The sequence below is a fragment of the Nomascus leucogenys genome, chromosome 8, assembly GCF_006542625.1.
Source record: "Nomascus leucogenys isolate Asia chromosome 8, Asia_NLE_v1, whole genome shotgun sequence".
Classification (NCBI taxonomy): Eukaryota; Metazoa; Chordata; class Mammalia; order Primates; family Hylobatidae; genus Nomascus; species Nomascus leucogenys.
In genome coordinates this window covers 88,404,326-88,526,221 of record NC_044388.1, presented here as the reverse complement: position 1 = coordinate 88,526,221, position 121,896 = coordinate 88,404,326, and the positions used below count along the sequence as shown (strand labels likewise).

The window sequence follows — 121,896 nt, the reverse complement described above, 5'->3', positions numbered from 1 at the left end:
CCTAACAAAGAATAATTAAAAACTGGAATTTAAAAAATTATTTAGGCTGGGCATGGTGGCTCACACCTATAATCCCAGCACTTTGGGAGGCTGAGGTGGGAGGATTGCGTGAAGCCAGGAGTTTGAGACCAGCCTGGGCAACAAAGTGAGACCTTGTCCACACAAAAAACAAACAAAGCCAGGCATGGTGGTATGTGCCTGTAATCCCAGCTACTTAGAAAGCTGAGGTAGGAGCCCAGGAAAGCTGAGACTTGGAAAGCTGAGACCTTGAGCCCAGGAATTCAAGGCTGCAGTGAGCTATGAGCATGCCACTGCACTCTAGAATGAGTGGCAGAAAAAAGAAAACATCCGTGCACTGAGGTATACTACGATAGCATTACATGACTGTTTTGGGAAAAACTCTAAACCGTTTTTCCTCTGCTCTCATACTAACACAACAACAATCATCAACACACAAGAAGACTTCTGTGACCAAATGTGTGAGGGTTTTTCCCACACACTAAGCAGTGGACACCAAGTGGGTGTCCTCCAATTTTATTCTGACACTATCTACTTGGAGATAGTGGGTCTCACTATGTTGCCCACTATCTACTGTCTCCAAGTAGATAGTGTTAGATGCCACAGGTCGAGGGCTCAGTCCCCAAAACTGCCCCACCTCCCAGACACCAGTTGTAACTCTGGGCCTCTGGAAATTCTGACCAACTGGCTTCAAGTTGGGGTTCCCACAACCTCCACTTGGGGTTTGATTAATTTGCTGGTGCAGCTCACAGAACTCAGGGAAACATGTTTACTAGTTTATCGTAAAGAAAATCATAAAGGATACATATGAAGAGATGCATAGGGCACAGTACTGGGAAGGGGCACAGAGCTCTCCAGCCCTCCCACGGTGTGTCACCCTCCAGGACCCTCCATGTGTTCAGCTATCCAGAAGCTCTTGGAACCCAGTCCTCTTGGGTTTTTATGGAGGCTTCATTAAGTTGGCATTCTTCCCCCAGCATATGGAGCAGGACCCTCTCTGGAATGAGGGTTTATATGACCCACAGTTCTGCCTTGCAGAGGTGAAAGGAAGGCAAGAGAAGATCAGAGAGATTCTGTTTCCTGAGCCCTGTCTGCAAGGCCTAACACACCCAACATTGTAATAAAAGCTTGTAACAAGGGCTATGGGAATTATAAGCCAGGAACTCTGGACAAAAACAGATAGATAGATGGATAGCAAACACAATGACCCAACCTCATGGCATTTCACTCAGACTTCTATCTTGACTCTGAGAGACTCAAGATTCAACTTAAAAATGGCATCCTTAATTTTTTTTTTTATTTTTAAGACAGTGTCTCACTCTGCTCTCCAGGCTGGAGTGCAGTGGCACAGTCTCGGCTCAATGCAACCTCAGCCTCCTGGGTAGCTGGATTACAGGCCACGCTGCCACACCCATCTAAAAATTTTTGTATTTTTAGTAGAGACGGGGTTTCACCATGTTGGCTAAGCTGGTCTCAATCTCCTGGCCTCAAGCGATCCACCAACCTCAGCCTCCCAAAGTGCTGGGATTACAGGTGTGAGCCACCATGCCTGGCCAGCATCCTTAAATTTTTAAAGAACTGTGTATTTCACCTTCTGGCTGTGTTTGCCTTTTACATGTGTTAGGGCCTAGAAGCTGCAAATACTTAAAAAAATGGTGAAATCTTACTAAAGATAAATTAGAATTATGATGACCATTATGTGGAACATTCCAGATGAATAAAACTGTTTGTTCATCTAAGAATTGAGTTTAAAAATGACGGCTTCTGAATCAGGCCCTCCCAAGGATACCTATTGATGTGCAAAAGCTTCTAAAAAGATTTCAAAAATGTTTGCCTCTTTAAAAGATCTCATGTAGAAGGCAAATGAAAAGTTTAAGCAACTAGTTTATAAGAAAATTGAATCTGCCGACCTTTTCACTTAGTTACTGTTTTATTTCAAAGGCAAAAAGAAAGCTAAGTAATATTTATAAAAATTAGGCCCTTGGGTGAAGCAGGTTTGCTTCTTTTTCAGAACTATCCATCTGCGTCCAGAAATAGGAAACCCTTTGTCTGCTCTATTTGCTAATGGGCTCTGCCCTGAACTCAGTAATCTAGTTAAGAAACAGAAGCTAAGTTGAAAAGACCGCCTATTGAATTAAATCAGTCTCCAAAATTTGTATTTTCAGTATTTAGCCAGTTATTTTGAAACTCTTTGTAAAAATGTGTATCTATAAAGGAAAATCAGTAGAAATTCTTACAGTAGGTGAGAGCATCAGTGCAAATAAACCTCACCTTTGACCATTTTGTCTTAACTGGGCTTCTTAGCATCACCTTTCTGTCTTGGCAAATAACAATATTTAGGCCTGAAATGTAAGTTCTCTGCCTTTGAGATGTAAATTTTCTACCTTGTGTTACCTAGGAACCATCCCTTTCAAAGCACAATTCAGGGTAGAAAATCTTTAAATGGTTATTTTAAAAAGGGATGAATAGTGGACTGTGATGGGTTTAAAACAAAGGTTTAATCTACTAATGATTGGTTGGATCAGAGGAACTCATTGCTGGTCCCCTAACATTACAAAGCTCAAAACCAGTCAGCTCAATTTACTCCAATTTGGAAAAATTTTTTAAGCCAGAAGGCAGAGATTCCAATCGGCAACCTAACTAACAATCACTTGGGGCAATAATCAAGCAGATCAATCAAGAAAAGGGCAAGGTCCCTTGACTCAATCCCCCTGTCGGGATGGGTATAATTAGCAAATTCATGTTTTAATGACCAGAACCCAGAGATTGCTGCCTCACGGTATTTTCTACTTCTAATTTTCCCAAACCTTTAAGAATGTCAAAGAATAAAATCTCAACAAATTAAATTGTAAAGATCTAATTGGCTTTTATTAGTGATTCATGAACCAGGTAGCATCCAGCCTACAAAATAAACAGAAGCCCCACCAGGTATGACAGAACGGTCTGCATTTGTAAGGCAGCACTAGCAGGAACAAGGAAACAGCATAGTAGAAATAGCAGGTTGGTTAACATCAGGTTACTTCAGGTTACGTTCCTTGTGTGGATTAAAGCAGAGGGGGCTTCCTCATCATAATCACGCTTGCTCACATTGACTGGACTCCCTTTGATCAGTTGCTGTGAATCTCCTGACTTGTTGAAACGGTCCTATTTTTAAGTTCACTTTGATTTCATGGACTCCATTCCTGGATGGAGAGGTGAGATCTTGGAGTTCCATTCAACATAAATATACTGGAAAGTTTTTGTTAGATAGGGCTTGTTAATTTTGGCCTTGGGCTAGTCCTTTCCCATCTCTGATCCTCTGCTTCCTAACTTGTAAAATACAGATTAAATTCTCCTAACATTATGATTCGAAGAAATGTCAGGATTAGCTAAATTGCTTAATGGCACAATATTAGAGTGGAAGATGAGAAGCAAAATTGTTACACTGAGCAAGTATTTTTAACTGATTGAAATGAAAGATAAGAGCTTTTTTAAAATTTATCTTCCCCTCAACCCTTCCAGCCTCTCAAACCACTGTATTAGCTTGCTGGGGCTGCCATAAAAAAATACCACAGATTGGGTGGCTTTTTAATTTATTAGGGGGGTAGAGACAGGGTCTTACTATGTTGTCCAGGCTGGCCTTCAACTCCTGGCCTCAAGCAACCCTCCTGCCTCGGCCTCCCACAGTGGACGGCTTAACAACAGAAATTTATTTCTCACTATTCTGGAGATTAGAAGTCAAAGATCAAGGTTCTGCTGATTTTGTTTCTTCTGAGGCCTCTCTCTTTGCTTGCAGATAGCTGCCTTCTCACTGTGTCCTCTCCTGGTCTTTGTTCTGTGTACGCATCGCTGGTATCTCTTATGTCCAAAAGACACCATGTTGGATTAGACTAACAGCCTCCTTTGAACTTAGTCACCTCTTTAAAGGCCTCATCTCCGAATAGTCACATTCAAAATAAATGGGAGTTAGGACTTCAACAAATGAATTGGGGGTTACACAATTCAGCCCATACCAATGACCTAAGGTTCCTGTTTCAAAACATTGTAGCCAAATGCATACTCCTAGGGGGAAAGTTATTTTGTTTTAGGACAATTTATACATTTTTAAATGGAATACATACTGCAATTTGTTAAATTACATTAGTAATATTTTCCTATGGCTAAGTCCACCTGGAAAGCTAGTTATCAAAATGAAAAATGATTGTTTCATTTAGTCCTCGCCAGTAGCAGTTAATTCGTTTTTTATGATTTTTGTAAAATGCACTATATAAGATTTTCTTTAAAATAAGTATATAAAAATCAAAAACATCATTAAAATTTTCATTAGTATACAATCTAAAACTAAAAATTTTAAAACAGACTAGCTTCATTTTACATGACAAGATTTGAAAGAGCTAATTTTACTGCTTGATCTGACTGTCTGCCCAAAATACTTTTCTTGGAGAAAGACAGTGAATGAGATGTAAGGCTCAAAAGGTTAAACCCTTGAAATATAAAAACATATACTGTCTTAGAATCCCACTTAATGAAGCTTATGTTTGATTAGCTTGCCATTTTAATTACAATTTCAAGTCTTTTAGAGACAAATTCTATTTTTTCCAGAACAAACGTGCATATCCTTATAATGCAACAGGTAAGAAAACAAACATTAGATTTTAACTGTTGAGCTTTTTTTTACTTTTGAGCATAGCAGTCGACATTTTTTTTTATATTTTCCTTCACAGTCTGGCATTCATCTGATTCATTAGCTTCTCCAATTTGATTGCTAGGGCCATGTTACCTTTAATCTTCAATTTTCCTGACATGAATGCCATTGTTGGTTTTAGTTTCCCTAAAATGAGAAAATGAGAGAGGGGAAAGCAACCATTAGTGCCCTTAGGGATATATTGCTTTAAGAACATGCATTCTAAAAAGAATCTCCTTGAGTTCTATAAACCTCAGAAGCATAGAAATTTCTGTTACAGCATTTTATATCAGTATCTTGGGAATCCCAATTCCTAGACTTAGATGTTAACAATATCCTATAAGAGCTAGCATAAAAACAACAATCAGCAAAAGATTATAGCAAATGCTTTTACACTAAAAAGATTTTTATACACCAAAGGATACACGGTCCTCAAATGAATTCTGGTAAACAAATACTGTCTATTTTAGTTAATTTTCCAACTTACGATAGTTCATTAAACTTTTAACATTTCAAGTTTTAGTTCAAAAAAACAGTGTAAATGAACAAAATATTCTTAAGAAATGATCATTAAAAGTATAGTGTATGGACACAAAATATGTGTTAGCATTACTTTAACCACAGAAATGCCAGGGTATAAAAAATGTGAGCATTAAAATAGAATTGTAGCTAATAACAACATGTAATAAATATGAGCTCCATGGAGAAAAGTACATTTGTTATCTGCTACTCTTATTCCAGTGTCAGTACAGGGTCCATCACATAGTGGAATTAATGAGGAAACAGACTGAAAAAGGATTTTGACTTGCCCAAGGTCACACAGCTTGTATGAGGCAGTGCTGCAATTCAAAGCCAGATATGTCTGCCTTTCATTTATGACTTTTGTTTTTCCTTTTTTTTTTTTTTTTTTTTTTTTTTTTTTGAGACAAGGTCTCACACTGTCTCCCAGGCTGGAGTACAGTGGTGTAATCATGGCTTATTGCAGCCTCGACTTCCCAGGCTCATCTGAACCTCCCACCTCAGCCTCCTGAGTAGCTGGACTACAGGCAAGCAACACCATGCAGGGCTAATTCTGTAGAGATGGGGTTTTGCCATGTTGCCCAGGCTGGTCTCAAGTGATCCACCTGCCTCCCGGAGTGCTGAGATTACAGATGTGAGCCATCTGACCCAGCCTCATTTATGATTTTCTGTCTTACATTATGCTAATTGATACAGATGACATATGTCCTAGAGGGCACAATATGTGTTTGGTTTATTAGTAGCCACCCTCCCCACCCCTGTGCCCCACACAGGTTCTTTGTAGAGAAGGTGTGCGAGTTAATGTATTATATATATATTATATTGAGCTATTAAATGCCTTTAAATTATTCTAAGTAGAGGTTATAGCAAAGCCTCATAGAGTTATTATAGGTAGAAAGGATCAAGTCCAACTCTTTTATTTTAATGAATAAACTGAGCTGTGTCCTACTTTAAGACAATGTGATGTTAAAATCCCAATACTTACAAATAATAAATGAAGGGGTAACTTTTATTTATATGGAGGATACTGAAAGATCTTTATTCTGGAAGGAACAGAACAGCCCCTCCAAAAACACAAATACAGACATCTGGGTGTCCTTCAGTTAAATCAACTGGATCATGCTCTGTTGTTCTACAGTGAAGCCTACCATTCCACCCACCCCACTCACACACATCTTCCAATCAGCTTTGCAGAGCCTTGCCCATAGAGATGAATGGACATCAAATATAACCAAAACCAAAACACAGATAAGAGCAACTTGGAGGAAACAATGCTGGCTCAGATGAAAGATAACTAAAATAGAGTAAATGGAGAACAAATTAAAAATTCCATAATCTCTGCCCTCAGAGATAAAAGAAAATAATACAGCAAGGGATGGAGAACAGGATGCAGGCGGAGAAAGAGGGAAGAGGAGGAGCACAGGAAGGAGAGAGGAAAAGAAGAGGGGATGAAGGGGAGGGAGAGAGGAGACAAAGGGAAAGGGGGAAAGGCAGTGATACCAGGGAAAGAGAGGGGATGGGCTGGATTGAGGAGGAGGAAGAAAAACCATCAGAAAACAAGATGAGCTCTTAGAAATTAAAATTTTAGTCAACAAAATTAAATGCAATAGAAAGGTAGGAGAAAGAAGGTGAGTCAATCTCCTAGAAGGTGAAAAGAATTATACAAATATATGTGTAATAGGAGAAATGAGTGATTAAATCAGATGATCTTTTTCTCCAGAAAGTCAGAAGAGAAAACCGAGAGAACTATCAAAGAAATAATATAAGAACTTTTCAAGGGACTGGGAAAATGACATTTACCTTTTATTACTTTGAAATATCAGACCACCACAGAGAAATATGTCTCTGATTTCAAAAACTTTCAGAAAGGACAGGGATAGATAGAAAAGATTAAGAAGAACAACATCAAATTCTCAACGATAATCTTAAGATGATAAAGCAATGGCTTCAAAATTCTGAGGGAAAATAAATTGCAACCTGGAAATCTCTACCCAGACAATCAAGAGAGTTGGTGGAATAATAGTAGTTTCAGATACACACAAAAATTATCTCTGATGTATCCTTTCTCATGAAACTACTGGACAATGTGTGCCACCAAAATGAAGATGTAAAGGAAGAAAGAAGACATGGGATCCAGCAAACAGGAGATTCAATGCAGGAGAGAGTTAAATTTCTAGGACAACAGCTGTGTAGCAGGCTTAATGAGGTATACATTATAACATGAAGACAAAGGGCTCCAGGGGAAAAGTGGACTGACACGAGCTGATACATTTGACAAGGTAGAAAACTGCATCAAGAAGCTGTGGGAAGAGTACAGAAAGACTTTGCTAAGTGTCATGGACTGAATGTTGGCATTCCCCCCAAACTTCGTATCTTGAAGCTCTTGCCCTCAGTGTGATGGTCTCAGGAAGTGGGGCCTTGGGAAAATAATTTGGTTTAGGTGAAATCATGAGGATGGAGCCGGAATGATGGGATTAGTGCCCTTATAAGAAAAGGAAGAGAAACAATTCAGTGTCATTTAAGTCCAGGCACAATGTTTTGTACCACCACGCAACACATGTGGTATCTATCTAGTTTCAATCATTTTCATTATCCCAAAATGAAACCCTCAGGGATTCAGCATTAGCAGTTCCCCCTGCCTCCAGACTCTGGCAACCACCAACAGCTCTCTGTGTCTATGGATGCACCTATTCTAGATATTTAATATAAAAGGATTTCTACAATATGTGATATTTGGTGTCTGGCTTTTTTCATTTAGCATAATGTCCCATGGTGTAGCATGTATCAGTACTTCATTCCTTTTTATGGCTGACTACTATTTCATTATATGTATATACCACACTTTGTTTATCCATGCATCCCTTAATGGACATTTGGGTTGTTTCTTGTCTTTTGCCTATTGTGAATAGCGCTGCTGTGAATATGCATGTACATTTATTTGTTCAAGTGTCTGTTTTCAATTCTTTTGAGTATATATTTACAAGTAGAAATTGTGAGTTATTTGGTAATTCTATAATTAACTGTACCTATACATCTATGGGTTTAACTAAACCCATGTATCTATAGTCAACTGATCTTCAACAAGGGTGCCAAGACCATTTAACACAGGAAAGAACAGTCTATTCCACAAATGGTGCTGGGATAACTGGATATCCACATACAAAAGAATGAAGTTGGACTCTCCTACCATCTACAAAAATTAACTTAAAATGGATCATAAACCTAAATGTAAGAGGTAAAACTCAAAACTCTTAGAAGAAAACACAGGGATAAAGCTTCCTAACCTTGATTTGGCAAAGGATTCTTATATATGACACTGGAAGTAAGAACCAAAAAAAATAGGTAGGTTGAATTTCAAAACTAAAAACATACGTGCTTCAAAATATATCATCAAGAAAGTGAAAAGACAACCTACAAAAAATGTGAAAAAGCATTTGTAAATCATGTATCTGATGAAACATAACTGGAAATATATGAAGAATTTTTTTTTTTTTTGAGACATTGAGACAGTCTCTCTGTCACCCAGGCTAGAGTGCAGTGGTGTGATCTTGGCTCACTGCAACCTCCGCCTCCTGGATTCAGGCAATTCTCCTGCCTGAGCCTCCTGAGTAGATAGGATTGCATGCACCTGCTACCATGCCTGGCTAATTTTTGTATTTTTAGTAGAGACGGGGTTTCACCATGTTGGCCAGGCTGTGGCCAGGCTGGCCTCAAACTCCTGACCTCAGGTGATCTGCCCGCCTCAGCCTCCCAAAGTGCTAGGATTACAGGTGAGCCACTGCGCCTGGCCAGAATTTCTTAAAACTGAATAATAAAAGACAAATAACCAAATTTTGAAATGGCAAAGGACTTGAATGGACATTTCTCCAAGGGTATACCTTTGATCCATAAGCACATGAAAAAATGTATGATATCATTTGTCATTAGAGAAATGCAAATCAAAACAACAAGATGCCATTTCACATCCACTAGGGTGGCAATAATGAAAAAACAAAATAATAAAAAAGAAGTGTTGGTAAGGGCAAGGATATGGAAAAATAGAAATCCTTGTACATTGCTGGTGGGAATGTAAATGTGAAAAACCTTTTGGCAATTTTTTGAGAGGTTAAACATAAAATTATATCATGACCTAGAATTCTACTCCCATGTAGACAGCCAAGAGAAATGAAAACATATATCCACACAGAAACTTGTATATGAATGTTTATCGAAGCATTATTCATAATAGCCAGAAAGCAGAAACAAATGATGAATAGGTAAATGAACTGTGGTAAATCCATATAGTGGAATAATATCAGCCAGAAAAAGAAATGAGGTACTAATACATGCTACAGCTTGGATGAACCTCAAAAACATTATGCTAAGTAAAATAAGTCAGATGCAGAAGGTCACATATTGCATGATTGCATTTATTTAAAATATGCAGAATATGCAAATCAATAGAGAAAAAGCAGATTAGTGGTTGTCAGGGGAGGTGAGAATGAGAAGTGCTTACTTATATATGGTACAGGTATTCTTCTGCAGTGATGAAAAAGTTTTGAAACCAGGGAGAAGGGGTGGTTGCACAGCACTATGAATATATTAAATGTCACTGAACTGTACACTTTAAAATGACTAATTGCGTCCGGGCCTGGTGGCTCACGCCTGTAATCCCAGCACTTTGGCAGGCCAAGGCAGGCGGATTGCCTGAGGTCAGGAGTTCGAGACCAGCCTGGCCAACATGGTGAAATTCTGTCTCTACTAAAAATACAAAAATTAGCCAGGTGTGGTAGCAGGCTCCTGTAATCCCAGCTACCTGGGAGACTGAGACAGGAGAATTGCTTGAACCCAGGAGGCAGATGTTGCGGTAAGCTGAGATCATGCCACTGCACTCCAGCTGGGGTGACAGAGCGAGACTCTGTCTCAAAAAATAAAAAATAAAATGACTAATTGCATGTTATCTGAATTTCACTTTCATTATTTTTTAAAAGGTTATGAAATACTAATACATGCTACTACAAGGATGAAACTTGAACACATTATGTTAAGTGAAAGAAGCCAGTCACAAAAGATCACATATTACATGACTCAGTTCATACGAAAGTCAGAATAGGGAAAACCATAGAGATAGGAAGTTGATTAGTTGTTGCTTAGGGCTGGTGGTGGGGATATTGAGGGATATTACACTGACAGCTGATGGGTAGAGACAGAAAGTGGATTAGTGGTTGTTTAGGGGTAGAGGTGGGGATATAGAGGGATATGAGGTTGACAGCTAATGGATAGGAGGTTTCTTTTTGAGATGAGGAAAATGTTCTAAAAGCAATAGATGAATTGTACACTTTAAATGGGTGAACTGTATGGTATATGAATTATATCTCAAGCTGTTTTTAAAAAGCTATTGACATACAACTAGAAATTGAATTATTAATTAAAAATATTCCTACAAAAAAATCCCAGCTACAAAAGAGCTTCACTGATTAATTCAAATGATACAAAATCAATACACAAAAATTCGTTATAGGTATATATACCAGAAACAGGCAATTTGGAAATAAACTAATGACAATAATTTCATTCACAATGGTAAAAAAAAAATTTAGTGGGAAAAGCATGAACCATAAGAGGAAAAAATAATAGATTAAACTTGATCAAAACAAAAAGCTTTTGTAATACAAAAGATACTTTTAAGAAAATGGAAAGAGAAGCCACATAATAGGAGAAAATATTTGCAAATCACATATCCAATAAAGAACATGCATCCAGAATTTATAAAGAATCTGACAATATTAAAAAGACAACTCAATTTTACGTGTGTGTGTGTGTGTGTGTGTGTGTGTGTGTGTGTGTGTGTGTGTGTGTAGAAGCAGGGTCTCACTATGTTATTCAGGCTGGTCTCATACTCCTGGCTTCAAGTGATCCTTTCTTTGGCCCCCCAAAGTGTTGGGATTATAGGCGTGAGCCACCGTGCCTGGCTGACAACTCAATTTTAAAATGAGCAAAGACTGAATAGACAATTCACCCAATATAAGTAGCTATCAAACACATGAAAATATGTTTAACATCATTATCAGTATGAAAATACAAATTAAAACCACACAAGGCTGGGCACGGTGGCTCATGCCTATAATCCCAGCACTTTGGGAGGCTGAGGTGGGTAGATCACTCGAGGCCAGGAGTTTGAGACCAGCCTGGCCAACATGGTGAAACCCCATCTCTAGTAAAAATACAAAAATTACCTAGGTATGGTAGTGCATGCCTGTAATCCCAGCTTCTTGGGAGGCTGAGACATGAGAATTGCTTGAACCCAGGAGGTGGAGGTTGCAGTGAGCCGAGATTATGCCACTGCACTCCAGCCTGGGAGACAGAGCAAGACTGTCTCAAAAAATAAATACATAAATAAACATATGAGATACCACTACATGCCTACTAGAATGGCTATAATACAAAAGACAACAAGCCAACTCTGGGTATACTACCTATGAGTTAACCCTGCTCTGCAAGGAGCAATTAAAAAAAATGTTTTTAAAAGACAACAAGTGTTGGTGAGTAGGTAGAGAAAATGGAACCTTAATACATTGCTGATGGGACTATAAAAATGATAGTCACTGTAGCAAATAGTTTGGTAGGTTCTTTAAAAGTTAAATATTGGCTGGGTACAGTGGCTCTCGCCTGTAATCCCAGGACTTTGGAAAGCTGAGGTGGGAGGATTGCTTTACCCCAGAAGTTCAAGACCAGCCTGGGCAACAAAGCGAGACCCTATCTCTATTTTATTTTAAGTGAAAAACAAAAAGTTAAATATCTACTTACCATATGACCTAACAATTCCATTCTTAAAAATCTACCCAAGAAAAATGAAAACAAATATCCATACTGATACATGTATGAGAATGTTCACAGCAGCAATATCCATAATAGCCAAAAACTTGAAACAATCCAAGTGTCCATCAGCTGGTGAGTGAATAAACAACATGTGGTATACCCATACGATGGAATACTATTCAGCAATAAAAAGGAACCGAACTACTGATACCAGCTACAACATATATATGAATGAATATCAAAAGCCTATGCTAAGTAAAAGGTGCTAGATGCAAAAGACTATATACTGTTTTATTCCATATACATAAAATGTCCAGAAATAGCAAATTTATAGAGACAGAGAGCAAATTAGTATTTGGCTGGCTAGGGGTTTGGGAATGGAAATAGAATCGACTGCAAAGAGATGAGAGAATTTTTTGGTGTGATGAAATGTTCTCAGACTGGACTGTAGTTATGGCTGTGCAACTATAAATTTATTAAAAATCATTTATACATAGGATGGTAAATTTTATTGCATATGAATTAGACCTTAATACTGTTTTAACAAAAGTTTTTTAAAAAGCTAGTAAGCTCAATGTTTTACACACACACACACACACACACACACACACCCCTCCCTCCTCAGGTAAAGTAATATTGCTCAATTTACTTTATTTCTATCATACTGCTCCACCATACAGTGGCCTCTATTGGCCAAAAGGAGAGATGCCGATTAGTTGGTTACTAGTTGCTTTAATTTTTTTTTTTTTTTTTTTTTGAGACAGGGTCTCAGTCAATCACCCAGGCTGGAGTGCAGTGGCTCATCTCAGCTCACTGCAACCTCTGCTTCCAAGGTTCAGGCAATTCTCATGCCTCAGCCTCCCGAGGAGCTGGAATTACAGGGATGTGCCACCACACCCGGCTAATTTTTGTATTTTTGGTAGAGACAGGATTTTGCCCTGTAGGCCAGGCTGGTCTCAAACTCCTGACCTCAAGTCATCCACCTGCCTTGGCCTCCCAAAGTGCTGGGATTACAGGCATGAGCCACCGCGCCTGGCCTAAATTTTTGTATTTATAATGTATCCACTACATAAATTAGGCATAGAAATGGCTATGGTTTCGTCAAAGAGAATTCTTAGGATATAAAGTCTAAATTGTGCCCATTTAAAGGAAATCAGATGGGATAAACAGTAAGAATAAAAGGACATAAGAAGCACAAGCAAACTCACTTGCTCCCGATCTAAACCATACCTATAAAATATACTTGATAAGAATAACTGTTTTTTTTTTTTAAAGAATTCATATAACTGACTGGCCTCATCCAGTGAACCCAAGACCACATTCAAAGAAAGATACCAATAGAAAGCCTATTATTTCAAATGTATGCTACGTAAGTGAAATGTAAATTAAAGAAGGAAGTCACTTGATTTCTTCACCTTTGGAGGGCAGACTAGCATGATAATGAAGAGCATAAGCTTTGGAGTTAGCTTGGATTCAAATCCTAGCTCTATTTTCTCATTCATCAGCTGACCTTGGGCTTATTATTTAATTTATCAAAGCCTCAGTACTTACTGCTATAAAATGGAAAACATTTTATTGGAAAGGACTGTTGGGAGTATTGCTTAATCCGTAGCAATCATGCAATAAATAAATCATACATAATTACTGTTATTTCCATTTAGAAGTTGACAGTAAATTTTTATTTTAAATGGTCTTCATGTTAAAACAAATATTTATAAGATTCCGATTCACCAAACATTCATTGAGCATTTATTAAATGTGTCCAAAGCACTGTGTTTAATCTCTGTGGAGAAATAGTTGTTGAAACACTGAAGAAACACTAAACTATTAAAAATCATTAAAGGGGCCAGGTGCGGTGGCTCATGCTTGTAATACCAGCACTTTGGGAGGCCAAGGCGGGTGGATCACCTGAGGTCAGGAATTTGAGACCAGCCTGGCCAACATGGTGAAACCCTGTCTTTACTAAAAATATAAAAAATTAGCCAGGCATGGTTGCGGGCACCTGTAATCCCAGCAACTCTGGAGGCTGAGGCAGGAGAATTGCTTGAACCTGGAAGGCAGAGGTTGCAGTGAACCAAGGTTGCACCATTGCACTCCAGCCTGGGCAACAAGAGCAAAACTCCGTCTCAAAAAAAAAAAAATCATTAAAGGGATAACCAATGATAAACATTGAAAGATGTTATAATGTATTAAGTGAAAAAGATTGCCAAACAGTAGTAGTGGTATGATCCTGTTTTTATAAGCACACATGTATATTTATATACACTCACACACACATACAAATATACATATGTATGATGCTAAACCAAATTATGCAAACCATAATAAGATGAGCATAATATACATATATAGATGCTAAACCATATTTTGGTTTGGTTATGGTTTAGCATAATACATATGTATATTATGGTCATCTTTCAGTGGTATGGTAAAAATAATTTTATTTTCTTTTTTCTTAGGTATACTTTCTCTTTTTTTGAGACAGGGTCTCATTCTGCCGCCCAGGCTGGAGTGCGGTGGTGGTGTCTCGACTTACTGCAGCCTCCACCTCCTGGGCTCAGGCAATCCTCCTACCTTAACTGGAGTAGCTGGGGACTACAGGTGCACACCAACACACCCAACCAATTTTTGCATTTTCTGTAGAGACAGGGTTTCCCCATGTTGCCCAGGCTGGTCTCAAACTCCTGGGTGCAAGTGATCCTCCCACTTTGGCCTCCCAAAGTGTTGGGATTACAGGCGTGAGCCACCATGCCTGGCCTATATTTTCTAATTTTTATATGAACATTTACCACCACTATAAAAAAAGGGAAAAGTTGAAGAAATGCTGATCATTAGTACACCATATACAGATTGGCTCAGATGGAATGCAGGCAATTAGCATCCTGAATTAGAACTGGAAAGAAAGACTTAGAGGGCACAGAATACACCATGTTCCTGTTTAGAAACGATTAAAACAGAACAAAGTCTGAATAACATTTATAATGCACTCCATGAAAGACTCTTTAGATCAGAATGTTATGCTTAGTTTCAAGTGCTGCTTCTAATTTTTTAGAATTTGAGTTAATTAACTTATTTGGAGTAGTTTTCTAAGAGTAGAAGAGAGAAAATTATCCTTAATTTTCTGGCACAGTTAGAGGTAAATGGACAGAATACAAAATCACACAAAAGGTTCTCTGGGTTTAGGACTCCACAGAAAGTGGGGTCACTAGGCCATGGCCAAGGGCTGGTATGTGTTTCCTATTGAAACAGCTGGCAAGATGGAAGCACGACCTTACTCTCAATAAGCGAATTGCTGCTACTGAGTTCAGTGCCTCCAGTGACTGGGGTGTTATCGGAAACATAATACCTTAGGCCAGCTAATATGATGAAGCCCACCCCGGAGTCCCTTTGAATTATCTCGCTGTTCCCAACATTATATTACTGGCTTCTCAGTAATGGAAGAAAATAATTCTGACATCTACCTTCCACTTGTGAGAGGAGGGAGAAGTGGCAATAGAGGCAACAGTAAGAACAGCCTTCCCAAAACTAAGATTCCACTGCCGCCAACATTTACAAGTCTTGATTATTTGGGAAGGGATAAAGCAAAATGTCAGAACTAAATTTTGTCTGAATATTATATAAGGTAAACTAATAAACTGGAAAACTCACCTGAAAACATTTTTACAAAATCATCAGTAGTCATACTCATCACCACATCTGCCTGATCAGAAGGCTCTCCATATCCGACATTCCCACCCTTGCTTTTCAGATCAAGAAACCACGTGCCACCATCTTCACCTAGAGAGATAAACATATAGAAATCAATGTCTTAGAAGCCCTGTTCTTCTTAAATTTAATAATTACTTCAATTAGAATAATCTTACAAAATGCTGTTTCCCAAGTTAAAATCCCCGGACCTCCATCAGTCAAATTCAGCAAATATTTATTAAGCATGTCCAGGTATTCTGCTAGGCTCTGAAGACTCTTCAATAAAAAGAAAACCATGGTTCTACTCACAAAAGAGGAAGTAGAGGGTGATGTGGGAGCACATTAAAGAATCAAGATAACCAGAGTAAGAAAACTCATGTCGGGCATGGTGGCTCACGCTTGTAATCCCAGCACTTTGGGAGGCCGAGGCAGGCAGATCACGAGGTCAGGAGATCGAGACCACGGTGAAACCCCGACTCTACTAAAAATACAAAAAAATTAGCCGGGTGTGGTGGCGGGCGCCTGTAGTCCCAGCTACTTGGAGAGGCTGAGGCAGGAGAATGGCGTGAACCCGGGAGGCGGAGCTTGCAGTGAGCCGAGATTGCGCCACTGCACTCCAGCCTGGGTGACAGAGTAAGACTCCGTCTCAAAAAAAAAAAAAAAAAAGAAAACTCATAAATTATGACAGAAAGTAGAACAGTGGTTCCTAGGGACTGGGAGATGGGGGAATTGGAGTTACTGTTTAATAGGTACAGAGTTTCACTTGGAATGATGAAAAAGTTCTGGAGCTAGATGGTGATGATTGTTTTGTTTTTGTTTGTTTTCTTTTTCTTTTTTTTGAGATGGAGTCTAGCTCTGCCGCTCAGGCTGGAGTGGAGTGGCATGATCTCGGCTCACTGCAAGCTCTGCCTCCTGGGTTCATGCTATTCTCCTGCCTCAGCCTCCCTAGTAGCTGGGACTACAGGCGCCTGCCACCACGCCCGGCTAATTTTTTCTATTTTTAGTAGAGACGGGGTCTCACCGTGTTAGCCAGGATGGTCTCGATCTCCTGACCTCGTGATCTGCCCACCTCGGCCTCCCAAAGTGCTGGGATTACAGGCATGAGCCACCGTGCCCAGCCGGTGATGATTGTTATAAAACAATGTGAATGCATTTAATGCTACTAAGCTGTACACTTAGAAGTGGTTAAAATAGGCCGAGCATGGTGGCTCACACCTGTAATCCTGACACTTTGGGAGGCCAAGGTGGGCAGATGACCTGAGGTCAGGAGTTCGAGACCAGCCTGGCCAACATGGTGAAACCCCGTTTCTACTAAAAATAGAAAAAATTAGCCAGGTGTGGTGGGGAGTGCCTATAATCCCAGCTACTTGGGAGGCTGAGGCAAGAGAATCGTTTGAACCTGGGAGGCAGAGGTTGCAGTGAGCCAAGATTGCGCCACTGTGCTCCAGCTTGGGGCAACAAGAGCGAAACTCCATCTCAAAAAAAAAAAAAAAAAGAAACAAGAAGTAGTTAAAATGTTATGTATCTTTTACTGCGATGCAAAATTAAGTTTTCAAAAAGGGTCAGGAAAGCTCAGTTGAAGCTGAGATTTGAAAGTTAAGTAAGAATTAGCTAGATGGACAGGGTAGAGGGAAAGTATTTCAGGCAATGGGAACAGCACATGCAAAAAAGCCAGAATCAAGAGTGCAGCACGTATGAGGAACTGAAAAAAAACACAGTGGCACTAGAAGGTAGATGGTGGTTGGATGAGCTTGTGAGGCAGTCTAGGTCTGAGCACAGCCAGTCATGTAAAGGATTAAATGACTTCATCCTACAGGATGTGTCATGGAAGGAAGATGATATGGTAACGTTTGCGTATGGCCCTACCTGCAGTGTAGATAATAAATGGAGAGAAATCAAAAGGATGCAGAGGGCTAGTAAGGATGGTGTTGGGATAGTTCAGGAGCTTGAAGGTGCATGCCTGGACTGGGACCATGGCAGAGGCATGGAGAAAAGTGGGTACATTTGAGAGGGAATTTCAAGGCAGAACCACAAGACTAGGTAACTGCATATGAAGAGGAAAAGATGGGGAGGGTATATAGGAATGATCTGCTAGTTCTTGGCTTGGGTGGATTTGTTTTTTAAGTGAGAGAAGACTACTGAAGAACAGCAGATTGCTTTATTTTTAATTTTTTAAGACAGGGTCTTGCTCTGTTGCCCAGGCTAGAGTGAAGTGGCATGATCACCGCTCACTGCAGCCTCGACTTTCTGGGCTTAAGCAGTCTTCCCATCTCAGCCTCCCAGGTAGCTGGGACTATAGGCACATATCACCACATCCAGCTAATTTTTTATTTTTATTTTTGTAGAGACAGGGTCTCACTATGTTACCCAGCCTGGTCTCGAACTCCTGAGCTCAAGTGATTGGCCTCCCAGAGTGCTGGGATTACAGGCAACGTTTAAAATTAATACAGCCCAAACCAGCATGTCTGGTTCATCTCAGCTCCTTCACTGTCAAACCAAGGGGCAGGGACTGCTTCAGTTTCTCTGCCTTGTCTTTGTGACAACCAAAGTATAATCCTGCTGCTGTGAACTTTATTTTTCTTGATCTTGACAGATACGGCATCCACTTGCCTGGATCTGAGCAGAAAGTGCTTGATTTCCTCCATTTTTTTTTTTCTTTCTTTCTTTTTCTGAGTCACAGTCTCGCTCTGTTGCCCAGGCTGGAGTGCAATGATGCAATCTGGGCTCACTGCAACCTCCACCTCCGGGGTTCAAGCGATTCTCCTGCCTCAGCCTCCCAAGTAGCTGGGACTACAGGCACGTGCCACCAAGCCTGGCTAATTTTTATATTTTTTAGTAGAGATGAGGTTTTGCCATGTTGGCCAAGCTGGTCTTGACCTCTGGTGATCTGCCCACCTCGGCCTTCCAAAGTGCTGGGATAATAGGCATGAGCCATCCAGGGATTTCTACAATTTTTCGAGGCATGGCAAGGAGGCATGCAGAGAGAGGGTGTGGATCAACACTGCCCAAGAGACACAGCAAGCCAGACACTCAGCAGATTTAATGGGTGGTTGCAAAGGTAGGTCCTGGGAATGGTTGTTTTGGACATTTTCAGGCTGAGGCATCTTTGTGACAGTTAACTAAAAATGTCAAATGAAGTCTGGCTAAGCTAGAAACAGGGACACATAATCAGTTGGTTCATATGGTCATTGAAGCCACGTGAATGGTTGGGGTTTCCTAGAGAAAGTGTCAGGAGTAGAGTGTCAAGAGTGCTGAGACAGTGACCTGAAGAACATTGCTTAAGGGAAGGATAGAGGAGAAGCAGCCAGCAAGGGAGACTGACAAGGTGTGATCACAGGTAGGGAAGGAAAGCAAGGAGGTTACAATGAAGGACTAGGGAAGGAGCATTTCCAGAAGGAAAGTGTAGTCAACAGTATCAAATGCTGCAGAGTGGTCACAAGGGAGGAATGACACATGCCCACTGGTGACAGGGAAGTCATCAAGGACCTTAGTGAAAACCAGTTCTGTGAAATGGAAACAAATGGTATCAGCAGGGTGTGTTCAAGGGAATGAGTTGTAGATGAAAATAAGTCTGGCTCTGAAAAGGAGAAAAAAGATGGGCTGTGTGGTTTGTTATTGTCACTGCGTTCTGTTTTAAAGTTAGAAAAGAATTGAGAACATTAAAATACCATTGGGAAGGAGGCTGCAAGATGAAAAGATTGAGGACAAGGTTCACTTAACTAACAGCACAAAATTCCTGAGAAGGCCAGGGAAAATGGGATCTAGAACTTTGCTTCCAAGTATGATCCATGGACTGCAATACTGTCATTAACTGTCAGAAATGCAGAATCTCAGACTCCACTCCACACCTACTGAATCATTATTTTGCATTTTAGGAAGATCCCAGGTACTTGGTATAGACATTAGAGCTTGAGATGCACTGATGGAGAGCTGAGCTCCATTCTACTAAGAGGGAAAGAGGCGAGGATAATGTCTGTCATGGTTGATTTGATATCTGATAGCAGGAAGCTGAAGGAATTTATGTCTGCAGGTTTCTATTACCTCTGTCAAAGAGCAAGTGGAATTATCTGCTGACACTGGCAGGGAGGAGATGAAGGGAAATATGGGAGATTTCAGGAACACTGAGAAAGTTCAAAATAGTCACTGTGGAAAATGCAGCAGTAAGCTGACCACGAAAACACAGAATTCTGAAGTGTTGCTTAAACCTCAGCTGAAGTGGGGCAATAGTCAATTTCTACTGGTACAGATCCACCCAGGTGGTGTGATTTTTTTTTCCTTTCCTCCCCCAAAATTTAGCAGCCTGGATACAACTGTGGGGCAGCCAGAGAGTTTGATTCAGCCGGGACTAGGCTTTTGACAGGTGATGGCATAAGCACAAAGGGTCCAGCAAGTTTAGGACACAAACAAGAGAGTGACTAAAGCCATGGATGATGGATTCCAAGGATGGCAAGGAAGTAAGAACAGGAAGGCAAGATGGATTAAGATAAAGTGGAGAAGACGAAGAATAAAAAAGTTTGTGTATAATGGGGCTGAGGTAGCTTTTTTGTTTTTTTAACACAAATTTTATCTGTTTCTTACTTTTATTTGTTTGAGATGGGTCTCACTATGTTGCCTGGGCTGGAGTGCAGTGGTTATTCACAGATGCGATTGCAGTGTACTACAGTCTTGATCTCCTGGGCTCAAGTGATCCTCCAGTCTCAGCCTCTGGAGTAGCTGGGATTACAGCTGCACGCCACCATCCCTGGCAGCTAGTTCTTACACTGTTATTAACGTGTGTAAATTTTATATGGAGAAGAACAATATTAAGAGGTTTTTAAAAGCTAACTACCATCCGGGCACAATGGCTCACACCTGCAATCTCAGCACTTTGGGAGGCTGAGGCAGGAGGATTGCTTGAGGCTGGGAGTTTGAGACCAGCCTGGGCAATATGGCAAAACCCCACCTCTACTAAAAATACAAAAATTAGCCATGTGTGGTGGTGGGTGCCTTTAATCCCAGCTACTTGGGAGGCTGAGGCAGGAGAATCGCTTGAACCCGGGAGGCGGAGGTTGCAGTGAGCCCAGATCGCACCACTGCATTCCAGCCTGGGCAACAAAGCGAGACTCCGTCTCAAAAACGAATAATAATAAATTTTAAAAAACAAAAAAGTAAAAAAGGCTGACTACCTTCAGACTGACCTGTTAATGTCAAAGATAAAAATGGCAAGGTGCCTATGGTTGATAAATTACTGTATCATACTACCTGTCATGATCCATATGCCCTTCTAAGCAGGATTTTCTCTCAAATATGCCAGTTATATAACACTGGGAATATATGTAATAAAATTTTACTTTACATGTGTCCGTACACACTGATCTTAATCTAGAAATAAAAATCATTGGGAGGCTGAAGTTGGAGGATCACTTGAGCCCAGGAGGTCGAGGCTGAAGTGAGCCATGATCATGCCATTGCTCTCCAGCCTGGGTGACAAAGACTGCATCTCAAAGAAACAACAACAAAAACAAATCAATAGTTATAGTTGCTGTTCTTGAATGTCTACATCAAGAGTAAGGGTCTTGAATGCAGCCAACTATCCAGGGGATCACTGTTGGAGGCTGATTTTCTTCCAAAGGAAACACCCCATTTTGCTTCATAAAAACTCCAGATTACCAGATGCAGTCCTTACCGGAGAGTTCAAACAGATAGATTGCTTGAGTGGCTTTAACAACATCATCACTGAGAGAATCCTTAACAATTCTAAATGTTTCTTCCACAGCTCCAGAACGTGGTTTTGGTTGCGGCTGCGGTTTCTCTTCTTTGAATTCTGGAACAGCACCTATAAGATATTATTCAAGCAAATGACCTTAATGGTTGGCAGTGAAGGACCACACACAGAATTAATTAATCAGCAGGACAGACTTGCCACCAATTAGACCTATTTGACCAAAATGACTTTAAATGAATTAGGTGGTATCTACAAGCATAAATCAAATTGACAGAATAACAGTCAAACACACATCAATTATGACTATAAATGTAAATCGTTTATACTCTCCAAATAAAAGGCTGACTTTCAGATTAGGTTAAAAAATACTACTAAACTATAAATATTTATCATAAACAAACCTTCTATAATCTGAGCACTCTGTGAGGCCAAGGCTGGGTGTGGTGGCTCACACCTATAATTCCAGCACTTTGGGAGGCCAAGGTGGGCGGATCACTTGAGCCCAGGAGTTTGAGACCAGCCTGGGTAACATGGAGAAACCCTGTCTCTATAAAAAATACAAAAATTAGCTGGGCATGGTGGTTGGTGCCTGTAGTCCCAGCTACTTGGGAGGCTGAGGTGAGAGGATCACGAGCCTGGGAGGTGAAGGCTGCAGTGAGCCGAGATCACACCACTGCACTCCAGCCCGGGTGACAGAGGGAGACCCTGTCTCAAAAAAAATAAATAAAATAAAATAAACAGACCTAAACACAACTACTGGAGTATTAGGGATGATAATCAATCACTCCTTTGTCAATTTCTCTGAGTTCTAAAACCAAATGAGAACAAAAAGACATTGGAATCAGAAAGATGGAAATCAAAATATCAGCTGTGGAACTGGTGGAGCTAAACTGAAGACTGTAGCTTGAATCAACACTCAAGTGTACTTTCTAATCACTCTACCTCTAAATTCAATCTGTTCACCTAGTCCCTTCACGACCCTGCATCCTCCCATTACGGGTTAGAAATGCTCTGTGAAGTAGAGATCATGTAAAAAACAGGACAGCCTGCTCAGAAAGAGAACGCTCAGAAGGGTCTGACACACAACCTCAGTTTCTTCTCCCCATCTCACTCAGATTGTCCCTCCCACTAGATGAAAAGGGAGGTTAAACTGCTAGTCCCCTGACTAACAGGCTGCCCTCTCTGGAAACACTAGGTCACGGGAATGGAGGTTACCTGCAACATTTTAAAACTTGCATTCACTTAACCCATTGGCTATAACAACTTGACATATGATCAGCCAGGGGAGAAGACAGCAGTTCATAGGACTGCTTTGCCCCCATATCATGATGCTGCCCCCCAATACTGTCTCTGTTCCTTTATTTATTTTTGAGACAGAGTCTCGCTTTGTCACCCAGGCTGGAGTGCAGTGGCTTAATCTCGGCTCACTGCAACCTCCGTCTCCCAGTTCAAGCGATTCTCCAGCTTCAGCCTCCTGAGTAGCTGGGACTACAGGTGCCCACCACCATGCCCGGCTAATTTTTGAATTTTTAGTAGAGACAGGGTTTCACCATGTTGGCCAGGCTGGTCTCAAACTCCCGACCTCAGGTGATCCACCCACATTGGCCTCCCAAAGTGCTGGGATTGCAGGCGTGAGCCACCATGCCCGGCCTCTCTTTTCCTTTATTTATCATTCTAGAATCACATAGAGGCAGCTAAGTAGTTGCCCCCAGAAACAGGTAAGAACAATTCATTAATTAAATTAACTCCAAGGCCAATCTGTGCTCTAGGCTGAAGGTGAATCTGTTTCTCAACTCAAATTATACACAGCCATCTTGTCTAATACACATGTTATTTGTATTAGAAAGGTTATTAAATGAAATCTAATTGACAGCATAAAGATACTCCATAGTACAAAGTAAGCCATTAATTTATAAAGTATACTGAATATAAATTGCCTTTCATTATGATGTTTCCACAAATAAAAAAAAATCCTTTTCCTTTTATAAGTTAAAGTACAAACAGATATTAGAGATGAAAGCCTTAAATAATTTTTTTAGCCTGTTTTATTATTGTTTTAAAATTTACTACAGTGTACCCCTTTATTGCCTGCACTGGGGGGCAACCCACGTCTCCTGCCTTGCCCTTAGCATGGCACTGCTTTTTATTGACATGTAACATACATTCAGAAACAGTGATCAGATGTATCCAGATGAAACATCACCACCTAGGTCAAGAGACATGATATCACAGGTATCCCAGAAGCCCACTCCACAACCCCTCCTAATTGCTAACACCGTATATTAGTTTTGTCTCATGTTTATCTTCAAATAAGTGGAATCAATCACACAGTATCTATTCTTATATGCCTGCCGATCCTTCAAAACTCTTTCAAAAAAAAATGCAAGGGAGGGAACACTTTCTAATTAATTATGTGAGGCCAGTATTACCATGACACCAAGCCAGACACAGACATACAAGAAAACTGACTAGTGTAGACAATATGCAAATGCATATACATGCATACATACATAAAATTAAGTCGAGAAGTGATGGGTTCTACTTTAAAAAGAGCAAGAACTGGGATAGAATGTAAGACTATTTTAGATAAGACAGTTTTTGAATAGACACTGAATTAAACAATATAAGGCTGAATATGTAAATACATACACACATACATATTTATTCTACAATTTGAAAACATAAATTTGGCCAATAGTTCGTCTTCACCAGTTAAATTTGAAAAAGGTATTCCCCATGCTTCAGTGACAATAACCTAATACTTTATAACCTTTGCAATGCTTATTTGAGCAATGCCACTTCCCAGATATTTTCCAAATGTACACCAGTGTAAGTGAATGAGACCCATTACTATTAATATAAGGTATCATTATTTAGAAGCCAATTTTAAAACTGATCTATGAATTCCAATATTTATCTTTTTTTTAATTGTTTTTTGACACAGGGGCTGAAGTGCAGTGGTACAGTCAAGGTTCACTGCAGCCTCAACTTCCAGAGCTCAAGCTTCCTGAGTAGCTGGGACCACAGGCATGTGCCACTACGCCCAGCTAATTTTTTGTATTTTTTGTAGAGACAGGGTTTCACCATGTTGGCCAGGCTGGTCTCGAACTCCTAGACTCAAGTGATCCACCTGCCTCAGCCACCCATGATTGGGATTATAGACATGAAATACGACACCCGGCCTCAAAAAGTTGTTTTTGAAGACATGGAAAACATTCACAATAATTAAGTAATGTTAAATTAAATGGGAGTCTATACAATTATCTGTTATAAAGCTTCTTTCTTAAAAAAATAAAAAACACAATATGAACCTACTGGTAAAATATTTCTGGGTATACATTTTAAATTATATGTGCCAAAAAAAAAGTGGTTGAAAGGAAATAAGCCAAAATATAAATGTACTTATAACTGGATTACAAGCAACTTTAACATTTTTCTTTGAGCTGTTCTATACTTTTTTTTTTTTTTTTTTTTGAGGCAGAGTCTTGCTCTGTCACCTAGGCTGGAGTGCAGTGGCGTGATATCAGCCCACTGCAACCTCCACCTCCCAGGTTCAAGCGATTCTTGTGCCTCAGCCTCCCAAATAGTTGGGATTACAGGCACATACCACTGCACCCGACTAATTTTGTATTTTTAGTAGAGACGAGGTTTTACCGTGTTGGCCAGGCTGGTCTCAAACTCCCAACCTCAGGTGATCTGCTCGCCTCAGCCTCCCAAAGTGCTGGGATTACGGGCGTGAGCCACTGCGCCTGGCCTGTTCTATACTTTTTTTATACTTCTGTATTAAACTTTTCTTTTTAAATTTTTAATGTTTTAATTGTTTTCTATTTGTAGAGATGGGGTCTCGCTATGTTGCCCAGGCTGGTCTTGAACTCGTGTCTTCAAGTGATCATACTGCCTCTGTCTCCAATAGTGTTATGATTACAGGTGTGAGCCCCTACACCCTGCCCGTACTAAGCTTTTCTATACAGAATAATTTAAAATGCCATCAAAATTGAGTAAAGTATATAACAAAATCGATTGGATGTAGCCAAAGCTATGTTAAGAGAATAAATGCACAAACTTTATTTCATTATTTTAAAAGAAATAACAATAAAGTATTAGCCCAACAAGTAAGAACAGGAACAAAAGCAACCTCAAAGAAAGCAGAAAGGAGAAAACAATAAAGCAAAAGTAAAAAAAGTAAGGAATCATATGGTTGCACAATTCTGGGAAGATGCTAAAAATCACTAGACACTTTCAAATGGTGAATTTTTTTTTTTTTTTTTGAAACAGAGTTTCACTCTGTCGCCCCGTCTCCAGTGACGTGATTTTGGCTCACTGCAACCTCCCAACTCCCGGGCAGCTGGGATTACAGACGTACACCACCACACCCGACTAATTTTTTGTATTTTTAGTAGACACAGGATTTTGCCATGTTGCCCAGGCTGGTCTTGAACACCTGCGCTCAGACAATCCGTCTGCCTCAGCCTCCCAAAGTGCTAGGATTACAGGCATGAGCCACCACGCCTGGCCTAAAATGATGACTTTTTTGGTGTATGTAAGTTATATCTCGAGTTGTTATTAAAAAGATAATGAATCAGAAAAGAGAAAAGTAATGAAGTAAATGAAGTAAAATTTAAAGTCTGGTGCTTTTGAGAAAAAAGTAAGATACCATAAAATCAGCAACTAATCAAGAAAAAAGAAAAATAATTTTTAAAACAGAGGAAAGAGGCTGGGCGTGGTGGCTCACGCCGGTAATCCTAGCACTTTGGGAGGCCGAGGTGGGTGGATCACCTGAGGTCAGGAGTTTGAGACCAGCCTGACCAACATTGGTGAAACCCCATCTCTACTAAAAATACAAAAATTAGCTGGGCATGGTGGCGTGCACCTGTAATCCTAGCTACTCAGGAGGCTGAGGCATGAGAATTGCTTGAACCTGGGAGGCAGGGGTTGCAGTGAGCCGAGATCATGCCACTGCACTCCAGCCTGGGCGACAGAGTGAGACTTTGTCTCAAAAGAAAAAAAAACAAAAAAACAGAGGAGAGAGATAAAACAGTTTGAAAACTTAAAAAAATTGTTTAAGTGAAATACTACATGTCAACTCTTAAATAGGTTTTGAAACTTCAAATGGATAATTTTGGTTTTTATTTTTTTAAAAGCCTATAATTGAATAAAATAAAAGTTTTGAAAGAAATAACTTCAGAAAAGACCCAAATGACTTAGTAGGTATTTCAAACCTTCAAAGAACAGAACATAGAGAGAGGCTGGGTGTGGTGGCTCATGCCTGTAATCCCAGCACTTTTGGGAGGCCGAGGTGGGTAGATCATGAAGTCAGGAGATCGAGACCATCCTGGCTAACACAGTGAAACCCTGTCTCTACTAAAAATAAAAAAATAAAAAATAAATTAGCCGAGTGTGGTGGCACAAGCCTGTAATCCCAGCTACTCAGGAGGCTGAGGCAAGAGACTCGCTTGAACCCAGGCGGCGAACATTGCAGTGAGCCAAGAAAATGCCACCGCACTCCAGCCTGGGCAACAGAGCGAAACTCCATCTCAATAAAAAAATAAAAAGTAAAAGAAAAAGAAAGAAAGAAAGAGAGAGAGAGAAAGAGCACAGAAAGAGAAAATTACCCATTCACCATATTTAAAATGTAACAAGTTTATTACACTAAAAATAGATACCAATCTAACTTCTCTGATTAAAAAAATGTCCATCTTATACAAATGTTAACACCTTACTTATGGTAAAATCTGAAAATTTTCTCATTAAAATTAAGAATAAAATAAGGATAGTTAAAATAGTTTTAATGAACCTCCTAGAAGTTCAAGTCAGTGTATTAAGATATATGCCAGAAATGATCTTTGAAAGACATTATTATATGCAGACAAGAAGTTTTACCAAATAGAAAATTCAAGATGATAATAACTACAGCAACCAGTAGTTATAGGGGGCTTCCTGCATCAAATGTGCAATATGATGTACTGTCACTCTTATTCCTCACAATAATTACACAAGGAAAGTAAGAGGTGACAAAACTGTTTCAGAGAGCTGAAGTGATATGCCCAAAATGATAGATATAAGTGGCGGGCACCAGATTTGAACCCAGATCTGTCTTACTCCAGAGTCTATGCTTTCAATGAGTACTCACTCTCTCTCAGAAACTATTAGATGTCTTTAAAAACAACAAAAAACTCATGACGGTGACCAGATACAGAACATACAAAAGTTAATTTTTCCCTTTTTATTTTTAACTTGCCTTGTTCCAGAAAGCATTTCAATTTGTTTAATAAAAACAAATGCAGTTCAAGATTAAATCCAGGCAATCTGACTCCAGAGCCTGCAATTTTATCCACTGAGTAATAAATATTTCCTCCAAATTTTCTTCTATGTTTAGCAATCTATTTTTTTATATAGCCAACATAAAAGCTGAACACAGTGCTGAGATGTGAAACTCACCAGAAGTTGACCAAGCAGAGGCTGCTAAAGCAAGGGCAGCAAACACGCAGGCTTCCTTCATGTTTCCAAAGGCAGGTCATGTGTTTCGTTTTAGCAGTTACACCAGAGAGAACTGAGTCTGTCACATAAATAACTGCTGGAACCCCTCCCTTCCTAGTGGGTAGCTACTTCAGGTGATTTGTATATTAGTCAAGATATATCATCTACATATGAGGTGCCAAGGAGATTGCAGCAAAAACTTTAGTTTATCCCTGAAAGACATTTGCCAAGAGATAAATTGTGTAATTTATCACCTGGATTATTGAGACGTAAACATGATGAGTTTGCACAAGAGAAAAAAAAACTTCAGGAGACAAAAAAAAAACCTGTGATTTTAAAGGTGCAGCCATCAGACTACAAATATGTAAGCCAGAATGGGAAAGAAATATTTATAGAATTCCAGTACACAAAAGAAGGTGACATATGGCTGGTAGTCCCTGACACAGGCTCTCCTAACTTCACACTGAATAAATATAAAAATGCACACACACACAAAAGGGGAAATACTGAATATCGCCTAGACTGATTTTATTGTCTGAATCTAGGAAGAGAGGTTCAGCAGCTCTAAGGTACACGGAGTCAGCCTCAGAAAGACAGGTCTCCTGTGCTTTCCCTCACGAAAGATCTCAAAGAAAGAATACCTCTGCCCACCCAAACAAAGAAGAGAGGCTCGCGCTGGATCAGACTCTGGGCTTGTACCAACTAAGATCAGGAGCTGTCTCTCTGTTTTACACACGCTACTTTTCAAGACACACTCAATGTGATTCCTCATCCTCATCTTTCAAATGCAGTTCCAAAGCTTGTAGCTCCCAAATAAGATAAGCAGACAGTAGGGGAGTCCTGCAGTGGAGCATCATGGGAAGTACATGCCCCAAGGCATGGCTGACAAGGATGGGGAGGGGAAGAACCTTGGCAGCAGGGCATTCCAGGAGAGAGTAGTTTTTGTGTTTTTGTTGTGTTTCATGTTGTTTTTGAGATAGGGTCTCCCTCTGTCACCCAGCCTGGAGTGCAATGGCACAATCACAGCTTGCTGCAACCTTGAACTCCTGGGCTCAAGTGATCCTCCCGCCTCAGCCTCCCAAGTACCTGAGACCACAGGTACATACCACCACACCTGGCTATTGTTAAAAATTTTTTGTAGAAATGGGATCTTGCTATTGCTACATTGCCCAGGCTCATCTCGAACTCCTGGCCTCGGGCGATCCTCCCACCACAGCCTCCCAAAGTGCTGGGATTACAGGCATTAGCCACTGAGCCAGGCCTGGAGAGTAGTTTCAAATAGAGGAAGTAAAGGAAGGTCACATGTCAGCCTTGCACACTGGCCTGAGCTATTTGCCCAACAGGTGCTACATCTGAAACTACAGCTCAGAAAAAGGAATTCCTCCATATAGACAGGGAGTGGAGCCAAAAGCAACCTACACATTCCTGCCTTTGACTACACTAGCTCTAGAGATATCTCCTAATATGAGGAAGAATTAACAGAAAAAAAAAAAAACTTGATGCCTATGAAAAAAATAGTGTGCCACAGGCAATGGAGGCTATTCTGAAGAGCAAATATCTAAAACCAATTTACCATGAAACCTACAAGAATTCTTCCACACGAAAACTGTATCATGATGTGTCAATACAGATTCATCAATTGTAACAAATGTACCACTCTGGTAGAGGATGCTGCTAAGGAAGGAAGTAATGCATGTGTGGGATATATGATATTTCTGTACCTTCTCAGTTTTGCTGTGAATCTAAAACTTTATGCTATTAAAAAAAAATAAAAGCTTTGGCCAGGCACAGTGGCTCATGCCTGTAATCCCAACACTTTGGAAGGCCGAGATGGGCGGATCACCTGAGATCAGAAGTTTGAGACCAGCCTGGCTAATGTGGTGAAACCCCATCTCTACTAAAAATACAAAATTAGCCGGGCATGGTGGCACACCCATGTAATCCCAGCTACTAGGGAGGCTGAGGAAGGAGAAGTGCTTTCACCTGGGAGGTGAAGGTTGCAGTGAGCCAAGATCATGCCACTGCATGATCTTGTCTCAAAAAAATAAATAAAGCCTTAAAAAAAAAAACTATATGAAACAGGGACAGAAAGTTATATATAACTGGCTGAGATGAAAAGACAATAGGATAAAATGAAACAAGGAAGTGAGCACCATAGCAAATTAACCATTTGAGACAATATGGAACAGAAACTAAGCTATAGAACATCTTATCAGACTGTCCTTTTTAATACTGAGGAAAAACTTAAAAAGGTCTCCAGAATACAGAAGAAAAAGCCAGAACCAGTGAGAAATGGTGCTAACTACAGGGAAAGGGAAAGGGGAGCCAAGGTAAGAATAAGTGTTTCTGAGAATCCAGAACAACTGGAACAGAAGCAATTAAAACTGTAACTGAAAGCCGGGCGCGGTGGCTCACGCTTGTAATCCCAGCACTTTGGGAGGCCGAGGCGGGCGGATCACGAGGTCAGGAGATCGAGACCACGATGAAACCCCGTCTCTACTAAAAAATACAAAAAATTAGCCAGGCATGGTGGTGGGCGCCTGTAGTCCCAGCTACTCGGAGAGGCTGAGACAGGAGAATGGCGTGAACCCAGGAGGCGGAGCTTGCAGTGAGCTGAGATTGCGCCACTGCACTCCAGCCTGGGCGACAGAGCGAGACTCCGTCTCAAAAAAAAAAAAAAAAAACTGTAACTGAAGGAAAATAGGCCCGGCGCCATAGCTCATGCCTGTAATCCCAGCACTTTGGGAGGCTGAGGCAGGATGATTGTTTGAGGCCAGGAGTTTGAGACCAGCCTGGGCAATATAACAAGACCCCCTCTTTACAAAAAATTTAAAAATTAGCTGGACATGGTGGCATGCACCTCTAGTCCCAGCTGTTGGGGAGGCTGAGGTGAGAGGATTGTTTGAGTCCAGGACTTTGAGGGCTGCAGTGGGCTATGATCGAGCCACTGCACTCCAGCCTGGGCGACAGGGTGAGACCCAGTCTCTAAACCAAATAAAAAATAAAAATAAAAGTAAGCTAGAAGTCGAACAAAAAGACTGAGTGGGCTCCCTGTGTTCCAGTGGAGAGTAGGGGTGGGGGGAATCAATGAAGAAATAATGGTATTGCATTTTTGTTTGTTTGTTTTTTGAGACAGGGTCTCACTCTCTCACCCAGGCTGGAGTTCAATGGCTTGATCATAGCTCATTGCAACCTCAAACTCCTGAACTCAAGTGATCCTCCCACTTCAGCCTCCCAAGTAGCTGGGACTACAGGCATGCACCATCACACCCAGCTAATTTTTGTACTTTTTGTAGAGACAAGGTTTTGCCATGTTGCCCAGACTAGTCTTGAACTCCTGGGCTCAAGCGATCCTCCCACCTCAGCCTCCCAAAGTGCTGGGACTACAGGCGTGAGCCACTATGCCTGGTTGATATTGCTTTTAAGATGAGAAGAAAAAAAAAACCCCACCAATTTAAAACTATGTTCATTGTCTACAATAATTACATATATAAGAGCTAACATACACAGGACAAATACTGGAAAAGGTATAATGAAATGGTAACAGGGGTTATTATAAGTTGTTGGTGCAATACAAAGGTGAACCTCTCCCCCTTTGGAAACAAGGGATACACATGGTTCTCAAAGAGCTGAACTATGAGAGGACATAAGAAATAAACTGAAAGAGGTAAGTTATAGCCCAGGCTACTATCTATATGACTATATTAATATATCTACAGAAAAGGTCAAGTAAAATTGCTGTTGACTGAACCACACAGAATCAAAAAAAGAGAGCTACAGAAGTAAATGCTCCTGCAGCATTAGGTGAGGGAAGTTAGCCAAAGGAATTTGAATCTTCTAACCTTAAGGGTGAGAGCATTGCTTATGTGGAGATGGCTCTAGGCAAAGTTCTCCCTATCAAAGCCTGATGCCAGTAAACACTGATTTTACACTTTACCTATCTAACCCCCTTGTTCTGATTCCATGGTCATTAAATGACTGTCTGACTACGATTCTACGATTCTGTTTCATGCATAATTACATCCAAAGGAAGAGAATGTGCTGATCAAGCACCTACATGTTTAACCTATGAGATGGCAACTCCTTCTTATAAATTAATAAACTGGATTATCAGGGGAAAGAATGTGCTAATTTATGTATTTATTTGAGACAGGGTCTTGCTCTGTTGCCCAGGCCGGAGTGCTGTAGCTCAATCATAGCTCGCTGCAGCCTCAAACTCTTGAGTTCAAGGGATCCTCCTGCTTCAGTCTCCTGAGTAGCTGAGACTACAGGCATGTGCCACCATGGCCAGCTAATTTTTTTTTATTTTTTTGTAGAGACGGGGTCTCACCATGTTGCCCAGACTAAGAATATGCTAAAATTTAAAAGACTAAGTATTCAAGTGTTAGGAAAGCCATTTAAGTTTACTGGTTAAAGACATGGGCTTTGGAATCAGAGAAACACGAGTTTAAATCTTGGTTCTGCCACCTGCTGGCTATGCAATTGCAGCTGTAAAATGAGGGTAGTATCTGTCTTGGGGATTAATGGTATTAAACAGGACAATGCATGCAAAGTACTTAGCACAGTGTTTGGCACATAGTAGGTGCCCAGTAAATATTGTTGAATAAACAGAATGAATATACATGATCAATAAGTGGTTCTTATTATTTAAAATTTGGAGTTTAAATGATCTCAGTTCATGCATGCCTTCTTCTAAAAGACAGATCCAACCTTAGGGCGCTGGGCAAAAATCAGAGTTTGGGACTTAACTAACTTGAAGACCAGACTCTTCTAGACTTTGATAAGCTCTCTAGGTATTTTCCACCATTCTGTAAGAGGCCTTTTGAGAAAAAGACTGACAGTCTTGTTTTTCCTGGTTTTAATACTCTGGGTAGTAGGATTATGAGTAACTATTTTCCTTTCTATTGTTTTAAATTGTCTATAATACAAAAAAGTCCTTTTAATTACCTAAGTAATTTTTTTAAATTACCACAAAAATTTGGAAAAAGAAAAGATAAATAATAAAGAATAAATAAAAGAAAGCTGGAAATAAGGTTTGGCACTAAAATGCATTGCAGTAAAGTGCCACAGATTTGCTAAAGGTATCAAGGAAATTCATCCCTACATTTTCTATCAGCCTTCTAAAAAAAAATCGATGACAGTCACAGCATCTATAAGATAAAAATAAGGTAAAGGCCCAGAAGAAGCACAGCCATTCTTATTAGTAAACCATGAGAGAAATTCTTCTCACAGGTATTCATTAGTTTCTTCAAGTAAGCCACTGGCAAAATGTCAGAACACAAAGTCTAAAATGTAAACTCTGGACCAATTCAAGGGCACTATTGTTTATGAATTACAGAAACAAAACAAAGTAAAACCCAAACCTCCTTTGAAGTTGATTTCTTCCATAAAATAGTCACATAACACAAACTGTGGAAATGGTGTTAGATGTATTTGATATATGACACACTTTTCCTCAAAATAACATATCAACATGAAATATCTAAAGACAGTACAAAAGAAAATAAATAAAACCTAAAAAAAAGTTTTTTCAGACTTTTTTTTAACCAAACGCAAAGAATATATTAATAACTTCTTTTTTTTTTTTTTTTTTTTGAGACAGGGTCTTGCTCTGTCACCCAGGCTAGAGTGCAGTGGCACGATTATGGCTCACTGAAGCTTCAACTTCCTGGGATCAGGTGATCCTCCCACCTCAGCCTCCTGAGTAGCTGGGACTACAGTCTCGTGCCACCATGCCCAACTTATTTTTTTTGTATTTTTTTTTTTTGTAGAGACGGGGTTTTGCCAGGTTGCCCAAGCTCGTTGCAAACTCCTGGATTCAAGTGATCCATTCGCCTCAGCCTCCCAAAGTGCTGGGATTACAGGTATGAGCCACTGTGCCCAGCCTTATTAAAACTTCTTACTGGTAGATGAACAAAACAACCTTCTTTACTAGAATTAACTGAGATCTCACATTACTTGTTTAGTTTAAATTACAAAATAGTTTAAAAACAGAAGGCAGAAATGTCACTGTTACAGGATCAATTCCATATTTTGGAAGAAATACATAAGTTAGGATTTATATTTTCTAACATAAAATATAGTCTAGATCTTACCAGTTGATTCCATTTTCTTGCTAACTGCCTCTGGGTGTTCATCTAAGAAGAAATCTGGTTGCAAAGGATGACCTGAAAAATTGACTCCAAACCATTAGGTTAATGTAACTACAACATAGTAAGATTTTAACATCTGTTTAATAAACGTATCTGTTTTATTAAAAATCATTCTGGTGCAACAGAAAAGGCCTCTATGAGAACTGTCGAATGACCTGATCTTCATTAACTTAATTTTCTCATAATTCAGTTATCTTTCTCTCCTCTGATAAATTTTATCTTCAAGATTTAATCCCCAAAAGATCACCTGTTCTGTAAAGCCTTTACCTGCTCTCCCAGGAACCTTTGCCCTTCTCATCCTACACTGCTCTTCTGGCCCACATTCTTCCAAAGTTCTCAGGACTCATTTCTTACCTGCCCTCCTAAGAGCAGAGGGCCCCTTCTCAAGTTAGCATTAGCACACTTGGGTCTCTTCTCTCTCTCCCTCTTCCTCTCACTCCATCATCATGAAAACTAAGCTATCCTATTCCATCCTATTCCACTGGGTTATTATTATTATTATTATTATTATTATTACTGACACAGGGTCTCACTGTCACCCAGGCTGGAGTGCAGTGGCGCGATCTTGGCTCACTGCAACCTCCACCTCCTGGGCTCAAGTGATCCTCCTCCCTCAGCCTCCCAAGTAACTGGGACCACAGGTGCAAGCCACCATATCCAGCTAATTTTTATTTATTTATTTGTTTTTTGAGATGGAGTCTCGCTCTGTCGCCCAGGCTTGAGTGCAGTGGCACGATCTTGGCTCATTGCACCCTCCACCTCCCAGGTACAAGCAATCCTCCTGCCTCAGCCTCCCAAGTAGCTGGGATTACAGGTGCCCATCACTATGCCTGGCTAATTTTCATATTTTTAGTAGAGATAGAGTTTCATCATATTGGTCAGGCTGGTCTCGAACTCCTGACCTCAGGATATCCACCCACCTCGTCCTCCCAATGTGCTGGGATTACGGGCGTGAGCCACCCCACTTGACCACTCATTTTTATTTTTTGTAGAGATGGGGTTTTGCCATGTTGCCCAGTATAGTCTTGAACTCCTTGGCTCAAGCGATCCGCCGGCCTTGGCCTCCCAAAGTGCTGGGATTACAGGTGTGAGCCACCGCACACAGCCTCCACTAGGTCTTATTTTCAGCTAATGGTTGTGGTTAGCAAATAGGTTAACTGTTTTAATTACACTGATAACTCCAAGACATGTGCACACTAGAAGATTTAAAGGCCACAAAGCCTTCAAAACTGTAGTACAGTGAGATGTTAACAATCTCAATTGTTCTCTTTTTCTTTTCTCTTTTTTTTTTGAGATGGGGTCTTGCTGTTTTGCCCAGGCTGGTCTCAAACTTCTGGGCTCAAATGAGCCTCCTGCCTCAAGTCTCCTGTCTCTCTTTCTCTCTTTTTCAGAAGTTTAAGCAAACTTCTGGAGGGCAGGAATGAATTCATCTTTGTTATATCCTAATATCATAGTATCTGGTCATATTAAGTTCTCAATACTTAATAGGATTTTTAATTTAAATAAAATTTTAAAACTTGTGCACAATTATACTGTGTCTTTAAAACCTAAAGTAATAATTATATTCCTGGGTACCAGGGCCCAGAAGACCTGAATCTGGTCAGGTTCTGCCACCTATTAGCCATCTACTCTTAGGCAAAGGCTTAATCTCTCTGAGCCTGTTTTTCCACTTGTAAATATTAACTACTAAATATTCTGAGTGTACTATATGCTGGGCACTGTGCCAAACACATTATACATTATCACATTTAGTCTTTACAAAAATCTTGTATGAAATGTATCATTCTTTTAAGTTTACCAATATGGAAATTGAGGCTGAGACAGACAAACTGGGTGACATGCTCAAAGCTGCATAGCAGTGAGCAGCAGAGCTGCAATATGAAGCTGGGTTGTCTTCTCCCAAATTCCGTGTTCTTAATCACTAAGCATTACTTCCCTTACAGAATTGTTATGCAGGCTAAATAGATAATGCATATAAGAGTACTTTGTAAAACTATAATCCGCTATTTAGTTTGAACTGCAGAGGTGAGCAGGGATGATACAAATATAAACATGGTTTGTGTCATTTAGAAGCTCAGTTTAATGAATAATATTTAAAATATACCTTAGCACAAATAAATATAACCCCTATGTATGGCTATATTAGAATACATCATATTCTATATGGTAAAAATCCATTATTATCATTATCATCCCCAATTTCAGAGAGGGAGAGTTATTTAACAAGAGGGCTTTCTAGAAGCTTCTCAGATCACTTTACTGTCCATCAGACAGAGCCTGCCCACTCATCTACACCATCTGTCATTAAGCTACTCTAAAAGACCGCACTTAAGAGACAAATATTTAGAGATTCCACAATCACAAATTATTTTAAACAAAAAAATTCATTACTGGGCCAGGTGCAGTGGCTCACACCTGTAATCCTAACACTTTAGGAGGCCAAGGCAGGCAGATCACTTGAGCTCAGGAGTTCAAGACCAGCCTGGGCAACATGGTGAAACCCCACATCTACAAATACAAAAATTAACCAGGTGTGGTGGCACACGCCTATAGTCCCAGCTACTCCAGAGGCTGAGGTGGAAGGATCACTTGAGCCCGGGAGGTGGAGGTTGCAGTGAGCTGAGACTGCGCCACTACACTCCAACCTGGGTGACAGAGTGAGACCCTTTCTCAAATAAATAAATAAATACATAACCCACTACTGTACCATCTGTTACCACATATTCTTGAACAAAATCTTTACTCTGTGATTTTAAGACCAATTTTAAAAAATAATTTTCATTTCTTATTTCGAGATTTAGAAGTGGCTAGTAACTGATCTGACTTTCTGTGCTTATATATCACTTCAAAAGCCCTCAACTCACCTCTATTTTTCATTCATCTTTTTTTTTAAGTTGTGTTTGTATGGGTTTTTTTCCTTCATTGGGAAGACAGCTTTTAAACGAACACATTCATTTTACAATCACACAAACACACACAAAAGACAGATGTGTTCATTGCAGAAAATATGGAAAAACATATTGCTACTTTTAAAAACTATAAAAGCATTACCTGGTTTAATTGCATAAATGTCAAAATTTTCTATTCCTTCTTCTTTTAAGATATTTTCATCAATGACAAAGTTGCCAGTAAAACTTTTTGGCTTTTGGAAAATGGAATATGCTGCATCTGCAATGATATCAACTTTTCTGCACTGGCTTTCGATACCAGGTCCTCCCAGCATATCCATAGCAGCAGTGTGTATGGCTGTAGAGAAAACACACACACACATACACTCGTAACTCCAAATCAAATAATACAACTATGGAAGTAACAAGTGAGCACCACCCTTCACAATTATCAAGGCTAATCCTTTCATTTCTTAGATGATGAAAACAAGGTCCAGATTGCTTAAGGGATTTACCAAATTTTTTTTGTTGTTTTTTGTTTTTATTTTTGTTTTTGAGACAGTCTTGCACTGTCGCCCAGGCTGGGGTGCAATGGTGTGATCTCCGCTCACAGCAACCTCCGCCTCCTGGGTTCAAGTGATTGAACCCAGCCTTCTGAGTAGCTGGGATCACAGGCATGGGACACCATAGCTGGCAATTTTTTTGTATTTTTAGTAGAAACGGGGTTTCACCATGTTGGCCAGGCTGGTCTCGAACTCCTGACCTCGTGATCTATCCGCCTCGGCCTCCCAAAGTGCTGGGATTACAGGTGTGAGCCACCGCGCCTGGCCCCAGGATTTACCAAATGTTCTACAGAAAGAACTGGGTGGAAAACACACGTTCCTTACTCTGTGCAACACTGCCTTATACTACAGACCAAACCATAAGACTCAAAGTAAAATTCAATGAACTTTCTCATTTAGAATGCTCAAGTATTTGCATGCCTGTTTAAGGAATAACTTAAGAGACCCCTAATAGCTTCCAATTGATTCTCTTGATAACAGCTAAGAGGTTACTGCCTGAAAACAGACAGTATCAACAGTCTTAATGCCAAAGATTTCCTTTCACATAAACATATGGAGTGCATGTGAGGCTTAAAACATCAGCATTGCCTGTGATGACTCCTCTGGGAAGAGAGCTTGTTTCGCCTCTTTAACACCTGTCAGCCACCACCAAACACATGCACACATTCTTGTGGTATCCACTGAACCAACGATACCACTGATTATAAAGTGCACCATTACTTTAGGGACCACTAAGGAAACAAAAAAGCTGCCAATTAAATTATGATATATCACCCATTGTAAGATACAGACTGGTATCTGAGATGTACAAATATAAAACATGGGCATCTCAGAATCAATGAAAGTGGTATAAACTCTTTCACCTAGTCACTGAATAGGTTCCTTGAAAAACACTCAATAAATATTGGTTGGATTTCTGGGGGTCCTTTTTAAATTCACACAACACTGTTTTGTAGAAAATATTAGAAAATAGCCAGGTAAGGTGGCTCACGCCTGTAATCCCAGCACTGTGGGAGGCCGAGGTGGGTGGATCATTTGAGGTCAGGAGTTCGGGACAAGCCTGGTCAACATGGTGAAACCCCATCTCTACTAAAAATACAAAAATTAGCCAGGCATGGTGGCGAGCGCCTGCAGTCCCAGCTACTTGGGAGGCAGAGGTAGGAGAATTGCTTGAACCTGGGAGGCAGAGGTTGCAATGAGCTGAGATTACTCCACTGTACTCCAGCCTGGGTGAGAGAGTGAGACTCTGTCTCAAAAAAAAGAAAAGAGGAAATAAAGAGAAGTAAAAGGAAAAAATTGCTTAATTAATTATAATTTCCCTATCCAGGGATAACTGCTGTTAATGTTTACATAAAATTTTTACCATGTTAGGTGTACTTTTAAAATTATGTTTCTTATATGAAATAACTTTAAACTCTACAATTAACAGTACATTATTAATTATACATTGTCAACAGTAACATCTCAATTTTCTTACATATATCCTAGTTTACATCAAACAAGAAAAGTCTTTATTTATTTATTTATTTTCCAACATAATTAATAGGCTCACAGAAAGTCAGCTTATTTAAACGTACTTAGGTTTGCGAGTTTCTAGTACTTTAGATAAAACTTATTTCCATATATTGTTAAAATACAATTTTAAATTATTACATACTAGGATAAATTACATATTTTGGTCTATAAGATGAAATGTCTGTAGCTTTTAATAGCCATTGGCCCTTTTTCATTCATTTAACAAATAGTTATTAAGCACTTACTATACATGAGTCAGGCGCTATTCTAGATATTAAGGACACAGATGTTGACAAAACAGATATAAGGCATCTACCTTCATGGAACTTACATCCCTATTTTTTTAATGTTCAATTAATTTAGGGAATTTCTTGAAAGCATTGAGTTAGAAGACACTTTTCTACTTCATAACTAAAAATCATTTACTAGGAATAATTTTTTTTTTTTTTTTTTTTTTTTTTTTTTTGAGATAGGGTCTCACACTGTCACGCAGGCCAAAGGCAATGGTCAGATCATGGCTCTCTGCAGCCTTGATCTCCTGGGCTCTCAAACGATCCTCCTACCTCACCCTCCCACCACATCCAGCTTTTTTTTTTTTTTGGTAGAAATGGGGTCTTGCTATGTTTCCCAGGCTGGTCTCCAACTCGTGGGCTCAAGCCATCCTCCTGCCTCGGCCTCCCAAAGTGCTGGGATTACAGGTGTGAGCCACCGTGTCCAGCCCTAGAAATAATTTTTTCCTGAACCAACAGATAAAGAGCAAGAGCTCTGGTCTCACCCTTGAACTGATCCTTTATTAATAATAAAAAAAAAAAAAATAGCAGCTGGATGTGGTGGCTAGAGCCTATAATCCCAGATATTCTGGAGGCTGAGGCAGGAAGATCGCTTGAGCCTAGGAGTTTGAGGCTGCAGTGAGCTATGACTGTGCCACTGCATTCCAGCCTGGGTGACACAGTGAGACCCCATTTGTTTGTCAAAAAAACACAAAAATTAAAAATGAATAAAATAAAATAAAAAATAGCACCTACCATTCATTAAGTGTACCCTGTGCCAGGCATGCTTTTACTTACTTTACATACATTATCTTACTTAATTCTTAGAACCCTGAGGTAGGTCCTGTTGTTATTCCCATTTTATAGACAGGAGCACTCAAGCACAGAGAAGTTAAGTAACTTGCCCAAGGTCACAGAAGCTAAAATTCAAACACCCAGAAGCCTGACTTCAGAGCCAGGCTCTCATCCATAATGCAACTAAATGGTTAACCTTGTTAGCCAAAGTTCTTGGAGTTCAGTTATCGTCTCACTCCCAAAAACTGCAGAACTTTTCTGTACATAATTGAGTATAATCTATTTTGAGACTATATGCATACATGCACACTTCTAGTCTCCATGTAAACTACATGAATTGTACAAGAATCCTTAAAAACTCTAAATTAGAAGTCTAATAAAAATATGTCATGTATAAGTATATACATGCTGTGTGTGTGTGTATCTATAGAATAAGAAATATTCCTCCAACTTATCATTACTTTAACAATCTTTCTAGGAAAGATACAAAGAAGGTACAACTAGGCACTCAAAAATCAAGAAGTGGGCCATTGAGTATTTCTCAACACAGATTTTGCAATGCCAACAAGCTAACCCAATAGGTTAGAAAAAACTGGTAACAATAAAAGCAGGTTAACAGGATCAAATCAAATGAAATTCACTGATGATTTCTGGGAAAGAAAATAAGCAAGATTTATGATGAAAGCAGGTAAGCCATGGATCACAAGAGTCACAACATCGACCCGAAAACTTGTCTTATTAAGAAATAACTGAAGAGACATCTAATAGCTTCCAATTGATTCTCCTGATAACAGCTAAGAGATTACTGCCTGAAAACAGACAGTACGAACAGTCTTAAGACCAATCAAAGATTTCCTTTCACATAAACATATGGAGTGCATATGAGGCTTAAAATATCAGCATTGCCTGTGATGACTCCTTCTCTGGGAAGAGAGCTTGTTTCCCCTCTTTGACACCTGTCAGCCACCACCAAACATATCCACACACTCGTGTGTGTATCCACTGAACCAATGATACCACCGATTATACAGCGCACCATTACCTTAGGGACCACTAAAGAAAGAAAAAAGCTGCCAATTAAACTATGATATATCATCCATTGTAAGATACAGACTGAGATCAGAGATGTACAAATATAAAGCATGGGCATGTCGGAATCAAAGAAAATGGTATAGGCCGGGCGCGGTGGCTCACGCTTGTAATCCCAGCACTTTGGGAGGCTGAGGCGGGCGGATCACGAGGTCAGGAGATGGAGACCACAGTGAAACCCCGTCTCTACTAAAAATACAAAAAATTAGCCGGGCGTGGTGGCGGGCGCCTGTAGTCCCAGCTACTCGGAGAGGCTGAGGCAGGAGAATGGCGCGAACCTGGGAGGCGGAGCTTGCAGTGAGCCGGGACTGCGCCACTGCACTCCAGCCTGGGGGACAGAGCGAGACTCCGTCTCAAAAAAAAAAAAAAAAGAAAATGGTATAAACTGTTTAACCTAGTTAGTGAACAGGTTTTGATTTCTAGCACCAGACAGGAAGGAGGTGAGCGGCCACCTTGTCACCTCACCCTCCCTGGTTAGCTGAGTTCCCAAATCTATTTGTAATATAGTCCAGGTGATAGAAGTTTGCAGCTGCTCTGTGATACTTCTGCTGCCTTCCTCTCTGCAGCCATTACCAAATCAGTAGCTGCCATTCCCAGACTCCCCACCCCAAGCCCAAATCAAATCCACCCAAAAGTGGACTTTCCTGCTTCTACCACACTTGCCCAGACCAGTCATGAGGTAAGAGTAGGCATTGTGAATAGCAGCCATCATCTCGCTCTCCTTCCCCACCCTCCATTTCAGCAGGAACCATGAAACAGGTCTTATAAAAAGAAAAAAAATTACAATTCTGGAGGTGACCTAGTTGGAAGCCTGAAATTCCATGTTATGAAACAACTAGAGGCCGGCCCTCTGATCCTTTCTCTGGATGTGCTGAATTCAGCAGGGTGGAAGTGCTAAAACCAGGAGGAGTAATGAAGTCAGTGTTGAGAAAAATACACAGCTGAGAAGCCAAGTGGCAGACCGGGACACTGCTCTGATTGAGGATAATATATGTTACACTGTACCCACTCCGTTAAGCACAATAAATCTCCTTTTTCTTGAAAGGCAATAATGTTGGGAGATTACTTCTGGTTCCAGCTGACATAGAGAGTGTCACTCTACGCTGTCGTCTAAGATGAGGAGATGCGTGTTTTCTTTTAAATAGAGGCCTCTCAAACAGCCAAGAGCCTGAACACCCTCTCAAATCCATTTTCACTCCTCCATTTTCATTGCCTCACTCATGAATAATGTAATATTCTAGCTAGCTTTCCTGCCTCTTCTCTCTACAATCTTACAAGCCATCCCATATTCAGATGCCAGATTAAACTTCCTAAACTTCATCAGCAACCATATTACTTCACTGCTCCTATTTTCCCCAGTTTATTATGAATCCTCTGCTTTTAAGATTCTTCAGTGGCTCTCCACTGAATATAGGTTAAAATTCAAGCTCCTAAACTTGGCAGACAAGACCATCCATCTCGTCCATCCCCACACCCTCACACTCACCCAACATTCCAGTCGACCTGTACAACTCGAGTTGCTCCAGTTCAGTGGGAAATAACAAGCCCACACCCTATCATACATACACCAACCTTGTAGTTCCACCACACAGACGGTATTTTCCCAAACTGCAATCTTTGCATGCGTCGCTCCCTCTGCCAAGAAATGTCTTTCCCAGTTCTCCTTTTTGAAACATTCCAACATCCCCTTGAGATCTCATTTCAATTGTTTACCTGCTTTTGAAAATCTACTGCTCTGATCCTTTATCCTGAGCTACTATGTCTCAAAAGCACCCTGTAGGCCAGGCACGGTGGATCACACCTGTAATCCCAGCACTTTGGGAGGCCGAGGTGGGTGGATCACTTGAGGTCAGGAGTTCTAGAGCACCCTCACCAATGTGGTGAAACCCTCATCTCTACTAAAAAAAAAAATACAAAAATTAGCCGGGTATGGTGGCACGTGCCTGTAGTCCCAGCTACTCAGGAGGCTGAGGCAGGATAATCACTTGAACTCAGGAGGCAGAGGTTTCAGTGAGCCGAGATGGCGCCACTGCATTCCTACCTGGGTGACAGGGCGAGATTCTGTCTCAAAAGAAAAAAAACAAAAAACAAAACACCCAATACATAATTCATCACACCATGCACCACAAAGAACATGACTGTAAATTGGATTTAGTGTGTCATCAAGTCTAGGACCAAATAACATCACTGGCTCCAAGATGTCTAGTAAACCTTCTAAAATGAGTATCTCGAAGCTAAAGCAAAGATCTCAGTAATGAGCTGATTTTTCCTGCTGGACCTGATAATGCCCTCTATATTCCCTGATACAGATTCTGCCTATTATATAAGCTTTGTCCAGAATATATTTTGGAGCTAGGCAGAAGGTAATCATATTGCACATTCATTCACTCATTTACTCACTCATCAAATATTTATTGAATGTCTACAATGACTATAATAAAATGAACAAAGCAAACACTGTCCCTATCCTCAAGAAGTTTTCGTTCTAGCAAAGAAGACACTGAACAACCATAATTATAAATTAATAATTACAAACGCTGTAAGTGATGTGAAGGGGATGTACAGACTACTAAACCCAATGATCAGTCCAATTTTGTAAGAACTATCAGCATAATCGGACACAACTGATCACTCCTTGTATTAGTCTGTTCTCGTATTACTATAAAGAAATACCGAGGCTGGGCACGGTGGCTCACATCTGTAATCCCAGCACTTTGGGAGGCCTAGGTGGGTGGATCACCTGAGGTCAGGAGTTCAAGACCAGACTGATCAACATGGTGAAACCCCATCTCTACTAATAATACAAAAAAATTAGCCGGGTGTGGTGGCGCACGCCTGTAATCCCAGTTACTCAGGAGGCTGAGGCAGGAGAATCGCTTGAACCTGGGAGGTGGAGGTTGCAGTGAGCTGAGATCGCGCCACTGCACTCCAGTCCAGCCTGGGCAACAGAGCAAGACTCCGTCTCAAAAAAAAAAAAAAAAAAGAAAGAAATACCTGAGACTGGGTAATTTATAAAAGAGGTTTAACTGGCTCACAGTTCGGCATGCTGTACAAGCATGGCTCCAACGTCACTTGGCTTCTGGGGAGGCCTTGGGGAGCTTGTATTCACGGTGGAAGGTAAAGAGGGAGCAGGCACGTCACATGGCAAAAACAGGAACAAGAGAGCGAGGGGGTGTGCTACACACTTTTAAAAACCAGATGAGAACTCACTCACTATGGTGAGGGCAGTACCAAGGAGGATGGTGCTAAACCTAGTTCATGAGAAAGCTGCCCCCATGATCCAGTCACCTCCCACCAGACCCCACCTCCAACACTGGGGATGACATTTTGACATGAGATTTGGGTGGAGACAACATCCAAACTGTATCACTCCCCACACTCCTTCTTCAGTCAGCTTTCATCTCCTCTAGGTTTCTTCCTACCTTACTCTCTCCTATGTGGGTCTTCCTCTTCTTCCCAACCTTTCAATGTTGAAATGGGCAATGGTCCTTTCTCTTGTACTCACTGCCTAGATGGTATCATGTAGTTTTGTGGCTTTTTATACCTTCTATATGCTGATAACCCACAGATTTTTATCTCCAGCCTGGACCGCTCTCCTGACCCCCATTCACAAGCCCTGCTGCCTAATGACTGTCCCCACTTGGATGTTCAAACACAACACCCCACACTGAATTCCTAAGTTTGCCCTCCATCTGCTCTATCTGCAGCTTTCTCCATCTCAGTTCCTGGCGACTCCACTGTTCTAGTAACTCAAGCCAGAAATCTGTATTTTTTTTAATCTTTTTTTTTTTTTTTTTGGGTTGGAGTCTCACTCTGTCGCCCAGGCTGGAGTGCACTGGCATGATCTTGGCTCACTGTAACCTCCATCTCCCGGGTTCAAGCGATTCTCCTGCCTCAGCCTCCCGAGTGGATGGGACTACAGGCACATGTCACCACCCCAGGCTAATTTTTTGTATTTTTAGTAGAGATGGGGTTTCACCACGTTGGCTAGGCTGGTCTTGAACTCTTGACTTCAGGTGATTCACCCACCTGGGCCTCCCCAAAGTGCTGGGATTACAGACGTGAGCCACCGCACCTGGCTATCTTCCAGAAATCTTGGAGTCACCCTTGACTCTTTCTCTTACATCCCAAAGGCAATCCATCAGCAGATACTGTTGGTTCTACCTTGAAAATATATCAGAATCTGGCCACTCTCCACCACCTTTACTGCTGTCATCCTGATCACAGCCACCAAAATCTGTGCCTCAGTTCCTGCAATAGCCTCCTAACTGTACCCTCCTTTGCCCCTCAAGAATCTAGGCTCATCAGAACAGCCAGAGAGGTTTTTTTAAACATTGAGGTTTGATCAGGTCCCTTCTCTGCTTGAAAACCTGAAACAGCTCCTCATTTCACCCAGAGTAATCTAAGACCAAGTCTTGGCAAGGGCCTAAAACATCTGACCCCCGTTTCCTTATGGACATCATCTCATTTTCTACTCCTCTTCCCTCACTCTGGCGACACTGGTCTTCTCCCTGCTCTTGCATCATGCGAGCCATACTAGTCCACAGGACCTATCCACTGCTGCTTCCTCTGCCTTGCATGTTTTCCCTCAGATAACCTTTGGCTAACCGTATTACCCCCAAGACTAATGGTATGCTCAAATGTCAAAGTCTATGCTCAAATGTCACCTTCTCAGAAAGGCCAAACCTACCTTCCCTGGTGGTCTGACAGTTAGGACTTGGCACTCTCAGAAAGGCCAAACATCTCTTTTCTTTCCTTTTTTTTTTTTTTTTTTGAGATAGGGTTTAACTCTGTTGCCCAGGCTGGAGTGCAGTGGTACGATCACGGCTCACTGCAGCCTTGAACTCCTAAGGCTCAGGTGATCCTCCTGCCTCAGCCCCCTGAGTAGTTGGGACGACAGGCACACACCACCACACCCTGCTACTTTTTGTAGAGACGGAGTTCTGCCATGTTGCTCATACTGGTCTCGAACTCCCGGGCTCCAGCGATCGGCCTGCTTCAGCCTCCCAAAGTGTTGGGATTACAAGCAGGAGCCAACGCTCCTGGCCTAATGCCAAACCTTCCTACTCTATTTTAAATCGCCACCTTCCTTCCTCAATGGCTGAGACTCCAATCCCCCTTCCTTTGTTCTATTTTTCGTAGCATATTACCTTCTAGCATACTATATACTTTGCCATTCATCATGTTGTCTATTATATCTCTCCCAATTAGATAAGTTCCATAAGGACAGAGAGTGTTACCTCTTTTGTTCTCTGATGTTATCTTCAGCAAACAGAGCACAGCTTGGCACAAAATAAGTGTCTGATGAATGTTTATTGTATGAATAAAATTTAAAATTCTTAAGAGTCAAAGAAGGCTTTTTCTGACTTTGTTACTCCAGGATCCCAAAGACCTACAGGTTAGGGAAGTAGAGGAAAGGGCAGGGGGGAGGACAAAGTACAAATGGTGGCAACAAACTCTCAAATCTCCCACACTAAATGGTAAACTCCTTGAAGGTAAGGATTGTGTCACATTCATCTTAATACCCATGCTGCCTTGCACCGAGTAGCTAGTTAATAAATGATCTGTCAAATGCATAACAAGTGAATAGTGCAGAGAACTGTGCCTGGTATGTAAAAATGAATGTTTGGAAAATGAATGAATGTAAAGTGAGAAGTCAGCTGGGCACAGTGGCTCATGCCTGTTATCCCCGCACTTTTGGAGGCTAAGGCAGGCAGATCTCCTAAGGTCAGGAGTTCAAGATCAGCCTGGCCAACATGGTGAAACCCCATCCCTACTAAAAATACAAAAATTAGCTGGGCATGGTGGTGTGCGCCTGAAATCCCAGCTACTTGGGAGGCTGTGGCCTGAGAATTGCTTGAACCCGGGAGGCAGAGGTTGTAGTGAGCCAAGATCGCACCACTGCACTCCAGCCTGGGCAACGGAGCAAGACTGTCTCAAAAATTAAAACAGAGAAGTGACAAGTAACATAAGGGAGGTACAAAGAGGGAAAATAACGTGTTAGAACTTTGTTACCTCAGAGACCTCCCTTTCTAACTTCCTAACTCTCTGTATCAACTTTAATGACAACAATGATGTGAGGGAGGGTGATTGAGAAAGGGTGAGAAAAGGCAAAGAAGTTGAAAAAGAGAGGCACCATAAAGTGTGAGCTTTTAAGTTTTTTGGCTGTGACCATAATAAGTAACATTTTCATATATGAAACAAAAGCTTATGAAACAATACTGACCCTTCCTCCATGCAATGCACTCTAATATTTTCTATTCGATTCCACTAGAAATAAAACAAAACAACAACAAAACAACTCTGGCTGCTACTTACTAAATCAATTTCACAATCCACTAAATTGATTTCATGCCTCACCAATGAGTCTTGACATATAGTTTTGAGAAATATTGAAGAAGTGCCTTTTTCACTCTCATCTTTTTCCCCACTGCAAAAAACAACACTCTTCAGAAAATCTTAAAAGAATTGTCTGCTACAGAAACATAAAGGAAACAAAGAAGCAATAAAACATGGTTTTGGTCCCACAGTGGGGACCAGGGAAGAAAGGAGTCTTGGTCAAATTGCAGAAGAAAGGAATTTAAACAAACTGATTCCTGGACTACTTAGAAGAAAAAGAAAGATGGTGATTGGAAAGCTGGCTGCAACCGTCAAATATTCCTAAGAGTTACCTCAGCAGCATGCCCCAGTACTCAGTAAATTCTCACCCATAGTCCCTTGTTTCCCATCGTCTACACCACAGGCCATAGAATCTTCAGTACTGCTTGGAGCTGGGGAACTCCCTTTATCCAGTACATAGCAGATAGGAAGCAACAATGAAAAGAAATCCTTCATTTGTTCCTAAACTAGAACTCTGGATATGTTTCACACAGCTACATGCGGCAGTTCGGTTCAAGAGTACCACCAGGGCTGTAATAATACTTTGCATAAATGCTGGATTAAATATGCTTTTAAAACCTAACTTCTACCAACCTACATATACACTAGGCCAAAGAAGTATCCCCAGTACCCCTGTCTGCTGTGTGATAACCGTCCAATCAATAGTTGTTGGATGATGAATGAATAAATAAAATAATGCCAGAAGAAAGAAGAATGGGAATAAACCATATACTAATATAAGGGTCCTTACAGGATACAGAAAGATGTTAAATGATACGACTGGGAGAATCAAGAAAATCTGGAATGACAGAAATCCTATAAGATAAACGACCTGGTTTTTCAAGAAATAAGTGGCAAGAAAAAAAATGAGTGTAACTTCTTTAGATTAAAAACACTTGAGATTTATCAAACAAATGCAATGTATGGAACAATTTAGATCCTGATGTAAATAAACCAATTGCAAAGAAAACATTTATAAGACACTTGAGGGAATTTGAACACTGACTAGATATTAGATGATATTAAGGTACGTTTGTTAGCTATGATAATAATTTTGTCTTTTTAAAGAGCCCTAATCATTTAAAAATACATATTGAAGTATGTACAGATGAAATGATGCTATGATTGAGATCTGCTTAAAAATAATGTGGTGAGGGCCGGGCGCAGTGGCTCACGCCTGTAATCCCAGCACTTTGGGAGGCCAAGGCGGGTGGATCACTTGAGGTCAGGAGTTCGAGACCAGCCTGGCCAACATGGCAAAACACCCTCTCTACTGAAGATACAAAAATTAGCCGGGCACAGCGGTGGGCGCCTATAATCCCAGCTACTCGGGAGGCTGGGGCAGGAGAATCGCTTAAACCTGGGAGGTGGAGGCTGCGATGGGCCAAGATGGCGCCACTGCACTCCAGCCTGGGTGACAGAGTGAGACTCTGTCTCGAAAAAACCATTAATTAATTGATTAATTAGTAATATAATAATCATCTGGTGAGGTTAGAAGTGGGGTTAAAGGGAGATGGAGGTGTGAGGGCTGGTAAAACTAGATTGGCCATGTGGTGAAATCGCTGAAGCAGAATAGTACATGATGTACTACTCTCCCTACTTGTATACATGTTTGTACATATGTTTGACTTTTTTCATAATTAAAAGTTTGAAAAATATGCAACAAAGGGCTTTAGAGGTTATTTATAATACCTAATTTTATATAAGGGGAAACTAGGTACAGACAGCTACTGCAGCTCACACAGCTAAGAAGAATATGTGCAATATAGAAACTGAATTACTTTATTTTTATTTTTTCGAGGGACTGGTTCTTCATTTCATAAAGACACTTGTCAATATTCAGTATCAAAACTGCTGCACTATTGATTTTTCTTTCTCCCAATCGGCCCCAAAGAGACCACATCAAAGGCTAGTACATTTTAAACCAATAAGCTGCAGGATGTACACCTAACAGACCTCATAGAAACCTTGCCAGGGCAAGGAGTGGCGGCTCATGCCTATAATCCCAGCACTTTGGGAGACCAAGGTGGGTGGATCACCTGCGGTCAGGAGTTCGAGACTAGCCTGGCCAAAATGGCGAAACCCTGTCTCTACTAAAAATACAAAAATTAGCCAGGCATAGTGAAAGGCGCCTGAAGTCCCAGCTACTTGGGAGACTGAGGCATGAGAATCGCCGGAACCTGGGAGACGGAGGTTGCAGTGAGCTGAGATCATGCCGCTGCACTCCAGCCTGGGCGACAGAGCAAGACTCCATCTCAAAAAAAAAAAAAAGAAGCCTTACCTGAAAGTGGGGATTGGGTAGGGAAAGAAACTTTAAAAGAAGAACAAACTGCCAGCCCACAGACTACAGAGGCTACCACAGCCAGATGGGGGTGGCCAGGGTGCCACAAACCCAAAGAAGCAAAGAGAAACTGAATAATTTTAAATACTAATGTGACGTTTGGATATTTTATCAAAATTAGTTCTAGCAGGGCACAGTAGCTCACGCCTGTAATGCCAACAATTTGGGAGGCTGAGGTGCAAGGATTTCCTGAGCCCAGGAGTTCGAGACCAGCCTGGATAACATGGCAAGACCCCATCTCCACAAGAAAAAAAAAAAAAAACTGAAAAACTAGCTGGGCATGGTGGTATGCACCTGTGGTCCTAGCTATTTAGGAGGTTGAGGCAGGAAGATGGCTTGAGCCCAGGTCAAGGCTGCAGTGAGCTGTGATCATGCCACTGCACTCCAGCCTGGGTAACAGGGCAAGATCTTATCTCAAAATAAATAAATAAAAATCAGTTCTATCATTTCTTTACATGAACTATATTATATGGTTAATTGAGAATCTGGAATACAGAATAAGTGTGCTAATAAGAAAATTAAACAAAATGTGACACCGAGAATATGAAAGCTCAAAGGCTCTCACAGAAGAAAAGATACAGATGGAATTAATTTCCATAATTAATAGATTATGGAAATCTATTTGAACTTTACAGTCAAGAGTCCACACATTTGAAGAGTATCTAGGTAGATTACTTCTCTGGTTGCATTATATTTATATGATTTATTTGCCCTAACAAAATTTGTAAACCACTAATAGCAGAAACAATGTTATTGCTTAATTCTCATATATTTCCAAGTTTGAGATATGACTAAAAAGTAATATTTCAATTTTAATAAGCATTTAAAAACTTACATGGAGATTTTATGGTAGTTCAGTATGAGTTACCAACTTATCAAGTCCACTTAGTAGATAGGAAAGTTACACAAAAATTTCCAGCAAATCAAGTAAGACCTTAATGCTTTAACTGTCACATTTAATACCAACACAGCATTAAGTAGTAGAAAGGATGCAAGAACTGAAGTTAAAAAAAAGGGAAGAAACTGCATATACATAACGATGAAAAGAAAAGCATTCTCATTATTGACAAGAACACAACAAATATAGGTCCCATCACTGTTACTATTCAACATTGTTTTAAAAGGATTAGCTAATCTAATAAGAAATGGAAAAATAATTTAACATATAACAAAAAGGCAGAAACACAATTGTCACTTTTTGTGATAAGACTTTAAACCTAAAAAAATCTAGGAGAATCTGCAGAAAACTTTTTAGTACTAACAGAGTTCAGTTTACTAGTATATTTGTTACAAAGATATATAGCTTTTATATTAATATATACTTTAACAAACTAGAAAATATATTGAAAACAACAAAAATATAAAATATCTAGTAATATATTTAATTAAAAATGGATAGGACTAGTCTTCTGCTTCTGGAAATATGTTTTCTTTTTTTCACTGCTAGGGACCAGCATCCCTAACACCACATTGTTCATGGATCAACTATATGATGACTTATATACTCTAAAGGGCTGTCTTATTACAATAAAACTATAAATAAGCAATAAACATTTTTTAAAAGCATTGCTGGGCTCTCAATATGTCAAGAGAAAACTACTGGTGAAGGCTAGAGAGGAGGAGAGAGGAGAGTGCAGTAAAGCAAGAAAAAAGAAACCAAGGATGTAAAAATTGGAATGTTATTATAGATTATATTATTACCTGCACAGAAAATCCAAGAGACTCTAGATAAATTATTAGACTCAACAAGAAAGTTTAGAAAGATAGCTGCCTATAACGTTTAAATGCAAAAACATTTCTACACCCCAGCACCAAACAGAAAATATAATTTTTTTTTTTTTTTTTTTTGAGATGGAGTCTCGCTCTGTCACCCAGGCTGGAGTGCAGTGGCACGATCTCAGGTCACTGCAAGCTCTGCCTCCTGGGTTCACACCATTCTCCTGCCTCAGCCTCCCAAGTAGCTGGGACTACAGGTACCCGCCACCATGCCCGGCTAATTTTTTTGTATTTTTAGTAGAGACAGGGTTTCACCATGTTAGCCAGGATGGTCTCAATCTCCTGACCTCGTGATCCACCCACCTTGGCCTCCCAAAGTGCTGGGATTACAGGCGTGAGCCACCGCGCCCAGCCTAATTTTTTAAAAAGATACCATCTAGACCGGGTGTGGTGGCACACGCCTGTAATCCCAGCACTTTGGGAGGCCGAGGCAGGAGGATCATCTGAGGTCAGGAGTTCGAGACCAGCCTGGCCAACATGGTGAAACCCCATCTCTACTAAAAATACAAAAATTAGCTGGGCATGGTGGCGAGTGCCTATAATTCCAGCCATTCAGGAGGCTGAGGCACAAGAATAGCTTGAGCCTCAGAGGCAGAGGTTGCAGTGAGCCGATTGTGCCACTGCACTCCAGCCTGGGCGACAGAGTGAGACTCTGTCTCTAAAAACAAACAACAACCAACAACAACAAAGATACCATCTAGAATTGTAGCTGCCTCAAAACAAGACGGTTAGAAAGCATTCCCTTCCCTAATCTTCCCATGCTTATATGAGTCCTTTAGAATTCAGTGACTTCTGGCCTGGTGTAGTGGCTCATGCCTGTAATCCCAGCACTTTGGGAGGCCAAAGCAGGTGGATCACCTGAGGTCAGGAGTTTGAGACCAGCCTGGCCAACATGGTGAAACCCCCTCTCTACTAAAAATACAAAAATTTGCTGGGCATGGTGGCGCACGCCTGTAATCCCAGCTACTCGGGAGGCAGAGGTTGCAGTGAGCCGAGATTGCGCCACTGCACTCCAGCCCGGGTGACAAGAACAAAACTCCATCTCAAAAAAACAGAAAAGAATTCAATGACTTCCACATTTCCCTCTTCCCCAAATTCTAGGTTTTGAAAACAGTGTAGTGCTTTTGGCCAGAGACAATTATTAAACTTTTCTCTTATCCTATCTCTTCAATATAGAGAGTTGTTATTTGGTACCTGTATTTCATATTCCCAGTTATTCTATATAATCCATGTACATTTGACCATATATTAAATATACTACAGGTTTATTTGCTAGCCATTATTTTCTCTCCTCTTTTTTTCTGACTCCTGTCTTGAAAACTCTGTTCTGACAGATTTGCTGCTTGGCTAACAGCCCTTTCTACAGGACTCTTCTCAAGTGTGGTAGCATATCCACATATCTTCCCTTCATCTTGTCAATAAATAACTATCTTGGCTGAGTCCCTTTGTATCAGCAACATATACAGATGTTATTCCACTGCCTTCTAGTTTCTGGCATTGAAGATAAAAGAGTCTGCCATCATTTTCCTTTGTAAGTAACATATATTCTGCCTGAAGGCTTGGAAGATTTTTTTATCCTTGAAACTCTGAGGTTCTCCCTGATGTCTTTCTCCCCTCATAAATTCAGCCTCAAATTTGATAAACCTTTTAGTCTACATCCATATCGGTCTTTCTTCAGCTCAAGGGAATTGTTTCCTATTATTCGTTCAATTATTGTTTCTCCTCTGTTTGTTCTCTTTCCAGACCTCCTTCTGGGACTCCTGATAGTTGCATGTGAAGTTCCCCGGATGTGTCCTCTAAGTCTCTCTCCATTTATTTCAGGGTGTTTTTGCTCTTCTGAGATATTTCTTGCACTAGAATATCCAAGCTGCTTACTCAGGTGTTACTCAACATCCAACCCTTCAACTATTATATACATATACATATATATATATATATATATATTTTAAAAACACAATCTATTTTTAGTTCCAGAAAGCATTTTTCATATTATAATTCAATCTCTTATGTCGGGATTTTTGTTTTTAAATTGAGATATTTTCTGTTTCTTTAGCAGTTTTATTTCACTGAAAACTGCTATTCTGGGTGTTCTGTTTATTTTTTCTATGTCTGGATATTGGGTCCTCTTAGCTGTACTGCAATTTTTCTTTGTTTCCTAATAGCACTGTTCACCCTTATATAGTTCGTTTGTTTTTTGAGACAGTCTCACTCTGTCGCCCAGGATAGTTTAAATTGATGCCAGCTTTGCCAGCAGTAGTAAGTTATCATATCAGATATACCAGTCACTGAATCTATTTTGGGACTTGAAGAAGTCTCTGAGGTCTCCTCACTTCTACTCCTCAAGGATAGGAAATACTTATCTTGCCTGTTGAGTCACCCTGTTGAATCCTCAGATCTCCATGGTCAAAGCCCTTCTGAGTATCTGTTCTTTCTCAAGTTCTCTCACCTGGCTCCATTCTGTCCTCTAGCTCGGAAAGAACAGGCTTTCACAAGCTTCTCAAGTTCCTTCTCTTACAGAATCAAGTCTTACTCATTCCTTCCTAGTCCTACCTGCCCACCACCCTAGCTCCAATCAGGGGAAAGGGAGGGACAGCAGGGACATGAATTCCAGTAGTCATCTAGAAACCCCCTCTGCCGGCAAATTCAGTGAAAAAGATTCCAATCTGCCATCAGCAGAAATGTTTTCAAAAACGTAATGAGGCCGGCGCAGTGGCTCATGCCTGTAATCCCAGCACTTTGGGAGGCCGAGGAGGATATATCATTTGAGGCAAGAAGTTCAAGACCAGCCTGGCCAACATGGCAAAACTCCCTTTCCACTAAAAAAAACTACAAAATTTTTTGTTTAAATGTAATGAAGAATATGAAGACTTTCCAAAGGAATCCAAAAATATGCATTTACAAAGATCTGAGTGACTATTACGGGCAGAGCACTACCCTAGGAGTGGAAACACCAGTATTGATTCCTAAGGTGGTTCCTTGTAGAGGGGCCATGTTGATTTCCTGTTTAAATTCCAATGTGAGTATAATCAAGTTTCTGTTGAATTTTTGTTTGTTTTTTTGAGACAGGATCTCACTCTGTCCTGTCTCAAAAGGCTGCAGTACAGTGGCATGATCACGGCTCACTACAGCCTTAATCTCCCAGGCTCAAGCAATCCTACAATCTTAGCCTCACGAGAAGCTGGGACCACAGGCATGCTCCACTGTGCCCAGCTAACTTAATTTTTTGTAGAGATGGGGTCTCACTATGTTGCCTAGGCTGGTCTTGAACTCCTGGCCTCAAGAGATCCTCCTGCCTCTGCTTCTCAAAGTGTTGGGATTACAGGCATGAGCACTGCAACTGGCCTGTTAAATTTTTAAAGAGTGAAATGAAAAAGTGGTTCCCACTATGCATTCTCTTTTTTTGTTTGTTTTTTAACCCACTTCCTGTTTAGGAAAAAAAAAAAGTACAGCTCGCTGCCAGTGCTCATTTAATTTTACATAAACACACACGTTGAGGCTGAAGCAAATCTGACTGATTTTCAATGTGAAAACATAAAAGTAATTGAGTTATTTCTAAACAGAACTTGCCTCTAACCCTAATGTAACAGAAATGTATATGATGTTACATTAGAATTAGAGACAAGAGGATTCTCGGGACAAATGGGAAGTGGGTTAATTGAGATAGGGTCTCACTCTGTTGCCGAGGATGAAGTGCAACAGCATGACCACGGCTCACTGTAGCCTTGAACTCCTGGGCTTAAGTGATCCTCCCATCTCAGCTGAGGCTATAGGTGTACACCACTACACCTAGCTAGTTTTTTTTTTTTTTTTTAAGGGCCTCACTATGTTGCCCAGGCTGCTCTCAAACTCCTAGCCTCAAGTAATCCTCCCATCCAATCTCAGCTTCCCAAAGTGCTAGGATTACAGGAGTGAGGCACCACACCCAGTCCCTCTACGTACTCTTTATCATTAGACATACTTTTCTGGGATGTGATTGCCATTTGCATATTTTGTTGCTGTTGTTGAGATAGGGTCTTGCTCTGTTGCCCAGGACGGAGTGCAGTGACCCAGTCTCGGCTCACTGCAACCTCTGCTTCCAAAGTTCAAGTGATTCTCATGCCTCAGCCTCCCAAGTAACTGGCTAATTTATCGCATTTTTAGTAGACACAGGGTTTTGCTACGCTGCCCAGGCTTGTCTCAAACTCCTGGCCTCAAGTGATCTGCCCACCCCGGCCTCCCAAAGTGCTGGGATGGCGTGAGCCATCTGTAACCACAGCTGGCACCATTTACACTTAAGATGAAAAGAAGTTAAGGTTTTCATGGGCATTACCCATTAGTACATGGAAAAATGTATAGTGAAATGTTATAGTCTCTTTTTCTTCCTTTAAGCTACTTTGATACAGAAGCAGAGGGTAAGAACCTATAAGAAAGACAGGCTTTCCTTTTTTCTCATTTTTGCTGGTTTTCTCTCATTTTTATATCTCTTATTGCCCAGCAAGGAAGCCATCAACTTCTGTTATATCATAACTGTAAATTTGCACACCAAGCCCAGGCATACACAGGTTCTTCTGTCATCTCACAGGGTTCCAGGTACTCTGTGAATTCAGAAGAATTCATGTGAAAGGAAAGATAATCCTGCTTTTTCTAAAGGAAAAAGACAAGGGCAGTAAGAATACAAAAATGTTAAAAAGCATTTGTTAGAACGTGTGAGGAGAAAACAAAAGTATGAGAATCTGCAGAATTTAGGAACGTTCCAGAAACAAAGATGGAGAAACAGCAGCTTCTCCTGTTGGCCTTCAAAAGACTCTTAAAGTGCTCCAGTGGTCAATGTTCCTACAAAGGCTATTGGCTGAAGAGTCACTCATGTAGTCTAAGCCAAGGCTGGAAGATGATTGAAAAGGATCTTATGTTGTACAATAAAAAGTTGAACTTGTTTCCCAACCGATTGAAGTTAGTGTTAACAGTCTACATACTCTCACCCCATCATACCCGAGAGGCACCTCAAGGGTGTCAAGGACAGGCTGGGAATGGTGGCTCATGCTTGTAATCCCAGCACTTTGGGAGGCCGAGGTACGCGGATCACTTGAGGTCAGGAGTTTGAGACCAGCCTGGCCAACATGGTGAAACCCTGTCTCTACTAAAAATACAAAAAATTAGCCAGGCATGGTGGTGTGCGCCTATAGTCCCAGCTGCTTGGGAGGCTGAGGCACAAGAACTGCTTGAACCTGGGAGGCAGAGGTTGCAGTGAGCTGAGATCACACCACTGCACTCCAGCCTGGGTGACAGAGCGAGATTCTGTCAAAAAAAAAACAATAATAAGTGTCAAGGACAATACATGAAAATCTAACAAATGAAGTTTTTAAAAATACATACCTGTTTTAGGCCATAATGCATTGACTGCAATTTCACCTTTAAATTCTTCTGCCATTCCAAGCACATACATAGACATACCATACTTAGCAATGGTATAAGCTGAAAGAACCACAAAAAATAATAATTTAATTATAAGAGAAATTAATTTGATTAACTTGTGAGTAGAAATAACTAATTTTTCTATTACTATTTTCTTCCTGATATATGTGTGCATGTATATATACATAAATATGCATATATATCTATATGTGTATATACATATACATGTGTATATACATGTATGTATATATGTATATACATACAACACACCCACGCACACATATATATCAGGAAGAAAATAGTAATACACACATGTATATACACACACACACACACACATATATATATATATATATACACACATACTCTTTTTTTTTTTTTTTTTTTTGAGTTGGAGTCTCGCTCTTTCACCCAGGCTGGAGTGCAGTGGCGTGACCTCGGCTCACTGCAAGCTCTGCCTCCCGGGTTCACGCCATTCTCCTGCCTCAGCCTCCCGAGTAGCTGGGACTACAGGCGCCTGCCACCGCGCCCGGCTAATTTTTTGTATTTTTAGTAGAGACAGCGTTTCACCGTGTTAGCCAGGATGGTCTCGATCTCCTGACCTCGTGATCCGCCCGTCTCGCCCTCCCAAAGTACTGGGATTACAGGTGTGAGCCACCGCGCCCGGCCTCTTTTTTTTTTTTTGAGACAGGGTCTCACTCTATCACTTAGGCTGGAGTGCAGTGGTGTGATCACGACTCACTGCAGCCTGTACCTCCTGGGCTCAAGCAACCCTCCCACCTCAGCCTCACGAGTAGCTGGGACTATGGGTGTGTGCCACCAAGCCTGGCTAATTTTTCAATTTTTTGTAGAGACAGGGTTTTGTCATGTTGCCCAGCCTGGTCTTGAACTCTTGGGCTCAAGCAATCCACCTGCCTTGGCCTCTCAAAGTGCTGGGATTACAAGTATGAGCCACCGTACCCAGCCTCCGATATATTTTTGAGAATTCTTTTCAATAATATAAAATATATAAAATATAACTTTTAAATGTACTATTTTCTAAAGAACAGGTTTTACAGAAGTGAACAGAGATGAAATCGTTTTATATATTTCCCTCCTAATATTTGATTAAAATAAAAGTGACAGTAATAAACTTTCATTTTTCTTAACACTATGAGGGTAAATTACATTATTATCTCTTAATATGTTTCTTTTTTTGAGACACAGTTTCACTCTGTTGCCCAGGCTGGAGCACAGTGGTGCAATCTTGGCTCACTGCAAACTCCACCTCCCAGGTTCAAGTGATTCTTGTGTCTCGGCCTCCAAGTAGCTGGGATTACAGGTGTGTGCCACCATGCCCAGCTAATTTTTGTATTTTTAGTAGAAATGGAGTTTCATTATGTTGGCCAGGCTGGTCTCAAACTACTGACCTCAAGTGATCTACCTGTCTCGGCTTCCCAAAGTGCTGGGATTACAGATGTGAGCCACCATGCCTGGCTGCTTTTTTTTTTTTTTTAAGAATGAATGTGTTTATTTAAAGGGAAACTACTGCTAGTAAAACAATTTAAAAAAACGGCTGCAAATGTATTTAACCTAGTCAATTAAAGTGGAACTTCTTTCAGTTTTGCTCTGTGGGTTCCCATTCCAAGCGCCTTTCCAAATGTTAGTGAATTGTGCTGAAATAAAAACTGATGCAACTATTTTAAAGGAGGCACCTATACGTAAATCTTGTTGCTTAGCATATTTACCTTAAACCATTAGTTTGCTATGAAAGGTAATAGAGTTTTTTTGTCATTTTTTTTTTTTTTAGAGTCAGGGTCTCGCTGTGTCACCCGGGCGGGAGTGCAGTGCCATGATAATAGCTCACTGCAGCCTCAAACTCCTGGGCTCAAGCGATCCTCCCACCTCAGCCTCTCAAGTAGCTAGGACTACAGGTGCATACCTGGCTAAGAAAAACAAAGTATCTCATAGATAGTTTTTAACCAACTTTATAGATGAATAAATTACACACGGTAAAACACACTCATTGGGAAATGAAAGTGCTTTCTGAAATAGTAAAAATCTGTATCTTGATTTGGATGTTGGTTATACACATTTCTCAAAACTCATCAAACTGAACCATTAAGAGCTGTGCATTTTATTGAATGTAAATTATGCCTCAATTTTTTAAATTACAGATAAAAGATTAAGAATCTACTTTCCAAATGCCACTTAATGATTTGGCATAGAAAATTCAATGCTGAATGTTATGTGCAGATTGTGATTACATCAGACTTACACAGATTTAATTCAAAACAAATTAAGCACAAACCATCCCCTCACCCTACCACCTACCACAGTGCTGTTTGAACCAAACTGGATTTAGGTTCAGTGGTGGACTGATATTGAGGATATGAGCAACTTTACTCTTTTTCAAATAAGGAATACACGCTTTAGATCTGAAAGCAAAAGAAAATACAAGCCAAATTTAATAGCTTTCTAACAATTTCTCCACATTTTTTTTTTTAAGAGACAGGGCCTTGCTCTGTTGCCCAGGCTGGAGTGCATGATTCAATCACAGTTCACTAAAGCCTTGAGCCCCTGGGCTCCTGGGCTCAAGCAATCCTCCCACCTCAGCTTTCTGAGTTGCTGGAACTACAGGTGTGCACCACCATGCCCAGCTAATTTTTGTACTTTTTTTTTTTAGAGACAGGGTCTAGCTTTGTTGCCCAGGCTGGTCTAGAACCCCTTGGACTCAAGCACTCCTCCTACCTCAGCCTCCCGAAGTGCCAGGATTACAGGTTTACAGGTGTGAACCACGGTGACCAGCCAAATTCTCCTTTTTTTTTTTAGAGACAGGGTCTAGCTTTGTTGCCCAGGCTGGTCTTGAACCCCTTGGACTCAAGCACTCCTCCTACCTCAGCCTCCCGAAGTGCCAGGATTACAGGTTTACCGGTGTGAACCACTGTGACCAGCCAACTTCTCCTTTTTTTTTTTTTTTTAATTTTAAGACAGGGTCTCTCTGTTGCCAGGCTGGAGTGCAGTGGCATGATCACATCTCATTGTAGCCTCTGCCTCCCCAGCTCAAGTGGTCCTCTCACCTCAGCCTCCTGAGTAGCTGGGACTACAGGCATGTGCCAGCACCCCCAGCTACCTGGATAGTTTTTGTAATTTTTTTTTCTTTTTTTTAGAAACAGGGTCTTGCTATGTGGCGCAGACTTGTCTGAAACTCCTGGACTCAAGCGATCTACCTGCCTCAGCCTCCTAAAGTACTAGGATTACAAGTGTGAGCCATCATGCCGGGCCAATCCACTTTTTTTTTTTTTTTTGAGACGGAGTCTTGCTCTGTTGCCCAGTCTGGAGTGAAGTGGCACAATCTCGGCTCACTGCATGCTCCGCCTCCCAGGTTCACGCCATTCTCCTGCCTCAGTCTCCTGAGTAGCTGGGACTACAAGGCACCCGCCACCACGCTCGGCTAATTTTTTGTATTTTTAGTAGACGGGGTTTCACCATGTTAGCCAGGATGGTCTCGATCTCCTGACCTCGTGATCCACCCGCGCTCGGCCAAGATACATGTTAAACGACTCCTACAGAGTAACTGAACTTGCTCAGAAATCTGTAGGGAACTGTTTGTTTGTTTTGTTCATAGGGTACTTTTGTTTGCTTTCTAGAATTAAGACAGAAAAAGCAACTAATTTTCATCCTTTGAAATTCTGCTTAATGGCCTGACAACATGATCTGCTTGATGGAAAAAAACAAATCCTTGACATACTAGCCTTAAGCCCAACTGAGGTTATCTGCAACCACAACCATCCCAAATTCTGCCTCCCAAAAACACATATGTAATTTTCAGAGATAGTTAATGTACTTGTTGGTCAGCACAATGGTAAATAATATAAGTGTTCAAGTCAGACAGACCAGGGTTCAAATTCTGCTTCTGCCCCTTCATTGTTGACCTTGGGAAAATTGTATAGCATTCTAATGCTCAGCTCTCTCCTCTGCAAATGTTGGTAATACTCGTTACCTTCTATGATTGACCAAGAGATTAAAATTAGATGATATATATGAGATACTTAGGACAATGTATATACTAAACATGAAATAAACAATTGCTGTTGTTAGTATTATGTATGCTGATTTATTTCATCTTAATAGGCATAGTATTTCTACTACATTGGAACTATAATTTAGTAATATAACTTTCATTACATTCCCAAATTTAATTTTCACCAATATAAAATATGCCTTTGGGTGCAATACATAGCTTTATTTTTAAAAAGTCACTCATTAAGGTAGGTAATTTATTTAAAATTCAGATCCAATATTTCTTTTTTTGAGACGGAGTCTCTCTCTGTCACCCAGGCTGGAGTGCAGTGGCGCAATCTCGGCTCACTGCAAGCTCCGCCTCCCGGGTTCACACCATTCTCCTGCCTCAGCCTCTCTGAGTAGCTGGGACTACAGGCGCCCGCCACCACGCCCGGCTAATTTTTTGTATTTTTAGTACAGACGGGGTTTCATCGTGGTCTCGATCTCCTGACCTCGTGATCTGCCCGCCTCAGCCTCCCAAAGTGCTGGGATTACAAGCGTGAGCCACCGCGCCCGGCCCAGATCCAATATTTCTAAAATGTTAATTTTTATATAATGTCAGCAGCTAAATATAGTATAGCTTAATTTATAGCTTTATTTTAGCTATAAATTTAGCTTTCGTTTACATTCAATGACTTCTAGGACTTTTACGACTCTGAACTTGTCCATTCTTTTTTTTTCTTTACCATGAGCCAGGAGCTGTGAATGAACTAGTTCATTCTTCTTTCAAGTCAGTTTTTTAATTACCAAATGTACAATACTGGTGTTAACAACAGCAACATCTTACCAAGCTTACCAAATATAATCAATACCATTAGAGGGGTTTTGGTAGACACTGTTTTCATTTCCAAAGGTGCTTCACTTTTATGGAGGTGAGGTGGGGCACACAATATTACAGCTGAGTTTCATTAAAACAGTGAAACTGCAACTCGAAGCATTAAGAAGAAACAAACTAAATATACTCCAGTAAATAAGACCATATTTTACACTCAAAGGAAAGAGCTCATTTCATTTACATTCTAAACATGAGCTTTCCTTTGATCTATGGGACAAAACCTTTCCATCTGCACTTTGCTGGCCTGGACCTCAACATTGCTAATCCTACATCAAGTGCATCTGTCACAGTAGCATGCCCTCTTATATATTACATTGAAAACTCTTAGCACCACACTTAGATACTGATACCTTCAGCCTAATAAAACAGTTACATTTATTGAAAACTTAACTATGTGCCAGACTCTGCTTTTATTACCTTTCATGAATTATTTTACTTACTTGGGGTTGCAAACTCAAAGGCCTGTAAGGCATTTGAGTAAATGAATAAAGTGAGCTGGTGTCAAAAGTAAAGTAGAGGTTCCTCTTCAAAGACTTTCCTCCCTGTCTAATTAGGAATAAATAGTAACTTCTCTTGGAAGCAAAATTTATTCAAAGACCTGTACTAACATTCTTAAATATCTGCTAGCCATGATAAAGAAATCAATGTACTTTATGTTCTTAGCTCCCATAATTTAGCCTAAATATTTGCCCTGCCATGCATATACTGGTCCAAGCAAGCATTAGGTCACAGCCTGTTCCTCTTCCTTATTTGAAGGTGTTTTTACCTTTCTCAGCACTCCACAAGTTACCTCCTCCTTCCTTTTGAGAGGTGACAGTGTGCTGGCAGTCCTCACAGCCCTCGCTCGCTCTCAGCGCCTCCTCTGCCTGGGCTCCCACTTTGGCGGCACTTGAGGAGCCCTTCAGCCCACTGCTGCACTGTGGGAGCCCCTTTCTGGGCTGGCCAAGGCCAGAACCGGCTCCCTCAGCTTGCAAGGAGGTGTGGAGGGAGAGGCGCCAGCGGGAACCGGGGCTGCGCACTGCACTTGCGGGCAAGCTGGAGTTCCGGGTGGGCGTGGGCTTGTCGGGCCCCGCACTCGGAGCAGCCAGCAGGCCCTGCCGGCCCCGGGCAATGAGGGGCTTAGCACCCGGGCCAGCAGCTGCGGAGGGTGTACTGGGTCCCCCAGCAGTGCCAGCCCACCGGCACTGCGCTCGAGTTCTCACTGGGCCTTAGCTGCCTTCCCGTGGGGCAGGGCTCGGGACCTGCAGCCCGCCATGCCTGAGCCTCCCACCCCCTCTGTGGGCTCCTGTGCAGCCCAAGCCTCCCCGACAAGCGCCACCCCCTGCTCCGCAGCACCCAGTCCCATCAACCACCCAAGGGCTGAGGAGTGCGAGCACAGGCGTGGGACTGGCAGGCAGCTCCACCTGCAGCCCCAGTGCAGGATCCACTGGGTGAAGCCAGCTGGACTCCTGAGTCTGGTGGAGATGTGGAGAACCTTTATGTCTAGCTCAGGGATTGTAAATACACCAATCGGCACTCTATCTAGCTCAAGGTTTGTAAACACACCAATCAGCACCCTGTGTCTAGCTCAGGGTTTGTGAGTGCACCAATCGACACTCTGTATCTAGCTGCTCTGGTGGGGCCTTGGAGAACCTTTGTGTCCATACTCTGTATGTAACTCATCTGATGGGGACATGGAGAACCTTTATGTCTAGCTCAGGGATTGTAAACACACCAATCAGCACCCTGTCAAAACAGACCACTGGGCTCCACCAATCAGCAGGATGTGGGTGGGGCCAGATAAGAGAATAACAGCAGGCTGCCCGAGCCAGCAGTGGCAACCTGCTCGGGTCCCCTTTCACACTGTGGAAGCTTTGTTCTTTTGCTCTTTGCAATAAATCTTGCTACTGCTCACTCTTTGGGTCCACGCTGCTTTTATGAGCTGTAACACTCACCGCGAAGGTCTGCAGCTTCACTCCTGAAGCCAGTGAGACCACGAACCCACCAAAAGGAAGAAACTCCGAACACATCCGAACATCAGAAGGAACGAACAACTCCAGACGCGCCACCTTAAGAACTGTAACACTCAACGCGAGTGTCCGCGGCTTCATTCTTGAAGTCAGTGAGACCAAGAACCCACCAATTCCGGAGACACTTTGTTCTCTGCCTTTGCCTCTTTTTAAAAAAAGTTCTAAGTTGCTAGCCAACCGGGACAAATACAGAAATGAGGTCCCGTTCCAGCCAATGGAAACCGGGCACAGCAGTCGGGTGGACGCATCAGGTTATAAATGACCCTGTCTCCTTTGATCGGTGTACTCTTGTGGCAAAACTGCTGGCAAGTATACCCTTTCTGCAGAAAGTATAAAAACGGCCTTGCTGAGTAAATTAAATTTATGTTCAAGTGCTATTTCTTTACGGCACCAGGGAACAAGCATTTCAAACAGCTGGGAATAAGAAAAATCAGCTGTTCAGAGATACAACTGAACCTTACTACTAAGCTTCTAAAAGCATTTAACATGATACAAACAATGTAATACTGGAGAGTATATAATAAATTAAAATTGAAAATTACAAATTAAAAAAGAAATATGTTCTGTGAGTTACCAGGGAAGTAAAAATAAAATAGAAATATTTCTTTTCTTTTCTTTTTTTTCTTTTTTTCGAGACAGAAGTTTGCTCTTGTTGCTCTTGTTGCACTCTTGGAGTGCAATGGTGTGATCTTGGCTTCCCGCAACCTCTGCCTCTTGGGTTCAAGCAACTCTCCTGCCTCAGCCTCCCGAGTAGCTGGATTACAGGCGTGTGCCACCACACCCGGCTAATTTAGTATTTTTAGTAGAGATGGGGTTTCTCCATGTTCGTCGGGCTGGTCTCGAACTTCCAACCTCAGGTAATCCGCCCACCTTGGCTTCCCAAAGTGCTGGGATTACAGGCGTGAGCTACCACACCCGACCAAAATAGAAATATTTCATTATGAATTTTCATTTTATGACATACCTTTCATAGAAGGCCAAAAATCTGACACTTTTCTTTGACCCAAAGGTCAGTGTGAGGTCTTTCATTTGGCATTGTGATCTGCTTTTAACTGGGAGCAATATTTAATTTTATTTAGTGTTTTTTTTTTAAAGTAGCTATTTATAAAGGTAGGAACTTTCAATAGTGAATAGAATCTTTGTGCAAGAGTTTAAATTTTAACTTTAATTTTTTTTAAAACAGAGACAGGGTTCACTATGTTGCCCAGGTTGACCTCAAACTCCTGGGCTCAAGTAATTCGCCTGCCTCGGCCTCCCAAAGTGCTGAGATTACAAGCGTGAGCTACCCTACCTGGTCCGTTTTGTTTTTAATTGAACCTTCACATCTAAAAATGTGGGTTAAGACATCACTTTCATTTTTGAAAAATGACCTCAATATAGGAAAGTGGACCAAAGTATTTTTGCCAAATGGGCTTCCAAAGACATAATTTCACAAGGAAAAAACAAAGAGACTCATATATTTATGTACACATCAGTCATAATGTCAGTTTAAAAGGTCAAGTCTATAGTTATGATTACTAATTTTTACAAATCTACATAAAATTCAATGCTTTACTTGTATTGATCATCTCTTGGAAAGAAAACATGTATATTTTTAACTTTGTTAGTAGGGAGCAATTCCTAGTGAATGATACAATGAGCAAACAATGTCTGCACCCCTGCAAAACATATACCTCCATTTGTTTAGATTTTAATAAGTCTAAAGTTAACACTGACCACTGCTACAGCACTGTCTATAGTTATGATTACTAGTTTTGATAAATCTACCTTAAACTTGCCAAGATATTTGTCAATACCTTAGAAGTCACTTCATGTCGTGAAAACCCAGTCTAAAACCTTTTTAATCACGTCAAAATTCTCCTGATGCCATATACCTAGGTGTGTGGTACAAGTTTAGCTTGGGACCAGAATTGTTTCAGGTTTCATTCTGAAATATCTGCATTATACTTAACCAGTTCAACATCACTACTCCAAAAATTTGAAATCCTTAATGTTCCAAAGAGCATTTCTTTTGAGCATCGAGTCAGCACTCAAAAAGTTTCAGATCTCAGAGCATTCTGGATTTGGGATTTTTAGACCAGGGATACTCAACCTGTATATGTATATCTGTGGCTTCATCATCTATAATAGAAACTGCCAGAAATCATTAAACTTATTCACACAACACTCCCTTAACTAAGCCTTAGTTCAAGATGTTGAGCAATAGTATTCCTGGTTAGGTTTATATTTTTAAGCATTTGTTTAAACAAATACTTAACATTCAATTGAAATTCTTTCACAAAGTTGCCAGCTGTAAAATATTTTTATTCCCATATAATTTTTTCTAGTACCATGATAGTATCACATAGCAACATTGCCTATTTTATTTGAAAATAAACACAAACTCTTGAAAAATGAATTCCTTTTCTAGTTCAAGTTTTTCATCACAATCTATATGCTTGCCATAATTCTTTTTTTCTTTTTGAGACAGAGTCTCACTCTGTCGCCCAAGCTGGAGTGCAGTGGTGCGATCTTGGCTCACTGCAGCCTCCACCTCCTAGGTTCGAGCGATTCTCCTGCCTCAGCCTCCGGAGTAGTCCAGTAACAGGTGTGCACCACCACGCCTGGCTAATTTTTTGTATTTTTAGTAGAGACAGGGTTTCACCATGTTGGCCTGGCTGGTCTTAAACTCCTAACCTCAGGTGATCTGACTGCATTGGCCTCCCAAAGTGCTGGGATTACAAGCATGAGCCACTGCGCCCAGCCATTTGCCATAATTCTTACTACGGTTGGATTCGATATGGTTTCATTCAATAGAGACCTACCTTACATATGGAATTTATAGAAATATGCCTCATATCTACAAACAAGTAAGCTTTCGCCCATTTTACTTGAACATACGGCCCTCTTGGCATAAGTCTCATTTTCCCAATTCAGAGAGAGATGTGGTTATGAGAAATATTTCACTTTCCTCTTTCATATAAGAAAAACAACAGTGTAAACGCAATGCTATAACTTGTTAGCCTGTCCTCAGCATCCAGAAGACAACAGAGCTCTGGCCCCATCCGATGAGTCAGTCGATAACCCTGCCACTCAGCTACAGCAACCATTGCCATGTGGTAATGCTTCTCAATGTGGCCAGATCTTCTAAGATTTCAAGAAAAGCTAGAAATCTGGACTTTTGTATAAATCTTCTAATTTTTTCAACATAAGCAACCAATAAAGTTTTTGAGACAGGGTCTCGCTCTGTCACCCAGGCTGGAGTGCAGTAGCATGATCTCAGCTCACAGCAACGTCCACCTCCCAGATTCAGACAATCCCCCCACTTCAGCTTCCTAAGTAGCTGGGACTACAGGCAGGTGTGCCACTATCCCCAGCTAATTTTTCTATTTTTTGTAGAGACAGGGTTTTGCCATGTTGTCTAGGCTGGTTTCGAACTCCTGGGCTCAAGTGACCTGCCTGGCTCAGCCTCCCAAAGTGCTGGGATTACAAGCATGAGCCGCCATGCCTGGCCCTAACTAATAAAACTTTGAATGTAGGTAACTAATGAAAACAATTTTGTTTTAACACTGTCTGGGCCAAGTTTTGCAGACCCAACAAAACATACCTGAGGGAAAAATTCAGGACTCTAACTTAATAACTTAGACATTTAACCCTCATGACCAACCCTATAACATATTACTGTATTATTGCCATTTTAAAAGTAAAGAAACTGAATCTGCAAGAAGTTAAGTTACTTGTCCAAGGTCACAAAATAGAAAGTCATGAGGGGTGAGTGTTAAGATTTGAATCCAAGCAGTCTTACTCCAGAGCCTAAGCTCCTAACCACCTGTTCCGTGTGTAACAAGATACACGTAAGGTACAGAGGCAAGTTCTAACCTCATGTATCCTGATATCCACATGGAAAATATAGAACCAGAGGGTAAATAAACAAATAAATAAATGGACAATAAGACGGGTTGTCTGATGAATCCAGAACAGATCAAGACTATGTTGTTTCATTCGATAGTCTACATTTCCCCGGCAAAGCCCAAGAAAGTATTAGTCTTTTTATTGGTTACAATACAGGGTGATTCATAATGAGAATGACCTTACTGTTATTTAAATAACTAAAACCTACATCTTTTATTTTTTTTTTTAACACCAGGTCTTTTTCAGATGAAGGAGACTATTGCTGGCTTCAGTAATCAGAAATAGTCCTATGAAAGGACTGTGTCCAATGAAAGACAGAGTATACATGTAAGTGTTTACACATGCAAATATTTGAGAAAATGCTTAAGCTACACTTTAGTCTTTTTTTTTTCTTTGGAGACAGAGTCTTTCTCTGTTACCCAGGCTGGAGTACAGTGGCATGATCACAGCTCATTGTAGCCTCAAACTCCTGAGCTCAAGGGATCCTCTTGCCTCAGTCTCCTGAGTAGACGAGACCACCACCACGGTCTCAGTAGGCACACACACCACTATGCCCGCCTGATTTTAAAAACTTTTTTTTGTAGAGACAGCGTCTTGCCATCTTCTGCATCTTAGTCTCAATCTCCTGGCCTCCAATAATACTCCCCTCACCCAAAGTGCTGAAATTACAGGTGTGAGCCACTGCAGTCAGCCTACTTTAGTCTTTCCTAAATTCATAGAGAAAAGGAGCTCCAAATAAAGCTATTTAAAATACTATTGGGCTGGGCATGGTGGCTCACGCCTGTAATCCCAGCACTTTGGGAGGCCAAGGTGGGTGGATCACCTGAGGTCAGGAGTTCGAGACCAGCCTGGCCAACATGGTAAAACCCTGTCTCTACTAAAAATACAAAAAAATCAACTGGGCGTGGTGGTGGGCGCTTGTAATCCCAGCTACTCAGGAGGCTGAGGCAGGAGAATCGCTTGAACCTAGGAGGCAGAGGTTGCAGTGAGCTGAGATTGTGCCACTGCACTCCAGCCTGGGCAACAAGAATGAAACTCCGTCTCAAAAAAATAAGTTAATAAAAAATAAAATAAAATAAAATACTATTGACTGAATGAAGGACTTCTAGGTCTTTATAAGGATTGACCAGATTTTGAACTACACTGTTAATTTGGCTCAAATCTGTTTACAACTAAGTAAGTTCCCTGAGAAAACACTGCAACATCCTCCCACACAACGCTTCTTGCAAACTTACGCGAGGTAGGTGCCTCTGGTGTTCACGTTCATCATCAGATCCAGTCTCTTGGTAGGTGTGTCCAATGTGTTGGTCAAACTAATGGCACTGGCATTATTTACCAGAATATCAATTCCTGTTTTCAAAATAATCAATTTCATTTTAATGAAAGACTTTTTATCACACACAAAAAAAGCATTTACTCTCTTTTGAACCCTCAGTTGATTCACAAATACAGTCATGTACCACATCTAACATTTCAGTCAACAATGGCCCATATACGCAACATGGTCCCTTAAGATTATAATACTGTTTTTTTATTTTATCTTTTTTCTGTCTAAGTATGTTCAGATACATACTTACTGTTGTGTTACAAACGCCTACAGTAGTCAGTACAGTAACATGTTATACAGGTTTACAGCCTGGAAAAAATAGGCTATGCCATACGGCCTAGGTATGTGGTCAGCTAGACTATCTATGTTTGTGTAAGTATACTCTATGTTCATACGATCATAAAATCACCTAATAATGCCTTTCTCAGAACATATCCCCATCATTAAGCAATGCATGGCTGTACTTTTTTTAGATAATATGACTAACCACTACCAATGCAAGACTGGTAGCTATTTCAAAATAGCACCTGCATGATTGTCACTAGCACAAGGGAGATACAGCCAATCGCCAGAGCTCCACGTGAAACTACAAGGAGGCTTAGTCTTTGGTGGTTTGTAGCTTCCACTCTTATCTGTTCTCTTACCTCCTGGTTGTCCCTCCCTGTCTCCATAAACCTTGGATCAAATTCCTTAAAGTCTTCCTTCCTCTCTAGCATGACGTTTCAAAGGCCTGTCCTCCTTCCAAGCATAGTAGTCTCCCTTCCCCCAAGGCCCCTCACTTAAAGGGAAAGGCTCCTTTCTGGTCTTGAGAACTGAGAAAAGAGAAAGACCTACTGTCTCAATCCCAGGCAGATCATTAAAGTGGATCAATTTTGTTTTAGTGACTCATACACACACAAAAAAAAATAAACCTAGAGTAACTACTATTTCTGCAAATTCTATCTAGTTTCTACCTATAACCAACAAGTTTTGTTTATAGTTATATGCCTAGTGAAATAACATTAAAGGAAAATGGTAAAAATACAAAAACTATGTCAAACATTTTTTCTTTGTTTCTACCTGGTCTTCATTATTCTTTGTAAAGTGCACTTAATGATGGTTGTGTAACAATATAATAAACTTCAATGTCACTGAACTGTACACTTAAAAATAGGATGGTAAATTTTATGTTATGTGTATTTTACCATAATTTTTAAAAATTAAATAATAAATTCAAGGCTGGGGACAGTGGCTTATATCTGTAACCCCAGCACTTTGAGAAGCTGAAGTGGATGGATCCCTTGAGGTCAAGAGTTTGAGACCAGCCTGGCCAACATGGTGAAACCCCATCTCTACTAAAAATACAAAAATTAGCTAGGCCTGGTGGTGGGCGCCTATAGTCCCAGCTTCTTGGGAGGCTGAGGTTGGAGGATCATCTGAGCCCAGGAGGCCAAAGCTGTGGTGAGCCACGATCCTGCCACCGCATACCAGTCTGGGTGACAGAATGAGACCCTGTTTCAAAGAAAAAAAAAAAAGAACTAAAACTGAATGAATATGGGAGAATGAAAAGCCTCAGCTTTCTCCCCTTAGTTCCTCTCCAAAAATTAGTGGATAAACTAATTACATCAAATCCTAAGTGGCACTAGTTAACCACTTTTACTACTAGGTGAAGTCATTTTAGATAAAATATCCTGCATTTGAGTGTGGCACATTTCACATTTAGGGCCCTATCAGTTGGACAAACATCATTTTGCATTTTCTGTCCTCTTCTGACACAGGCATTCACATTTCTTTGGGAAAGGCTGCCGGCTAGGGGTAAGATTTTGGATTTAAGGGAAGAGGCCCCACTTGAGCCAAAGCTCCATGCTTCAGTCCAGCACCCCACAGCACTCTGCACTGGGATTATAAGTACAGCCTTGATAACACTGAAACATTACCTATTTTCCACTGGCCATTGTCCCTCACATGTACATATGGTCCTCCGGAATATTAGCGGGGAGAGTGGTAATGGTTTAGGCAGGATTTGGACATACCTAAGTGCCCTACTACAATACCATGAAAGCCTTAGCTCAATCCCCAACACCTTTCTTCTAGGAACTTTTGAACTAATTGGGGAGAAAAGAAATACTAAGATCTAAAATAGTACAAGATAAGGATCAAATGAATGTTTTAAGAAATCAGAGAGGCCGGGCACGGTGGCTCACACCTGTAATCCCAGCACTTTGGGAGGCTGAGGTGGGTGGATCATGAAGTCAGGAGTTCGAGACCAGCCTGGCCAACGTGGCAAAACCTGTCTCTACTGAATATACAAAAATTAGCTGGGCGTGGTGGCAGGCGCCTGTAATCCCAGCTACTCGGGAGGCTGAGGCAGGAGAATCGCTTGAACCCGGGAGGCAGAGGTTGCAGTGAGCCGAGATTGTGCCACTGCACTCCAGACTGGGTGACAAAGAGCAAGACTCAGTCTCAAAAAAAAAAAAAGAAAAGAAAAAAGAAAAAAAGAAATCAGAGAAAGAAAAATATACTTCTGATTAGTTGGCATGGTGAGGGAACTGACTTTGTGAAGAAGATGAGATTTAACCATATAAAGGAAGAATTTTTTCAAAAGTAAATGTATAAGGCACAAGTGCAATGTTCTCACATACACAGATTGTGAAGTGTCCAGGACTTTTAGGGTATCCATCACCCAAACAGCAAACATTGTACCGATTAAGTAATTTCTCTTCATCTACCCCCCTTCCATCCCTTCTTCTTCCCAGTCTCCACAGTCTATCACTCCACACTCTTTTTTTCTTTTTTTTTCTTTTTGAGACAGAGTCTTGCTCTGTCACCCAGGCTGGAATGCAGTGGTGTGATCTCAGCTCACTGCAACCTCCACCTCCCAGGTTCAAGCAATTCTTCCACCTCAGCCTCCTGAGTAGCTGGGATTACAGGCATCCACCACCATGCTCAGCTAATTTTTGTATTTTTAGTAGAGACGGGTTTTCACCATGTTGGCCAGGCTGGTCTTAAACTCCTGACCTCAAGTGATCTGCCTGCCTCAGCCTCCCAAAGTGCTGGGATTACAGGTGTGAGCCACCATGCCCAGCCTTATCAGATGGTTTTAAACCATGTTCTGTGTGAGCGAATACGTATTTCTCCAGAGACTCAGAAAATTCAAAACTCAAAACAAATTTTTAAATTAACATTATAGTTATACCTTTATTTTACCAATATCCAATAATTTTTTCAGAATGAAGGTATTACCTCCAAATTTCTTGATGGCTTTCTCCACTGCAGCACTGATCTGCTGTTCATCTCTCACATCAACAATACATGGCAAGGCCTTTCCTCCAACTGCTTCAACTTATATAAAGGATACAAAACGAAAAAGCGTTAAAGCATTTAAATATTATACCTTTAATTCCGATATCATAGTCAAAAGAAAAAAGTACCCTGTTTTCAGAAAATCAATATAAATAATTCTATCTTACCACCAGTGACTCTACCATATAGTAGGACAGACTAGCTAGGCTAACACTATTAAAAAACAAAAATGAAGGTCTGGTGGGGGTTTCTTTGTAATTTTTTTAAAAAGCTAAAAAAAAGTTTTTTGTTTGTTTGTTTTTGTTTTTCAGACAGGGTCTCACTCTCTTGCCCAGGCTTGGGTGCAGTGGCACAAACAAGGCTCACTGCAGCCTCAATCTCCCAGGCTCAAGGGATCCTCCCACCTCAGCTTCCCAAGTAGCTGAGACTATAGGCGTGCACCACCACGCCAGGCTAATTTTTCTATTTTTTGTAGAGATGCGGTTTTGCCATGTTGCCCAGGCTGGTCTCGAACTCCTGACCACAAGTGATCCACCCGCCTTGGCCTCCCAAAGTGCTGGGATTACAGGCATGAGCCACCTCACCCAGTTGAAAGTAATTTTTAAAAACTTTTTATTGTGAGGCTGGGCATGGTGGCTCACACCTGTAATCCCAACACTTTGGGAGGCCGAGGCGGGAGGATCACGAGGTCAGGAGATCAAGACCATCCTGGCTAACACGGTGAAACCCCGTCTCTACCAAAAATACAAAAAATTCACCGGGCGTGGTGGCGGGCACCTGTAGTCCCAGCTACTCAGGAGGCTGAGGCAGGAGAATGGCGTGAACCCAGGAGGCGGAGCTTGCAGTGAGCCGAGATCGTGCCACTGCACTCCAGCCTGGGAGACAGAGCGAGACTCCGTCTCAAAAAAATAAACAAACAAAAAAAAACAAAAAAAACCTTTTTATTGTGGAAATATTCTAAAGTATACAAAAATGTAAAGATGCTGTAATAAACTAATAGGAATCCATCACCTATCTTCAACGATTGTTAGTTTTGTCAGTTAATATGTTTATCTTTCCTTTCCTCTATTTTATTTTTTGCTGGTGTGTTTTAAAGCAAATCCCTGACATCATTTCATTCATAAACACTTCACATGCATTCCTCTAACATAACCATAGTGCTCTGAACATGACTAACAAAGCTAGCAATGTCAACTGAAGTTGAATTTTTAAGCCCTCTCTCCTGGCTCTGTGCCTAGCGCTATGCCTTAAATAGAAGTATGTGATAATTATTTGTCAACTAAAAGTATTAAAATGATGACTTGCAAATTGTGCAGAGAATAAATAACACAGAAAGCTTTCTCAAAGAGTTCATGCCACTCACCAATCAAATTCTCTCCTCTCTACTCCACTTCCCCACTCCCCCTCCCATCCAAGAAACCACTGCCCTCATGAAACAAGATTTTTTTTTTTTTTTTTAAGAGACGGAGTCTCACTCTGTCACCCAAGCTGGGGTGCTGTGGCGTGATCTTGGCTCACTGCAACCTCCACCTCCCAGGTTCAAGTTATTCTCCTGCCTCAGCCTCCCGAGTAGCTGGGACTACAGGCGTGCGCCACCACACCCAGCTAATTTTTATATTTTTGGTAGAGATGGGGTTTCTGCCATGTAGGCCAGGCTGGTCTCAAACTCCTGACCTCGGGTGATCCACCCGCCTCGGCCTCCCAAAGTGCTGAAATTACAGGTGTGAGTCACCACGCCCAGCCATGAAATAAGATTTTTGACTGGAGTCTCTCACATTGCTTAAAAGTGCTGGAGGAGAAAAATGGTCAGAAGCACTGCCCCAAGGTGACAACATAAACACTTCTTTAACTAGATAAAATTATTTTCAGGGTGGCTTTCAAATAACTTTAACTAAACTTTCCAGCAAATTCTCTATGTATTGAAACCACTAGAAAGACATTTTATCAAATGGCACTGTCACACTCACTTTCTTCAGCAGCAGTATAGATTGTGCCTAGAAGTTTTGGATGTGGCTGGGCGGTCTTTGCGGCAATAACAATATTTGCTCCATCCTTTGCTGCTTTCAATGCAATAGCTTTGCCAATGCCACGGCTTGCACCTGTGATAAAAACTGTACATCCTGCCAGCCTCCTACAACAGAACAAATACGACCTTATTAGAAGACCCAATGTTTTATTTACTAACAGGTATCAGAACCTCAGGCATATTTTCATAATATATGTTTCCTCCTCTGTGAAATTTTCTCTAAACCCTCCCCATGCCCATCTGATGGCAGATAACTCCACTATACTCCCATTGCACAATGACTGATAAATTATTTATGACAACTGCAGTTGGCCAGTCTTGCTGTGATTTGACAAACAAAATCTGTTCAAATGCAAAGCAAATCTTCAAGAGAAATGAAGAATTATAAAACAAATTACATAAACATGCATTTTTTTCCCCACAGAAAACGTGTTAATAAAGCTTTTTTTTTTTTGAGTGGTGGGATTATGAGTAAATTTTATCATACTCTTTATATTCTTTAATATTTTTCAAATTTTCCACAATGACTACATACCACTTAAAATAAATTACCTAAAAACAAACAATTGTTCAATGAATGCTCATAATAGCCAGGGTGGAAACAACCCAAACGTCAATCAGCTGATGAACGGATAAGCAGAATGTGGTGTAGCCATGCATACAATGAAATAATGTTCCACAATAAAGTACTGCTATGAGCTACAACATGGATGAACCAAAAACATTCTGCTAAGAGGAAGAAACCAGTCATGAAGGACCACATATGGTGCCATTTATATGAAATGTCCAGAATAGGCAAACCTATAGAGACATAAAGATCAGAGGTTACCTAGAGCTGGGAGTGGGAGGGGTTGGAGGCTGACAACGGAAGGTTGAGGGGTTTCCTTCTGGGATGATTAAAAGGTTTTAAAATTGACTGTGGCGATGGTGGCACAACTCTGAATATATTAAAAGGCAATGAATTGCATATTTTAAATGAGTGAATAGTGGGGTACGTGAATCACATCTCAAAAGAGCTGTTAAATAAACAAACGCTCACAAATTGCTGCAGGTTGATCTGAAATATTCTGATTCAAATGTACGGACGGGTCCCTGTGCCCATTTCATTCTTTGTGTGTGTGTGTGTGTGTTTTTTCTTTTGAGACATAGTCTCGCTCTGTCACCCAGGCTGGAGTGCAGTAGCGCAATCTCAGCTCACTGCAACCTCTGCCTCCCAGGTTCAAGCAATTCTCCTGCTTCAGCCTCAAGCAATTCTCCTGCTTCAGCCTCCCAAGTAGCTGGGACTACAGGCATGTGCCACCACGCCCAGCTAATTTTTGTATTTTTAGCAGAGACGGGATTTCACCATGTTGGCCAGGCTGGTCTCAAACTCCTGACCTCGTGATCCACCCGCCTCGGCCTCCCAAAGTGCTGGGATTACAGGCATGAGCCACCGCGCCCGGCAAGCCTGTTTTTTGTTTTTTTAAATGGAGATGGGGTCTCACCATCTTACTCAGGCTGGTCTTGAACTCCTATGTGCTTTTTTTTTTTTTAGACAGCTCTGTTACCCAGGCTGGAGTACAGTGGCACAATCATGGCTCACTGCAGCCTTGAACTCCTGGACTTAAGTGATCTTCCCATCTCAGCCTCACAAGTAGCTGGGACTACAGGCACACACCACCATACCCAGCTACTTTTTTAAATTGTTTGTACAGACAGGGTCTTGGTATGTTACCCAGGCAGGTCTCAAACTCTTGGCCTTATGTGATCCTCCCACCCTGGCCTCCCCCCATTTCATTAAGTTCACTTAAACTTTCTGCTTACTCAGTGGCTAAGTGAAACGGAGACACCTAAAATGATTTCCTAGTAAACTCATAAAAGAAAAACTAAAAGAATAAAATAAAGATAACAGCAAGGGAAACCCGCTTTCTTGTTTACTTTCTAAGGACAAATTTAAAAGTCTGCTTAAGGAAAAGAATGGAGAGAGAAGAGCAAAAGTGACAATGACAAAGAAAAAGGGATGACCTGAGATTGGTGATAGATTAACAGGTTTGTTAATAAAGGAACATAAAGCTCTTGCACGACCCAGAGGATTACACTCCAGAAGTAAGAGATCAGAGGTAAAAGTGGGAAGCAGTTTTAAAATAAGGAATAATTGGTTTGGCAAGAAGGTGGGAGAGTGGAGAAGTGGGGAGGAGTCAGAGAGGTGGAAATTATTTTTCATGAAATATAGCACACATATAAAAAGCATGTAAAACAATGTGTATTGTTTAATGAACAAAATTAAAATGAACAGTAGTATCAAGGCAAGAAATAGAATATTACCAGTACCCCAGAAACCAGCCTGTATATTCCTCTCCAACTCTATCCTCCTTCCTTCCCCCACCCCACAGAACGAAAACTACCTTAAATGTTATTCACTACCTTGTTTTTTCATTATTCCTAGTACCTAGGTCTCTGAGTCTAAATCAACAGTCTGCAAACTATGGCCCCAGGCCAAATCTGACCCACCACCTGTTTGTGTGTGGCCCTGGAGCTAAGATTGATTGTTACAGATGAGCATTTGTGATCAATTCGATGACAAGGAATGCTAATTTTGAATCCCAATTAGGTAAAACATTATCTCTCTGCTACTTTTTTTTTTGAGAGCGGTTCTTGCTCTGTCGCCCAGTCTGGAGTGCGGCTCACTGCAACCTGCACCTCTGGACTTAAGTGATCTTTCTGCCTCACCACTCAAGTAGCTAGGACTACAGGTGTGCACTACCACACCTGAAAATTTTTTAATTTTTTGTAGAAACAGGGTCTCACTATGTCACCCAGGTTGGTCTTGAACTGGGCTCAAGCGATCCTCCTGCCTTGGCATCCCAAAGTGCTGGGATTATTAGCATTAAATTAAGTTTATTTAAACTTTTTACTTACTCACTTGCTAAGAGAGAAGGAGACATCTAAAATAACTTCCTGGTGAACTCATTAAAAAAGAATAAAAGAATAAAATTAAGATAACAGCAAGGGATGTGATCAATCAATAACAGGAAGATAACCCCGGCCTTATCTCCCTGTTATTGATTGAATTGTGTCCCCCAAAAAACATGTGGAAGTCCTAACTTCAGAATGTGACCTCAGTTGGAACCAGGATTGCTGAAGACATAATTAGTTAATATGAAGTCATATTGGAGTAGGCCCTTACTCCAATCAGACAGGTGTCCTTCTAAGAGGGAAGACTATGTAAAGACAGCCACACGGAGAATGTGTGATGACAAAGGCAGAGAGCCTGGAGGGATGCAGCTGCAAGCCCCGAACACAAGGATTGCTGGCCATTCCCAGAAGCTGGGAAGAAGCAAGGAAGGATTCTACCCAGAACTACAACAGCACAGCCCTGCTGACATCTTGATTTCAGAATTCTAGCTTCCAGAACAGTGACAGCATCCCTTTGTTTTAAGCCACCCAGTTTGTGGTTCTGTTTTTTTGTTTTGTTTCTTTGTTTTGTTTTGTTTTGTTTGAGACGGAGTCTCACTCTGTCACCAAGATGGAGTGCAGTGGCACGATCTTGGCTCACTGCAACCTCCGCCTCCCAGGTTCAAGTGATTCTCCTGACTCACCCTCCCAAGTAGCTGGGACTACAGGCATGTGCCACAACGCCTAGCCAATTTTTGTATTTTTAGTAGAGATGGGGTTTCACCATGTTGGCCAGGATGGTCTTGATCTCTTGACCTCATGATCTGCCCACCTCGGCCTCCCAAAGTGTTGGGATTACAGTTGTGAGCCACCACGCCCTGCCCCAAAGAGGACAATATCCTTACCAGCAGCAGTGAATGAGTATAAGAGTTGCCGTAGCTCCACCACCTCCCCAACACTTGGTAATTTCTGACCTTAAAGTTTTTTCGCCAATTCAGTATTATGAAATGATATCCCAATGTGATTTTCATTTGCACTTCTCCAGTTACTAATGAGGTGGAATATATTTTTGTTCCCATGTTAATGGTCACTTGTGTTCCTTCTTGTTGCGGGAAGTCAGGGACCCCGAACGGAGGGACTAGCTGGAGCCACGGCAGAGGAACATAAATTGTGAAGATTTCATGGACATTTATCAGTTCCCAAATAATACTTTTATAATTTCTTATGCCTGTCTTTAATTTAATCTCTTAATCCTGTTATCTTCGTAAGCTGAGGATGTATGTCACCTCAGGACCACTGTGATAATTGTGTTAACTGTACAAATTGATTGTAAAACGTGTGTCTGAACAACATGAAATCAGCACACCCTGAAAAAGAATAGAATAACAGTGATTTTTAGGGAACAAGGGAAGACAACCATAAGGTCTGACTGCCTGCAGGGTTGGGCAAAAAGAGCCATATTTTTCTTCTTGCAGAGAGCCTATAAACGGATGTGCAAGTAGGAGAGATATTGCTAAATTCTTTTCCTAGCAAGGAATATTAATATTAATACCCTGGGAAAGGAATGCATGCCTGGGGGGAGGTCTATAAACGGCCACTCTGGGAATGTCTGTCTTAATGAGGCTGAGATAAGGAGTGAGATGGGCTCTGGTCTCCCGCAGTGCCCTCAGGCTTACTAGGATGAGGGAAAACTCTGCCCTGGTAAATTTGTGGTCAGACCGGTTCTCTGCTCTCAAACCCTGTTTTCTGTTGTTTAAGATGTTTATCAAGACAATACATGCACCGCTGAACATAGACCCTTATCAGTGGTTCTGCTTTTTCCCTTTGTCCTGTTCCCTCAGAAGCATATGATCTTTGTTAGACCCTTATTAGTAGTTCTGCTTTTTGCCCTTTGAAGCATGTGATCTTTGTAACTACTCCCTGTTCTTACACCTCCCCCTCTTTTGAAACCCTTAATAAAAACTTGCTGGTCTGAATCTCAGGCAGGCATCACAGTCCTACTGATATGTGATGTCACCCCTGGCGGCTCAGCTGTGAAATTCCTCTCTTTGTACTGTCTCTCTTTATTTCTCAGCCAGCCGACACATGGAAAATGGAAAGAACCTATGTTGAAATATTGGGGGCAGGTTCCCCCAATACCTTCTCTTGCAAAGTTCCTATTAATTGGTTTTGCCCATTTTTCTTTTCTTTTTTTTTTTTTTTGAGACAGAGTTTTGCTCTTGTCGCCCAGGCTGCAGCTGACTTCAACCTCCACCTCCTGGGTTCAAGCGATTCTCGTACCTAAGCCTCCCAAGTAGCTGGGATTACAGGCATGTGCCACTACACCCAGCTGATTTCGTATTTTTAGTAGAGACAGGGTTTCTCCATTTTGGTTGGGCTGGTCTTGAACTCCTGACCTCAGGTGATCCACCTGCCTCTGCCTCCCAAAGTGCTGGGATTACAGGCGTGAGCCACCAAGCCTGGCTGGTTTTGCCCGTTTTTCTATAAATAAGGTTAACTTTTTTCTTATTGACTCATACAAGTCTATAAATTACATACATTTCAGTATCTTTTCATTTGTGGCTTGCTTTTTCACTATTTTTATAGTGTCTTTTGATTAGCAGAAATTTTTTATCATTAGAGATAGGGTCTTCCTGTGTCACCCAGGCTGAAGTGCAGTGACTGAATCACAACTCAGTATAACCTCCTATTCCTGAGATCACAATCCTCCTGTCTCAGCTTTCCAAGTAGCTGGAACTATAGGTGCATGCCAACATGCCTGGTTGATTTAATTTTCTTTATTTTTTCGGGGGGACAGGGTCTTGCTATGTTGCCCAGGCTCATCTTTAATTCCTGGCCTCAAGCGATTCTCCTGCCTCAGCCTCCCAAAGCACTGGGATTATAGAAAATTATTTTTTTTTTCAGATGGAGTCTTACTCTGTCACCCAGACTGAAGTGTAGTGGCGTGATCTCGGCTCACTGCAACCTCTGTCTCCTGGGTTCAAGTGATTCTGTTGCCTCAGCCTCCCAAATAGTTGGGATGACAGGCATGTGCCACCATGCCTGGCTAATTTTTTGTATTTTTAGTAGAGACAGGATTTCACCATGTTGGCCAGACTGGTCTTGAACTCCTGACCTCAAGTGATCTGCCCACCTTGGCCTCCCAAAGTGATGGGATTACAGGCGTGAGTCACTGTGTCCAGCCTAGAAAATTCATTAATGTTAAAGAATTTATAATTATTTTCTTTTATGGCCAGGGCTTTGGGAATCTTAAGAAATTATTTTTTTCCTGTAAATGTATTAATTTGTATTTCAAAAGTTTTATGGTTTACCCTTTAAAGTTTGGTCTTGAGGCCGGGTGTGGTAGCTCAGACCTATAATCCCAGTACTTTGGGAGGCCGTGATGGAAGGATCAATTGAGCCTAGGAGTTCAAGACTAGCCTGGGCAACATGGTGAGACCCTGTCTCTACAAAAAATTTAAAAATTAGCCCAGTGTAGTGGTGTGCACCTGTAGTCCCAACTACTCAGGAGGCTGAGGTGAGAGGATTCCTTGAGCCCAGGAGGTTGAGGCTGCAGTGAGCCATGATCATGTCACTGCACTCCAGCTTGGTGACAGAGCAAGACCCTGTCTCTAAATAGATAAATTAATAAGTTTGGTCTTTAATCTACCTGGAATTAATTTTTGTGTATGAACTGAAGTAAGGGACTAATACATTTTTTTCCCTATATAACCAACTGTCCAAGTCTGAAATGCCCATCTTTCCCACAGCTCTTCAGTATCAGCTCTGTCATAAACTGAATGTCCATAAATATATATATATATCTGCTTTTGGACTCTCTATTCTGTTCCACTAATGTACATGACCACACTGCCTTAATTAAAACAGCTTTATCAGTCTTAATAACTGATAAGGCAAGTAATTCCAATTTATCCTTCTTCAAGAGTTTGTCTATATTTGGACTTTTAATTTTCCACATTTATTTTTTTACTTTATTTATTTATTTATTTATTTTGAGACAGAGTCTCACTCTGTTGCCCAGGCTGGAGTGCAGTGGCGTGATCTCGGCTCACTGCAACCTCAGCCTCCTGGGTTCAAGTGATTCTCCTGCCTCAGCCTCCTGAGTAGCTGGGATTACAGGTATGCGCCACCACGACTGGCTATTTTTTGTATTTTTAGTAGAGACAGGGTTTTGTCATGTTGGCCAGGCTGGTCTCGAATTCCTGACCTCAAGTGATCCACCAGCCTCGGCTTCCCAAAGTGCTGGGATTACAGGCATAAGCCACCACACCCAGCCCACATATATTTTAGAATTTCATTATCTAACTGGTCAAGTGAAATCAGTTGAGATTTTGATAGAAATTATATTAAGTCTATAATTCAAAGTGGAAAGAATTGACATCTTTGTGACAGTGAATGTTCTAATCCATGAACATGGTATAACTTCACTTATTTAGGTCTTTCTAATGTTTTTCGTTATGATATAATTTCCTGCAGAAAGGTATTATACATCTTTTGTTGGCTTTATTCCTAGGTACTCCATTGTTTTTAACTTTTTCCAACTTTTTATTTGTAAATAATTCAAACTTACAGTTGCAAGAATAATTGTAGTAAAAAAAAAAATACTCACATACCCTTCACCCAGATTCATATATTGTTAATATTTTACCCCAATGATTTAGCACTTGTGCTCATTTTCTCTCCTTCTCCCTTTCTCCTTCTCTATATCTTATTTTCTCCAAACCACTTAAGAGTGATTTGAGGCCAGGTGCAGTGGCTCATGCCTATAATCTCAGCAGTTTGGGAGACCAAGACAGGGGGATCACTTGAGCCCAGAAGTCGAAACCAGCCAGGGCAACATAGTGAGACCCTGTCTCTACAAAATTAAAAAATTAGCCATGTGTGGCAGTGCACGCCTGTAGTCCCAGCTACTCGGGAGGCTCAGTCAGGAAGACTGTTTGAGCCCAAAGGTTGAGGCTGCAGTGAGCCATGATTACACCACTGTACTCTAGCCTGGGAAATAGAGACTGACCCTGTCTCAAAAACAAACAAAAAAAGGGATGGGAATACATCGAAGCTTGGTCTCTCATGTATCTACTTTCACAGTATTTTAATTTTTGTCAATTGACTCAATAATGCCCTTTAGAGCATTTTTTCCTTCCACTACAGGACCTGGTTTAGGGTAGTGCTTTTAATTGACATATCTCTTTAGTCTCCGTTAATCTAGAACATTTTTGCAGCCTCTTCTGTCTTTTATGATATTGACCTTTTGAAAAATACAGTCTGTACTCCTTTTTTAAAAAATATGATCCTTACTTTTTTTTTTCCAAGATGGAGTCACACTCTGTCGCCCAGGTTAGAGTGCAGTGGCACAATCTCAGCTCACTGCAACCTCCACTTCCCAGGTTCAAGCAATTCTCCTGCCTCAGCCTCCTGAATAGCTGGGATTACAGGCATGCACCACCACACCTGGCTAATTTTTTTTTATATTTTTAGCAGTGACAGGGTTTCACCATGGTCTTGGACTCCTGACCTTGTGATCCACCCACCTAGGCTCCCAAAGTGCTGGGATTACAGGTGTGAGCTACCACACCTGGCCTATTTATTTTTATTTTTATTTTTTGAGATGGAGTCTAGCTCTGTCTCCCAGGCTGGAGTGCAGTGGCGTGATCTCAGCTCACTACAACCTTTGCCTCCCAAGTTCAAGTGATTCTCCTGCCTCAGCCTCCCGAGTAGCTGGGATTACAGGCACACGCCACCATGCCCAGCTAATTTTTCTATTTTTAGTAGAGACAGGGTTTCACCATGTTGTTCAGGCTGGTCTTGAACTCTTGACCTTGTGATCTGCCCGCCTCGGCCTCCCAAAGTGCTGGGGTTACAGGCATGAGCCACCACGCCTGGCTTTTTTTTTTTTCTGAGACAGGGTCTTGCCCTGTCACCCAGGCTGAAGTACAGTGGTGCAATCACAGCTCACTGCAGCCTTGACCTCCTGGACTCAAGCAAGTCTCCCACCTCAGCCTCCTGAGTAGCTGGGACTACAGGCACGCATCATCAAGCCCGGCTAATTTTCTTATGTTTTGTAGAGACAGGGTCTCACTATGTTGGCCAGCCTGGTCTTGAACGCTTGGGCTCAAGCAATTCTCCTGCCTTGGCCTTGCAAAGTGCTGGGATTACAAGCATGAGCCACCACCCCTGGCTGAATGCTCATTTTGGATTCAATTGATATTTCTTCATGATTAGATTCTGGTTATGCATTTCCAACCAGAACATGTGATACTGTGTTTTCCTCAGTATATCCCATACGGCAGCATACAACGTCCATCCATACTCACTTTATAATGTTAATTTTTATCATCTAACCATAGTATTACCATATTTCTCCACTGCACAGTTACTATTCCTTCCCTTGCAACCAATAAACAATCAGTGCAAAAATGAAGACTCTTTTTATTATGGAATTTTCAAATACACTTAAAAAAACAGAAAAGAGTATAATAAGCTTCCATGTTTATTCAACTACTAAATTGTGAAAGCAATCATCAGAAAGCAAATCCGGGTAGGCATGGTGGCTCACGCCTATAATCTCAGCACTTTGGGAGGCCAAGGTGGGCAGATCGCTTTAGCCCTGGAGTTTGAGACCAGCCTGGGCAACATGGAGAAACCCCCATCTCTACTAAAAAATAGAAAAAATTAGCCAGGCATGTGGTACGCACCCATAGTCCCAGCTCCTCAGGAAGCTGAGGTTGGAGGATCACCCGAGCCCATGACATGGAGGTTGCAGTGAGCTGATTTCACACCACTGCACTCCAGCCTGAACCACAGAGTGAGACCCTGTTTCAAAAAAAAACAGAAGAAAAGAAACCAAATCCCAGAGGTTATAAACTTTCACCTATGAATACTTCAGCATTTACTTTTCTAACAGATAAAAACTTTTAAAATACCAATGTCATTATTATACCCAAGAAAATTAACAATAATTTCTCAATATCACTCAATATCTATGTTCAAACTTTTATAACTATCTCAGTTTTTCTTATGGTTGGCCTGATCAAATCAGGATCCAATAAGGACCTCACATTACATCTGGCTGTTATACCTTCAGAGTTTCTCTTTTAATCACTGCCAGCTTCCCTTCCACTTGTTATGCCATTTATTTGCTGAAGAATATACATCATATGTCCTGTAGTGGAGTCTATATCTGGGATTTTGAACTTCTCATTTTTATTGCCATGTACAATATACTTCTTGCAGATTTTTGCTCGTGTAGAAATCTAACTTACTATTTTTGTTTGTTTGTTTGTTTTTCTTTTTTTTTTAATTTACTTTGAATTTTATTTTTTTTTATTATACTTTAAGTTTTAGGGTACATGTGCACATGTGCTAATTTAATTTCTTTTTTTTTTTTATTATACTTTAGGTTTTAGGGTACATGTGCACAATGTGCAGGTTCGTTACATATGTATCCATGTGCCACATTGATTTCCTGCACCCATTAACTCGTCATTTAGCATTAGGTATATCTCCTAATGCTGTCCCTCCCCCCTCCCCCAACCCCACAACAGTCCCTGGAGTGTGATGTTCCCCTTCCTGTGTCCATGAGTTCTCATTGTTCAATTCCCACCTATGAGTGAGAACATGCAGTGTTTGGTTTTTTGTCCTTGCGATAGTTTACTGAGAATGATGTTTTCCAGTTTCATCCATGTCCCTACAAAGGATATGAACTCATCCTTTTTTATGGCTGCATAGTATTCCATGGTGTATATGTGCCACATTTTCTTAATACAGTCTATCGTTGTTGGACATTTGGGTTGGTTCCAACTCTTTGCTATTGTGAATAGTGCCGCAATAAACATACATGTGCATGTGTCTTTATAGCAGCATGATTTATAGTCCTTTGGGTATATACCCAGTAATGGGATGGCTGGGTCAAATGGTATTTCTAGTTCTAGATCCCTGAGGAATCGCCACACTGACTTCCACAATGGTTGAACTAGTTTACAGCCCCACCAACAGTGTAAAAGTGTTCCTATTTCTCCACATCCTCTCCAGCACCTGTTGTTTCCTGATTTTTTAATGATGGCCATTCTAACTGGTGTGAGATGGTATCTCACTGTGGTTTTGATTTGCATTTCTCTGATGGCCAGTGATGATGAGCATTTCTTCATGTGTTTTTTGGCTGCATAAATGTCTTCTTTTGAGAAGTGTCTGTTCATGTCCTTTGCCCACTTTTTGATGGGGTTGTTTGTTTTTTTCTTGTAAATATGTTTGAGTTCATTGTAGATTCTGGATATTAGCCCTTTGTCAGATGAGTAGGTTGCAAAAATTTTCTCCCATTCTGTAGGTTGCCTGTTCACTCTGATGATAGTTTCTTTTGCTGTGCAGAAGCTCTTTAGTTTAACTAGATCCCATTTGTCAATTTTGGCTTTTGTTGCCATTGCTTACTATTATTTTTTGAGAGAGTCTCCCTTTGTCACCCAGGCTGGTGTGCAATGGCACAATCACAGATTACTGCAGACTTGACCTTCCCAGCTCAACTAATCCTCCCACCTAAGCCTCCTGAATAGCTAGGATCACCGGTGTGTATCACCATGCTTGGCTAATTTTTTTTTTTTTTTTTTGGTAGAGACAGAGTCTTACTGTGCTGCCCAGGGTGGTCTTGAACTCCTGGGCTCAAGCGATCCTTCCACCTTGGCCTCTCAAAATGCTGGGATTACAGGCATGAGCCACCATGCCAAGTTCAAAATTATTTTTATTTGTTGACTTTTATATATAGCAATTTTCTTAAACTTTTATTAATTATAATAATTCAGTTATATGTTATTTTGGTTTTCTGTGCAGGATCATTATATCATTGGCAAATAATGACAGCATTATTTATTTCATTATAATCCAAATACTTTTTCTTTCTGTCTTATACCTTATTTACTAAAGGTTACACGTCAGTCAGAAGAAAAGTGTTTCCAGATGGAAGGTCCGAAATTCAAGAAAATAGGAAAACCAAAGATATTGGTAAATAAGTACAGAAATCTTTTTTAGAAAGAGTGCAATAATAATAAAATAATACTTGTGGGGTTAAAAAAGATAGAATTAAAATATATTATTACAAACCAGCCTGGGCAACATAGTGAGACCCCACCTTTACCAAAAAAATTTTTTTAATTAGGTGAGGCCTAGGCATGGTGGCTCATGCCTGTAATCACAACACTTTGGGAGGCTGAGGTGGGTGGATTGCTTGGGCCCAAGTTCGAGACCAGCTAGGCAACATAGCAAGACCATGTATCTATTTAAAAAAAAAAAAAAAAGTTAAATGAAAAAAATTGGCCGGGTGCGGTGCCTCACACCTGTAATCCTAGCTCTTTGGGAGGCCGAGGTGGGCAGATCACCTGAGGTCAGCTCAAGACAAGCCTGGCCAACATGGTGAAACCCCGTCTCTACTAAAAAAATACAAAAATTGGCCAGGTGCAGCAGCTTACGCCTGTAATCCAAGCACTTTGGGAGGCTGAGGTGGGCGGATCACGAGGTCAGGAGTTCGAGACCAGCCTGACCAACATGGTGAAACTCCATCTCTACTAAAAATACAAAAAAAAAAACAAAAACAAATCAGCCAGGCGTGGTGGCGGGCACCTGTAATCTCAGCTACTTGGGAGGCTGAAGCAAGAGAACTGCTTGAACCCTGGAGGTGGAGGCTGCAGTGAGCTGAGATCCTGCCACTGCACTCCAGCCTGGGCGACAGTGCAAGACGCCATCAAAAAAAAAAAAAAAAAAATTAGCCAGGTGTGGTGGTGCACGCCTGTAATTCCAGCTACTCTGGAGGCTGAGGCAGGAGAATCGCTTGAACCTGAGAGGCGGAGGTTGCAGTGAGCCTAGATCGCGTCACTGCACTCCAGCCTGGGCGACACAGCTAGACTCCATCTCAAAATAAACAAATAAATAAATAAAACTTAAAAACTTTTAAAAAAGAAGTCTGATCTCTTACCTATAGGTGACCAGCTTCATTAATTTCTGGCCTATCATTTTTGTACTTTTTTCAAACATAAGCAAACATACATATATATATATATTATATATATAAACATAAGCAAACATACATATATATTATATATATATATAAAACACTCTATGTATGTGAAAAATTATCCCTTCCTTTCTTTATACAAAAGGTAGTATACATAAAATATTAAAGTGGTTTTGTTGTTGTTGTTGTGTTTTTCTTTTGACAGTCTTGCACAAGTTTTTCACTACTGCAAGCAAGGCTATAGATAGGTCGTGGTGACCTAGCCTGCAGAAACGAACTCCAGACACCCCTGAGCAAGGTTAAAAGAAGAAAAACAATTTCCTTTACTGTCTCTCTTGTACTATTAGTTACGACTATGTTTGCCAATGCTTGTATTTAGTAAGATTTGCAAAGTTCCTGTTTTTCTTTCGATGCAGCTGCTAGGCCACTAGCTATGCAAGGCCACAGGTTAGTGCCAGGTAAGCAGTTATGCTATGGATTACGTGATTTGTCACTGTAAAATTTACTGCCTTTGTTTTGATCTTGTGTGCTGGCCTATATAAGCTAAACTGTTTTTGTTCAAGGCTCAGCTTTTTGGATGTGAATCCACTGAGCAGGTGCGTACCTTAAATAAACATCCTCCTGTCTTCCCAATACCGGTCTCTCTGGTCCTCAGTTTACCACAACAGCCTCAACAGCTCATGGCAGCCTCAACCTCCTGGGCTCAAGTGATTCACCTCAGCCTCCCAAGTAGCTGGGACCACAGGCTAAAGTGATTTTTAATGTAAATATTTACAAGAAAATGTCCCAGCTATTGCTGTAAAAACAGCCATATCTCTTTGCTTTGAGTATAGCTTGATTGATTCCCAGTAGGAGAAAGAGCATTTTCTTCCTCACTCAGAGCCTCTGGCATTGGCAGAAAAAAAAGCAAACATAACCCTGATCTGTGCCAGTAAGGAAGTCCTCCAGCTCCAAAGCATTAGTGCCAGAATATAGAAGGCAAGAGCACTTCAAAGAAGGCTCCAAATTTCTTAGTATTATTGATAGACAGGTAAAACTTGCTAATGAAGAGCTAACTTACAGTTTAATTTACTAAAATTCTCTGGTACCCCAAAATCAGATAAAAGTGCTGAAATTTTTACTATTTTAAAAAGGAAGAACAATTGTTTCCAAAAAACTATACAAATTATTCTAAAGTTCATTTAGAAAAATAAATACCCAAGTATAACCAGGAAAATTCTGAAAAATAATCCAAATGTGGTGGGAACTAGCTTTCCCACATATTAAAACATTTTCTAAAACTAGAGCAATTAAAATAGTTTGGGATGGGTACAGTGGCTCACATCTGTAATCCTAGCACTTCGGGGGCTGAGGCAGGAGGATCACTTGAGCCCAGGAGTTTGAGACCAGCTTGGGCAACAAAGTGAGACTCCTCTACAAAAAATTTTTTTTTAAATAGCCAGGCATTATGGCGCATGTCTGTAGTCCCACCTAATTGGGAAGATGAGCTGGGAGGACTGCTTAAGCCCAGGAGATCAAGGCTGCAGGGACCTATGATGGTGCCAATGCACCCCAGCCTGGGTGACAGAGATGTCTCAATTAATTAATTAATTAAACAGTTTGGTACTGGTACATGACTAGAGACTAAAGTAGCAGAGCAGAAAGTCCAGAAACAGACCTCTATATGTACAAGAATTTAATATACGACAGAGGTAGAATTTCGAACAGAAGAGAAAAGATTAACTATTAGGTCAATGCTGCTAGGACAAATGAGCAGCCATCTGAAGAAAAGTCAAGTGGGCTTCCTAACTCACTTCCTGAAACAAATCTCAGGGGAATAAAAAATCTGACTATAAAAAATATAGACAATACAAATATATTTGAAAAATACAAAACTATAAGACCATAAAAATATTAGAAGAAAACTAATTATAAAAAGATCTGCCCAGGCACGGTGGCTCACACCTGTAATCCCAGCATGTTGGGATGCCAAGTCAGGAGGATTACTTGAGGTCAGGAGTTTGAGACCAGCCTGGCCAACGTGGTGAAACCCCATCTCTACTAAAGTTACAAAAATTAGCCAGGCATGGTGGTGTGCGCCTGTAATCCCAGCTACTTGTGAGGCTAAGGCAGGAGACTCACTTAAACCTGGGAGGCAGAGGTTGCAGTGAAACGAGATCGCACCACTGCACTCAAGCCTGGGCAACAGAGCAAGATTCCATCTCAAAAAAGAAAGAAAGAAAGAAAGATCTTGGTTTAACTCAAAGGCTTACAGAGCAAGACTCCATCTTAAAAAAAAAAAAAAAAAAAGATCTTGGTTTAACTCAAAGGGCTTATCACAAAAATGCAAAAGCCTTAAGAGACTGGTAACTCTGGCTTCACAAAAACATGTTTTCCATGTTAAATAAATAGTATAATCAAAGTCCAGATGCAACATGAAAAACTGTGGAAAATATTTGTAATGTGATAAAAGACAAATTTTTAAAATACACAGGGCCCTCAGAGATTAATCAAAAACCTCATTTGTCAAGCCAGACAAATATAAAGATATATAGATGGCTTTAAACCAGGGTTTCTCAACCTCTGCACTACTGACCTTTTGGACTACATAATTCTTTGTTGTACAGAATGCTTGTGAATTGTAGGATGTGCACCAGCATCCCTGTACTCTACTCACGAGATGCCATTAGCATCCCCGTTCAATTGTGACTATCAAAAATGTCCTCAGATATTACCAAATGTCCTTTGGGGATCAAATTGTCCCTGGTTTAAATACACAAAGAGATCCAAATCCACACTTGTGATAAAATAAATGCAAATTTTAATAATAATGAGGTGACACTTTTTTCTCTAATTAGATTTTCATCATTAACTATTTTGTGGTTAGCCAACAAGTGGGATTAGGGGATCTCATTTATCCTTTTGGGTGTGCAACCCTTCTGGAGGGTCATCTGGCAATATCTATCAAAATATAAAGTGCATTTACTCTTTTTTCTTTTTGAGACAGCGTCTCACTCTCTCACCCAGGGTGGAGGGCAGGGCAGTGGCATGATCTCGGCTCACTGTCACCTCCGCCTCCCAGGTTTAAGAGGTTCTCCTGCCTCAGCCTCCTGAGTAGCTGGGATTACAGGTGCCTGCCACCAGGCCCAGCTAATTTTTGTATTTGTAATTTTTGTAATTTTGTAGTTTTAGTGGAGACGGCGTTTCACCATGTTGGCCAGGCTGGTCTCGAACTCTTGACCTCAAGTGATCCGCCTGCCTCGGCCTCCCAAAGTGCTGGGACTACAGGCGTGAGCCACTGTGCCCAGCCACATTTACTCTTTGATCCAGCAATTTCACTTCCAGGAGTTTATCCTACATATACATTTACATATGTGCAAATAGATAAATACAAGTATAATTATGGAAGCAAAAAGAGTATCCAAAAAACGGGAAACAGTCTAGTATCCAACAATAGGGAACAGGTTAAATAAACAAAGGTATATTCATATACAGGTTGAGCAAACCAAATCTGAAAATCTGAAATCCGAACACGTCTGGAACCAAGCATTTTGGGTAATGGATACTCAAACTGTTACAGAATATTATGCAACCATTAAAAAGGAGGGGCCAGGCGCAGTGGCTTACGCCTGTAATCCCAGCACTTTGGGAGGCCGAGGCGGACGTATCACGAGGTCAGGGGATCGAGACCATCCTGGTGAAACCCCGTCTGTACTAAAAATACAAAAAAATCAGCAGGGCGTGGTGGCACGCACCTGAAGTCCCAGCTACTCGGGAGGCCGAGGCAGGAGAATTGTGGGAGGAGATCACGCCACTGCACTCCGGGCTGGAAGACAGAACGAGACTCCATCTCAAAAGAAAAAAAAAAAGGAGGCGGAAGATCTGCATGTACTAAAAATGTATGTCCCTGGGCACAGGGGTGCATGCCTGTAATCCTAAGTACTCCAGAGGCTAAGAAGGGAGGAACATCAGCCTGGGAGTTCGAGGCTACAGGCCAGTCTGGGCAACATGGGAGACCCTGTCTTTAAAAAAAAGAAAGAATGTCCCAAGACATACCAACTAAAAGTAGCAAGACCAAGAATAGAGTCTGCTGCCATTTTTAAGAAAGGGTGTATGTGTGTGTGTGTGTGTGTGTATCCGGATGTATACAAAATATGTTCACACGTGCACGAAATAGAAACATAAGTAACTGGGGAACTAGACTTTAGGGATGGGAAGACTCACTTTTTACCCTATACTCTTTGAACTGTTTTAAGTCTTTGGCTATATGCCTGCATGTTTCAGGCAAATTACAAAATCTGACAACACGTCACTCAACTCAAGATACCCAGACCTTACATAAACCAGAAAGTAGAATGGTGGTTGCCAGTGTACAAGCGGAGGTGGGGAAGAGGAGTTGTTTCATAGGTAGAGTTTCAGCTTGCAGATGAAAAAAGTTCTGGAGATTGACTGCACAACGATATGAATCTACTTAACACTACTTCAGTGTACACTTTAAAAATGGTTAAGATGGCAAATTTTATACGTATTTTAACACAATTTAAGGTGAAAAAAAATCCCCCAAAGATACCTATGTTTTAAGATCGGTTTAATTTATTTCTAATTTGGAAATCATTTTTTAAACACTCCATTATTACTCTAGAATTGAGCGTCAGGAACAAGTGAAAACTCTTTAAACTCTGGAGCTGCTCCTGCGACCTTTCACCTAGAAGTCACACGCATTCGGCCAGGCACGCACTCCTGCTAAACCCAGGGAGGGCCGGCACTGGGGGCGGCGTGGTGACTCCCCCTCGGCCCTTTACCCGTGGAAGAGGTTTCTACACTGCTGCCATCCTATAATACAAAACTTTGTGTTCCTTTTCACGTGTTACCGCAGATTCTCGGTGCACAGCGCCCAGCGCGGAACAGAGCTCAGAGGGTGCCCAGGCAGTATCCTTGACCTCCCACCGCCGGGCCAGCCAGCCCGGGCGATCAGCAGCGGCCCCACCGAGACGCGCCCTTCGCCCGACCGGGTCTCTCCCCGCGCCGCCCCCACCCCCTTACCCGGTGTTGGGTAACATGACTTTCGTAGATCAGAGGAGGTGGCAGCGACAGCGGCGGCGGCGAGCAGAGAGCTAAAGCTGTACCGTCCCTCCGCATTTATCCCCGCCCCGGCCTCCCGAGGCCTGTGAGAGAACTGCGCGCTGAAAAGCCGGGATCGCCGAGTGCGCCTGCGTATGCACTGGGTCTCCCGCGCCCCGCCTTCCTCTTTGGCGCCTCCCAGCCTGGTCCCTGAGAGCTGGCTCTCCGCGCAGGCGCTTTGAGGCACAGCTCCGCCCCGCCCCCTCACGGGTTCTACGGTGACAATCAGAATCCTCTCGGCGCCTAGCATCTGGGCAGCGTCAGCCGCTACGTCTGCCTTTTCCCGGTCTCTAGGGGTTTCTCCTCGCGCCACTGTGTTCCAGCGCCGGCTCCGAGCTGGGAGGGTGACTGAGCCCTGAGCTTGGGCCTTCCGAGAGGTGCTTTAGCTCTGGGTTTTCTTGCCCCTACGCCCGAGCCTGGCGCTGTCTCGTCTCCCTCTTAGGAACGCTATCCCTGGGCAGAAATTGCCTTTGTGGCTGAAGTCGGCCAGCGTCGCGTTTCCACTCTCCCGCCGAATCTGGACCCAAGCCAGCCTCCCCTTGTGCTTCGGTAGATAGCTCGTGTTAAGGCGCCAGCTTCTTGGAACAGAGCTCTCTGCAAAAGTCGCGCTGAAGAATTCATAGTCAAAAGCTGAACTTGCAGAAGTTTTTACTTCTGGAATGAGTGTTGAAATGAGATCAATTCTGACATTCAGTTTCGCTTTTGGGATTACGCCTTGGACTAACTCAGCTACTCTGATGAGCTAAAGACTGCAGTATATTTGAAGGAAGACACGAGGAACTGTTTTGTATTTTGTAGGGATAGAACAGGACCCTTTATATGAAGACTAGTTAAAGAAACTAGCCTGGAGATGGCTTATGTACTCTATCCTTTGTTTTTGTTTTGTTTTTTGAGACAGTCTCGCTGTCGGCCACGCTGGAGTGCAGTGGCGCGATCTCGTCTCATTGTAACCTCCGCCTCCTGGGTTCAAGTGATTCTCCTCCCTCAGCCTCCCGAGTAGCTGGGACTACAGGCATGCACCACCACGCCCGGCTAATTTTTTTGTATTTTCAGTACAGACGGGGTTTCACCATGTTGGTCTGGCTGGTCTCGAGCTCCTGACCTCAAATGATTCGCCTGCCTCGGCCTCCCAAAGTGCTGGGATTACAGGCGTGAGCCACCGCGCCCGGCCTCTCTCCCCTTTGTTATGGGCCCTAAATGACTCTATTTCCTCCTGCATATCACCTGCCCGACTCCTGTAGGCATTTGAATTGATGATTCATGATATGGTCTTTAGAGGCTCCAGAGGAATTCGCAAATATATTAGCATCCGCTAAGTGATTGCTGATTACCTGAGATACAGCAGGACAAAAAGGACAAGATCTCTGCCTATGGGAGGTATGAGTAGCCAGTGTGTTCTTTAGACTGTTGTTAAGCATTAGGAAGCATGTTGTTAAGCATTTAGGAAGAGTGTTGATAGAGACTGTTAGATGAAAAAAACTTACTCTCCTCTCATCCTTAGGAGCACTTGCTGAAGGGTGTATATATCTGTCGAATAGAGTGAATTCTTAGTAATGGGGTACATTTCCTTCATATCGTCTAAAATGTTCTGTCCTTTTTGAAAGCCACAATATCCTCAGTCTGTTAGAGTCTCCTTTCTTGAATTTGTGTGCTTCTCTTTCCATTTGTTACAGAAAGAGAGCTCAACTAAGAGGCAAAACAAACTAAAAACCTTTGCCAGTTTTTCAGTCATAACGATATTTTGTGAGCCTAAATACCTGTACTTATACTATTTTTATACTTTGGGATGGCTTTCACAGAAGGCAAATTTATTCCTAAATTATTAGAGGTAGTTTTACTAAGCAAGTTTAAATCCATTGTATTCAGTACTTTGACTAGAGTTCATTTAAAGTGTGATTTGGAGTTACCCATAACCTTCTACCCCATTACCTTGATTAACTTAGTGTTAGATTAATGCTAGAGGTGAGGAATGGGTGAAGAAGGAGAGGACTTGTGAACATAATTAGATCTTCATTTTGGAAGGTGAATATTTTTGGCTTAGAACACTTCTAACTGCAGCATGAAGAATAGTTTGTGAGTAGATAAAGGCACAGAAGCCATTTAAAAGCCCATAGTAATGTAATGTGTAAGAAAAGTAGTAACCTGAACTAAGGCAGTAATAGTGGGAATGAAAAGACATACTCAAGATATGGAACCTGGCAGATGTAACTAATGATTAGATGTAGGAGCAAAGGGGGAAGATGGTATCAGTGGTGACCTTCAGATTTCTGGTGTAAAGTCCTGGGAGGATGGTGATAACACAGTAAAGAAGTGAAAACAAATGGTTTGAAAAATAGATGTCTTGAAAGTCAGGTAAGTCTCACTCATTTCACCCCTTCTCAGCTTGATAAAACTACCTAAAAATGCAACAGTTTCTTGACAGACTGCTGGTTACAACACATTCTCCCAACCGATTTATCTCCCTTAAGTTTTGGTTATATGCAACATTAACCTAATTTGGCTAATTTAAACCAAATTAAAGGGGTTGGGGAATTTAGAAGAATTCTGGGATAGTTTATATAACTTAAGGAAGAGCTGAACAACTAAGCTTGACAATGGGAACCAGGGTACTTCCATGATCCTCAGCAGCATGATGTTCTTTCTAGAATGCATTGTAGGTGGCTTCCCTGTCTTTTCTGTGTATCTGTTCAAACTTCAAATACTAAGACAGTCTAGTACAATGTGTTTCGTTTTGTTTTGTTTTTTTGAGATAAGATCTTGCTCTGTCACCCAGGCTGGAGTGTAGCAGCATGATCATGGCTCACTGTAACCTCAACCTCCTGGGCTCAGCCACCCAAGTAGCCAGGACCACAGGCATGTGCCACCACACCTGGCTAATTTTACTTTTTATAGACACAGGGGTCTCACTGTGTTGCCCAGGTTGGTCTTGAACTCCTCACCTTAAGCAATCCTCCCACCACACAGCCTTCCAAAGTGCTGGGAAATGTTTCAACCTGTAAATTAGTTGGCCATGGCCAGGGACACAAGTGGATATGGACAATGGGGAAGTGACAAAACACTGCATACCTACCTACCCCAGGTCATTGAAGTTGTGTAAATGTAGAGCAAGTAAATTGGCATTCATAATTCTGGGAAGAAAGGGATCATGAAACTTTTTATTTCATAGGGCTGGTGATGATTAATACTGTCAACTTGATGGTATTGAAGGATGCAAAGTATTGGTCTTGGGTGTGTCTGTGAGGGTATTGCCAACATTTGAGTCAGTGGGCTGGGAAGGGCAGACCCACCCTTAATCTGAGTGGGCACCATCTAATCAGCTGCCAGTGAATATAAGACAGGCAGAAAAACCTGAAAAGATGAGACTGGCCTAGCCTCCCAGCCTACATCCTTCTCCTGTGTGTTTACCCCCTTCCTGCCCTCCAACATCAGACTCCAGGTTCAGTTTTGGGACTTGGACTGGCTCTCCTTGCACCTCAGCTTGCAGATGGCCTATTATGGGACCTTGTGATCATGTGAGTTAATACTTAATAGGCAGGTGAGGTGGCTCACACCTGTAATCCCAGCACTTTGGGAGGCCGAGGTGGGCGGATCACCTGAGATCAGGAGTTAGAGACCAGCCAGACCAACATGGTGAAACCCCGTCTCTACTAAAAATACAAAAATTAGCCCGGCATGGTGGCAGGCGCCTATAATCCCAGGTACTCGGAGGATCACAAGGTCAAGAGATGGAGACCATCCTGGCCAACATGGGGAAACCCCGTCTGTACTAAAAATACAAAAATTAGCTGGGACTACAGGTGCGTAGTCAGGAGGCTAAGGCAGGAGAATTGCTTGAACACAGGAGGCGGAGGTTGCAGAGAGCCGAGACCATGCCACTGCACTCCAGCCTGGTGACAGAGACTCTGTCTCAAAAAAAAAAACAAAAAAAAACCTTAATAAACTCCCCTACACACACACACACAAATACACACACACACACACTCACACACACACATACATATATCCTATTACTTCCGTGCCTCTAGAGAACCCTGACTAATACGGATTTTGGTACCAGAAGTAGGGTCCAGAATAGGAGAAGGCGCTGCAACAAGTCCAGGCTGCTTTGCAAGCTGCTCTGCCACTTGGGCCATATGACCCAGCAGATCCAATGGTGCTTGAGGGGTCAGTGGCAGATAGGGATGCTATTTGGAGCCTTTGGCAGGGCCCTATAAATGAATCACAGTGGAGGCCTCTAGGATTTTGGAGCAAGGCCCTGCCATCTTCTGCAGATAACTACTCTCCTTTTGAGAGACAGCTCTTAGCCTGTTACTGGGCTTTGGTGGAAACTGAACATTTGAGTTCATGTGACCTGAACTGCCTATCATGAACTGGGTGCTTTTTGACCCATCTAGCCATAAAGTGGGTCATGGACAGCAGCATTCCAACATCAAATGGAAGTGGTATATGCATGATCGGGCTCTAGCAGGTCCTGAAGGCACCTGAGGAATAAGTTACATGAGGAAGTGGCTCAAATGCCCATGGTCTCCACTCATGCCACCCTTCCTTCTTTCCCCTAGCCTGCACCAATGGCCTCATGGGGAGTTCCCTATGATCATGATCAGTTGACAGAGGAAGAGAAGACTAGGGTCTGGTTCACAGATGGTTTTGCATGATATGCAGGCACCACATGAAAGTGGACAGCTGCAGCACTACAGCCCCTTTCTAGGACATCCGTGAAGGACAGCAATAAAGGGAAATCTTCCCAGTGGGCAGAATTTCGAGCAGTGCACCTGGATGTGCGCTTTGCATGGAAGGAGAGATGGCCAGATGTGTGATTATATACTGATTCATGGGCCGTAGCCAGTAGTTTGGCTGGATGGTCAAGGATTTGGAAGAAGCATGATTGGAAAATTGGTGACAATAAAATTTGGGGAAGAGGTACGTAGATGGACCTCTCTGAATGGTCAAAAACTGTGAAGTGCTCACCAGTGGGTGACCTCAGCAGAGAAGGATTTTAATAATCAAGTGGATAGGATAACTCGTTCTGTGGACACCACTCAGCCTCTTTTCCCAACCACCCTTGTCATCATCCAATGGGCCCGTGAACAAAGTGGCCATGGTGGGAGGGATGGAGGTTATTCATGGGCTCAGCAACAGGGACTTCCACTCACCAAGGCTGACCTGGCTACGGCCACTGCTGAGTGCCCAATTTGCCAGCAGCAGAGACCAACACTGAGCCCTTGATACGGCACAATTCCTCAGGGTGATAAGCCAGCTACCTGATGGCAGGGTGATTATACTGAACCTCTTCCATCATGGAAAAGGCAGAGGTTTGTCATCACTGGAATAGAAACTTACTCTGGATATGGGTTTGCCTATCTTGTACACAATGCTTCTGCCAAGACTACCATCCATGGACTCACAGAATGCCTTATCCACCATCGTGGTATTCCACACAGCATTGCCTCTGAACAAGGTACTTACTTTATGGCTAAAGAAGTGTGGCAGTGGGCTCATGCTCATGGAATTCACTGGTCTTACCATGTTCCCCATCATTTTGAAGCAGTTGGATTGATAGAACAATGGAATGGCCTTTTGATGTCACAATTACAATGCCAACTAGGTGACAATACTTTGCAGGGCTGGGGCAAAGTTCTCCAGAAGGTTGTGTATGCTCTGAATCAGTGTTTAATATATGGTACTGTTTCTCCCATAGCCAGGATTCATGGGTCCAGGAATCAAGGGGTAGAAGTGGAAGTGGCACTACTCACCATAACGCCTAATGATCCACTAGCAAATATTTGCTTCCTGTTCCTGTGACATTATGTTCTGATGGCCTAGAGGTCTTAGTTCCAGAGGGAGGAATGCTGCCACCAGGAGACACAACAATGATTCCATTAAATGGGAAGTTAAGATTGCCACCTGGACATTTTGTGCTTCTCCTACCTTTAAGTCAACAGCCTAAGAAGGGAGTTAGTGTTGGCTGGTGTGATTGACCAGATTATCAAGGTGAAATCAGTCTAGTACTCCACAGTATTCACAGGAGATCCATTAGGACGCCTCAGTATTATCATACCCTGTGGTTAAGGTCGATGGGAAACTACAGCAGCCCAATCCAAGCAGGACTATAAATGGCCCAGACCCTTCAGAAATGAAAGTTTGGGTCACCCCACCAGGAAAAAAAACCATGACCTGCTGAGCTGCTTGATGAAGGCAAAGGGAATACAGAATGGGTAGCAGAAGAAGACCGTCATCAATACCAGCTATGACCACGTGACCAGTTGCAGAAACAAGAACTGTAATTGTCATGAGTATTTCCTTCTTTTGTTAAAAACATGTTTGTACAGGTATACACTTGTACTAAGAAAATATCTTCATTTTATTTCCTTTTTCCTTTATTATGTGACTTAAGATTTATTGACTTCATGGCAGCATTTAAGTATTGTTAACTTTATGTAATAGCATTTGGATTGGGGAAGGATAGTTGTATTATGTTAGGCGGAATTCTGATCTTATTTTCTTTATTTGAAGATTACGTATGATCTCAGGAGATGTGTATGGGTTCAAGTTGACAAGGGATGGACTTGTGATGGTTAATACTGAGTGTCAACTTGATTGGATTGAAGGATGCAAAGTATTGATCCTTGGTGTGTCTGTGAGGGTGTTGCCAAAGGAGATTAAAATTTGAGTCAGTGGGATAGGGAAGGCAGGCCCACCCTTAATCTGGGTGGGCACCATCTAATCAGCTGCTGGCGAATACAAAGCAGGCAGAAAAAATGTGAAAAGGTTAGAATGGTCTAGCCTTCCAGCCTACATCTTTCTCTCAAGCTGGATGCATCCTGCCCTTGAACATCAGACTCCAAGTTTTTCAGTTTTGGGGCTCAGACTGGCTCTCCTTGTTCCTCAGCTTGTACATGGCCTATTGTGGGACCTTGTGATCATGTGAGTTAATACTTAATAAACTCATATAGGCCAGGCGCAATGGCTCACTCCTGTAATCCCAGCACTTTGGGAGGCTGAGACAGGCAGATCACAAGGTCAGGAGATCGAGACCATCCTGGCTAACATGGTGAAACCCTGTCTCTACTAAAAATACAAAAAAAAAAAATTAGCTGGGCGTGGTGGCGGGCACCTGTAGTCCCAGCTACTTGGAAGGCTGAGGCAGGAGAATCGCTTGAACCTGGGAGACAGAGGCTGCAGTGAGCTGAGATCGCTCCATTGCATTCCAGCCTGGGCAACAGGAGTGAAACTTCATCTCAAAAAAAAAAAAAAGAAAGCCTATGAATTCAAGGAAGTACATATATGTTCATGGCAGCATTATTCATAATAGCCAAAAGGTGGAAACCAAATGTCTATCAACTAATGAATGGATAAACACAATATGGTATATGCATTCAATAGAATATGATTCAGCTATAAAAAGGAATGAAGTACTGATACATGCTAAAATATGAATGAACCTCAAAAACGTTGTGCTAAGTGAAAGAAGGCAGACACAAAAGGTCACCTATTTTATGATTCCATTTCTATAAATAATGTCTGTAATAGGTAAATCTGTAGAGATAGAAAGCAGATTGGGGGCTGCCAGAGGCCAAGGGAAGGGGGCAATAGAGAGTAACTGCTTAATTGGTATGGAGTTTCCTTTTGGGGTGGTGAAAATGTTTTGGGACTAGATACAGGTAGTAGTCACACAACATAGTACTTATACTAAATGTCGATGAAAATTTCACTTTAAAATTGTTAATTTCATATGTGAATTACACCTTGTTTTTTTAAATAAAAAAATTTATGTAAAACCAGGTGCAGTTGCTCATGCCTGTAATCCCAGCACTTTAGGAGGCCAAGGCAGGAGAATTGCTTGAGGCCAGGAGTTCAAGACCAGCCTGGGCAACATAGTGAGACCCTGTCTCTACAAAAAAAAATTTTTTAATTAGCTGGACATGGTGACATGTGCCTGTAGTTCCAGCTACTCAGGAGCGCTGAAGAGGGAGGATCACTTGAGCCCAGGAGCTTGAGGCGGCTGAAGTGAGTTATGATCGCACCACTACACTCCAGCCTTGGTGACAGAATAAGACCTTGTCTCTGAAAAGGAAAAAAAATTTATGGAACAAAAATTTTTAACAGAGCGTGGCTGATGCAGAAAACTCTTCAAGACCCGGCCCCATTTTTACAGTCGTGCTTTGGAGAACAATAGCTAAGCAATGAAGAATAAACCGGGTCAAGCAACAGAACATGACTCCATCTCTACAAAAAACAAAACAAAAAAAATAGCCATTAGCCAGATGTGGTGGTGCATGCCTGTGATCCCAGCTACTTGGGAGGCTGAGGCAAGAGGATCCCTTATGCTTGGGTGGTTGAGGCTGCAGTGGGCCATGATCATGCCACTGCACTCTAGCCTAGGTGACAGAGTGAGATGCTGTCTCAAAAAACAAAAATGAATGAATTGTGAACTAAGAAATAAAGGTGTAACTTTTATGACTACCTTGAGCACCAGTGGGATCTGGTAAAAAAAAAAAAAAAAAAAATCTACTAAAAACTTCTCCAGTTGTCATTCTCCTTGGATTTTGGAAGCAGAACCAATCTATGAATTGAGAAATACACCAAAGCTCTTGAACAATGTGGGGAGGAGAGTGCCCTAATAAGTTTATTTTGCATTCTCCAAGGTGATAATTTTATATCTGTCCATGTGGAATGTCCACCAACCTCTTCTAGCAGTTTCATAATTGAGTTGAAACAGATAAATTAGGGGTTCACGTGAAAAATCCAAGTGCAGTTAATAGGAGCAATCCAGTATTGAGAAAACAAGACAGCAAGTAGTAGGTCGAGGATGTAGAATGAGGCAGCAAGGAGTCTAGCAGTAAGAAATATGTTGAAATCTGGACAATAAATAGTTGGTCATTAACCATAGAGGTTGGGGAGAACTGCAGTCTTTAGGAAATGATTCATATGATTATTTTAGGTGCTATACCCAAAACAGGTGAGTAAGACAAAGATGTCTACTTTGGGTACTTATATTCAACATTATACTGGGGGCAATAGCCAGAACAATTAGGTAAGAAAAAGAAAAAAGGCACCCAGACTGGAAAGGAAGGAGTAAAACTATCTTTACTTGCATATAACATGATCTTATATCTAGAAAATCCTAAGGAATCCACAAAAAAAAACTATTACAGCTAATAAATGAGTTTACTAAGGTTGTAGGAGGCAGAATATTAAAAATGCAACCTTATTTATGTGCACTAGTAATAAATAATCCAAAAGGAAATTAATAAATTTCATTTATAAGAACATCAAAATGAATAAAATACATGGGATAAATTTAGCCAAAAAATGCAAGATTTATACAAAAACTACAAAACATTGCTGAATGAAACTAAGGAAGACCTAAATAAATGGCAACGCATTCCAGTTCATGGGTTGAAAGACTTAAAATTGTCAAATTACAATACTCCTCAAAGCAATCTACAAATTCAATACAATCCCTATCAAAATTATAATAGCTTTATTCATAGAAATGGAAAAGCCAATCCTCAAATTAATGTGGACTTGTGAGAGATCCCCAATAGCTAAGACAATTTGAAAAACAACAAAATTGGAGGACTCATACTTCCGGATTTTTTTTTTTAAATTGAAACAGGGTCTTACTCTGTCATCCAGGCTGGAATGCAGTAGCGCAATCTTGGTTCACTGCAACCTCCACCTCCTGGGCTCAAGTGATCCTCCCATCTCAGCCTTCTGAGTAGCTAGGACCACAGGCATGCATGACCACACCACTGTTTTTTTGTATTTCTGGTGGAGATAGGGTTTTGCCATGTTGTCCAGGCTGGTCTCGAACTCCTGAGCTCAAGTACTCCACCTGCCTCAGCCTCCCAAAGTGCTGGGATTACAGGCATGAGCCGTTGTACCTGTCCCACACTTCCATATTTTATTTTCTTTTTTTATTAATTTTTTTTTTGCACACAAAACAATAAACATTTTCTAAAAATACATACAAACAAAAAGATGCATATCAAACATATTAGGAAGGTTGCACATGGGAAGACGGGGAGTAGAAATGGGGGGTGGGAATTGAAGAAAATAAATGAGAGAGGGACTTTGTATGGATCAATGATAATAACTCAATCCTCTATTTGACAAAGAAGAAGGAGAAGGAAGAGGAAGAAAAAGAAAGTGGGACAAAGGATCAGAAAGGGAGGAAAATAGAAAAAATTAGAGTATGACTCCAGGGTAGACCTGTTTTGTTGTCGCTGGGTTGGTTGGTTGGTTTGTCTGTTGTATTTTTCATATGTTTTGCCATGTTGGCCAGGCTGGTCTCGAACTCCTAGCCTCAAGTGATCAACCCACCTCGGCCTCCCAGAGTGCTGGGACTACAGGCGTGGGCCACCACGTCCAGCCCCCACATTGCTTCTGGCCTCCGTGGTAGACCTCCCAGACGGGGCAGCCGGGCAGAGGCGCTCCCCATATCCCAGATGGGGCGGCCGGGCAGAGGCGCTCCTCACTTCCCAGATGGGGCGGCCGGGCAGAGACACTCCTCACTTCCCAGACGGGGTGGCCAGGCAGAGACGCTCCTCACTTCCCAGACGGGGCCGCCGGGCAGAGAAGCTCCTCACTTCCCAGACAGGGTGGCAGCTGGGCAGAGGCACTCCTCACTTCCCAGACGATGGGCGGCCGGGCAGAGGCGCTCCTCACATCCCAGACGATGGGCGGCCGGGCAGAGGCGCTCCTCACATCCCAGACGATGGGTGGCCGGACAGAGGCGCTCCTCACATCCCAGACGATGGGCGGCCAGGCAGAGGCGCTCCTCACATCCCAGACAGGGCGGCCGGGCAGAGGCGCTCCTCACTTCTTCCCAGACGGGGCGGCCGGGCAGAGGCGCTCCTCACTTCCCAGACGGGGCGGCCGGGCAGAGGCGCTCCTCACTTCTTCCCAGACGGGGCGGCCGGGCAGAGGCGCTCCTCACTTCTTCCCAGACGGGGCGGCCGGCAGAGGCGCTCCTCACTTCCCAGACGGGGCGGCCGGGCAGAGGCGCTCCTCACTTCTTCCCAGACGGGGCGGCCGGGCAGAGGCGCTCCTCACTTCCCAGACGGGGCGGCCGGGCAGAGGCGCTCCTCACTTCTTCCCAGACGGGGCGGCCGGGCAGAGGCGCTCCTCACTTCCCAGACGGGGCGGCCGGGCAGAGGCGCTCCTCACTTCCCAGACGGGGCGGCCGGGCAGAGGCGCTCCTCACTTCCCAGACGGGGCGGCCGGGCAGAGGGCTCCTCACTTCCCAGACGGGGCGGCCGGGCAGAGGCGCTCCTCACTTCCCAGACGGGGCGGCCGGGCAGAGGCGCTCCTCACTTCCCAGACGGGGCGGCCGGGCAGAGGCGCTCCTCACATCCCAGACGATGGGCAGCCGGGCAGAGGCGCTCCTCACATCCCAGACGATGGGCAGCCGGGCAGAGGCGCTCCTCACATCCCAGACGATGGGCGCCGGGCAGAGGCGCTCCTCACTTCCCAGACGGGGCAGCCGGTCAGAGACGCTCCTCACTTCTTCCCAGATGGGGTGGCTGGGCAGAGGCGCTCCTCACTTCCCAGACGGGGCGGCCGGGCAGAGGCGCTCCTCACTTCCTAGACGGGGTGGCGGCCGGGCAGAGGCACTCCTCACATCCCAGATGATGGGCGGCTGGGCAGAGGCGCTCCTCACATCCCAGACGATGGGCGGCCAGGCAGAGACGCTCCTCACTTCCTAGACAGGCTGGCGGCTGGGCAGAGGTGCTCCTCACCTCCCAGACGGGGCGGTCGGGCAGAGGTGCTCCTCACATCCCAGATGATGGGCAGTCAGGCAGAGACGCACCCCACCTCCCAGACGGGGTGGCGGCCAGGCAGAGGCTGCAATCCCAGCACCCTGGGAGGCCAAGGCAGGTGGCTGGGAGGCGGAGGCTTCAGCGAGCCAAGACCATGCCACCACACTCCAGCCCGGGCAACACCGAGCACCGAGTGAGCGAGACTCTGTCTGCAGTCCCAGCACCTCAGGTGGCCGAGGCAGGCAGACCACTTGAGGTCAGGAGCTGGAGACCAGCCTGGCCAACGTGGCAAAACCGTGCCTTCAGCCAAAGGAGAAAAACCAGGCAGGGGTGGTGGCACGTGCCGGCAATCCCAGGCAGCCCGCAGGCCAGGGAAGAGAATCACGGGAGCCGGAGGCAGGGAGTCTGCAGCGAGCCGACTATACTCCAACCTGGGCCACCGAGGGAAGAAAAAGGAAGGAAGGTAGGAGAGAAGGAAGGAGGGAAGGAAGGAAGGAAGGAAGGAAGGAAGGAAGGAAGGAAGGAAGGAAGGCAGGCAGGCAGGCAGGCAGGCAGGCAGGCAGGCAGGCAGGCATATTTTAAAACTTACTATAAAGTTACAGTAATCAAAAGTGGGAGCAGTGACATCAGCAAGATGGTGGAAGAGGATTTTCCAGCATTTGTTCCCTTGCAAAAACATTGTATTAGTCCATTTTCTTACTGCTGTTAAGAAATACCTGAGACTGGGTAATTTATAAAGAAAAAGAGGTTTAATAAACTCACAGTTCCACATGGCTGGGGAGGCCTCTCAATCATGGCGGAAGGCAAAGGAGGAGCAAAGGCATGTCTTACATGGTGGCAGGCAAGAGAGTGTGTGCAGGGGAACTGCCTTTTATAAAATCATCAGATCTCATGAGATTTATTCACTGTCATGAGAAAAGCATGGGAAAACTGGCCCCCTATGATTCAGTTACCTTCACTGGGTCCCTCCCGTAATACCATAACATGTGGGTATTATGGGAGCTACAATTCAAGATGAGATTTGGGTGGGGACACAGTCAAACAATATCATTCTGTCCCTGGCCCCTCCCAAGTCTCCTGTCCTCACATTTCAAAACACAATCATGCCTTCCCAACAGTCTCCCAGAGTCTTAACTCATTTCAGCATTAACTCAAAAGTTCATAGTCCAAAGTCTCATCTGAGACAAGGCAAGCCTCTTCCACCTATGAACCTGTAAAATCAAAAGCAAGTTAGTTACTTCCTAGATACAATGTGAGTACAGGCATTCAGTAAATATACCCATTCCAAAAGAGAGAAATTGGCCAAAATCAAGGAGCTAAAGGCCCTATGCAAGTCCAAAATCCAGTGGGATAGTCAAATCTTAAAGCTGCAAAATAATCTCCTTTGACTCCATGTCTCACATCCAGGTCACAGTGATGCAAGTGGTGAGTTCCCATGGTCTTGGGCAGCTCCACCTCCATGGCTTTGCAGGGTACAGACTCCCTCCTAGCTGCTTTCACAGGCTGATGTTGAGTGTCTGTGACTTTTCCAGGTACAAGGTGCAAGCTGTCAGTGGGTTTGTCATTCTAGGGCCTGGAGAATGGTAGCCCTCTTCTCACAGCTCCACTAGGCAGTGTCCCAGTGGGGACTCTGTGTAGGGGTTTCCACCCCAAATTTCCCTTCCACACTGCCCTAGCAGAGGTTCTCCATGAGGGCTCCACCCCTGCAGCACACCTCTGCTTAGACATCCAGGTGTTTCTGTACATCCTGTGAAATCTAGGTGGAGGTTCCCAATCCTTAATTCCTGCCATCTTTGCATCTGCAGGCACAAGACCACTTGTAAGCCATCAAGGCTTGGGGATTGGACCTTCTGAAGCAATGGCCTGAGCTGTACATTGGCCCCTTTTAGCCATGGCTGGGGCACAGGGCACCAAGCAGCAAGGCCCTGGCCCTGGCCCATGAAACCATTTTTTTCTCCTAGGCCTCCCAGGTTGTGATGGGAGGGGCTGCCGTGAAGACCTCTGTCATGCCCTGGAGACATTTTCCCCCATTGTCTTGATAATTAACATTTGGCTCCTCGTTACTTATGCAAATTGGCTAAGTTCACAGAGGCATTTCACCTCCTCTGGCCCAAAGCACTCCCACTAGTGCTGCATACACTCCAATCCATCCCTTTGGGAAAACATCAATTGTCCCCTTATGAAATTATAATGAGAAGGCCTATGTGTATGGGAATGAAAATAACCAATCCAACTTTTCTCAAGGGAGATATATTGTAATATTGTGAGGGACTCATTTATCACCTTAAAAAAAAGCCGAGATTTGATAAAGAATTCCTTTCACAGTGTGCTCCCTGAAAATAAGGTACCTGGGCTGGGCACAGTGGCTCACACCTGTAATCCCAGCACTTTGGGAGGCCAAGGTGGGTGGATCACTTGAGGTCAGGAGTTCGAAACCAACCTGGCCAACATGGCAAAACCCTGTCTCTACTAAAAATACAAAACTTAGCTGGGTGTGGTGGTGCATGCCTATAATCCCAGCTACTCAGGAGGCTGAGGCACAAGAATCGCTTAATCCTGGGAGACAAAGGTTGCAGTAAGCAGAGGTTGCACTATTGTACTCCAGCCTGGGCAACAGAACGACACTCTGTCTCAGAAAATAAAAAATACAAATACAAAAATTAGCCAGGCATGGTAGTGTGTGCCTGTAGTCCCAGCTACTAGAGAGGCTGAGGCAGGAGGATTGCTTGAATCTGGGAGGCAGAGTTTGCAGTGAACCAAGATTGTGCCACTGCACTCCAGCCTGGGTGACAGAGTGAGACTTTGTCTCAACAACAACAATGAAAAAAAACAAAAAGAAAAAAAACTGAAGAATGCCTACAGGAATCATGGGATATCATCAAACAAACTAATATATACATTATGGGAGCTCCAGAAGGAACAGTGAAAGAGAAGGGGGCAGAAAATTTATTTAAAGAAACAATGACAGAAAACTCCCCAAATTTAGAAGGGAAATGAACATCCAAATCCATGAAACCCAAAGAATCCCAAATAGATTAAATATAAAGAGATCTTCACTGAGGCCCATTATAATCAAATCATCAAAAGTCAAAGATAGAAAGAATTTTGAAAGCAGCAAGAGAAAACTAACTCATTACATACAAGGGAACCATCATGAGATTATTGGTGCATTTCTCAGTAGAAACCTTGCAGGCCAGGAAACCATGGGAATATATTCAAAATGTTGAAAGATGAAAAAAACCTGCCAACTAAAAATACTATACCTGACTAAGAATACTATACCTGCCAACTAACAATACTATACTGTTCTGAAGGTCAGTAATGCTGTCCTTCAGAAATAAAGGAGAGATAAGAACCTAGCCAAAAAACAAAACAAAACAAAACAAAAAAACCCAAAACACAAAAAAACCTGTGGGAGTTCATCACCACTACATCTGCCTTACAAGAAATGCTAAAGGGAGTTCTTTGTATTGAAACAAAAGAATAATAACTAACAAAATGAAAACATATGCAAGTATAACATTCACTGTAAGGGTAAAAATAGTCAAATTCAGAGTACTCTAATATAGTAATGGGGGTACATAAATCACTTTTAACTGTAGTCTGAAGGTTTTTTATGTATTAAAATATAACTATAATAATTTGGTCATGGATAGACAACATATAAATTGTAACATGAATAACATAAAATATGGGAAGAAAAGTTAAAATGCAAAGTTCTTGTGATCAAAGTTAAGCTAGTGTCAACTTAAAATAGACTGTGATAAGATATTTTATGTTAGGCTCATGGTAACCACAAAGAAAGCAGGGCAGTCAAATCATAAAGCTCCAAAATGATCACCTTTGACTCCATGTCTCACATCTAGGCCATGCAGATGCAAGAAGTGAGCTCCACCCCTGTGGCTTTACAGGGTATAGCCCCCCTCCTGGTTGCTTTCACAGGCTGGGATTGAGTGTCTGCAGCTTTTCCAGGTGAATGGTGAAAGCTGTCAGTTGATCTATCATTCTGGGGCCTGGAAGACGGTGGCCCTCTTCTCACAGCTCCACTAGGTGGTGCCCCACTAAGGACTCTGTGTAGGGGCTCTGATTCTACCTTTCCCTTCCATACTACCCTAGCAGCAGTTCTCCATGAGGGCCCACCCCTGCAGCAAACTTCTGCCTGGGCATCCAGGCATTTCTACACATCTTTGGAAATCTAGGTGGAGGTTCAGAAACCCCAAATCTTCTGTGAACTTGCAGGCTCACCACCATGTGGAAGTGGCCAAGGATTGGGGTTTGAACCCTCTGAAGCCATGGCCCAAGCTCTATATTGATCCATTTCAGCCATGGCTGGAGTGGCTGGGAAGCAGGGTGCCAAGGCCCTAGGCTGCACACGGCTTTGGAACACTGGGCCCAGTCCATGAAACCATTTTTTCCTCCTAGGCCTCCAGGTCTGTGATGGGAGGGGCTGCCATGAAGACCTCTGACATGCCCTGGCAACATTTTCCCCATTCTCTTGGGAATTACCATTCAGCTCCTCATTACTTACGCAATTTTTTTTTTTTGAGACAGAGTCTCACTCTATTGCCCAGGCTGGAGTGCAATGGCATGTCTTGGCTCACTGCCATCTCCGCATCCTGGGTTCAAGCAATTATTGTGCCTTAGCCTCCTGAGTAGCTGGGACTACAGGCATGCACCCCCACACCCGGCTAATTTTTGTATTTTTAGTAGAGACTGGGTTTCACCATGTTGGCCAGGCTGGTTTCGAACTCCTGACCTTGTGATCCACCCACCTTGGCCTCCCAAAGTGCCAGGATTACAGGCCACCGTGCCCAGCCACTTATGCAAATTTCTGCAGCTGGCTTGAATTTCTCCTCAGAAAATGGGATTTTCTTTTCTATCGCATTGTCAGGCTGCAAATTTTCAGAACTCTGCTTCCCTTATAAAATGGAATGCCTGTAACAGCACCCAAGTCACTTTTGCTCCAGTTCTCAACAAGTTTCTCATCTCCATCTGAGACCACCTCAGCCTGGATTTCATTATCCATATCATTATCAGCATTTTGATCAAAACTATTCAACAAGTCTCTAGGGAGTTCCAAACTTCTCCACGTTTTCCTGTCTTCTTCTGAGCCCTCCAAACTGTTCCAACCTCTGTCTGTTACCAGTTCCAAAGTCACTTCCACATTTTTGGGTATCTTTTCAGCAGCACCCCACTCCACTGGTACTAATTTACTGTATTAGTCCATTTTCACGCTGCTGATAAAGACATACCCAAGATTGGGCAATTTACAAAAGAAAGGGGCTTAATGGACTTACAGTTCCACATGGCTAGGGAAGGCTCACAGTCATGAAGGAAGGCAAGACAGAGCAAGTCACGTCTTACATGGATGGCAACAGACAAAGAGAAAGAGTGTGTGCAAGGAAACTCCCATTTTTAAAACCATCAGACCTCATGAGACTTATTCACTCTCATGAGAACAGCATGGGAAGAACCCACCCCCATGATTCAATTATCTCCCACTGGGTCCCTCCCACAACACATGGGAATTATGGGAGCTACAAGATGAAATTTGCCTGGGATCACAGAGCCAAACCATATCAGTGTCTGTCAATGGATGAATGGATAAAGAAAACGTGACATATGTATAGATAGATACATACATACATAGATACATAGATAGATAGATAGACATACACAATGAAATACTATTAAGCCTTAAAGAAGAAGGAAATCCTGTCATTTGTGACAACATGGATGAACCTGGAAGACATTATGCTAAGTGATATAAGCCAGCCACAGAAAGGCATGATCTCACTTATGTGTGGAATCTAAAAATATTAAACACATAGAAGCAGCAAATGGAAGGGTGGCTGCCAGAGGCTGGGTTGTCATGGGGGTGGAGGAATGGAGATATGTAGATTACAGGGTACTGAAACTGTTAGATAGGGTCAGTAAGTTCTGGAAATCTAATATACAACATAGTGACTTAGTTAGTGGTAATGTATATAAGCATGCCTTGTTTTATGGAGCTTCGATTTATTGTACTTCACAGATAATGCATTTTTTACAAATTGAATATTTCTGTCAACCCTGTGTCAAGCAAGTCAATTGGTGCCATTTTTCCAATAGTGTGTCCTCACTTTATGTCTCTGTGTCATATTTTGCTAATTCTCACAATATTTCTTTTTTTAATTTCTTAATTTTTAAAAAATAGAGACAGGGTCTTGCCCTGTTGCACAGGCTAGAGTACAGTGGCATGATCATAGCTCACTGCAGCCTTGGACGCCTAGGCTCAAGCCATCCTTCCACCTCAGCCTCACGAGTAGCTGGTACTACAGGCTTATAGTTTTTGTAAAGACAGGGTCTTGCTGTGTTGCCCAAGGTGGTCTTGAACTCCTGGCTCAAATGATCCACACACCTCAGTTTCCCAAAGTGCTGGGATTACAGGCATGAGCCACGGTGCCTGGCCCCCTGGTACTTTTCTTTACCAAAATACTTATAAAGGGTTAGTATGCTCTTTTGCTTTGCAAATAACTAGGGGTTTTTTTTTTTTTTTTTGTCTTCCTGAAATTCTCTTATCAAATTAAAATTTTATTGCCTGTTTTTAAAGATCTTGCTACTGTGAAACCCTGTCTCAAAAAAAAAAAAACAACAAAACTGACCTAGCAAGCCACAGTGACATGGAGGAAACTTAAATGCATATTACTAAGTGAAAGAAGCCAGTCTGGAAAGGGTGCACACTGTATTATTCCAAATATATGACATTTTGAAGAGGGCAAAACTACGGAGATAGTAAAAAAGTTCAGTGGTTGCCAGTAGTTAGTGAGGAGGGAGGGATCAATAGGTAGGGATCAGAAGATTTTTAGGGCAGTAAAACTATTCTGTATGATACCATAATGTTACAGATATGTCATTATATATTTGTCAAAATTCACAGAAGGTACAACACAGAGTGAACCCTATGGATTTTGGTTGATAATGATATGTCAGTGTTGGTTTATTGATTATATCAAATTTACCATACCAACTGGGGCTGTTAATGGTGGAGGAGGGAGTATGTGGAAACTCTCAGTACTTTTTGCTCAGTTTTTCTGTGAATCTAGCACTCTTCTAAAAAATAAAGTCTAATAATTACAAAACAAAAGCAAAAACCAATGTGGTATTGGCATAGGGATAGACATATAGATCAATTAATAGAATAAATAAACCAATACACTTATGGTCTATTGATTTTCAACAGGCATACCAAGACCATTTAATAGGGCAAGAATAGCCTTTTTGTGTGTGTGTGACAGTTTTGCTCTGTAGCCCAGGCTGAGGTGCATTGGTGTGTGGATCTCGGTTCACTGCAGCCTCAACCTCCTGGGCTCACACAATCGGCCCACTTCAGCCTCCCAAGTAACTGGGACTACAGGCTGGTGTTTTTTGTAGAGACGGGTCTCACCATGTTGCCCAGGCTGGTCTTGAACTCCTGGGCTCTAGAGATCTGCCCTCCTCAGGTTCCCAAAGTTCTGAGATCACAAGCGTGTGCTACCAAGCCCAGCCTCAGATATTCGTATTAACTAGATATTCTGATTCACAAAAGAATGAGTTTGGACCCACCCCCTGACTCCATCTCAAAAGTTATAGGAAAATTAATTTTTCACAGTTTTTTGGTTTTATTTCAACACAAAACATGCACATGAGCTGTCTATTCCCTTTCTTTGCTGTGCTGCCTGGCGTTGTGACTGGTGACTCTGATGGCCAGCTAGGCTGCCCTTTCCATGATGGCTTTGCAGTTCCGGAGGAAACATTGTGAGCTATCTCAGTACAGGAAGATTTTCTGCATGTCAGCAGCCCTTCCAACTCCTTGACAATGTGTACCAGAAACTTCCAGAAGCCACTGGGCAGCATGTGCTTTGTGTTTTCATTGCTCCCGTATAACCAATGTTGGGCATCAAGATCTGGCCCTTGAATCTTCTGTAAACCCAGTTGTCTGTCTCTGGGTTTCCACCAGTTACGCTTAATTTTGACATAGTGTTCTGACTGGTGGTGAATGAACTTCTTGCTCCTCTTTTTGATGATCTTGGGCTTCATGAGGGATCTGATGGTGGCCATGATGGTGAGTTAGAGATGGCTCTAAAAATTAACCCCAAATGGATCAAAGACCTTAAATGTAGGAGCTAAAATTATAAAGCTCTTGAAAGAAAACATAAGGGTAAATCTTCATGACCTTGGATTTGGCAATGGATTCTTAAATATGACACCAAAAGCACAAGCCACAGAAGGGAAAAAAAAGACACATTGAACTTCATAAGAATTAAAATAATTAATTTGTGCATCCCAGGACACTATCAAGAAAGTGAAAAGACCTAGAGAATGAGAAAAAATACTTATAAATCATATACCTGATAAGGCTCCAGCATCCAGTATATACACAGAATTCTTAAAACAGCAACAGAAAAATGAACAACTCAACTAAAAATTGGCAACGATTTGAATAGATATTTTTTCTTTTCCTTTTTCTAGACAGGGTCTTGCTTTGTTGCTCAGGTGCAACCATGGCTCACCGCAGCCTCAACCTCCCCCTCTCAGCCTCCTGAGTAGCTGAGACTACAGACTTGTACTTTTTGTAGAGACAGGGTCACGCCATGTTGCTTAGGCTGGTCTCAAACTCCTGAACTCAAGCAATCCTCCTGCCTCAGCCTCCCAAAGTGCTGGGATTACAGGCGTGAGCCACAATGCCTGGCCCCAAATAGATAATTTTCTAAAGAAGACATACTAATGGCATCAAGCACATGAAAAGATGCTCAATAGCATTACTTAGGGAAATGCAAATCATAACCACAATGAGATGCCACTGTACACCCACTAGGATGACTATAATAAAAAAAAAAATGGAAAGTAACGTGTCGGATGGGATGTGGAGAAATTGGAACCCTCATACATTACTGGTGGAAATGTAAAATGGTTCAGTAGCTTTGAAAAACAGTTTGGCAGTCTCTCAAGTTAAACACACTTACCAGTTCCTGAATGTCCACAGTCAAAAGAGCAATTCCACTTTTAGGTATGTATACCAGAGAGAAATAAAAACATTTAGAGTCACCACCAGGTGGCACTGTTATTTTAAAATTCAAAATTGTATAATGATACAAAATGTTAATTTATTAACAATATTGTGATATATTATAATAGACTTGGATTAAGGCAAAAATAACATAAAGTTTTCTAAGCTCTCAAAAGAGGAAAATAAGAGAAGGTAGAAATTTAAATGTCTTAATGAAAATAATGCTTTGAGTCATTAAAATAGGATATGATACTCCAATCCATTTTATATTATTAACGCTTTTAAAATTACCATAAAATGGACAAAGTTATCTTCCCTTGTTTTGTGGCTTCTAAAGTCTGTGAAGTTCAGGCTGGGTGCCGTGGCTCACACCTGTAATCCCAGCACTTTGGGAGGCCGAGATGGGCAGATCACCTGAGGTCAGGAGTTCAAGACCAGCCTGGCCAACGTGGTGAAACCCCGAATCTACTAAAAATACAAAAAAATTAGCCAGGTATGATGGTGGAGGCCTGTAATCCCAGCTACTTGGGAGGCTGAGGCACGAGAATCATTTGAACCCAGGAGGCAGAGGTTGCAGTAAGCCAAGTTCTCACCACTGCACTCCAGCCTGGGCAACAGAGTGAGACTCTGTCTCAAAAAAATGAAAAACAAATAAATAAATAAAGTCTATGAAGTTTAATTCTCCAATGTTAAAAAGTAATTTTCAAGTATATAGGAGATTGAAATGCCTAATTAAATTGAAATATTAAAGGATATGACACTGTTTTAAGCTTAAGTTATCAAATAAGGACTCTCCTAACCCTGAGCTTGCATAATAATCCATTTTTTAAAGTGTGTAATTTAGTAACCTTCCAATTTCTTGACCACAACCCACAAAAGGAAATAAATTATTTATTCAGACCCAGACAAAGTTTTTATTCTATTTTATTTGAATCTTGTCTGTCTTGTTAAAAAAAAAAAAAAAAGTTGATTCTAACCTACTAAATAAGTTTGGTGACTCATTAATGGATCGTAACCTACTGTTAGTCGTATTATAACTTGCCATTGAAATTTTTCCATTTGACTTTTAAGATGTTTTAGGCTTCTCCAGTGAAAAATAATGTTACAAATTGATGGTCAGAGGCCAACAACAATATAATGTGACTAAGAGCAGATGCTTTCAATGGCTTTGAGAGAGTCCCAGATACCTTGAAAATTTCCATTTCCTTCACCCACAAGACAGCTCACCCTGTCTCAGAATCACCTTCTGAGAAATCCTTGTGAGCCAGAAACTGTACCTCATGCCTGTAATCCTAACACTTTAGGAAGCCAAGGTGGGAGGATCACTTGAGCCCAGGAGTTTGAGACCAGCCTGGGCAACAGTGACACCCCGATTCTACAAAAAAATTTTAAAAATTAAGCCAGGTGTGGTGGTGCATGCTTATAGTCCCAGCTACTTAGAAGGCTGAGGTGGGAGCACTGCTTGAGCCCAGGAGTTTTAGCCTCCAGTGAGCTATAAGTGCGTCACTGCACTCCAGCCTGGGCAACAGAGCAAGACCTTGTCTTGGAAAAAAAAATTCCTTTGGGTTTTGAGGGGTGGCAGTTGCTCCTGATAACGTACCAAGCCTTCTGTGTAGAACTCTGAGCTGTGCCTTTTCTTGCTCCATGAATTATTGCCAGTCATTATTTAATTAGTAACTGTTGGATATTAACCTGATTGTTGTATTTTAATATCTATATATTTCTGATTCATGATTCCAACAAGCTACAGAAACTGAAAGTTCCTCTTTAATACTACTCTTCAGAGATAATCATTGTTAACAATTTGGCATGTGTCTAAGACTTTGAAATCTTTACATTAATTTTTATAGTTTTTAAGCATGGGGAGATTATGTATACTGTATTGTTTTGAAACTTGTTTTTTTTTTTTTTTTGGTGTTTTGGTTTTGTTTTTCGAGATGTAGTCTCTCCCTGTCACCCAGGCTTGAGTGCAATGGCACGATCTGGGCTCACTGCAACCTCCGCCTCCCGGGTTGAAGCGATTCTTCTGCCTCAGCCTCCAGAGTAGCTGGGATTACAGGCACCTGCCACCATGCCCAGCTAATTTTTGAATTTTTGTAGAGACGGGGTTTCAACATGTTGGCCAGGGTGGTCTTGAACTCCCGACCTCAAGTGATCCACCCACCTAGGCCTCCCAAAGTGCTGGGATTACAGGCGTGAGCCACCGTGCCTGGCCTGAAACCTGTCTTTGGCTTACCTAGTATATTATAAACATCTTTCCACGTTTACATCTAAAACTTTTTTTTTTTTTTTTTTTTGAGACAGAGTCTTGCTCTGTCGCTAAGGCTGGAGTGCAGTGGCGTGATCTCGGCTCACTGCAACCTCTGCCTCCTGGGTTCGAGCTATTCTCTGCCTCAGCCTCCCGAGTATCTGGGACTGCAGGTGCCCGCCATCACACCTGGCTAATTTTTTTTTCTATGTTTTAGTAAAGATGGGGTTTCACCATGTTGGCCAGGCTGGTCTCGAACTCCTTACCTCAGGTGATCCGCTCACCTCCGCCTCCCAAAGTGCTGGGATTAAGGCATGAGCCACCGCGCCCAGCCTAAAGCTTTTTTTAAAAGTAGATGCGGTCAGGTGCCGTGGCGCACACCTGTAATCCCAGCACTTTGAGAGGCTAAGATGGGAGATTCCCTGAGTCCTGGAGTTTGAGACTAGCCTGGGCAATATTGGGAGACTGTCTCTACAAAAAATTATAAAAATTTTAGCTAGGCATAGTGGCACATGCCTGTGGTCCCATCTACTCAGGAGATTGAGGTGGGAGGATCGCTTGAGCCCAGGAGGTCGAGGCCATAGTGATTGTGCCACTGTACTCCAGCCTGGGTAACAGAGCAAGACTCTGTCCCTGCTCCAGCACCCCCAAAAAAGAAGACGCATCGTTTTCCTTTTTAAGAATGTACTCCAAATTGATTTTACCATCCTCATTTGTGATTGACATTTTTTTTTTGGAGATGAGGTCTTGCTATGTTGTTCAGGCTGGACTTGAACTCCTGGCCTCAAGTGAGTAGCTGGGACTACAGGTTCATGCCAACTTTCCTGGCTGTTATGACAGACATTTAAGTGGTTTTAAAATTTGTCTTTATTATAAATGGTATTTGCAATAAAAAGCCTTTGTGTATACACCATTGCTCACTAGTCGTATCTCCATAGAATACATTTCTAGAACTGGGACTGTTTGCTCAGAGGATATACACACTTAATACCCTTTAGCAAGGTTGTGCTAATAATTCATACCAGGATTTCTCAACCGTGGCACTATTGACATTTTGGGTTGGATAATCATTTTTTGTGGGAGGCTGTCATGTGCATTAGAGTATGTTTAGCAACATTCTTGGCCTGTACCCACTACATGCCAGTAGCATCAGTGGCACCCTCCTTCTAGTTTGTTTTTGTTTTTTTGAAACAGAGTCTCACTGTCTCCCAGGTTAGAGGGCAGTGGCATGGTCTCTGCTCACTGCAACCTCTGCCTCCCGCGTTCAAGCAATTCTCCTGCCTCAGCCTCCTGGGTGGTTGGGATTACAGGCACCTGCCACCACGCCCAGCTAATTTTTTGTTTTTTTAGTAGAGACAGGGTATCGTCACGTTGGCCAGGCTGGTCTTGAACTCCTGACCTCAGATGATCCACCCGCCTTGGCCTTCTAAAATGCTGGGATTACAGGCGTGAGCCACCGCGCCTGCCCAAATTTTTTTGTTTATTTTTGTAAAACATACCTAACATAAAATTTACCATTTTAGGCTGGGCGCAGTGGCTCACGCTTGTAATCCCAGCACTTTGGGAGGCCGAGGCGGGCGGATCACGAGGTCAGGAGATCGAGACCATGGTGAAACCCCGTCTCTACTAAAAATACAAAAAATTAGCCGGGCGTGGTGGCGGGCGCCTGTAGTCCCAGCTACTCGGAGAGGCTGAGCCAGGAGAATGGCGTGAACCCGGGAGGCGGAGCTTGCAGTGAGCCGAGATTGCGCCACTGCACTCCAGCCTGGGTGACAGAGCGAGACTCGGTCTCAAAAAAAAAAAAAAAAAAAAATTTACCATTTTAACTGTATTGAAGTGTACAGTTCAGTGGCATTAAGTACATTTACACTGTTGTGCAACAATCACCCCATCTATCTCCAACTCTTCCAGTTTTGTCAACCAAAAATGTCTCCGGAAATTGCCAAATGTCCTCTGGAGGCAAAATTGCTCCAGTTGTTTACACCTTCTCCAAGGTGAATAAGAAGTCAAAAATGTCGATGTCATAAAAAAATAGAAAGAAAGTCTAAGAAGCTGCAATAGATTAAAGAAGAAATGACAATTCAATGCAACACATAATCCTGAACTGGTTCCTGTATAGAAAAAAAAATTGCTATAAAGAACACTATTGGCAGGCTGGGTGCGGTGGTTCACGCCTGTAATCCCAATACTTTGGGAAGCTGAGTCTGGCAGACTGCTTGAACCCAGGAGTTTAAAACCATCCTGGGCAACATGATAAAACCCTGTCTGTATAAAAAATACAAAAATTAGTAAGCATGGTGGCCTGTGCCTGTAGTCTCAGCTATTCAGGAGGCTGAGGTAAGAGGATCAACTGAGCCCAGGAAGGTCGAGGCTGCAGTGAGCTGTGATTGTACCACTGCACACCAGCCTGGATGACAGAGCAAGACCCTGCTCAGAAAAAACAAACAAAACAACAACAACACAAAAAGAACACTACTGGAAATTAACAAATGGGAATATGTGGTAGAGATTAAATTATTGTATCAATAATGAATTTCCTGATTTGACAACTCTACTGGGTTATGCAGTAGAATATCCGTGTCTTAGTATGAAGTATTAAAAGGTAGAGGGAGGCCGCGCGCAGTGGCTCACGCCTGTAATCCCAGCACTTTGGGAGGCCGAGGTGGGCGGATCACCTGAGATCAAGAGTTAGAGACCAGCCTGACCAACATGGTTAAACCCTGTCTCTACTAAAAATACAAAAAAATTAGCCGAGTGTGGTGGCGGGTGCCTATAATCCCAGGTACTCAGGATGCTGAGGCAGGAGAATCGCTTGAACCTGGGAGGCGGAGGTTGCAGTGAGTTGAGATCACGCCATTGCACTCCAGCCTGGGCAACAAGAGTGAAACTGAAATGAAATGGCTGGGGCTAAAGTGTGTGTGTGTGTGTGTGTGTGTGTGTGTGTGTGTGTGTGTGTGTGTGCGCGCGCAGTTGTCTCAAAAGCCTCTTGAGTCTTTCCCTTATATCTCTGACAATGCCACTGCTCCAAAGTACACTGTGGGTTTTCCTCAACTTGGAGCTAGATACCTGGAATTCTAGAAAACAATTCCCTCAGTAGACAACTCCTCCCTTATATGAGCACAAGCAGCGGAGTGAGTACGTGGATCAAGCTGTATTTCACCATTTTTTTTTTTTTTTTTTTTGCTCTGTTGCTTTATGTGCCACACCAGCCCCACATAACTCTTCACCAAAGAGTTGTGGAATTATTACGTAAGAGAAAAAAAATCTTGACTATATGACAACTGCTATGTCACACAGACTGCTAGTGGCTTACCCACTACTTCTTACCAACATTATTTTTAGAGGTGACAATATAACCAGCAAAAACACTGCATCTCCCAGCCACTTTTACAGCCAGGGATGGCCACATGACCAAATTACGGCTTATGAGACATATGTGGAACATGCTGGGAAGGACTTCTGGGAAAGCTTCTTTAAAGAGTTTCCAGTCCGGTGCTGTGGCTCACACCTGTAATCTCAGTACTTTGGGATGCCGAGGCGGGTGGATCACCTGAGGTTAGGAGTTCTAGACTGGCCTGGTCGACATGGTGAAATCTTGTTTCTACTAAAAATACAAAAAATTAGCTTGGCATGGTGGTGGACGCCTGTAATCCCAGCTACCTGGGAGGCTGAGGCAGGAGAATCCATCTAAGAGAGAGAGAGAGAGAAAGGGAGGGAGGAAGAAAGGAAGAAGGAAAAGAAGAATGAAAGAAGGAAGGAAAGAAAAAGAAAGAAAGAAAGAAAGAAAGAAAGAAAGAAAGAAAGAAAGAAAGAAAGAAAGAAAAGAAAGAAAGAAAAGAGAAAGAGAAAAAAAAGAAAAAGAAAGAAAGAAAGTAAGTTACTTTTATTTCCAGGTGGGGTGTGGTGGCTACTGGATTCCCAGCATTCTGTGAGCCCAAGCCGGACAGATGGCTTGAGTCCAGGAGTTCAAGACTGCCTGGCCAACGCGAAACCCTGTCTCTACAAAAAAATACAAAAATTAGCCAGGCGTGGTGGTGCATGCCTGTAATCACAACTACTCAGGAGGCTGAGGTGGGAGGATTGCTTGAACCCAGGAGGTCAAGGCTGCAGTGAGCTGTGATCACGCCACTGCACTCCAGCTTGGGCAACTCCCCCACACCCCCCCCCAAAAAAAAAAAGAAAAAGAGTTCCTAGCCATTTTGTAATCTTAAGAATGATGAAAGCCATATGCTTACATAATGGAACCAAAAGAAGACTGGTCTTTGATGAACATGAAATGGAGTGTCATATCAGCCCTGAAACCACTACTTCTGAACTTCCTTTGCATGAGAAATACATTTGTATCTAGTTTATCTCCTTACTGAGTTTTCTGTTGTATGCAGCTGGACCTAACTCTTAAATGATACTCAGTCTCAAGATAAAATTATCACAAGAATATAAACCATCGCAAAGGCCTGGAGCACACCCAGATCCCTACTATTGCCCCTTGTCTTCACATCTGCATTTCTTTCTCGGAGCATTGATGTTCAAATTTCCTTCTTCAACATTTCCTTTAATATCTCCCTCCTCCTTTCAGTAGATTCCAGGTCCCACTCACAGGGGTTGATCTCATACCAGGATCCATCCTCTTTTCCCAAGCCAAACATTTTCTCAGGTCTGAATTATTCATTTGATTTAAAATATGGCTCTAGCAAGAAAATCCACGGTGGGTGTGGGTAGTCCAAGTTCAGTTCCCTTGGAGACATTTCCACCTAATTCCTCCTGGTGCCCAGTAAATAACTATTATGTTAAACACACCCACATCTCCCAAAGACAGGCATTAATTCTGAGAAACGGTATTATACTGTGAGTACATGTACGTTTTCCACGCTGAGAAAGAGAAACACATTTGACTCCTATAATCAATGTAACTTTAGCCCTGCTCACTATCAAGATAGGATTTTATTTTGCAGAACAATGTCAGCTCTTTTTTGTCTTCTAGTTTTCAGACTGTTTCTAACCAAGCATTAAAAAAAATAAAAAGATGTTTGAAATTAGCTTAAAAATCAGGACCCCAAAATGAGCTATCCATCTCTCTTTCTTGTCACTGCTTTGCTACACCAAGATCGAGCTTTGGAAATACCCCATGTATTTATTCTGTGCCAAATTAAATTTTTGTAGGTGTCATCCTCCTACTACCCTCTACTAAATTAAATTCTTGATTAAGGTCTCGTACTCCCACTGCTGCAGAACAGAGGCAGTATGAGGACTTATTATCCTCTGATACAAGTAATCCTCCACCCCCAGGAGGGTGGTGTGGAGAGGAGGTTTGCTTTTCCAGTTACATAAATAACATATTCTTCACAGAGCAGCTTTCCAGGCTGTATTTTGTTGTTTTGTTTTGTTTTTCTGCTACTGACCTTTTGCTTGTTTGCCTGTTCAAGGCTGAACATTTGCCGGTGCCCTGTGGGATCATCTGCAGTTAAATATTTTTCAGAACCATATTGGTACGGGAGAACAACAGCTTGACCCAGTTGTTTGCTAACCCAAGAGCTTTACCACTGACCTTGTGGGCTGTGGTTTGCTTTTTGCACAGGGCTATTCTTTCCACTAAAGACAAATCAGGAAACATAAAACAGATATACCCTAACCAATCTATCTGGCTCCTTGTTGAACAGATAATGTCAAAAGATTTAGGGGAGAGGTTTGAATTTGTGGCCAAAATGAACGCTTTGTTGTAGTTGTAAAATAAAATGTATGGTTCCTATTAGTGATGTGATCTCAGATACCTGAAAAGGAACTATTTTGTCCGTTATAATAACAATTACAATATTATAAGCATCTATAATTTTTTTTGTTTTTATGACAGAGTCTTGCTCTGTCACCCAGGGTGGAGTGCAGTGGCGCGATCTTGGCTCACTACAACCTCTACCTCCTGGGTTCAAGTGATTCTCCTGCCTCAGCCTCCTGATTAGCTGGGATTACAGGCGCCAGCCACCACGCCTGGCTAATTTTTTTGTATTTTTGACAGAGACGGGGTTTCACCATGTTGGCCAGGCTGGTCTCCAACTCCTGACCTCAGGTGATCCGCCCGCCTCAGCCTCCCAAAGAGCATCTGTATTATATTTATTTACTTCAAATATCTGTAGACAAATAGAATGCCAAGACAGGAAAAGTAAATCAACTCTATTAGCACAGAAGGCTAACTTCAGGTCAGGGAGAAAGAGTTATACATAACAGGTTAAGTGGAAAAGAGGCGAAAAAAAGGAAAAGAGGCCAGGCGTGGTGGCTCATGCCTATAATCCCAGCACTTTGGGAGGCTGAGGCGGGTGTATCACCTGAGGTCAGGAGTTCGAGACAAGCCTGGCCAACATGGTGAAACCCTGCCTCTAGAAAAACTTAAAAAAAAAAAAAAAAAAGAGGAAAAGAAAGAGAGTTGTCCCTTTTTCTCTGCTACTCACAGCTGTTTCT

General features: G+C 41.9%; 1 protein-coding gene and 1 pseudogene across 1 annotated transcript; both read right to left on the bottom strand.

The window, feature by feature from the left end:
- Positions 1-2,867: 2,867 nt before the first annotated feature.
- Positions 2,868-92,531, bottom strand: HSDL2 (hydroxysteroid dehydrogenase like 2). The gene is made up of 11 exons (XM_003264004.4): positions 92,328-92,531; positions 74,379-74,542; positions 72,352-72,450; positions 69,038-69,152; positions 59,337-59,440; positions 56,985-57,083; positions 37,070-37,264; positions 33,962-34,033; positions 21,351-21,500; positions 15,647-15,775; positions 2,868-4,828 (listed from the first exon to the last, which is right to left on the bottom strand). The coding sequence occupies exons 1-11, from the start codon at positions 92,342-92,344 to the stop codon at positions 4,716-4,718; spliced, it is 1,257 nt and encodes a 418-aa protein (XP_003264052.1). The 5' UTR covers positions 92,345-92,531; the 3' UTR covers positions 2,868-4,715.
- A 19,311-nt stretch (positions 92,532-111,842) lies between these two features.
- Positions 111,843-112,249, bottom strand: LOC115836288 (annotated as a pseudogene).
- Between the last annotated feature and the right edge of the window lie 9,647 nt (positions 112,250-121,896).

Excerpts from the sequence above, each read along its gene's own strand:
- HSDL2 (XM_003264004.4), bottom strand. Across the intron at positions 72,451-74,378 it reads CTATACTGCTGCTGAAGAAA|TTGAAGCAGTTGGAGGAAAG; the intron begins GTGAGTGTGACA and ends CCTTTATATAAG. Across the intron at positions 57,084-59,336 it reads TTGGTTCAAACAGCACTGTG|CTTATACCATTGCTAAGTAT; the intron begins GTAGGTGGTAGG and ends TGGTTCTTTCAG.